The sequence below is a fragment of the Dryobates pubescens genome, chromosome 1, assembly GCF_014839835.1.
Source record: "Dryobates pubescens isolate bDryPub1 chromosome 1, bDryPub1.pri, whole genome shotgun sequence".
In the NCBI taxonomy this organism is placed as follows: domain Eukaryota; kingdom Metazoa; phylum Chordata; class Aves; order Piciformes; family Picidae; genus Dryobates; species Dryobates pubescens.
In genome coordinates, this window is record NC_071612.1 from 573,405 (window position 1) to 703,737 (window position 130,333).

The following is a 130,333-nucleotide window of genomic DNA, read 5'->3' on the forward strand; positions in this document are numbered from 1 at the left end:
GTCTGGCTCCCCGGGGGCTGCAGAGGCCATGCAGCAGGTCTGGCTCCCCCGGGGCTGCAGAGAGGCCATGCAGCAGGTCTGGCTCCCCTTTGGCTGCAGAGAGGCCATGCAGCAGGTCTGGCTCCCTGGGGGCTGCAGAGAGGCCATGCAGCAGGTCTGGCTCCCTGGGGGCTGCAGAGAGGCCATGCAGCAGGTCTGGCTCCCCGGGGGCTGCAGAGGCCATGCAGCAGGTCTGGCTCCCCCGGGGCTGCAGAGAGGCCATGCAGCAGGTCTGGCTCCCCCGGGGCTGCAGAGAGGCCATGCAGCAGGTCTGGCTCCCCGGGGGCTGCAGAGAGGCCATGCAGCAGGTCTGGCTCCCTGGGGGCTGCAGAGAGGCCATGCAGCAGGTCTGGCTCCCCTTTGGCTGCAGAGAGGCCATGCAGCAGGTCTGGCTCCCTGGGGGCTGCAGAGAGGCCATGCAGCAGGTCTGGCTCCCCTTTGGCTGCAGAAAGGCCATGCAGCAGGTCTGGCTCCCCGGGGGCTGCAGAGAGGCCATGCAGCAGGTCTGGCTCCCCGGGGGCTGTTGTAAGGGACTGAAGCATCTCTATGGCCAGCACCATCAGGAAAGTCATTGTGGATGATGGTTCGGAGCATGGGTTGAGAGCTCCTTTCTTCAAGGGGCTCCTCACCTGGGCACCACAGTTGCCAAATGTTTTGTTGTTCATCTTAGAATCATTTGGGTTGGAAGAGACCTTTCAGATCATGGAGTCCAACCCTGACCCCAGCCCTGCCAGGGCACCACCACCCCGTGGCCCTCAGCACCACACCTACAGGGGTCTGAACCCCCTCTGGGATGGGGACTCCACCACTGCCCTGCGCAGCCTGGGGGAGGGCTGGACAACCCTTTTGGGGAAGAAACTGCTCTCCGTGGCCAACCTAAAACTCCCCCGGGACAACTCGAGGCCGTTTTTCTCTTGTCCTATCACTTGTACCTTGGCCGAAGAGCCCAACCCCCCCGGCTGCAGCCTCCTCTCAGGGGGCTGCAGAGAGCAAGGAGGTCTCCCTCAGCCTCCTCCTGCTCCTGCACACCCCCAGCCCCCTCAGCTGCTCCTGCCCAGCCCCGCTCTGCAGACCCTTCCCCAGCGCTGTTGCCCTCCCCTGGCCCCACTGTCCGTGCCGGGGCGCGGCGCCACGTGCAGCGCCGGTCCGTGAGCCCCGGCAGCGGCGCTCGGGACAGGGCTGCGCTGGGCTGCAGCTGTGCCGCGGGCCGGGGACGCGGCGGCTGGGGTGCCGTTACCGCCCCGAGGGCGGCCCTGCGCGGCAGTCAGCAGAGCGGCTGCCAGGCCCAGAGCCGCGGGCACGCCGCGGGCACACCGCGGGCACGCCGCGGCCGGGGGGCACGGGCGGAGGGCTCCCTCCGCCCCTCGGCGGCACCGCCCCGGGGCCGCCGCCCCCCGCCCGCAGGGGCCCCGCACGGGCCAGGGGAGGAGCAGCAGGGGCGCGAGGAAGCCCGCCCCGCCCCTCCCCTCACGGCGGCCCGGCCCCGCCCCGCTCCGCCCCGCGCGCAACCTGAGCGCGGGAGCGGCGCCAGGGCCCCGCCTCGGCTGGCGGCGGGCAGCGGCTCGGCTGGGTTCGGCTGGGCTCGGCTCGATTCGGCTCCGCTCGGCTGGGCTCGGCTCGGTTCGGCCGCTCTCGCCGGGGCCCGGGCGCTGCGCGGTGTCCCCGGCGCCGCCAATGAAGGCAGCCGCGAGCGGCGGCGGGGCCGCGGCCGGGTGAGGCGGAGGCGGCGGCGGGGCTGGCAGTGCGGAGCGGAGCGGAGCGGAGCGGAGCGGAGCGGGTGTCCCGTCCCGGCGCTCTCCGCGCCCTCCCGCACGATGTCATCGCAGGGCAAGTTCAAGAAGGACAAAGAGATCATCGCCGACTACGAGGCGCAGGTCAAAGGTGCGCAGCGGGGCCGCTGCAGTGCGGGCGAGGAGCGGGGCACGGCGGCGGTGGCGGAGCCGCCTTTGTGTGCGGGCTGCGGCGGGGCGGGGGCCGCGGCGGGGCCGGCGCTGGCTGCGGGAGCCCGCGGGGAGGGGTCGGGACCGGCGGCCCCGACCCCTCCCCGCCGGCGCTGCGGCAGCACCGGGCGCGGGCACCTCCCGATCCCGGGTCTGGCGGAGGCACCGGCTGCGGCAGCCCCGGCTCTGCCCGCCCGGGCGTGGCGTGGGGACCGGCGGTAATCGCCAGTTGCCGGTAACCAGACCCAAAAAATCCTTGAGAAACGGGTCCGTGTTGACGGGAGAAGGTGGCCCGCGCCCTCCGGGGCTCCCGTGGCTCCGTGCCGGGCAGCCGTGGCTCCGGGAGCGCTCCCCGCCTGCAGCGGTGGGCTGGGGGAACCGAGGCGAAGCCCAGGTTTATTGCGGTGATTGGGTAAAGAGCTGCCCGAGGCCTCCCCGGCGAGGAGGGATGTGGATCTTGTAAGGCTTATGTAAGGAACTTCGGCATGCATCAGGCCCGGCGCTTTCGGGGGACATCATCATCATCATCATCATTATGCAAGTCCTGGTGTTGCAGCATGGAAACCTTGGGAGCGGGCTGCTCCCTTTGGAACTCGTGGGGAAGAATGTGATCAGAGGTGCTGTCTGCTGAAGCACCGAGCATCACAGCCCGGGCTCCACCGAGCATCACAGCCCGGGCTCCACCGAGCATCACAGCCCGGGCTCCACCGAGCATCACAGCCCAGGCTCCACCGAGCATCACGGCTCCACCTGCCTTTGCCCTGCAGTTAGACCTAGCCTGGCAAAGTTGGTACCGGTGAAAGGGCCCCGATGGCTGCAGGCTGCGGAGGGTGTGTGGTCAGGAGGAAGCGGAGCCTCTGCAGCCATCTCCCTCTGAGGAGCGCAGGGCTTTTGCTGCCAGGAGCAGGAGGCAGATTTCTTTGGGTAACCTGTTTGTGGATCTCACTGCAGCCATTCCTAGTTCTGTTAGCTGATGGCAGCTCCTCCTCCCATCTCCAGCCTGAGCACACTGAGCTCCTTCCCTAACGCCTTTGCGTGGAGCTGCCCCCTTCCAGCCCCCTCTTACCTCAGGCTGTGCTCAGCCTTTGGATGGGTGTTCCCGGGGGGGATGTGTTCCCCAGAGGGATGTGTTCACCATTTTGTCATCAGCCAGCCTCTGGCTGAGGCAGGGCTGATTAAAATGATAACCCAGCTTTGCTGCCAATTAACCCCTGGCCGTGCTAACCGGCTTCGCTGGGGTCCCCGGAGGTCAGCGTGCGGGGCGGGTCTCGGGCTCAGCCGGGCGCTGTCCTCTCTGCACATCGAGCGCCTGGAGCGGAGGCTGCTGAGGTGCTGCAGCGCGGTGCCAGCTGGAGGGGCTTTGGGGAAGGGGCTGTCTCTTGGTTTCCTGCCATTGTTTACTTTCTTGCTTCTCAATCTTTTGTAGTTGGCTCTGAAGAGTGATGTAACAGTCACAACACGCTCTGCTCGGTGCCAATTACCTTTCTGCTTGTGTGTAATTTGGGCAAATTGATGTTATTGCTCCCTGCAGTTAAGCAGATGAAATCCTCTCCTCGCCTGTGGTATTGTTCTGTTCCACGGGAGGGGATCTGCTCCCTCAGGGCTGCTGTGGTCCTCTCAAAGGGGGCCTGGCCCAGGTAGTTTCTTCTCGCCGGCTTGGGGCCGCAGAGGGGCTCCTGGCAGCTGGCCCCATCAGGACCGGGGCTGGGCTGCTCCCAGAGCTGTGCTGCAGGCACCTCCAGCATTTTCTCTTGTTGCTGTTTGTAACTGGAATATCCATTTGCCGTGAGGGCTCTTGGCCTGGCTTCTGCAGCCTCATGCTTTCCATATGTCAGCCAGCGAGCGCCGGGTGCTGCAGAAGGGCTTTGATTGCACCACAGCCATCGGGGCTGGGCTGCTGTGCTGGGCAGCTGTAACGCAGATGGAGCTGCCTGATGGGCTGGAATCATTTCCCTGGGTCTGCTCTGTGCCCGGTGACACCTCCAGAAATGACTGCTTGCAGATTGAGGGCACTGGGTCTGGGGTCTCATCACAGTGAAGGTGGATTTGGATGTGGTCAGGGTCAGCTGCGCCTGAAGCTGGGGCGTGCCAGGAGGAGTCTGTCCCCGGTGTCTGTGTGTGCTGCCTGCCTGCTGCCTTTGAGGTGTGGGCAGCTCCATCAGGCCCCTTACAGGACCAGTGTGTTCTCAGGGTGACCTCGGGGAAGGGGCTCTGGAGCTCATGGCTGTGTCGTGGCAGCTGTCCCCCTCGCTGTCTCCCTGCAGGGACCTGGGTGACTGTCCTTCCCACCGTGCTGAGCTGTCAAAGGAGGATGGACATCCAGCTCCAGAGGAGCGGTGGCAGGGGTCTCTTGTAGCCCATGTGCCGTCACTCAGCAGGGGCGGTGGGAGGAGATGGAGCTGAGCAGGAGGGTTTCGTGCAGAGTCAGTGCTTGGTGTCTCTGGGGCCCCAGGAGGTGAGGATGCTCTGCAGAGGGAGAGAGGCTTCCTCCTCAGTGAGTTGTGTACTGAGTGTGCAAGCACAGCAGATCTGTTGTTGATGCTAGCAGCCCTGGCAGCAGGGAGGGTTTGCTGTCACCTCAGCCTTCTCCTGAGGCTGTGGCAGTGACCCTAAGCAGCCCCCTCCAGCGCTGCTCCCCTTCTGCAGGGCCTCTTGGCTCTACCTAGGGCTTTCATGTAGGCCACCTCATTATCCCAGTCTCCCATTTGCTTCCCTCGGGGATTCAGTCATTATTCTGTTCCTATCTGAGCCCTGCCACCCTGCTGAAGATGGATGCCCAGCTCTCCAGAGAGACTGAAACGGGCAGGAGGCAGGGAGGAAGGGGGAGCGCCGGGAGGGAGGCGCAGACGAGGTGCTGGCACGGCAGAGCTGCCAGATGAGGGTGATCAAGGATGGATGTTTGCAGGAGTGAGGGCTTGCTGGGGAGGATGGGGCTGGCTCTGAGCACAGCACAGGGGGGGTCTCCGTGGTGGGGCAGTAGGACAGCAGGGAGAAGGGTGGAAAGCCCTGCGAGCGTGCCAGGGAGTGCCTTGGCGTGGCTGGGAGTGAAAGGGACTCGCAGCAGAGGGCTGGCAGGGCTGGAGGTGCTGCTGGGCAGTGTGACCTGCCAGGCAGCCTGGGGGTGCTGGGGTGCCACCTGGGCTCTCTGAGGCAGTGACCATCCAGCAGTGGTGGTTTGACTCAGTGGCTTTGGAGGTCTCTTCCAACCCAAGCCGTCCTGTGCTGCTGTAGGATGCTCGGCTGCCCGCGGGGCGTGAGGGGCAGCTGGGCATAGCAGTGGCAGGAGCAGGCTTGCTTGGGCTGCCTTTGGGGAAGGCTTGCTGGAAGCCCTCATGCTGGCTGCTGGGAAGCAGAGCAAAGGCCTCGGAGGGTTGGGGACAGCCTGTCAATAACAGCAGCCAGGGCCCCTGGCCTCCTGTGCTAGGGGGAGAGGAAGGATGGCACCGCGTGGGGAGCAGCAGCGGCTGAGCAGGGTCTGGCTGGGCAGTCAGCAGCCTGCACTGGGCTGATTCAGCAGCCACAAGGGCTCCCTATCGCCTGCCCCTCCCTGGAGACTTGTGTCTGCTCATCTGGGTGGGAGGGAAGTGCTCTGCCAAGATAGAAGGTGGGGGTGCAGGGCTGTGGGAGTCCATCTGGAGCTGTGGAGGGGCTGGGGGTGCCCGAGGCTGCTCCGGAGTGGGGCTGGCTGCCCTCGCAGCTCTGCAGCGTTTGCCATCTGCCCCTGCCTGGGAGCTCTCTCTGTGCCCCCCCCGCTGCCAGGCTCCCTGCCACGCCGTGGGCCCCGCTGCCGCCCTGCCCCGGCCGCCGTGCTGCCTCCTCGCTCGGCTGGCAGCAGCGCGCTGGCTGCAGGGCTGCCGGCAGCTCCCTGCCTGATCTCGCTGGAAGGAAGATCCTGAGGACACTTTCCAGGAGGCAGGTTCTCCTCTGTGCCTGCCTCAGCTCTGCAGGCAGGAGTGGCTGCATTAAAGGGGAATGAAGGCAGGGCTGCGTGTTCCCAGCTGCCTCGCTGCAGCTGCTGCCGGGGGCTGGGGCGCAGGAGCTCCTTGGGCGCACACCTGGGGGCTGCTGTGCTCAGACACACCTTGTGCATCAGTCCCTCTGGCCAGAGAGGCAAAGCAGTGTCCTGTCCTTGCTGCCGCCAAGGCCGTGGTGCGTGGCTGCGCAGCAGCAGGGACTGGTGTGGGGGATGTGGCTGCACCCCTCTGCGCTGCAGCACCGTGGGGCCTGCAGCAGGCTGGGCAGCGTCTCCAGGGGCTGCCGGAGCTCGCCAGGCTCCACAAAGCTTTCCTGCTACCCTGGCGAGATTCAGGTCTCTGTGTGAGCTGTTTGGGTATGGCTGGCAGCGAGGCTGCTGCGGGTGAAGGGCATCCCTGGGCACCCTCCAGAGCGTGGCCTCGGAGGGCTGCACCGGGCTGCAGGGTGGCAGAGGGAGGGTTCCTTGCTCTGCTGTGTCCGTGGGTAGCAGAGCTGGAGCTTGGATGGAGGTAGCACAGGGCAGCTTTACCAAGGCTTTGCAGGGCTGGGGCCAAAGCTGACCTCTGGTGCTTGTTCCTCTTGCACAGGAGATCTGCAGCTTAGCTTAGTCTACCTTTGCTTGGTAGCTTCCTTCCACTGCTGCAGGCATTGCCTCCCTTCTCTCGCTGTCCTCATTTCCTCCCTCTTGCTCCCTTTCCACTTGGCTCAGGATGCTTTGGGAAGTTCCTTTTCTGGGACTGTGGCTCAAGGGGGAGTCTTGGCCCCAGCTGGAGGAGGCATTGAGGCTTGAGCCTCAACAGCCCCTTGAGCAAAATGGTTCTGTGCAGAAGGGAAGCAAGTTCCAGCCCCTGGGTGTGCTGCTAGGACACTGCTGAGTGTCGATGCCAGAATCAGAGAGAGAATCTCCCCTGGTTTCATTGTGTGGCCTGGCAGAGTGTGGGCAGGGTGACCTGAGGGCCAGCTGAGAGCCTTGGCCTGGCTCTGGTGGCTTTGGTGGAGCCATCTGCAGCAGATGGCAGATGCTGATCAACCTGACCTGGGGTCTGCTGTGGGGCTGCAGGAGTGCTCAGCACTGCTCCTTTTGGGCTGAGTCCCAGAGGGATTTGCTGATGGGTACCTCCAGGGGCCCGGGGGTGGCTCTGATGGCATGGCCCTGGCACGTGGCTCGTACAGAGACCTCTGCCTGGGGGCCTGGGAGGCCAAGTGCAGAGGGCAGTGGAGATGTGGCTCCTGACAAGCATGAGCTGGCAGTGTCCCACAGCAGCAAATTGAGCTGCCAGAGAGGGCTCCTGCAGGGCTGAGGTCCTGAGTGCTGCAGCAGGCTGGGAGGGTCCTGCTGAGTCAGCAGCTCCTGCCTGCTCCCTGGGGGTGCTGCTGGGGTGCCTCGGGTTTGGGCCTCCTCTGCTGTCAGAGGGGAAGCTGCAGGCTGCAGCTCTGGGTCCAAGCTCCTTGGTGTGGCCTGCCCCCAGAACAGGGCAGAGGTCACAGTTAGCAGCTTCTGAAACCCTGGGGCTCCTGTGGGAGCAGCCCTGTGGAATGGAAGCCAAGGCTGCTCCTGCAGCCTGGGCACAGCCTGGGCACAGCCTGGGCACAGCCTGGGCTGCCCATGGGAAGGGGCTGGGGCATGGTGCTCACACTTGGGTGACTGTCTCCTGATTCATCACAGAAATGGAATCCAGCTGTGTTTGGCAGTGGGGTGGTGGAGAGGCCTCCTCTGGGCTTTGCTCTGCTTTGGAGGGCTGGTGGTGTCCCTGGGCTGGGCCCTTGTGTGTGGCTGAAGGGCACCGGGCTGGGCATCTCCAGTGGCTCCTCTGGCTTGTGTGGGTACCAGGGGGCTGTCCCACGGGTTGTGCCAGCCCCTCCAGCGTCTCCCTCGTGCCAAGGGCTGTGGTCAGCAGTGCTGGACGGTCAGCCCAGCCCAGAGGTCACAGCTTGTGCCCAGGAAGGGGTCTGGGGACATGCAGGACTCTGCTGAGAGCTGACTGCAGTAGCAGGGAAGGGGTTTGGCCTTTGTAAGGCCAGCAGGTGCCAGGGTGCAGCGGGGGGGGTGGTAACACTGCAGCCCTCTCAGGACACAGCTGGTGGCCTGGAGCTGGTCCTGGTTGCAGCTGAAGGCTTTGGAGGGCTGCAAGTGCAGCAGCACAGGCTGCAGGTGCTCAGCAGCTGCTCAGGAGGCTCTGCAAGGTGCAGCATTGCAAGGCCTGTGTGCAGAGCTGCAGCCCCTGTCAGGAGCAGGATTTGCTCCCCCCTCCCCTGCTGGCCTGGGGAAGGTGGGGGCAGCCCTCGCCCCGCAGCTCTCCAGCGCCCTGGTGCCTGAACCCGGTGGCTGCTGGGCAGGCTCCCCCTGAGCACAGCAGCAGTCACCTGAGGTGCAGTGGGGACTCAGGCACTGCAGCTGCTGACAGGCTCCTGGGCCTGGGGGGCTGTGAGCAGGTGGTGCTGAGCTGGGGCTGGGCAGGGGCACGGTGAGGGCAGCCATGCCCCTTGTGCCAGCCTCCAGCAGCTCAGGTGTGAGCTCACCTGCCCCTGCTTGCAGCCTGCTTCCTCCCCAGCGCTGCTTTCATCCCAGGAGGCTCTGGCTGAGCTGCCAGCGATTCCTCTTCCCCTTCCTCCTCCTCCTTTCCTGCTCCTGGCTGCTGTGCCTCACCTCGGTGCCCTGCTGGGCTGGAGGGAGGGCAGGGCAGCCAGGGAGCAGCTGAGCCCCCGCAGCCACACTGCTGCTCAGGGCCTGTACCTGCCCCCCCTGGCTGCCCTGCAGTGCCCTGGGCTGTGCCTGGAGCTGTGAGAGCTGCAGCAGCCTGGGCCGGGAGCCTTGCTCTGAGGAGCTGGCCCGAGGGGACTTGTTCTGGTGTCCCTTTTCTCACCTCTAGAGGCCAGCTGCATGGGCTGGGCCCTCGCCCTGCAGAGCTGCATGGGCTGGGCCCTCGCCCTGCAGAGCTGCATGGGCTGGGCCCTCGCCCTGCAGAGCTGCATGGGCTGGGCCCTCGCCCTGCAGAGCTGCATGGGCTGGCAGCTGGTGCTGGGCTTTGGTTTGTGGTGGGGTTGTTCCTGCCTGGAGCTGGCATATCTCAAGGGCTGAGCACTCCAGCAGGCAGTGGTGCCCAGCTGGGCATGCTGAGGTCAGCACTGTTGATGCTTCGGGGTGGGATGGGACTGCCAGGGAGCTCAGGCAGCTTCTGTCCCCGTGCAGAGCACTGCCCCACGGCTGGGTGCCTTGGGTGCACTGCCCTGTGCCCTGCAGCATCACAGCAGTGCTCAGAGAGAGGCCCTGGCACTGCTGAGGACAGCCCTGGCAGAGCTGCACCGTGGGCAGGGTGTTCCTGGGCTCAGGTGGCACTCCTGCTGCTCAGGCTGGGATGCAGAGGGATGGAGACGTGGGCAGGAGGGCAGCAGTGAGGAGCAGGTCCTGGAGCTGCAGCCTGGCAGGGGTGCCACAGGTTGGTGCTTTTGGCCTGACTGTTGGCTGGGGGGGCTGTGCCTGCAGCTGGGTGCTGTGGCCCTGCTCTTGCCCAGCTGTCTGAGGCTTGGCTGTGTGTGAGCTCTGAAGCCAGCTGAGCAGTGGTGACAGCTCAGGCCCAGGCCCCTGGCTGCCTCTTGCCTGTGGGTTGGACTCCAGTGCTGCTTCCTGTTTGCAGATGAAGCTGCTGGCTCTGTGGTGCAGGAGTGGCTGCATCCTCACCCTGCTGGTGCAGGCAGCGAGCAGCTCCACGTCCTGAAGGCGTGCTGCAGCTCCAGCTGCAGTCTGAGCTCCCATCCATCCCAGATGGGAAGCCAGGAGCTGTGCAGGTGCCCTGCAGACTCTGCTCGCTGGCTCAGCTGCCCTCACTCTGTGCTGCAGCCAGTTTCAGGCCTTGCAGGGGGCTGGGTGTGCACAGCAGCCAGAGGGAGCTGGGGAGGGGGAAGGTGGCCCTGCTGTGCAGCTGGCTGTGCTTGTTCTGCACCCTGCAGGGGTGCTGCAGCTGCTGCCTCCAGGGGCAGCTGTGAGGCTGTGCCCCCCAGGAGCCCTGTGCAGAGGCTCACCAAGGCCTCCCTGCCCGGTGCCAGCTTTCCCTTTGGCCTCTCTGTTTCGCTTCCCACTGAATGCAGTCAGTGTGCTGCAGCCACTGCCTGGTGCCCTGCTCTGCTTTCCCCTCCCCGGGCAGTGGGAGTTGTGCTGCTGTGGTAAGCCCAAGCTGGAAGCCAGGACCTCCATCAGCTCTCTCTCTTTGGAGAGCTCAGGAAGGCCATGGGCAGGGTGGCAAGATGTGAGCAGACAGCAGGAGCAGTGCAGAGCCACTTGTGCCTGGGGGTGTCCAAGGCAGCTGGGAGCAGGCTCTCAGCAGCAGCTCCTTCCAAGGCATTTCTGCCCCCCTGCTGCACGGCCTGCGAGTGCCTTGCCTCTGCCTGCAGCCTCTCCTGCACCGCCTGCAGCCTCTCCTGCACCGCCTGCAGCCTCTCCTGCACCGCCCCAGGCCTTGCCCTGCTCCTGCTCAGATCCCTGCAGCAGCAGCCAGCAGCCACTGAGTGGAAATGCCACAAAGCTCTGCAAGTTGAACCGTGGCAGAGTGCTGCTGGAGTCCTTGTCCTTGGGGCTGCCAGCTGAGGCAGGTTGTTGTCATTGCAGCAGTGGAAGAGGTCAGCTCGGAGCTGCAGGGGAGTGGGAGGAGGAGGAAAAGAAGCCCAAACAGGTTGCTTGCCTCCTGCTGATCATGCAGCATGTGCTGTGCTGCTCCCTGAGCAGAGACCTCCTCACTGCAGCTCCCTGGGAGGAGGCTGGAGCGGGGGCCTGGGCTCTGCTGCCTGGCATCAGGTGATGGAGAGAGGAGAAGGCTGAAATTGTGCCAGGGGAGGCTTGGGATGAGGAACACTCTCTGTGCTGCAGGAGTGGCCAGGGGCTGGCACAGGCTGCCCAGGGAGCTGCAGGTGTGCAAGAGCCCTGTGGCCACGGCACCTGGTTTGGTGGCCATGGTGGGGTTGGGTTGCTGGTTGGACTGGAGGATCTTGGAGGCGTCTCCAGCCCTGCTGGCTCTGGGGTCTGTGCTGCTGCCTGCTGCTTGAGGAGAGCTCTGGGGAGCAGGCAGGAGAGGCAGAGGGTTGGGGAGCATGCAGCAGGTGGTGCAGCTGTCCTGAGGCACTGGGCAGGAGGTCCTTCTGCAGGGCACACGACCAGGGAACTCCTTCAGAAGGAACTTCCACTGGGGTTAAACAAGACCTGGAGGAGCTTTCCTGGAAGGGGGTGGTGGGCAGGGACAGCTGTGTGCCCCTGGGCACCTGCAGAGCCAGCCCTGCCCCAGGCACCAGGCAGGCACAGCGCTCCTGGCCCTGGGCACTGCAGAGCTGGTGCCACAGCTCCAGCCTGGCTGTGTCCTGCTGCACCCAAAGACATCACCCCGGGGTGCTGGGGCAGCCTGGGGAGCAGGGACGTGCCTGGGGGCTGCCTGAGGCGGGAGGGTGTGCCAGGCACTCCCGTGCCAGGCTGGAGGGTGGGCTGGCACCGGGGCTGTGAGTGCTGGGGCAGCTTCTCACTGGGCAGCGAGGGTGGTGATGCTGCCTGCCTTGCAGTGGGTGGCACTGGGGGGTGCTGGGGGGCTGCAGGCAGTGTGCTGGAGATGAGGCACAGCAGGGCTGGAGGTGGTGGTGCCACGGCTGCTCCGCTGGGCACCGGGCAGCAGGACGGGCTGCGCCGGAGCGCCTCGGCCGTGGCAGCGCTCTCGGGGCTCCTTCACAGCTGCCTGGGTGCCAGGTGTGAGCCTCAGCTGCCCTGGGGCCTGCCAGTGCCTTGGCACCTCGGCACCACGCCGAGGGCTGCCGCGGAGGCCTGGCCACGCTGCCGCCCGGCGCCTGCTGCAGTGTCCTTGGCTGTGCTGTGCTCCTGGTGGCGGCAAGGACGAGGCTGAGCTGGGCACAGCCGGGGGGGCACTGTGCCTTGCAGGGGCAGAAGGAGTGGGGGATGGCCCTGCCCTAGCTTTGGGGGTCTGCACGTGTCCAGAGCTCCCTGTCCCAGCAGCACTCTCAAGTCTCCCAGCAGCTGAAGTGTCTCTGCCAGCAGCACTCCCCGAGGGTCCCCTGCCAGCAGCACTCCCCCAGTGTCCCCAGTGTCCCCCAGCAGCACTCCCCCAGTGTCCCCCAGCAGCACTCCCCCAGTGTCCCCAGTGTCCCCCAGCAGCACTCCCCCAGTGTCCCCCAGCAGCACTCCCCCAGTGTCCCCAGTGTCCCCCAGCAGCACTCCCCCAGTGTCCCCCAGCAGCACTCCCCCAGTGTCCCCAGTGTCCCCCAGCAGCACTCCCCCAGTGTCCCCAGTGTCCCCCAGCAGCACTCCCCCAGTGTCCCCCAGCAGCACTCCCCCAGTGTCCCCAGTGTCCCCCAGCAGCACTCCCCCAGTGTCCCCCAGCAGCACTCCCCCAGTGTCCCCCAGCAGCACTCCCAGGTCTCCCCTGCCAGCCTGCCCTGCAGATGAGTTGCCAGGCTGGCAGCACAGCTGCTCCCTGCAGGCTTTCTTCACTGAAGCACTGGCACAGGCTGCCCAGGGCAGTGCTGGAGTGGCCGTCCCTGGCTGTGGGCAGGCTGCTGAGGGCCACGGTGACCTTGCAGTGCTGAGCTGGGGGCTGGGCTGGAGGAGCTTGGAGGTCTCTGCCAACCAAAGCTGTTCTGTGGCTCCGCGCTGCCTCGCCAAGGTGTTTGCTGGGCCTCCATTGCGGCTCCAACGGGCACCAGGGATCCAGGAGGTGGAGGAGGCCCCGCTTGCTCCTGGGGGCACCCTGCTGGGCTCCCCATTCTCCTGGGTGGCAGCTCAGGATGAAGCCCTTTGTGTGCCCTGGGCAGCCCTGGCAGGGCCCTTCTCCGCGCCCCTGCCGGTGCCCGCCGGGAGCTGCCTGCTCCATGGTGGTGGTTTGGCAGGGTGGGGATTGCTTGCTCCAAGCCCAATTACAGCTGACAGCACTGAGCTGCTTATTTACAAACAGATCCATCTGCTGCTGGCCTGCCTGAGATCGCTGCCAGCGCAGCTCCGGGCCCCAGCTGCTGGGGGTGCCCACGCCGGCATCCAGCGCCGCTGCAGGCAGCCTCCTCCTGGGGCAGGGGGTGACAGATCCTGCTGCAGAGGGCTGTGTCTTGGCACCAGCTGGCATGGAGGCGTGTGGCACGCCCAGGGTGGGACCTCAGACCGTTGGGAAGGGGCTGGGGGTAGCCCTGGGGGAGCATTCTGTGCCTCTTGGGTCTGCAGAGCAGCAGGGCCCGGGGCTGCTGCCCCCGGGGGGAAGCTCTGGCTGCTTCCAGCAGCTCGTTGGCCGCCTGAGCTTTGACCTGCAGGGGCTGAGGTGATGGAGCAGCCTGGGGGCTGCAGCCTGGGGGTGCTGTGGTGCCTTCCATGGGCTGTGGCAGCAGGGTGTGTGGGCAGGGGGCATTCGGTAGCAGCGCAGAGAGCTGCACCCAGCTCAGATCCTCACCCAGGCTGGATGCCTGGGTCTGGCAGGGCAGATCATGCCCAGCTCTCTGGCCAGCTGAGGGGCTGCTTGGGAGCCACATTCCTGCCATCATTTGCTGGCAGGGATGCACTGCAGTGTGGCCCTGGCACACTCCATGCTCCATCTCCTTAAGCAGGGGATCCTTGGTGGCTCTCCAGAGTGGTGAGAGGAGCCCTGGGCTGTGAGCATCCTGCTGCTGGGCAGCAGCAGCCTGTGGCTCCAGATGACCAGGGCACAGTTCTGGTGACAAAGGTCCCCCAAATGGGTACCAGGAGGAGGGGCAATGGCTTTGAGCTGGAGGAGGGCAGAGCTAGGCTGGGCATGAGGAAGAAATTCTCAGCAGTGAGGCTGGGGAGAGCCTGGCACAGGCTGCCCAGGGAGGCTGTGGCTGTCCCCTGCCTGGAGGTGTTCAAGGCCAGGCTGGATGAGGCCTGGAGCAGCCTGGGCTGGGGGAGGTGTCCCTGCCCAGGGCAGAGGGTTGGAGCTGGGTGATACTGAAGGTCCCTTCCAAGCCAAAGCCCTCCAGGATTCCCTGGGGATGTGATCAGCCCTGCTTTATCCAGCACCTGCAGCTTGCTGGCTGGGGGCAGCTGGCTGGGCAGCAGTGATGTGCAAAGGGATCTTGTGATGCTGTGTGGAGGGAGAGGGCAGAGCACAGTGACCACGAGGGTAAAGCCTGAGTGTTTTGAGGCTCATTTGCTTCTTGTTAGTGAGATCTGGGGCTGGCTTTACTCCAGGGCTTGCACACCCCTCAGCCTGCACCGTCAGCCAGGGCTGGGCACCTTCCCTGCCTTGCTGTGTCCAGGCTCAGTGTTGGTTGGAGTCAAAGGCTCCCAAGCTAAAGGAGGTTCCTCCTGAGCTCTGGAGTTTGGGATTCCCCCTGATGAAGTGGGGTCCCAGAGCCCCCAGGCTGAGAGCACTGCAGGGCTCTGTGACCTTCCCTCCCTCAGGTGCACTCAGGGTGTGCACTTCAGAGCTTCCAGTGAGTGGCTAAGTCCTGATCCTCAGATGGTTCCCCGGCGCTGTGGGCAGCCAGGGCTGGCTGGGAGGGTCTCAGATGTGCCCTGCCAGGCTCTGTGCCAGGCTGGCCCTGCCTGCTGCCACCCTCAGCTCCAGCAGCTTGCCCTTAATGAGCTCCCTGAAGGCCACCCCGTGGGACCTCCCCCGGAGGGGAGCAGCACAAGGCCATCAAAGTGATAAAGGCCTTGAGAGCTCTGCCTGCTGCTTTGTGTGCAGGGATGAATGAGCCTCCTGCCCCTCTGCTGGAGGCAGCCTGCAGCTCTGGGCAGAGCTTTCATGTGGATTCCACTGCAATAAAGCTCTGCTCTGGCTCAGTGCAAGCCCTGCCTGGCTGCAGCCTCAGATCTGCCTGGCAGTGCAGACACCCCTGACAGAAGCTGATCTGATCTGCTCAGCCCCTGGTGGGAGATGTGCCTCACTCCCTGCTTGCTCTGGGAGCTGCCTGTGCCTGGTGTTCGGCTGGGCTGTGACCAGCAGCTGCCTGGTGCTGGGGTTCCCTGGGTGCTGATGGAGAGCAGCCACGCAGCAGCTCCTCCTGGGGGCAAGGCTGAGGCCATGTCCTCCTGCTGCCTCCCCTGGGCTGAGCAGAGCCTCCCTCTGCAGGGGGAGACACCCAGCAGTGCTTCCCCCAGGCTTTACCTCTCCAGTTCTCTGCACCACGGATCCAGGCTGCAGGTTCAGAGCCTGCTTGGAATGGGGACTGCAGGTCCTGCTGCTGGGGTCCAGGCTGTGCCTCCCACCCTCGTGGGGTCCATGGCAGGAGGTCTGCAGGGCAGGCTTAGGACATCCATGCAGTCAGAGAAAGGTTTGTGTCGGAGGGGACCTCCAGAGGTCATCTAATCCACCCCCCTGCAGTGAGCAGGGACATCCTCTGCTAGGTCAGGCTGCTCAGAGCCTTGGATCAGGGCAGCCCTGCAGTGGTGAGATCCTGCTGCAGCCCAGAGCAGGAGCTCTGCTCTGTCCCCCGTGGTGGGGATGGAGGCAGCTTCAGTGGGTGAGCAAGAGCTGTCAGTGCTGCTGCAGCCCAGCATTTGGGGCTGCTTTGCATTTGTCAGCATGCACTGATGATTCCCAGGAGCAGCTCTCCTCAACTGAGGCTGCCTGGGGAGGCAGGCAGGGCCAGCAGGGAGTGGTGGATACCCCTCAGAGAGGCACAGCAGGACGTGGTGGGGCCACTGCCAGCTCTGCCCTGCAGCTGTGTGCCTGCTGCTAAGTGCCAGCTGCTCAGGAAGCTGCTCCTGCTCTTGCTCCCAGCCTTCAGCCTCTGGGGTGGAGGTGGAGGTGTTCCAGGTCACCATGGGGAGCTGCTGGCCTGGCCCTGGACAGACAGCTTCAGATCCTCAAGTGCTTTGTTAGCAGGGAGGGCAGGGGGCCTGGGAGGACAGCAGGGTGTGTGTTGTGTTGGGGTGAAGGCTTTGGTGGTGCAGCTGCTGCTGGTCTGTGCTGCCTCCAGAGCAGTGGAGATGCAGAGCCTGGTGTCACATGAGATGGGTGGCCTCAGAATCCTTCCCCACTTGGTTTGCTCTGGGTTACAGCTGGGCAGAGGCTGCTCTGAAGGCCAGATGTGATGTGATGAGATGAGAGTGCCTGGGCAGGCAGGGATCCTGAGTGAGTGATGCGTGGAGAAGGGCAGGAGGAGGCACAATTAAGCTTAGGCCAGAGGACAGAGCAGGGCACTGCAGATGGAGGCTGCGTAGCCATGTGCCTGCTGGAGGAGAAGGAAGATGACCTTGTGCTGGTGTGGTGCTTGCTGTGCTGCACAGCTCCCCCAGAGGAGCCTGGAGCTGCTCCTGTGCACCACTGCTGCCCGGCTTGGCTCAGCTGGGCTCTGTGGGAGCAGCCCAGGACCCTGGGCAGAGCTGCTGCCCAGGAGGGGCTCTGGAGAGGCAGTGTGGGGTCAGATCTGGGTCCTCTCTGCAGGGATGATGACTCTGAGCTGCTCGCTCAGGCTGGACTTGACCTCTGCAGCTTCCCCCCCCGTGGCTCCAGGGGCAGTCCTGTGCTGCTGCAGTGTTCAGGTTGGCACTGCCAGCGCTCTGGAGGAGAGCTCACAGCAGCAGCTGAGCCCTCAGCGTAGCAGAGGCTTCAGGCAGATCTGTGATGAGTAGCTGTGGTGCAGAGCCTGGGGTCTGGCTGCCTTCAGGAGGCCCTCAGCTGCCCCCACGCTCGCCCAGAGGCAGCACAGCAGCAAGCAGCAGCGCTGCAGGTAGCTGTGGAGCCAAGGGGTGCCCGGGGGGCTGATCCCACTGGAGTCTTGCCCCAGTAAACAGAGAGGGATGTGGAAGCCTGTGATGATTCCTGACAGGCAGATGAGGGAAGATGGGAGAGGTGCTGGAGAAGGCTCTGCTGGGCTCCAGCGAGCGTTGTTTGCTCAGCAGGACTCGGGCCAGGCCGGCAGTGCTTGCAGCGCAAGAGCTGGACGTTGGGAAAGGGAGGAGAATGCAGGAGAGGATGAGGGCCAAGCAGGGGTGGGGAGGGAGGAGCAGGGAGGGCTGAGCTCCATCCTGGGCTCGGAGGGGAGGAGGGGTGGGCTAAGGGCTTGGCTCCACGGCACCGAGGCTGTCCGGGGGGCGAGGTGGCAGGAGGGGGTCGCTGCTGCCAGGTCCCTCTGCAGGGCTGTGTCCTGGTGCTTGCCCTTGGCCCCCAGCCTGCCTCTGCCTGCGTGCTGCGGCCGGGGCCGCCCCGGGGAGCAGGCAGGAGCCCCGGGGAGCAGGCAGGAGCCCCGGGAGCAGGCAGGAGCCCCGGGAGCAGGCAGGAGCCCGGGGGAGCAGGCAGGAGCCCCGGGGAGCAGGCAGGAGCCCCGGGAGCAGGCAGGAGCCCGGGGGAGCAGGCAGGAGCCCCGGGGAGCAGGCAGGAGCCCGGGGGAGCAGGCAGGAGCCCCGGGAGCAGGCAGGAGCCCCGGGAGCAGGCAGCAGCCCGGGGGAGCAGGCAGGAGCCCCGGGGAGCAGGCAGGAGCCCCGGGAGCAGGCAGGAGCCCCGGGAGCAGGCAGGAGCCCGGGGAGCAGGCAGGAGCCCCGGGAGCAGGCAGGAGCCCCGGGGAGCAGGCAGGAGCCCAGGGGAGCGGCAGGAGCCCCGGGGAGCAGGCAGGAGCCCCGGGGAGCAGGCAGGAGCCCCGGGGAGCGGCAGGAGCCCCGGGAGCAGGCAGGAGCCCCGGGGAGCAGGCAGGAGCCCCGGGAGCAGGCAGGAGCCCGGGGGAGCAGGCAGGAGCCCCGGGGAGCAGGCAGGAGCCCCGGGGAGCGGCAGGAGCCCCGGGAGCAGGCAGGAGCCCCGGGGAGCAGGCAGGAGCCCCGGGAGCAGGCAGGAGCCCGGGGAGCAGGCAGGAGCCCCGGGAGCAGGCAGGAGCCCCGGGAGCAGGCAGGAGCCCGGGGAGCAGGCAGGAGCCCCGGGAGCAGGCAGGAGCCCGGGGGAGCAGGCAGGAGCCCGGGGAGCAGGCAGGAGCCCGGGGGAGCAGGCAGGAGCCCCGGGAGCAGGCAGGAGCCCCGGGGAGCGGCAGGAGCCCGGGGGAGCAGGCAGGAGCCCCGGGGAGCAGGCAGGAGCCCGGGGGAGCAGGCAGGAGCCCCGGGAGCAGGCAGCAGCCCGGGGGAGCAGGCAGGAGCCCCGGGAGCAGACAGGAGCCCCGGGGAGCAGGCAGGAGCCCCGGGAGCAGGCAGGAGCCCGGGGAGCAGGCAGGAGCCCCGGGAGCAGGCAGGAGCCCGGGGGAGCAGGCAGGAGCCCGGGGAGCAGGCAGGAGCCCCGGGAGCAGGCAGGAGCCCCGGGGAGCAGGCAGGAGCCCCGGGAGCAGGCAGGAGCCCCGGGAGCAGGCAGGAGCCCGGGGGAGCAGGCAGGAGCCCGGGGAGCAGCAGGAGCCTCGGGAGCAGGCAGGAGCCCCGGGAGCAGGCAGGAGCCCCGGGAGCAGGCAGGAGCCCGGGGAGCAGGCAGGAGCCCCGGGAGCAGGCAGGAGCCCGGGGGAGCAGGCAGGAGCCCGGGGAGCAGGCAGGAGCCCCGGGAGCAGGCAGGAGCCCCGGGGAGCGGCAGGAGCCCCGGGAGCAGGCAGGAGCCCCGGGGAGCAGGCAGGAGCCCCGGGAGCAGGCAGGAGCCCCGGGAGCAGGCAGGAGCCCCGGGGAGCGGCAGGAGCCCCGGGGGAGCAGGCAGGAGCCCCGGGGAGCGGCAGGAGCCCCGGGGGAGCAGGCAGGAGCCCCGGGGAGCGGCAGGAGCCCCGGGAGCAGGCAGGAGCCCGGGGAGCAGGCAGGAGCCCCGGGAGCAGGCAGGAGCCCCGGGAGCAGGCAGGAGCCCCGGGGAGCGGCAGGAGCCCCGGGGGAGCAGGCAGGAGCCCCGGGGAGCGGCAGGAGCCCCGGGGGAGCAGGCAGGAGCCCCGGGGAGCGGCAGGAGCCCCGGGAGCAGGGGAGCTGAGGGCTGGGAGCTGTGTGGAGGCAGCGTCCCAGCCAGGCAGGGCAGGGGGAGGCAGCGTGAGGAACACGAGCTGGTTGGGAGTATTTTTGGCTGATCCTTCAGGCTGGGAATTGGTTTGCAGCAGAGTGGGGGAGAGAGGAAGGAGCTGTCTGGTCTCGTGGAACAGCCAGGCTGGGGAGGCTGAGGCATGGCCCTGCTGGGCTGTGTTCTGCAGCTGCTGGGGAGCTGCAGCCTGCCTGGGCAGGGGCCATGCCAAGCCCACCTGGATGTGAGCTGCCCCAGGTGCCCTGCCTTGGCGGGGGCCGGGGCTGGATGATCTCCAGAGGTCCCTTCCAGCCCCTGCCGTGCTGGCTGCAGGCTGCTGCTGCTGGGGTGGGCGACCTGCGCCGGGGCCCTGACACCTCTGAGTCTCCAGACCGGGATCGCAGCTGGAGCCTGAGGGTGTGCAGGGGGGTGGTGGGGGCAGGGGGAGGGGGGCTGCCGGCTGCCTTCTCCTGCGCGCTCTGGGGCTGGCCATCCATCAGTCTGCACCATCTCCGCAGACTGCAGCCTGAGCTTATTTTAGCAGAGCAGCAATCGGCAGCAATTAGCAATCTGCTGCGGGGGGAGGCTGCCAGGGAAGCAGGCGGCAGCCCTGCCGCATGCACCGCGCCTGGCACCCCCTGCCTGCGGCTCCCCGCGGCCTGCAGCCGGCGCGGCCCCGCCGCAGCTCCCGGGGCTGTGGGGACCCTCCTCAGCCTGGCACCGATCTGCTGCAGCTGAAACAGAGCAGCTGCAGCTCGGCAGCGCGGGGCTCTGTGCTGCCAGCTCAGGTGTCAGGGTGCGAGGGGTGGGAGCAGGGCGCTGCCGGCAGCGCCGCGCAGATGTCTGCAGCCTGAGCTTCAGAGGAGGCTGCAGACCCCTGTGAAGGGCACAGCCTGCTCCAGGGTGTCCCACCGTGCCCAGTGCCCCTGGCTCTGGGGGGAATGCCAGGGGTGGGGGGGGCCAGGCAGCGAGATCTGCTCTGGAGAGTAGCAGTTCATAGACTCCTAGAATGGGTTGGGCTGGAAGGGTCTCGAAGCTGATCCAGTGCCAGCCCCCTGCCAGGGGCACGGGCGCCAGCCCAGGTTGCCCAGGGCCTCACCCACGCCTTGGTCTGCTTTGCCCTGCTCGGTGCCCTGCAGTGGTTTAGATGCTCCCTGGCCCCATGGTTTGCCCCGTGTGAGGGGATGGGCATGCCAAGAGTCAGGGAGCTCTGCAGGCCTGCATGGGAGCAGGGGGAGGAAGGTGTTCGGCGTTTGCAGCGGTGCCGGGACGGGATGCGTTGAGGGGGGAGATGCCAGTCCTGCAGGCAGTGCCCCGCTCGTGGTGCCCGCCGGGGAGCACGGCACAGCCTGGCAGAGGAGCCGGGCGGGCACAGCTCTTCGGGCCGGGAGGCACCGCTGGCTGGCTGCTGTCACCCGTGGGTGCTGTGCGTCCTGCCGGTGCTGCCGAGGGCAGCTCCTGCGCACCCAGCGCCGGCCCCGCCGAGCTGCGAGCCCTCTCCATGGCTGGGCTAAGGAATGCGGGGCGCTGGGGAGAGCCTTTTCATCATCCTCTCCTTTATTCCGTGCGGGGGCTCAGGGGTGATTCACAGCCCCGCGCAGCCCTTTATTCCTGCCACTCTGAATGCCTTCTCCTTTGCATCTTAATGGCCCCAAGCACAGAGCTCTGCTGACGCCAGCCAGGGGCATTCAGAGTGTCAAAGACTTTCTCCGGCGGCCCCGGCAGACAAAGCCTCCTCTGAACCCTGGCCGCGGGCCGGAGGGAGCAGGGATGGAGCCTCTGGAGCTGCTGCAGCCTGTGCCAGCAGGGCAGCCAGGAGATGGCTTTTCTCTGGGGCAGAACCTACCATCTGCTTCGGGAGGCTTCCTTTTGTTCTCCAGCCTTCAACAAGCCCCACAGCAGCCCTGCCTGCCTCTTCTCTTTAATGCTTTAATTGGTTCTTGGGGGCTTCTCCCTACCGCCAGGGACAGAGGAGGAGCAAACCCACTGAGCCCAGCTGTTCCCTTGCCCCTTCCCATCCCCTCCCTGCTCGGGAAGCAGCTGGGGATGGAGCTCACCTGGGCAGGGCTCCCGGCTGTGGGGACCAGCTGCTGGTGCAGGCAGAGATCCCCCAAAGAGGGCCAGCAGAGCACTGCCAGCAGGGCAGTGCCAGCAGAGCACTGCCAGCAGTGGCTGGATGGGCTTGGAATGGACCTCTTCCAAGTGTGGCTTGATTAAAACCAGCCCCAACCAGGACAGACAGACCCCAAGCACTCCCAGGGCTGTGTTGCTGTGTCCTTGGACTCCTCCACCTCCAGTGCCATGCCTTACCCCTCCCAGAGCATCGGCACAGGCAGTGCTGGGCAGTGGGGGCTCACTGCCCTGTGCTGCCCGGGCAGGCAGGTGTGGGGACAGCTGTGTGCAGGCAGCCCGTGGGGAGCAGAGCCATGCCCCCCGCAGCGGCCCCGGGCTGGGTGAATGCAGGCCCTGCAGCTGCAGCTCTGAGTGCAGTGTCCCTGTCTCAGAGCATGCTGCTTCCCCCTGCTGACTCCTTGCCCCATGCTCCCTGGGGCTGCTGCAGTTGTGTTCTGTGCTTGGTGCAGCCCCCCAGGCTGGTTGCTGGCAGCCTCCAGCCCTGGCACCTCTGGGCCTGAGGCTGAAGTTAAGAATAGGAACTGTCTGGGTGGCTTTGCCTGCTGGGGCTTTGGTTTCCTTCCCTTTCCTGCCCGAGGAGCATGGGCTGTCCCGGCAGGGCACAGCTGCCTGCGCAGGGCAGGAGGGTGGCTGCTCTGCTTCCCCCCAGGCTCTCCTCCTCCCCTGCTGCTGGGCGCTGCCCCTGCGGGAGCCGCTTGGCCGCTTCCAGCTCTGCAGCCAGAGTCGGCCTGGGACGGAGATGTGCTGGCAGCAGCCTCTGTGGGTTTGGGTGACAGGAGCCAGTGGGGAGAGCCAGCAGCTGAAGTGGGCACTGTGACCGTGGGTGAGGAGCAGAGGGCCTGGCAGCGCCTGGAGAGCCAGCTGGGAGATCTGCTGCCCATGGCTCTTGGGAGGAGAGCTTTGCCTCCTGAAGTGCTTCCCAGCTGCTTTGTGGTGACCTCAGGACTTCATGGTCACCAGCACAGCTTTGATCTGCCCTTGTCCTCTTTGCTCCCTGCCTAAGACCAGGGGGGCTGGGTACAGGTGGGCTGAGCACCTCCAGCACTTCAGACAGGCTTACAGTGAAGCTCCAGGTCTGCTGCTGCTGGGTGCCACCCAAGGCTGCTGCTGAGTCCTGCTGGGGTTGGAGTGTGAAAGACCTGGGGCAGGTCACCTGCAGGGACCCACTGCCAGCACCTGCTGCAGGCTCAGCAGAGCAGTCCAGCCCAGGTCCTGCTGGGGCTCAGGCCCCAGGCATCCTTTGAGTCTCTGCTTCCTGTGGTCATGCTGGGGGTACCTCAGCTGGGCCACTTCTGCTCCCAGTCAGGGCTGTGTGTGCTGAGAGGGCTTGGGTGGGGGTGGGAGAGATGGTGGCTCGAAGCTGTTTCACTGCAGGACACATTGTGTGGGACCTCCCTGGCTCGGTCTGGGCTGAGCTGGGACCAGCAGCTGGGTTTTGGGAGGGCTGGGTGAGCCTGGGTGCAGGGCCCGGGGAGCAGCAGGTGCCTGGCTGGGACAAACCTCCTGCCCGTGGTCTCCTGTGGTGGGAGCCTGAGCTGGCTGAGCAGTTCTGTCTTGAGCTGCTGGTGGCAGCAGCCTTGTTTGCCATCTAGGAAGATGACCTAGAAAGATAAGAGACTGTGCTGTGCCTGCCGGGGTGGAATTCCCCTCCGGGCAGGGCTGCCCAGCGCTCCGATGGGAGTAGCTGTGGCGCTCTCAGCAGGCTGTCAGGAGAGCAGCTCCTGCTCGGGGCAGGCTCCTCCACACCTGCTCTCCTCCAGCCTGTGCTCAGAGCAGGCCCAGCCTCAGCTGCTGTGGTGCTCACAAGTGGTGACTTCCATCTGCAGTTTGAACACTGCTGTGACAAATGACAGTGAGGGCTGCTGCAGCTGCCCCCGGGGAGGATGGCCCTGCCCAGACAGCCCTCCAGGAAGGGAAGTTTTCTTCATGGCTCGGCTGCTTGTGCCCTGCAGGCATGGTGGGGAGCCCATGGTGAGCTCCAGGCTTGCAGGAGAGCCAGGACCTGGCTGTAGCCCCAAGGAGTGAGGGTGAAGGAGCAGGGACTGGGGCAGGCTCCAGTAGCCAGCTTGGTTAGCAGCAAACCCAGGGTGGTGCTTCCCTGCCAGCCCTGAGCCAAGGCTTCCAAACCAGCTGGCCCCACATCTGCTCCCTGGGCATGCTACCCCCAGGGCCCCCCCAGGCTTCCCAGGAGGGCAGGGGGTTCCCAGAAGGGCAGGAATCACCTAGGTCAGGATCTGGTTTCTTACTTTCAGTTCCCTGTTCCGTGGCTGTGAATTGAGAGGTTGTGTTGCAGCCTGGGCAGCAGCCGCCCGCGGGCTCAGGGGGCACAGCTGGGGCTGCTCCCTGGCAGTGCCTCTGGTCTGGCTGTGTTTGGGGTGGGCTGGCTCCTGAGGAGCTCCCCTAGGCTGGGGTTAAAGACGTGCAGGAAGCCCCCCTGCAAAGCAGCAGTGTCTCTGGGCTGCTCTCAGCCTTGCAGCAGCCTCAGCCTGTTCTGATGCCTCTCTGTGTGCTGGGATCCCAACCCTCTCCTGGCAGAGCAGAGCTGCCCCTGGCTCTGTCTCACCATGAGCCCAGCCTCTCTGCTCCCCTGGGCAGGGTCGTTGACAGTGGCCCCAGGGCAGGAGGAGCCTTCCCTGCTTGCCCTGGGCTGTCTGCTCTCCGGGACACACAGCAGCTTCCCCAGAGCAGCTGGGGGGGGCTGGGCTGCCCCCCAGCCCCTGGGCTTGAGGCTGCTGGCAGCAGGGCTTGGCCCTGCTCTCCTGGTTGTGCCCAGGGAGGAGGAGGACTCTGGAAGCTTTCATCCTGTTGCCAGAGAAACCTCTGCCTTTGTCTGTCCCTGTCTGAGCAGCTGGAGCCTGGGGAGCTGGGGAGGGGGTGGTGTGCAGGACCCCACAGCTCCAGGAGGAGGAGGGGGAGGAGGGTTCTCACTTGTGTGGGGTCCAGCTGTGGACTGTGGCTGGTGGGGCTGGGCCATGTGGGGCTCTGCTGCCTGGAGTGTTGCTGCATCCCCATCCAGGCTTTCCCACTTCTGGAGCAGGCTGGCTGCTGTGGTGCCTCCTCCTGCAGCTGAGGCTGCAGCCCTCCATCAGCCTCAGCCCTGCAGGCCTCTCTGCCCCCTGCTTTCCCTCACCTGCCCATGTGAAGCTCCTTGGCTTGATCTATCAGAGCCCATCCTGAGCTCCTGGTGCCTTGTCCTGGCTCTGCAGCCTGCCCAGGAGCTGCTGCTGCACACAGCCACACTTCTGGGGCCTGGCGGTGCCAGCTGTGCTCAGCTCTTCCTGCAGCACTTGGGTAGGGCTTGGGTGTTCCCAGAAGTTCCTCTGAATCCCGGGCTCAGCCCCAGGCCTGCTGAGCTGCTGCTCTGCTCCTGCAGACCTGCAGCATTTCTGCTCCCATCCTGCTGGTGCTGGGCAGAAGCTGGGCTGGGGGCTCTCCCGGTGAGGGTTGCTCTTCAGGCCAGCCAGGAGAGCTCTGCCGCTGGGGTCGTGGGCACTGCTTGACCCAAGCTCTGAGCCCGGCTTGGGCCATGCCTTTGAGGCACCTCCAGCTCCCTTAGTGCTGCAGTCCAGGGCAGCTTCCCAGGTCGTTGCCCCCTGCTGCGAGGAAGGACTCCAGCAGCTGAGTGCCAGGCGTTAGCCCTGCCCGCTGCCCTGGCTGCAGCTGAGTGCCAGGCATTAGCCCTGCCCGCTGCCCTGGCTGCAGCTGAGTGCCAGGCGTTAGCCCTGCCCGCTGCCCTGGCTGCAGCTGAGTGCCAGGCGTTAGCCCTGCACGCTGCCCTGGCTGCAGCTGAGTGCCAGGCGTTAGCCCTGCCCGCTGCCCTGGCTGCAGCTGAGTGCCAGGCGTTAGCCCTGCACGCTGCCCTGGCTGCAGCTGAGTGCCAGGCGTTAGCCCTGCCCGCTGCCCTGGCTGCAGCTGAGTGCCAGGCGTTAGCCCTGCCCGCTGCCCTGGCTGCAGCTGAGTGCCAGGCATTAGCCCTGCCTGCTGCCCTGGCTGCAGCTGAGTGCCAGGCATTAGCCCTGCCTGCTGCCCTGGCTGCAGCTGAGTGCCAGGCGTTAGCCCTGCCCGCTGCCCTGGCTGCAGCTGAGTGCCAGGCGTTAGCCCTGCCCGCTGCCCTGGCTGCAGCTGAGTGCCAGGCGTTAGCCCTGCCCGCTGCCCTGGCTGCAGCTGAGTGCCAGGCGTTAGCCCTGCACGCTGCCCTGGCTGCAGCTGAGTGCCAGGCGTTAGCCCTGCCCGCTGCCCTGGCTGCAGCTGAGTGCCAGGCGTTAGCCCTGCCCGCTGCCCTGGCTGCAGCTGAGTGCCAGGCGTTAGCCCTGCCCGCTGCCCTGGCTGCAGCTGAGTGCCAGGCGTTAGCCCTGCCCGCTGCCCTGGCTGCAGCTGCCTGGTGGTGGTTCTGTTGGTGTCCCTACTGCTGCTCTGCTTCCTCAGGGCCGCTGAGAGCTGCTCCGGAGCCCACCTTGGCTGGCAGCCCCGGGGGTGCCCCGTGCGCCCCGCCCCGGGGGTGCCCGTGCCGAGGCCGGGAGGGGCCAGCTCCCCCCCGGGCGGCGCTGCTGACCCTGTGCTTGTCCTCTCCTCCCTGTGGCTGCAGAGATCCGGAGCCAGCTGGTGGAGCAGTTCAAATGCCTGGAGCAGCAGTCGGAGTCGCGGCTGCAGCTGCTGCAGGACCTGCAGGAGTTCTTCCGCAGGAAGGCAGAGATCGAGCTGGAGTACTCCCGCAGCCTGGAGAAGCTGGCCGAGCGCTTCTCCTCCAAGATCCGCAGCTCCAGGGAGCACCAGTTCAAGTGAGCTGCTGCCGCGGGGCCGCAGGGGCCACAGCCGGCCCTCGGGGGGCGCTCCGAGCCGCACGGCCCCGCGGCGGAGCGAAGGAAGCGGTCGGAGGTGACCTCCTGCCCCAGCACTCAGCAGGGCTCACAGTACCCTGAGGCGTGGAGTGCTGGGGCCAGGGTGCTGCGGGGCCAGGGTGCTGCGGGGCCAGGGTGCTGCAGGATGCTGCGGGGCGAGGGCGCTGCGGGGCCAGGGCGCTGCAGGATGCTGCGGGGCGAGGGCGCTGCGGGGCCAGGGCGCTGCAGGATGCTGTGGGGCGAGGGCGCTGCGGGGCCAGGGCGCTGCAGGATGCTGCGGGGCGAGGGCGCTGCGGGGCCAGGGCGCTGCAGGATGCTGCGGGGTGAGGGCGCTGCGGGGCCAGGGCGCTGCAGGATGCTGCGGGGCGAGGGCGCTGCGGGGCCAGGGCGCGTGTGGCCGTGCCCTGCGGGCGCCGCCCTGAGCCGGTGCTGTGCCCCCAGGAAGGACCAGCAGCTGCTGTCGCCGGTGAGCTGCTGGTCGCTGGTGCTGACGCAGACGCGGCGCGAGAGCCGCGACCACGCCACCCTCAACGACATCTTCCTCAACAACGTCAGCGTGCGCCTGGCGCAGGTCGGCGACGACGTCATCAGGCTCTTCAAGAAGGTGGGCAGGGGCCCGGGGGCTGCCGGAGCACCGAGGGGGTCGGGGGGGCCGCCCCAGCCGCCGCTCCCGAGGCGCGGTGGAGGCAGCGTAGCGGAGCCGGACGCTCCCTGCGGCCCCCCGCGGCTCGGCGAGGGCACAGGGAGGCCTGGGAGCTCCTCCTGGGGAAATGGGAAGCCAGAGCGGGGCTGGGCCAGAGCGGGGCAGGCCCAGAGCGGGGCTGGCCCAGAGCGGGGCAGGCCCAGAGCGGGGCTGGCCCAGAGCGGGGCAGGCCCAGAGCGGGGCTGGGCCAGAGCGGGGCAGGCCCAGAGCGGGGCTGGCCCAGAGCGGGGCTGGCCCAGAGCGGGGCTGGCCCAGAGCGGGGCTGGGCCAGGACAGGGCAGGCCCAGAGCAGGGCAGGCCCAGAGCGGGGCAGACCCAGAGCGGGGCTGGCCCAGAGCGGGGCTGGCCCAGAGCAGGGCAGGCCCAGAGCGGGGCAGGCCCAGAGCGGGGCTGGCCCAGAGCGGGGCAGGCCCAGAGCGGGGCAGACCCAGAGCAGGGCAGACCCAGAGCAGGGCTGGCCCAGAGCAGGGCTGGCCCAGGACAGGGCTGGCCCAGAGCAGGGCAGGCCCAGAGCGGGGCAGGCCCAGAGCGGGGCTGGCCCAGAGCAGGGCAGGCCCAGGACAGGGCTGGCCCAGAGCGGGGCAGGCCCAGAGCAGGGCAGACCCAGAGCAGGGCTGGCCCAGAGCAGGGCAGGCCTAGGACAGGGCTGGCCCAGAGCGGGGCAGGCCCAGAGCAGGGCAGACCCAGAGCAGGGCTGGCCCAGAGCGGGGCTGGCCCAGGACAGGGCTGGCCCAGAGCGGGGCTGGCCCAGAGCGGGGCTGGGCCAGAGCGGGGCAGGCCCAGAGCGGGGCAGGCCCAGAGCGGGGCTGGGCCAGAGCGGGGCAGGCCCAGAGCGGGGCAGGCCCAGAGCAGGGCAGACCCAGAGCAGGGCTGGGCCAGAGCGGGGCAGACCCAGAGCGGGGCTGGCCCAGAGCGGGGCTGGGCCAGAGCGGGGCAGACCCAGAGCGGGGCTGGCCCAGAGCGGGGCTGGGCCAGAGCGGGGCAGGCCCAGAGCGGGGCAGGCCCAGAGCAGGGCAGACCCAGAGCAGGGCTGGCCCAGAGCAGGGCAGGCCCAGGACAGGGCTGGCCCAGAGCGGGGCAGGCCCAGAGCGGGGCAGGCCCAGAGCAGGGCAGACCCAGGACAGGGCTGGCCCAGAGCGGGGCAGGCCCAGAGCGGGGCAGGCCCAGAGCAGGGCAGACCCAGAGCAGGGCTGGCCCAGAGCAGGGCAGGCCCAGGACAGGGCTGGCCCAGAGCGGGGCAGGCCCAGAGCGGGGCTGGCCCAGAGCAGGGCAGGCCGAGAGCGGGGCTGGCCCAGGAGGTTCCAGAGCAGCTCCCCGAGGACACCAGGCCCACACCTCCAGGAACCTGCTGCGGGGTGGGGAGGGACAGGGTGCAAACGCTGCAAGGTGACAGCCAAAGGCTTCTGGAGCTTGGAACTGCTGTGGAAGAGCTTGGAGCAGGGGGGGTGGGGAGGAACCTTGCCCCACTGAGCTGCCAGGAGCAGAGCAGAGCTGTGCCAGGCAGTGACAGAACCAGAGTGCTCTGGGACGGAGGGGACCTCCAGAGCGCCTCCGGTCCAAGCCCCTGCAGTCAGCAGGGACATCCTCCGGCAGAGCAGGAATGTCGCTGGGGGCTCTCCAGGGGGTGTTGGCCCAGGGCCTGCAAAGAGCCTGAGGTGCCAGGGGAGGAGGAGGGAGGTGTCCCCCGGTGCCTGACCTGGCAGCAGAGCCAGGGAGATGGAAGGTGGAAGTGTGGTGACCTTGGGAAGGCTCCTGCGGGGCTGCAGAGGACACCCCCAGGCCGGTTGGGTGAAGCTCCAGGGAGGAGCAGGGGGACAGGCAGGGGGCAGGCCCAGGGGAGCAGGCAGTGGCTTGCTGAGGAGCCATCTGCAGAAGCCCCAGGGAGGTGTTTCCTGGGCTGGCACCCAGAGGTGTTGGGATGGTGCCTTGCTGGAGCTCCTGAAGCAGAGAAGCTGCTGAGATGTAGGGGGGGCTGCTTTGTGGGGTGATGCCTGCTTAGAATCAGGGATCAAGAGGAAGGGGAAGGCCTGGGGGAGGCTGAGCTGTGTCATGATTGCCCTCTGCATGGATCCCACCTCGGGGGTGTTCAGGGTGTTGCAGGGACACCTCCAGGCTGACCTTGAATGTCTCCAGGGGTGGAGCCTCCACTGCAGCCCTTGCAGCCTGTGTCTGAGGGGCCGTGGGGCCTGGCAGCCGTGTTTGGTGGGAGGCACTGGGCACATGTGTGGCAGCAGGAGCAGCCTGGGGACAGCCTTGCTGGGACGTCCATCCCAGCCCTGCAGCTGGCAGGGGGAGCTCAGGGGAGGAGGAGGAGGCCTTAGCTGCTCTGTGCACACCTCTGTGTGCCAGGAGCCAAGGGCCCGAGGCACCCCTGGAAGCCTGCAGGAGCGTGGGGAGCAGAGGGGTTAAAGCTCTGCAGCTGTGGCTCAGCTGCTGGCTGTGGGTGGCGCTGGGGGGGAGCTGGGGGCCATTTTCCTGCAGAGCTGTCACACTGAATCCCTCCCAGCAGGACTTGCTCATGGGCTGTGACACGCTGTGGCTGCAGGGAGGGGCTGGCAGGGTTTGCTTGGTGCTTTCATTATGTAGATGCAGAGGGTCTGGGGAGGCAGGGGGGGTGCCTGGAGAGGGGGGGTCTGGGGTGGGTGGCATCTGCAGGGTTGGCATTTGGGGTGTGGGGAAGCACAGAGCTAAGGAGCAAGCGCTCAGCACCATGGAAATCTGCTCCTGGTCCCCTCACTCCCCTGGCTGCTCCCAGGTGTTCCTCTCCACCAGGGAGCTTTGGCCTCCTGCTGAGCAGCAGCAGCCTTGGCCTGGGACTTGCAGGCTCTGGAGGCAGAGGGCTGCTCCTAGAGGTGAGCAGTGGTGTCCCCTCAGCAGGGGCTGCAGGGCTCTGCAGGTACTGAAGGGTGCCCCAGAGCCTGGCAGCTGGGGACCAGCCTCCTGTGCAGCACAGCCTGGCCTGCAGCACAGCCTGAGCAGCTGGAGTGAGCAGCTGGATGAGCAGCTGTGTGTCCCCTGCCTGCTGCAGCAGGAGCCCTGCTGGCCAGGGAGGCAGAGCAGGGAAGCTCAGCTGGGCAACTGCCCTGGAGCTGGCAGCCTGAGCCCTGCCCCTGGCACTGGAGATGGCCAGGGCAAGGTGTGGATGTTGCTGACAGGCAGGCAGTGAGGGCAGGTGCTGAGATGGCACTGCAGAGATCCAGCCACTGTGAGCCTGTGCCCCATGGGGCCCCAGAGCACCTCTACCATGGCCTCTCCTCCCCCCATTTCTGCTGCCTGTAGCGTGCTGCAGTTTCACTGTGCCTTTCAGAAGTGCACTCTGAGTGTGAGAGAGTCTCCACTCTGCTTCCTTCTGTCTTGCAGAGCAAGGAGATTGGCCTGCAGATGCATGAGGAGCTGCTGAAGGTCACCAACGAGCTCTACACGGTGAGTGGAGAGCTGCCCCTGCCCAGCCTGCCAGCCCGTGGCTGGAGCCTGATGTCTGTGCAGGGCTTGGGGAGGCTCTGCCCCTCTGCTGCTCCTGCTTGTGCAGAGAGACTCTGCTCTCCTGGGCCCTGCTCTTGTAACTCCTGGAGGCAGGAACTGCCCCAGCCTGTCCCAGTGCCACTGAAGTGGTGCCCAGAAGCTCTGCCTGAGACCTTCAGCTCCTCCTGAGGAGCTCTGCCTGAGCCTGATCTTCAGCATGAGGTCAGGCATCTCCTGCCTTGTCAGGGCAATGTGAGAGCAAGCATCAGATCCTGAGGGCAGGTGATGAGAGGGGACAGGCTGACTAAAGGCATCAGGAGAGAGGAGCAGATGTGCTCCTCTGGCCAGCTCCCTGAAAGCCATCAGCCTGCCCTGCAGGGAAAGGCTGTGGCAGGAGCTGTGCCTGCAGTTTCCCTGGCACTGGCTCAGCATCCATCCAGAGCCTGCCTTTAAAGCAGGAGGTGTGGCTGCAGCCCAGCCTGGCGCTGCCTGTGCCTGGCAGCAGCAGCAGGAGCAGCACTGAGTGGTGCTAGGAGACAAACTCCATTTCCACCTGGGAGCTGCAGCTCCTCCAGCTGCAGGCTGGGTTCCACTGTCAGGGAGGTAGAGCAGGGGATGTGCAAGTGTGAGGTTGGGTCCAGAGCGACTCCAGGTTGCCTTTGGCCTCCTCTCAGTCCCTGTCCTGCAGCCCCTTGCCCCGGCTGCGGAGCACTGGGAGATGTTCCTCACACGTGGAGCTCTTTGGCCGTGGGTGTGCTGGAGGAACATCCCAGCAGCGAGGAGGGGGTGAGCAGGACAGCTCCTGCACCACCCCTGTGCCAGTTCAGCACAGGGCCAGAGATGAGCTCAGCCCCTGTGGGCTTTTCCTTGCCCCCCTAATGCCACCATGGCCTCGGCCAGCCCGGGGCCTGCCGCAGGCTGCCCGCAGCTCCGCTCAGCGCTGCCCGGGGGGCTGCGGGGCAGGGCACTCACAGGCTGCTCCCCCTCAGGTGATGAAGACCTACCACATGTACCATGCAGAGAGCATCAGCGCCGAGAGCAAGCTGAAGGAGGCCGAGAAGCAGGAGGAGAAGCAGTTCAACAAGGCAGGGGACAGCAGCGTGAACCTGCTGCGGCACGAGGAGCGGCCCCAGCGCCGCAGCTCCGTCAAGAAGATTGAGAAGATGAAGGAGAAGGTGAGGGCAGGGCAGGAGGCAGGCTGGGGCCGGGCTCGGGGGGCTCTCTGCCCAGGCAGGGCCCTGCTGTGGGGGCTGTGCTTTGCCTTCTGGCCAAAAGGGCACTCTGAGCCCCGTGGCTGCCCCAGGGCCCCGGCTGGGTCTGCAGAGCAGCAGAGCTGCTGCCTGCACAGGCTGCTGGCTCCAGCAGCTGCAGCCCAGCTTCAGCACGTCCCACGGAGCTCAGCATCTCCAGGGCTGCCCTCCTCTTCCTTTTGGAGAGCAAGCAGCAGCTTCCCCAGCTGGGACCCGCTTGCTCCACGCTACCCCAGCTCTGGGACGTGGGCAAGCAGCAGCAGGCTGCAGCCTGTCCTGGTGGGAGCTGGCCCTGCCCGTGGCTGGGGGTTGGAACTGGGTGAGCTTGGCGGTGCCTTCCAACCCAGCCCACCCTGTGGCTCTACAGAGCTGAACCTTTGAGGGTCCCTTCCCCTCTGTGCAGCCTGTGGTCCCATGAGCCCTCCCCCGTGCCCTGAGGCTGTGTTTTGCCCCCCCAGAGGCAGGCCAAGTACTCTGAGAACAAGCTGAAGTGCACCAAGGCCAGGAACGACTACCTGCTGAACCTGGCAGCTGCCAACGCTGCTGTCAGCAAGTACTACATCCACGACGTGTCCGACCTCATCGACGTGAGTGCTGCCCCGCCCCTGCCCCGCCCCTGCCCCGCCCCTGCCCCCAGCCTGCTGGCTCCTGGGCCGCACTCCTGCCTGCTGGGGCCGAAGGGCTTAACCACCCTTAGCGGGGGCCTTGCTCTGCCCCTGGCTTTCCCCCACCCCCCCTGCTGCTTTTTCACCCCCAGCTGCTGGGGGTGTGAGCAGAGCCAGGGCTGCCACTGACCCCAGGCTGGGTTGGGTTGGAAGGAGCCCCTGCAGCCAGCAGGGACATCTGCAACTGGAGCAGGTTGCTCAGAGCCCCAAGCAGCCTGACCTGCAGCGGTGCCAGGCATGGGCACCCACAGCTTCTCTGGGCAGTGCTCAGAGCTGGCCTCCTCTGGGCTTTGTGGTGGCCTCATGGCCACACAGCAGAGGACCTGACTCTGCTCATGTGAGCTGCTCTCACCAGTCCCTGGGTAGAAGCTGGAGTTTGGTGACTGCAGGCTGTGAAGCAGCCTGAGCCAAGCATGCTCCTGAGCTCATGCTCCAGGCACATGTGGTGCACTGCTAGGGACTGCTGCTGGAGTGCTCTGCACCTTGCCTGCTGTGTCAGAGCTTGCTCAGCTCTGGCTGTTGGGGACCTTAGCTCTGTCTCCAGAGCCATGCAGATGTGGTGCTTCCCTCCCTGCTCAAGCAGTGCTGGCATCTGCCCTGCCTGCTGGCATCTGCTCAGGCTCCCAGCCAGCAGTGTCCTGCAGCTGGAGCTCCTCACAGCCTCTGGGACAAGCAGGTGAGCCTGAGCTGCTCCTGGCTGATGGATGCCCTGGAAGGAGAGAGACTCTGAGGAGGAGCAGCTGCATCCCTCTGGTAGCTGAAAGCCTTCCTCTCTGCTGCACTCACCTGCAGGTGCTCTCAGTGTGAGCAGGCCCTTGGTGGCAGCTCAGCACATGTGGAAGTGCTCTCTGGGCTCGGGAAGGTGTCTCCTGAGTTGTGCCCAAAGGGCTGCTGGAAGCAGGGCAGGAGCTGAGCTGCTTTGAAAGACCCAAGGGAAGGGATTTCCCCTGCTCCTGCAGCAGGGCTGTGGGTTGCACCATGGGGGGTTCCTTCTGCTGCAGTTGCTGCAGTGGTCTCTTCTTCTGGTATCAGGTAGTAGAAGGAGAGGAAATGACCTGGAATTGTGCCAGGGGAGGCTCAGGTTGGACAGGAGGAACAATTTCTATGCTGCAGGAGTGGTCAGGGCCTGGCAGAGGCTGCCCAGGGGGGTGGTGGAGTCCCCAAGCCTGGAGGTGCTCCTGAGCCCTGTGGCCATGGCAGCTGGGGCCAGGGTTTGGTGGCCATGCAGGGGTTGGGTTGCTGCTGGGCTGGAGGAGCTCAGAGGCCTTTCCCAGCCCAAACCATTCCATGATTCTACAAACAACTCATCTGTGAGGACTGAGCTGCCCTCTGGCCTCCTCATTGCCCACCTGTGCCCTGGCAAGGCCTGCTGGGCTGGGCAGCTTCTGCCCTGACCCTTCCAGCTCAGGTCTGTTCCTCTGAGCATCCATTCCAGCAGGGGCTGCAACCCCCTGGGGTGTTTGGGACCCCTGGGCTGTCCTCTTAGTTCTCTTTGGCATTTAAGATGCCTTGTGAAAAACTAACAACATGATGGAGCCAGCTGAGGGCTGAGAACCTTGGCTTGCTCATGGGCTCCCTGCTCCCCCCGGGGGCTCCCTGCTCCAGCCAGGGCTCTGCTCCCCCTGGGGGCTCTCTGCTCCCCCTGGGGGCTCCCTGCTCCAGCCAGGGCTCTGCTCCCCCTGGGGGCTCTCTGCTCCCCCTGGGGGCTCCCTGCTCCAGCCAGGGCTCTCTGCTCCCCCTGGGGGCTCCCTGCTCCAGCCAGGGCTCTGCTCCCCCTGGGGGCTCCCTGCTCCAGCCAGGGCTCTGCTCCCCCTGGGGGCTCTCTGCTCCCCCTGGGGGCTCCCTGCTCCAGCCAGGGCTCTGCTCCCTGCTTCATTTGATGTTGTTTTAAGCAGGAATGATTTGCTTCCATGGATCCCTGGGGCCTTGGATTTCCTGGAGAGTTACTGAGCTCTGCTTAACTTCTGACTGTTTATATTATCCCTCCCAACTTTATTTCCTTGCTGACACTTCCACTGCAGTCAGCAGATGGCTTTTCTCCTGCACTCCAGGAATCCCTTCAGGGGACTGGAACTGGAGCATCCTCAGCTCTGTGCAGCTGAGCTCCCTGGTGATTGATGCTGCCCACCAAAGGGAGCAGAGGACCAGGAAGAGGGTTTGGGGTTAGCTCAGGGCTTCACCAGGCTCCCAGCAGTGTCCTTGCATTGCAGCTCCTCTGCCCTGTGTCACCCAGGACAGGGCTGTCAGGACACGGCGGGGTGCTGGGGGGCTCCACCTCCCCTGCCCCTGCACGGCCAGGCCCCGGGAGCAGCTCACTGCCCCCAGGTCCCTGCTGGCTTTGGTGTCATCTGTCAGGCACAGCCTCCACCCTGGCTGTGCCCTCGGCGCCACCGCGGGCCCTGGCTCCTGGGACAAAGCCCTGGAGCTGCTCTCTGCAGAGGAGGGAGGTCCCAGCTGCTCTGGGAGAGGCTGGAGAGCCCTCCCCGGGCCCAGGGTGTAATGAGGAATGGCAAACTGGATCAGAGGAGCTGTGAAGTGGCACAGAGTGCCCCTCCCTCTGCCTCCATGGCCTCTTCTGTGCTCTGGCGAGGAGCAGAAGAGCCCAGGGACAGATCAAAGGAGGCTGCGGCTGCACCCTCGGGCTCCTCTCGTTCCTGTCCTTGACTGTGAGCAAGTTCACCTCCTTGGCCACGATGGGGAGTGGAGATGGAGCTGCTGCTCCATCCCTCTGGAGTCCTGCCTGCAAGGCACTGGCCACATGCACTGGGTCCACCAGAGCAAAATGGGACAGCTGTGGCAGCCCTTGCCGAGCCTCCCTCCCTGCCAGCCCAGGGCAGCCCCTGCCGAGCCTCCCTCCCTGCCAGCCCAGGGCAGCCCCTGCCGAGCCTCCCTCCCTCCCTGCCTGCCCCAGGGCAGCCCCTGCCGAGCCTCCCTCCCTCCCTGCCTGCCCCAGGGCAGCCCCTGCCGAGCCTCCCTCCCTGCCCCAGGGCAGCCCCTGCCGAGCCTCCCTCCCTGCCTCCCTGCCCCAGGGCAGCCCCTGCCGAGCCTCCCTCCCTCCCTGCCAGCCTGGGGCAGCCCCTGCCGAGCCTCCCTCCCTCCCTCCCTGCCCCAGGGCAGCCCCTGCCGAGCCTCCCTCCCTGCCTGCCCCAGGGCAGCCCCTGCCGAGCCTCCCTCCCTGCCCCAGGGCAGCCCCTGCCGAGCCTCCCTCCCTGCCTCCCTGCCCCAGGGCAGCCCCTGCCGAGCCTCCCTCCCTCCCTGCCAGCCTGGGGCAGCCCCTGCCGAGCCTCCCTCCCTGCCCCAGGGCAGCCCCTGCCGAGCCTCCCTCCCTGCCCCAGGGCAGCCCCTGCCGAGCCTCCCTCCCTCCCTCCCTGCCCCAGGGCAGCCCCTGCCGAGCCTCCCTCCCTGCCAGCCCAGGGCAGCCCCTGCGGAGCCTCCCTCCCTCCCTGCCAGCCCAAGGCAGCCCCTGCCGAGCCTCCCTCCCTCCCTGCCAGCCCAGGGCAGCCCCTGCCGAGCCTCCCTCCCTGCCTGCCCCAGGGCAGCCCCTGCCGAGCCTCCCTCCCTGCCCCAGGGCAGCCCCTGCCGAGCCTCCCTCCCTGCCTGCCAGCCTGGGGCAGCCCCTGCCGAGCCTCCCTCCCTCCCTGCCAGCCCAGGGCAGCCCCTGCCGAGCCTCCCTCCCTCCCTGCCTGCCCCAGGGCAGCCCCTGCCGAGCCTCCCTCCCTCCCTGCCCCAGGGCAGCCCCTGCCGAGCCTCCCTCCCTCCCTCCCTGCCCCAGGGCAGCCCCTGCCGAGCCTCCCTCCCTCCCTGCCAGCCCAGGGCAGCCCCTGCCGAGCCTCCCTCCCTCCCTGCCAGCCCAGGGCAGCCCCTGCCGAGCCTCCCTCCCTCCCTGCCCCAGGGCAGCCCCTGCCGAGCCTCCCTCCCTCCCTGCCTGCCCCAGGGCAGCCCCTGCCGAGCCTCCCTCCCTGCCAGCCCAGGGCAGCCCCTGCCGAGCCTCCCTCCCTCCCTGCCAGCCCGGGGCAGCCCCTGCCGAGCCTCCCTCCCTGCCTGCCCCAGGGCAGCCCCTGCCGAGCCTCCCTCCCTCCCTGCCCCAGGGCAGCCCCTGCCGAGCCTCCCTCCCTGCCAGCCCAGGGCAGCCCCTGCCGAGCCTCCCTCCCTCCCTGCCAGCCCGGGGCAGCCCCTGCCGAGCCTCCCTCCCTGCCCTGCCCTGCCCTGCCCTGCCCAGCCCTGCCCTGCCCTGCCCTGCCCGGCCCTGCCAGCCTGCTGTGGATCGTCTGGGAGCAGCAGCTGCTCCTGGCTGGTGTCTCTGTGTCTGAGGGAAGCAGCAGCAGTGCAGGGGGCTGAGGATTCCCCGCTGCAGGCTGCTGCCAGGGTGTTTGGTCCCTGGCACGCCTGGCTGCTGGCTGTGGTCAGGTGAAGCTCAGCCCAGGGAGCAGATGGAAAAGCAAAGCTGCTCTGCCAGGGATCTTCAGCTGGCTGCACTCAGCTCCCAGTAGAGCTCTAGGTTTGGGGGCAGTGGCAGGAGAGGAGGCCACAAGCTCCAGGCAGAAGTGTATAAGGTGTCTGCAAGGGAAGAGGAAGGAAGAAATGAGGAGAAAGGGAACAGAGGAAATCCAAAGCCCCAAAACACCAAAACCCTTCCAAAGAAAATGCTCTTGGGAGAGGGAACTGCTCTGGAGAGACTGAGGAGCAGAATGAGTTGGGGAGTGAGAACGCTGCAGGAGGAAAGCAGCTCTGGGGACTGCAGAGTTAATGCAGCTGGGGTCTGGGAGCAGCAGCTAATGCCTGGCTCTGCCGTGCAGCCAGGGACCTCTGCTTACAATCAATCAGAGCTCCTGCTCCGGGCCTTGGCTTGGTTGCTGCTGGGCTCAGGGGGGATACCTCCTGCCCCAGCTGGACCCAGCACCCTTCCCTGTGTGGCTACAGCCAGAGAGGGTCCTCGGGAGGTTTGCTCTCCTTGGTTGCTGCCTCAGGCGAACACTGAAGCTGCTGAGCCCAGGCTGCTCCTTGGGCAGGGGCTCCTGGTGCCTGCTGGGCAGTGCCAGCCAGGCCGTGCTGTGCAGGGGGACCCTGCCTCTGCCCAGGGAACCTTTCCAAGCCTGCACGGTCAGGGGCTGCAGGAGGAAGGCAGCCTGGAAGCACAGAGTGGAATTGTTTGGGTTGAAAGAGACCTCTAGGATCCTGCAGTCCAACCACCGGCGCAGCACCGCCGCGGCCATCAAACTGTGCCCCAGGTGCCGTGCCCTGGGCGGGGACAGGCGCACCCAGACCAGGCTGCCTTGGTCCCTCCTCTCCTTCAGCCCTCCTCCCTCTTGCCTTGCACGCCCTGCCGAGCGGTTGGCCGCCCCCGCTGCGGAGGTGCTGCTGCCCGGGTGGGGAGGTGCTGCTGCCCGCTGCGGAGGTGCTGCTGCCCGGGGCTGCTGCCCGCTGCGGAGGTGCTGCCCGCTGCGGAGGTGCTGCCCGCTGCGGAGGTGCTGCTGCCCGCTGCGGAGGTGCTGCTCCCGGGGCTGCTGCCCACTGCGGAGGTGCTGCTCCCCGCTGCGGAGGCGCTGCTCCCGGGGCTGCTGCCCGCTGCGGAGGTGCTGCTCCCGGGGCTGCTCCCCGCTGCGGAGGTGCTGCTGCCCGCTGCGGAGGCGCTGCTCCCGGGGCTGCTGCCCGCTGCGGAGGTGCTGCCCCCAGGGCTGCTGCCCGCTGCGGAGGTGCTGCTGCCCGGGGCTGCTGCCCGCTGCGGAGGTGCTGCTGCCCGGGGCTGCTGCCCGCTGCGGAGGTGCTGCCCCCAGGGCTGCTGCCCGCTGCGGAGGTGCTGCCCCCAGGGCTGCTGCCCGCTGCGGAGGTGCTGCTCCCGGGGCTGCTGCCCGCTGCGGAGGTGCTGCTCCCGGGGCTGCTGCCCGCTGCGGAGGTGCTGCTCCCCGCTGCGGAGGCGCTGCTCCCGGGGCTGCTGCCCGCTGCGGAGGTGCTGCTCCCGGGGCTGCTCCCCGCTGCGGAGGTGCTGCTCCCGGGGCTGCTCCCCGCTGCGGAGGTGCTGCTGCCCGCTGCGGAGGCGCTGCTCCCGGGGCTGCTGCCCGCTGCGGAGGTGCTGCCCCCAGGGCTGCTGCCCGCTGCGGAGGTGCTGCTGCCCGGGGCTGCTGCCCGCTGCGGAGGTGCTGCTGCCCGGGGCTGCTGCCCGCTGCGGAGGTGCTGCCCCCAGGGCTGCTGCCCGCTGCGGAGGTGCTGCTGCCCGGGGCTGCTGCCCGCTGCGGAGGTGCTGCTGCCCGGGGCTGCTGCCCGCTGCGGAGGTGCTGCCCCCAGGGCTGCTGCCCGCAGCGGAGGTGCTGCTGCCCGGGGCTGCTGCCCGCTGCGGAGGTGCTGCTGCCCGCTGCGGAGGCGCTGCTCCCCCAGCTGCTGCCAGCTGCAGAGGTGCTGCTGCCCGGGGCTGCTGCCCGCTGCGGAGGTGCTGCTGCCCGGGTGGGGAGGTGCTGCTGCCCGCTGCGGAGGTGCTGCTCCCGGGGCTGCTGCCCGCTGCGGAGGTGCTGCTCCCGGGGCTGCTGCCCGCTGCGGAGGCGCTGCTCCCGGGGCTGCTGCCCGGGTGGGGAGGTGCTGCTCCCGGGGCTGCTGCCCGCTGCGGAGGTGCTGCTCCCGGGGCTGCTGCCCGGGTGGGGAGGTGCTGCTCCCGGGGCTGCTGCCCGGGTGGGGAGGTGCTGCTCCCAGGGCTGCTGCCCGCTGCGGAGGTGCTGCTCCCGGGGCTGCTGCCCGGGTGGGGAGGTGCTGCTCCCGGGGCTGCTGCCCGCTGCGGAGGTGCTGCTCCCGGGGCTGCTGCCCGGGTGGGGAGGTGCTGCTCCCGGGGCTGCTGCCCGGGTGGGGAGGTGCTGCTCCCAGGGCTGCTGCCCGCTGCGGAGGTGCTGCTCCCGGGGCTGCTGCCCGGGTGGGGAGGTGCTGCTCCCGGGGCTGCTGCCTGCTGCGGAGGCGCTGCTCCCGGGGCTGCTCGGCAGCCTCCTCCGCCTGCGGCGCAGGGCCGGGGCGAGGCTGTGACCGTGCCCTGCCTCGCTGTCCCTCAGTGCTGTGACCTGGGCTTCCACGCCAGCCTGGCCCGCACCTTCAGGACCTACCTGTCGGCGGAGTACAACCTGGAGACGTCTCGGCACGAGGGGCTGGACATGATCGAGAGCGCGGTGGACAGCCTGGACGCGCGCGGCGACAAGCACGCGCTGATGGACCTGTGCCACCAGGCCTTCTGCCCCCCGCTCAAGTTCGAGTTCCAGCCGCACATGGGCGACGAGGTACTGCCCCCGGCCTGCCCCCGGGCACGGCGCTGCCACCTCGTGCCCCCGGGCGCCGCGGGGCTGCCCGGCCTGCCTGCCTCCTGCACCCACGGAGTGGTCCAGGGTGGGAGCGCCCTCCAAAGGTCACCCGGTCCAGCCCCCCTGCAGTCAGCAGGGTCACCCCAGCTGCCCCGGGCTGCCCGGAGCCTCTCCGCCAGCCCGGCTGAAGCGTTTCTGAGCCCTTCCCCCTGTGCTGCCCGCAGGCTGCTGCTGGCTTCCCTTCCTTCCTGGGGCGCTGGGCTCGCGAGGGCTCCCCCTGCCAGCCTGCCCTGCCTCCCCCCCAGCCAGGAGTGCCCAGCAGCTTGGTGCTGTGCGGCTCTGAGCTGCCTGCTGCAGCAGGAGGCCTGCAGAGGGCAGCTTGCAAATGCGGGGTGGGGAAGGCCCTGTGCCGGCCCCGGGTGCGGGGCTCTGCTGGTGGGGAGCTGGGCGGTGCAGCCTCCCTGCAGGCTGTGAGGGGCTCCTGGGTGCGATCACGGAGGTGTTCCAGCGTGTGTGTGGTCAGGGCATGACCTGCTGAGCCTCTCCTGTCTCTGCCCCGTGCCAGGTGTGCCAGGTCAGTGCCCAGCAGCCGGTGCAGACGGAGCTGCTGATGCGGTACCACCAGCTGCAGTCTCGCCTTGCCACCCTCAAGATCGAGAACGAGGAGGTAAGAGGTGCCCTGGGCTGTGTGTGGCCCCCTGGGCAGCTCTGCTGGGCCTGGCACCCATCACACCGGGGCTCTGCTGCCTGCTGCTCAGGCATGGAGTCAGAATGGTTCATGGAGAGGGTTGGGCTGGAAGGGAGCTCAAAGCTCATCCAGTGCCACCCCCTGCCAGGGGCAGGGACCCCTCCCACCGGCCCAGGCTGCTCCAGGCCCCATCCAGCCTGAAAGGGACAGGCACAGCCTCCCTGGCAAGCTGTGCCAGGCTCTCCCCAGCCTCACCCTCAAGAATTTGTTCCTCCAGCTTTTCTCTGCCCTCCTCCTGCTCCCCCTGCCCCTGCTCCCTCTGCCCCTGCTCCCCCTGCCCCTGCTCCCCCTGCCCCTGCTCCCTCTGCCCCTGCTCCCCCTGCCCCTGCTCCCTCTGCCTCCTCTACCTCTTCCTGCAGTGCTGAGGGCCCCCAGTGGCTGCAGCCGGCCAGAGCCGCCGGTGCCAGGGCTGTGCCAGGCTGGTGTCGGGTTGTGCCAGGGCTGTGCCAGGCCAGTGCCAGGCTGTGCCAGGCAGTGCCAAGCCAGTGCCAGGCTGTGCCAGGCCAGTGCCGGGTGGTGTCAGGGCGGTGCCAGGCTGTGCCAGGCCGGTGCCGGGTGGTGCCAGGGCGGTGCCAGGCTGTGCCAGGCCAGTGCCGGGTGGTGCCAGGGCGGTGCCAGGGCGGTGCCAGGCTGTGCCAGGCCGGTGCCAGGCTGTGCCAGGCCGGTGCCGGGTGGTGCCAGGGCGGTGCCAGGCCGGTGCCAGGCTGTGCCAGGCCGGTGCCGGGTGGTGCCAGGCCGGTGCCAGGCTGTGCCGGGCCGGTGCCGGGCTCTGCCAGGCCGCTGCAGCCGGGTGCGTGCTGCGGCAGGTGAGGAAGACGCTGGACGCCACGCTGCAGACGCTGCAGGACATGCTGACCGTGGAGGACTTCGACGTCTCGGACGCCTTCCAGCACAGCCGCTCCACCGAGTCGGTGCGCTCCGCCGCCTCCGACACCTACATGAGCAAGGTCAACGTGGCCAAGCGGAGAGCCAACCAGCAGGAGACTGAGGTCTTCTACTTCACTGTGAGTGCCCTGCCGCGCAGCGGGACCCCGCGGGCGGCGGCGCTCCGGGGGGCGCTGCGGGGTGCTGCTGGGTGGCGGGGCGCTGGCACTGCCTGCTTGGTCTCTGCCTCGGGCTCCCCTGGACGGAGCGGCTGGGGCAAACCAGCTGTGGCCAAGGCCTGGCACAGCTCCGCCGCGGCGGCTCGGAGCAGGGCGGCAGACCCCTGCCAGCCTTGCAGCTGGCACTGGCCCTGGAGACCTGGAGAGTGCCACAGCTGCAGCATCAGCCAAGCCTTAGCTGCCCCCCATGGCTCACACTGCCCCTGGCCTGTGGGGGAGCTAAAGGCTCCTCTGCACCTCGCGCAGGGTGGTGGAGGAGCCTGTGACAGCTGGGCCTTGCCATGCAGGGCCTTGCAGAGCCTGGCTCTGGCTGTGCAGTGCCTGGCTCTGGCTTTGCCATGCTGGGCTGTGCAGTGCCTGGCTCTGGCTGTGCAGTGCCTGGCTCTGGCTTTGCCATGCTGGGCTGTGCAGTGCCTGGCTCTGGCTTTGCCATGCTGGGCTGTGCAGTGCCTGGCTCTGGCTGTGCAGTGCCTGGCTCTGGCTTTGCCATGCAGGGCCTTGCAGAGCCTGGCTCTGGCTGTGCAGTGCCTGGCTCTGGCTTTGTCATGCTGGGCTGTGCAGTGCCTGGCTCTGGCTGTGCAGTGCCTGGCTCTGGCTTTGCCATGCTGGGCTGTGCAGTGCCTGGCTCTGGCTTTGCCATGCTGGGCTGTGCAGTGCCTGGCTCTGGCTGTGCAGTGCCTGGCTCTGGCTTTGCCATGCTGGGCTGTGCAGTGCCTGGCTCTGGCTTTGCCATGCTGGGCTGTGCAGTGCCTGGCTCTGGCTGTGCAGTGCCTGGCTGCTGTGTGCATGGGGTAGAGGCAGCTGTGCTGTGTCTCCTCTGCCACCTCGGTCCCAGCCTTCATGCCCAGGCAGGCCTGAGGTCTGCAGCAGCCCCCATGGAGCATGGCTGGCAGGCTGGGGTTGCACAGCTCCTGCTTTCCCTTGGTCCCAGGCTCAGCTTCTGTTCTGGGTTGTGCTTGGGGTTTTATTTACTGCTTCTTGCAAGACTTTGCTCTGTGCCATCCCTCCCCCTCCCTCCTCTGTGGAGCTGCTTCCTCTGTGCTGCCAGCGGTGCCAGACAGCCCCAGGGCAGGCAGGAGCTGTGCTGCACACTTGGTGTCCCCAGTGCCTGTGGCTGGGCCCTGCCCTGGGGAGCTCTGAGGCTCTGGGAGTGCTGGCTCTGCACCAGTGCCCTGCACAAAGGCACAGCTCCTGTTGGGCAGGGAGAGCCTCTTTGATCACCCAGGCTGTTCCCAGCAGCCTGACAAAGGCAGCCTTGCTGAGCCCTTCCTTTGGAGCTGCCTGTTCCCAGGCAGGAGGGGCAGCACCAGAGACTGCAGGGAGCTGGGGAGCTGAGCAGGGAGCTGGGGAGCTGAGCAGGGAGCTGGGGAGCTGAGCAGGGCTGTGCAGTGTTGTTGGGCAGTGCCCAGCCCCTGCCCAGCCCTGCAGCACAGCTGGGGGGGGCTCTGGGGGGGCCCCTCAGCCTCCCTGAGCCCCTCCAGCAGCCCCTTGGGCAGGACTCCATCAGTGGCCCTCTGGAGCTGCCAGCAGCCTTAACCCTCCCTGTCTGCTTTGCTCTCACTGCCAGAAATTCAAGGAGTACCTGAATGGCAGCAACCTGATCACCAAGCTGCAGGCCAAGCACGACCTGCTGAAGCAGACCCTTGGAGAAGGTGAGTGCTGGGGCTGGGGGCACCTCCTGGCCCCTGAGCTGCTTCTCTCAGTGCTGGGATCCAAAACCCCACCAGGGGAATGGGGATCCTGGCAGGCAGAGCAGAGGCTGCCTGAGGGTGAGGAGAGGGCCTCCCACCCTAACCCTAACCCTGCCCCTGTCCTGCTGCCTTTGCCCAGCCCTCAGGCAGAGGAGCACTCAGTGCAGGGCCCTCAGGGTGCCTGGGCATGGACCTCACCTCAGGCTAACCTTCAGTGGCAGCTGGAGCTGCCCTTCCTTGCCCCTGGCTAGCTTGGACCTCTAATGTCTTCTAGTGGTGGGGGCTTGTCTGGCAGCCAGCTCAGCCCCTGCCCAGCACCTGGGCTGTTCAGCTTCTTTTTGCCAGCAGCCCTGTGCCCCCCGAGGCAGCCCTGAGCCCCCCCGAGGCAGCCCTGTGCCCCCTGAGGCAGCCCTGAGCCCCCCCGAGGCAGCCCTGAGCCCCCCCCGAGGCAGCCCTGAGCCCCCCCGAGGCAGCCCTGAGCCCCCCGAGGCAGCCCTGAGCCCCCCTGAGGCAGCCCTGAGCCCCCCGAGGCAGCCCTGAGCCCCCCCGAGGCAGCCCTGAGCCCCCCTGAGGCAGCCCTGAGCCCCCCGAGGCAGCCCTGTGTGAGTGTGTTGTGCCCTTTGGTGGTGGCTGTGTGCAGAGCTGATGGAGCCTTGTGTTTCCCCACAGGTGAAAGAGCTGAGTGTGGAACAACCAGGTGAGCTGCTCCCTCCCCATGGCCCCTGGGGGGCTGCCTCTGGCAGCAGGGGCTGGCCCTGGGCAGCTGCTTGGCTTTGCTATGGGCACAGCTCACCGGGCTGCACGTCTCCCGTGGTGCCAGGCTGCAGGGGGGTGACCCCAGCTCCACATCACCGCCCTGCTCCTGAGCTGGTGACAAAGGGGCCCTGGGTTGCTGTGGTGCCACTGCAGCTGGCTGGCTCTGAGCTGCTGTGCCAGCGTGGGGTGTGCCAGGCCCCCAGCACGGCTGAGGGAGGGCTGGCTTCAGGCAGTGCAGCACAAGGGTGGCCACCTGCCCTGCCATCCCTGCTCACCTGAGGGCTTTGTCATGTCCCCACCAGCCCCCCAGCTCTGGCTGGGGGTGCAGAGCAAGCCTGGGCTCTGCTTTCTGCCAGCAGGAGATGGTGCTGGGTGAATGTCACAGGCAGGAGGCTGTGACCTGTGTCCAGTCCTTAGAGCATCTGCCCAGAGTGCTGGAGGCTTGCTCTGAGCCTGCTGCTCCTCCAGCAGGGCCAGCAAAGCCTCCAGGCATCTCCCAGAACCAGAGTCCTGCAGTGCTCTGGGTGGACAGGGACCCCCAGAGCTCTTCCAGTGCAGCCCCCTGCAGCCAGCAGGGACAGCCCCAGCCAGGGCAGGCTGCTCCCAGCGCCCCCCAGCCAGGGCAGGCTGCTCCCAGCCCCAAGCCCCCTGCCCTGCACTGCTGCCAGCCAAGGGGCAGCTCCCAGCTCTCTGGGCAGCCTGGGCCAGGCTCTTCCCACCCTCAGCCTCAAACCTTTCTCCCTTCTCTCCACTCTCAGTCTCCCTCTTGGAGCCCAAACCATCCCCCATCGTGCTGTCCCAGCAGGATCCCTGCTCTGGAGTCTGTCCCCAGCTTCCTGATTGTCCTCTTGAAGCCCTGCAAGGCCACCAGGAGCTCTCCCTGGAGCCTTCTCCTCTGCAGGCTGCCCAGGGCCAACTCTCCCAGCCTGGCTCCCAGCAGAGGGCTTCCAGCCCTGCCAGCACTGCTGTGCCCTGCTCCCCCAGCTCCCTGCCTGTGCTGTGCTGAGGACCCCGGGGCTGGGCCATGCAGAGCTCCTCTGTGCTGCCCTCCCCAGCCCTGCCTCAGTGCAGGGCTTCCATCCCAGCACACCCCCAGCCCCCTGCAGGAGGTGCAGGAGCAGATGGTGAGGCCTGGGCTGCCTTCCCAGGCAGGAAGGAGGCTCCTGAGCAGAGGGCACGGCAGGGCAGGGTCCCTGCTCCCTCTCCTTCTGGTCAGAGGGGCTGTGCTGCTGGCACCAGGCTGGCTGGCACCAGGGCTGGGCACCCTCAGGGCTGCAGCACGGGCAGGGAGATGCCCTCTGTGTGAGGACAGGCTGAGATCTTCAGCTGGGCTTGCAGTCAGGGCTGCGGGGCCCAGCTCCGCGCTGCCTGCACCTGGGGTCTGCTGCCTGATCCCAGCCCTGCCAGCTGCAGCCAGGCTCAGCCTGGCCTGGGGGCCCTGCGGGGCTGAGGCACAAGATGGGCTGGCAGCTGGCGCTGGGCCGGCCCAGCCGTGGCTGCTGGGCTGGCAGAGGGCAGGCCCCCCACAGCCACGGGCAGCGTGTGGTCACGGACCCGCGGAGCCCCGCACCCACCCAGCCCCCCTGCGGCCCCCAGGGCTGCTGGTGCAGGCTGCGGGGCCCGGCTGCGGGGCCAGTCTGCGGGGCCCGGCTGCGGCGCCCGGCTGCGGCGCCCGGCTGCGGCGCCCGGCTGCGGCGCCAGGCTGCGGGGCCAGGCTGCGGCGCCAGGCTGCGGGGCCCGGCTGCGGCGCCCGGCTGCGGGGCCAGGCTGCGGGGCCCGGCTGCGGGGCCAGTCTGCGGGGCCCGGCTGCGGCGCCCGGCTGCGGCGCCCGGCTGCGGCGCCAGGCTGCGGGGCCAGGCTGCGGCGCCCGGCTGCGGCGCCCGGCTGCGGCGCCAGGCTGCGGGGCCCGGCTGCGGGGCCCGGCTGCGGCACCAGGCTGCGGGGCCAGGCTGCGGCGCCAGGCTCTCGGCAGGTGCCTGGGTGCTGGTGGAGAGGTGCCCGCAGGGGCAGCCTCGGTGGCTGCAGCTCCCGGGGGGCTGTCCCGCCGCCGTCCCCCCGCTCTCAGCCGCCGCCCCCCGGCCCTGCCCTCTCAGTGCGTTCGTGGTGCTGCTGCTGATGTGTTTTGTTCCGTTCTCTCCCAGGCCCCCCTGCCTGCCCCCTAAGCCACAGAAACTGAGGAGACCTAGGCCCCTCTCAGTCTGTAGCCATAAGCTCTTTCACGGCAGTATGGAAGCCTTCATCCAGGTACTCGGCCCGGAGGAGCTGTGGAGCGCTCAGGCTGCAATGGCGGCCTCCTGCCCCCGGGGGCGCTGCCCTGCCCCCAGCTGCCTCCACCACGCCTCTGCCTCCCTGAGGATTTCTCCCCGCGGCTGCCCTGGCCCCTGGGGGAGTGCCCCTGGGGCTGTGCCGGGTTCAGGGCGGCTCAGTGCCTGGCTCAGGGCAGCTCAGCTCAGTGCCCGGCTCGGGGCGGCTCAGTGCCCGGCTCTGGGCGGCTCAGTGCCCGGCTCGGGGCGGCTCAGTGCCCGGCTCAGGGCAGCTCAGCTCAGTGCCCGGCTCGGGGCAGCTCAGCTCAGTGCCCGGCTCGGGGCGGCTCAGTGCCCGGCTCGGGGCAGCTTAGTGCCGGGCTCGGGGCAGCTTAGTGCCCGGCTCGGGGCTGCTCAGTGCCCGGCTCGGGGCAGCTCAGCTCAGTGCCGGGCTCAGGGCAGCTCAGCTCAGTGCCCGGCTCGGGGCGGCTCAGTGCCCGGCTCGGGGTAGCTCAGTGCCGGGCTTGGGGCAGCTCAGTGCCGGGCTCGGGGCAGCTCAGCTCAGTGCCCGGCTCGGGGCTGCTCAGCTCAGTGCCGGGCTCGGGGTAGCTCAGTGCCCGGCTCGGGGCTGCTCAGCTCAGTGCCCAGCTCAGGGTAGCTCAGTGCCGGGCTCGGGGCAGCTCAGCTCAGTGCCCGGCTCGGGGTAGCTCAGTGCCCGGCTCGGGGCTGCTCAGCTCAGTGCCCAGCTCAGGGTAGCTCAGTGCCCGGCTCGGGGCAGCTCAGCTCAGTGCCCGGCTCGGGGTAGCTCAGTGCCCGGCTCGGGGCGGCTCAGCTCAGTGCCCGGCTCGGGGCAGCTCAGTGCCCGGCTCGGGGCTGCTCAGCTCAGTGCCTGGCTCGGGGCTGCTCAGCTCAGTGCCCGGCTCGGGGTAGCTCAGTGCCCGGCTCGGGGCTGCTCAGCTCAGTGCCCGGCTCGGGGCAGCTCAGTGCCCGGCTCGGGGCTGCTCAGCTCAGTGCCTGGCTCGGGGCTGCTCAGCTCAGTGCCGGGCTCGGGGCTGCTCAGCTCAGTGCCTGGCTCGGGGCTGCTCAGCTCAGTGCCCAGCTCAGGGTAGCTCAGTGCCGGGCTCGGGGCAGCTCAGCTCAGTGCCCGGCTCGGGGTAGCTCAGTGCCCGGCTCGGGGCGGCTCAGCTCAGTGCCCGGCTCGGGGCAGCTCAGTGCCCGGCTCGGGGCTGCTCAGCTCAGTGCCTGGCTCGGGGCTGCTCAGCTCAGTGCCCGGCTCGGGGCAGCTCAGTGCCCGGCTCGGGGCAGCTCAGCTCAGTGCCCGGCTCGGGGTAGCTCAGTGCCCGGCTCGGGGCTGCTCAGCTCAGTGCCCGGCTCGGGGCAGCTCAGTGCCCGGCTCGGGGCTGCTCAGCTCAGTGCCGGGCTCGGGGCTGCTCAGCTCAGTGCCCGGCTCGGGGCTGCTCAGCTCAGTGCCTGGCTCGGGGCTGCTCAGCTCAGTGCCTGGCTCGGGGCTGCTCAGCTCAGTGCCCGGCTCGGGGCTGCTCAGCTCAGTGCCTGGCTCGGGGCTGCTCAGCTCAGTGCCTGGCTCGGGGCTGCTCAGCTCAGTGCCTGGCTCGGGGCTGCTCAGCTCAGTGCCCGGCTCGGGGCTGCTCAGCTCAGTGCCTGGCTCGGGGTAGCTCAGTGCCTGGCTCGGGGCTGCTCAGCTCAGTGCCCGGCTCGGGGCGGCTCAGTGCCTGGCTCGGGGCTGCTCAGCTCAGTGCCCAGCTCGGGGTAGCTCAGCTCAGTGCCCGGCTCAGGGCAGCTCAGCTCAGTGCCTGGCTCGGGGCAGCTCAGCTCAGTGCCGGGCTCGGGGCAGCTCAGCTCAGTGCCGGGCTCGGGGTAGCTCAGCTCAGTGCCCGGCTCGGGGCAGCTCAGCTCAGTGCCCGGCTCAGGGCAGCTCAGCTCAGTGCCCAGCTCAGGGCGGCTCAGCTCAGTGCCCGGCTCGGGGCGGCTCAGTGCCCGGCTCAGGGTAGCTCAGTGCCCAGCTCAGTGCCTGGCTCGGGGCAGCTCAGCTCAGTGCCCGGCTCGGGGTGGCTCAGTGCCCGGCTCGGGGTAGCTCAGTGCCGGGCTTGGGGCAGCTCAGTGCCGGGCTCGGGGCAGCTCAGCTCAGTGCCCGGCTCGGGGCGGCTCAGTGCCCGGCTCGGGGCAGCTCAGCTCAGTGCCCGGCTCGGGGCAGCTCAGCTCAGTGCCCGGCTCGGGGCTGCTCAGCTCAGTGCCCAGCTCAGGGCTGCTCAGCTCAGTGCCCGGCTCGGGGCGGCTCAGCTCAGTGCCGGGCTCGGGGTAGCTCAGTGCCCGGCTCGGGGCAGCTCAGCTCAGTGCCCGGCTCGGGGCTGCTCAGCTCAGTGCCGGGCTCGGGGTAGCTCAGTGCCCGGCTCGGGGCTGCTCAGCTCAGTGCCCAGCTCAGGGTAGCTCAGTGCCGGGCTCGGGGCAGCTCAGCTCAGTGCCCGGCTCGGGGTAGCTCAGTGCCCGGCTCGGGGCTGCTCAGCTCAGTGCCCGGCTCGGGGCAGCTCAGTGCCCGGCTCGGGGCTGCTCAGCTCAGTGCCTGGCTCGGGGCTGCTCAGCTCAGTGCCCGGCTCGGGGCAGCTCAGCTCAGTGCCCGGCTCGGGGCTGCTCAGCTCAGTGCCTGGCTCGGGGCGGCTCAGTGCCCGGCTCAGGGCAGCTCAGCTCAGTGCCCGGCTCGGGGCTGCTCAGCTCAGTGCCCGGCTCGGGGCTGCTCAGCTCAGTGCCCGGCTCGGGGCGGCTCAGTGCCTGGCTCAGGGCTGCTCAGCTCAGTGCCGGGCTCGGGGTAGCTCAGTGCCGGGCTCGGGGCAGCTCAGCTCAGTGCCCGGCTCGGGGCAGCTCAGCTCAGTGCCTGGCTCGGGGTAGCTCAGCTCAGTGCCCGGCTCGGGGCGGCTCAGTGCCCGGCTCGGGGCAGCTCAGTGCCCGGCTCGGGGCGGCTCAGTGCCCGGCTCGGGGCTGCTCAGCTCAGTGCCCGGCTCGGGGCGGCTCAGTGCCGGGCTCGGGGCTGCTCAGCTCAGTGCCGGGCTCGGGGTAGCTCAGCTCAGTGCCGGGCTCGGGGCAGCTCAGCTCAGTGCCTGGCTCGGGGTAGCTCAGCTCAGTGCCCGGCTCGGGGCTGCTCAGCTCAGTGCCTGGCTCGGGGCGGCTCAGTGCCCGGCTCGGGGCGGCTCAGTGCCCAGCTCGGGGCTGCTCAGTGCCCGGCTCGGGGTGGCTCAGTGCCGGGCTCGGGGCAGCTCAGTGCCCGGCTCGGGGTAGCTCAGTGCTGCGGCTGGGGGGCCCCAGGGCATCACCCAGCAGCAGCAGGGAGAGCTGGGCCCACAGGGGACCCCCAGCCCTGTGGCTGCTGGAGCGGGGGCCAGAGGAGGGGGTGCCAGAGGAGGGGGTGCCAGAGGAAGGGATGCCAGAGGAGGGGGTGCCAGGGAAGGTGCAGCTCTTGCAGCTGCTCAGGGCTTTAATCCTGCGTGGGGAAAGCTGCAGGGGAAGCCCTGTGCTGACAAACCCTTGGATTAGGTGCAGTGAGAGGCCCTGCCCAGCCCTAAGCCCCCTTGAGGGCAGCCCTGAGCCCCAGGGCAGGTGCCAAGCAGCTGCTGTCTCGGGCACAGGGTGGGCAAAGCTGCTCAGGGTTTAAATCTTGTGATTACTCCTCACTTAAGCAGGGTTTAAGGAGGCAAAGCTCATTAGAGGGCAGCCTGAGCAGCTCTGGCAGGGCAATGATCTGCTGTGGGAATGCATCCAGCAGAAGGCTGCCCTGTGCTGGGGCTGTCCTTCAGGCTGGCACCCTGCAGTGCCCTGGCACAGCTCTCTGGAGCTTCACCAGCATGGGATCATAGAGTGGCAGGGGCTGGAAGGGACCTCTGGAGATCCCCTGCTGCAGCTCCCCCTGCAAATGTAGCTGCACCCAGAGCAGGGTGCACAGGAATGTGTCCAGGCCTCCAGCACCCTCACAACCAAGAAGTTTGTCCTCCCCTTCAGGTGGAACCTCCTGGGTGCCAGTCTGTGCCCCTTGCCCCTTGTGCTGTCCCTGGGCACCACTGAGCAGAGCCTGGCCCCAGCCTCCTGCCCCCCACAGCTCCTTCAGCTCTTGCTGAGCATTGCTCAGCTGCCCTCTGGGGCTGCTCTGCTCCAGGCTCTCAGCCCCAGGGCTCTCAGCCTTTGCTGCTCCAGGCCCCTCAGCAGCTTTTGACCCTCCCTGGACTCTGCCCAGCAGTTCTGTGACCCTCTTGACCTGGGGAGCCCAGAGCTGGGCACAACACTCCAGCTGTGGTCTCACCAGGGAGGAGAAGAGGGGGAGGAGACCCTCCCTTGACCTGCTGCCCACACTCTGCTTCAGGCACCCCCAGACAGCAGTGGCCTTGTCCAGGAGGGCACGCTGCTGGCTGCTGGGGAGGTGGTTGTGCCCCCAGGCAGGCTCTGGCCCTGTCCCCATGCTCCTGCAGGGAGAAATCCCAGAGGCTCCTCCGAGGCCGGCGAGGCTGGGGTGCAGCGTGGCGGGGGGAGGGGGGACACCCTGCTGGCCTGGCTTGGCCCCTGCTGAGCTGCCATTGCATTTGAGCCTTCACAGCCTCCAGAAGGGATCTCACCTCTGACCTGGCCTGTCCCTGCTTAACCTTCTCCTTTCTTCCCCCTGCTGCTTTCTGTGCCTCAGAGGAAGGAGGAATGCGCGGACCAGGAATCAGGTACTGGGGCCCTGCCTGCCGGGGCAGGCAGCCAGGCAGCCCCTGGGGGCAGCCAGCCAGCAGTCCTCATGGTCACCCAGTCCAACCTGACCCCACCCTGGCCACCAGGCCACGTGCCCGAGGGCCGTGGGCACAGGTTTGTTGGCAGGCAGGGGGCCGCTGCCCCCCGGGGGCCCTGCAGAGCAGCAGCCCTGACGCGAGAGCCGAAGCTGCTGCCGGCTTCAGGCAGCTCGCTGCTGGCCCCGGGGCTGCAGCAGGGCTGGCTGCAGCTCTCCCTCCAGCTGCAGCCCTTGTGCTGAGCTCTGGCCCTGGGAGCTGGTTTGCCAGGCTGGCAGAGCACAGGCCGTGTCCTGGCTCATGGCACCTGTGGCAGCCCTCCCCTGGCTCCAGCAGACAGCGGTGGCCCTCACAGCCCGGGGAAGCTGTTGGTGCCCAGCTGCGTGCCCCAGGCGTGTGCCCTGATGCCCTGGTGCGTGCAGCACCTCCTCCTCCTGCCTCTGCTCTCACTAAGCCTGGTGGCACCGATGTCCTGGCTCTGGGCTCACAGCCTCTAACGTTCACAGCCTCTAACCTCTCCTGGTTCCCAGTCTGTGGTTCTGCTCCCTGCTGCAGGCCCTGCCTGTGCCAGCACCGGGCAGTGACTGCTCTGCTTTCCCTCTGCACCAGGACTCTGGCCAGGCCATCCCTCTGGTGGTGGAGAGCTGCATTCGTTACATCAACCTCTACGGTGAGCGGGCAGGGCCTGGCTGCGGCGGGCACGGAGCTGTGGCAGCCAGCAGCGGGGCCCACGGTGCTGGGTGGGCTCCCTGCACGGGTGGTGGATGTGGGGGTTCTGTTACTGCTCCTCCCAGGCCAGCAGGAGCCCTTGGCTGGGTCTTGCCCTGAGCTGGGGTCGTGGCTCTGCAGGGCCCCAGCCCTGCTGTCCCCAGCACACAGCCAGGGCAGGGGGCAGAGCCCTGCTCTAACTCGGTCCTTCTGCAGGCCTCCAGCAGCAGGGCATTTTCAGGGTCCCTGGCTCCCAGGTGGAAGTCAATGACATCAAGAACTCCTTCGAGAGAGGTGAGTGGCCAGGCTGTGCCCCTTGCTGGCGCTGCCAGGGGGTGCTGGGTGCGTGGGTGCTCCCTCTGGAGCTGTCCCAGCGTGGGGAAGGGAGCAGGGTGAGGAGCAGGGCTGGGGGCAGAGAGCTTCCCCACAGTCACCAAGAGCATGGAAGCAGCAAATAAGCCACAGAGGAGTTCTCTGGGGGATCCATTTTCCCCTCTCCTACAGCCCTGTGTCAGGGGAGGGGCAGCCTGGCCAGGGGGCCCGGTGGCAGCCTGGGAGGTGGAGCTGGCAGCGGCTGGGATGAGCAAATCACACCCGGGGGGCAGGGCAGGGCAGGGCAGTCTGCTGCCACCAAGTGAGGGTGAAGCCAGGCTCAGGGAGGCCTCCATGGCACGAAGCTCTGAGCAGCATCAGAGGGCTCAGGATGAAGGTGGCCAGGCAGGGAATGAGGCAGAAGCTGGAGGGTTTGCACAGCCAGCTGAAGAAGGATCAGCATCCAAAGCCCACAGGCACTGCCAGCCCCTCAGAGCTGCCAGCCAGAGCCTGTGCCCTCCAGCCCAGCCCTTCTCCTCTGGCTGGCACCCACTGCTGCCTGGCTCTACTCAGCTCTGGGCTGCTGCTGCCAGTGCAGGAGTGCACAGGGCTGGAGGCTGCGAGGAGCACCAGCCCCAGCCCATGTCCTCTCCAGGAGGTGTAAGACATGCCCAGGGTGCTGGGCTTGTGCAGGGCAGGCTGGGGCAGGTCTGGGCAGGCTGGGGCAGGTCTGGGCAGGTCGGGGCAGGCTGGGGCAGGTCTGGGCAGGCTGGGGCAGGTCTGGGCAGGTCTGGGCAGGCTGGGGCAGGTCTGGGCAGGCTGGGGCAGGTCTGGGCAGGTCTGGGCAGGTCTGGGCAGGCTGGGGCAGGTCTGGGCAGGCTGGAGCTGGTCTGGGCAGGTCTGGGCAGGTCTGGGCAGGCTGGAGCTGGTCTGGGCAGGCTGGAGCTGGTCTGGGCAGGCTGGGGCAGGTCTGGGCAGGTCGGGGCAGGTCTGGGCAGGCTGCTGTGTCACAGCTGCCTCTTGCAGGCTCAGCGGGGGGAGGCTCCGAGCTGTGGGGAGCTTTGGGCTCCTGCTGAGCTGGGGAGAGCCTCCTGCTGTGTTGGTCCAACCTGCCAGCAGCGCTGTCCCCGGGCAGGTGAGGACCCCCTGGCTGATGACCAGAACGAGCGAGACATCAACTCTGTGGCTGGAGTCCTGAAGCTCTACTTCCGGGGGCTGGAGAACCCTCTCTTCCCCAAGGAGCGCTTCCAGGACCTGATCTCCACCATCAGTGAGTGCCTGGGCAGGGCAGGGGGCACAGGGCAGGGCTGGGGGCGCACGGGGCAGGGCTGGGGGGGGGGCACGGGGCAGGGCTGGGGGCACGGGGCAGGGCTGGGGGGGCACGGGGCAGGGCTGGGGGCACGGGGCAGGGCTGGGGGGGGCACAGGGCAGGGCTGGGGGCACGGGGCAGGGCTGGGGGCACGGGGCAGGGCTGGGGGGGGCACAGGGCAGGGCTGGGGGCACGGGGCAGGGCTGGGGGGGGCACGGGGCAGGGCTGGGGGCACGGGGCAGGGCTGGGGGCATGGGGCAGGGCTGGGGGGGGCACAGGGCAGGGCTGGGGGCACGGGGCAGGGCTGGGGGGGCAGCTGCTCCTCTGAGCTCCGCTGCTGTGGGGGAAGCTGCGTGAGGAGCCTGGGTGGGCAGGGCTGGGGGTGAGGCAGGGGCCCAGCACCCTGCTATGGCTCGGGGGGGGGCCGTGAGGGTCAGCAGAGGTCCTCTCCGAGCTCAGGCTGGGGAGCAGCCCCAGCAGAGTGCACCCCCGGGGGGCACCCGCCCCGGCCGCCCCTGCGGTGCCAGGCCCGCGGGCCCCAGCTGTCGTCCTTGCCCAGCGGGCTGCTGGCCCTGGCACCAGCCCCCCCGGGCCGTGGTGCCTGCTGCTGAGAAGGTTTAAAGGGCTGCTGTGTCCCCCCTGTGCTGCAGAGATCGAGAGCGCCCCCGAGAGGGTGCAGCAGATCCAGCAGATCCTCATCACCCTGCCCCGGGCTGTGATCGTGGTCATGAGATACCTCTTTGCCTTCCTCAACCAGTGAGTCCCTGCCCTGGCCCTGCCCTGCTGCCCTGCTGCCCTGCCGCCCTGCCAGGGGCACCGGGGCTCTGCTCCTTCCTCAGCCCTGCCAGCCCTGGCAGTGTGCCCAGGGATGCCCAGCACGGAGCCTGCTCCCTGGGGGGGTCTGGGGTCTCTTTGCTGAGCCCTGGCAGTGTGCCCAGGGATGCCCAGCACGGAGCCTGCTCCCTGGGGGGGTCTGGGGTCTCTTTGCTGAGCCCTGGCAGTGTGCCCAGGGATGCCCAGCACGGAGCCTGCTCCCTGGGGGGGTCTGGGGTCTCTTTGCTGAGCCCTGGCAGTGTGCCCAGGGATGCCCAGCACGGAGCCTGCTCCCTGGGGGGGTCTGGGGTCTCTTTGCTGAGCCCTGGCAGTGTGCCCAGGGATGCCCAGCACAGAGCCTGCTCCCTGGGGGCTGGGAGCCCTCTGAGGGCAGCTCCTGTGCCCGCAGCCTGTCGCAGTACAGCGATGAGAACATGATGGACCCCTACAACCTGGCCATCTGCTTCGGGCCCACGCTGATGCACATCCCCGACGGGCAGGACCCGGTGTCCTGCCAAGCCCACGTCAATGAGGTCATCAAAACCATCATCATCCACCACGAGGGCATCTTCCCCAGCCCCAGGGAGCTGGAGGGGCCTGTCTACGAGAAGTGCATGACCGGGGGGGAGGAGTACTGGTGAGCCCTGGGGCGGGGCTGGGGGTGGTGCCAGGGCCCTGAGCTGTGGCAGCATGCAGAGCTGTGGCGCAGAGAGGAGGCCCCAGCTCGCACCAGTGCAGCAGAGGGGCTCGCAGAGGCAGCTCTCCGAAGGGGTGGGATGGAGGAGAGCTTTGGGGAGGCTCAGCCTTCGCAGTGAGGGCAGCTGAGGCCAGGCTGAAGGTGCTGGGTGAGTTTGCCCTCTGCAGAGCACCTTGTTGCAGGTGCTGAGCTGGGTGAGCTGCTGCTGTGCGTCTGCCCTGCCGGTGCCCTCACGCTGGCTCAGCGCCCTGCTCTGTGCCAGGCTGCAGGCTCCTGCCTCTGAGCACCTCAGGAAGGCAGAGGAGCCTGCAGGCTGCCCCAGCAGTCCCTCCTTGCCTTGGGCAGGTTTGCTTCCCACCTGGGCTTTGCTGGTGCAGACAAGCAGCTCCCCTGAGCTCTGCTCACTTCTCTCCTGCTGACTCAGCAGCACAGCCCTGGGTGGGAGCCTCAGGAGCCCCCTCCCATGCTGCTGAAGCTGCTTCCAGCTGCAGCCCGCAGAAGTGTTTGGAGCAGCCCAGCATTTGAGGTCAGCTCTAAGCAAAGTGCTCCTGGGCTGGAGCTTGTGAGCAGAGCCCTGCAGCTCCAGCAGCATCTGCTGGCTGCATGAATTCCCTGCCCCCGAGCTGGCCTGCACCACCCCCCAGATCCTTCCCTTCTGCCGGTGCTGGAGGCCAGAGGGGTCTGCCATGGGGGGGTCCGTGGTGCACAGCTGAGCCCCCCTGAGGTGCCCAGCATGGGGAACCTCCCAGCCCAGCTGCCAGCGGGAGGGTGAGGGCTGGCACCCCCTGGGCAGTGCCGGTAAGAGGCTGGCACCGGTTTATGTGTGGCTCCTGTGCACTTGGGAGACCTCTTCTGCCCTGGCACTGGGCACCTGCACCACCCCCGTGGGGCAGGCTGGAGGGCAGAATGCCGGAGGCAGCTGTGGAGGAGGGACTGGGAGGTTCCAGCTGGGTCCCACTTTGTGTGGCCAAGCACAGCTGAGACACCTGGGCCGCGGCACAGCACCCTCTGGGTGCGGGCGCAGCACCCTCTGGGTGCGGGCACAGCACCCTCTGGGCTGCAGTGCAACACCCTCTGGGTGCGGGCGCAGCACCCTCTGGGCTGCAGTGCAACACCCTCTGGGTGCGGGCGCAGCACCCTCTGGGCTGCAGTGCAACACCCTCTGGGTGCAGGCACAGCACCCTCTGGGTGCGGGCGCAGCACCCTCTGGGTGCGGGCACAGCACCCTCTGGGCTGCAGTGCAACACCCTCTGGGTGCGGGCGCAGCACCCTCTGGGCTGCAGTGCAACACCCTCTGGGTGCGGGCGCAGCACCCTCTGGGCTGCAGTGCAACACCCTCTGGGTGCGGGCACAGCACCCTCTGGGTCCAGGCGCAGCACCCTCTGGGCTGCAGTGCAACACCCTCTGGGTGCGGGCACAGCACCCTCTGGGTCCAGGCGCAGCACCCTCTGGGCTGCAGTGCAACACCCTCTGGGTGCGGGTGCAACACCCTCTGGGTGCGGGTGCAGCACCCTCTGGGCTGCAGTGCAACACCCTCTGGGTGCGGGTGCAGCACCCTCTGGGCTGCAGTGCAACACCCTCTGGGTGCGGGTGCAGCACCCTCTGGGCTGCAGTGCAACACCCTCTGGGTGCGGGTGCAGCACCCTCTGGGCTGCAGTGCAACACCCTCTGGGTGTGGGCGCAGCACCCTCTGGGCTGCAGTGCAACACCCTCTGGGTGCGGGTGCAGCACCCTCTGGGCTGCAGTGCAACACCCTCTGGGTGTGGGCGCAGCACCCTCTGGGCTGCAGTGCAACACCCTCTGGGTGTGGGCGCAGCACCCTCTGGGCCGCGGCGCAGCACCCTCCGGGTGTGGGCGCAGCACCCTCTGGGCTGCAGCGCAGCACCCTCTGGGTCGCGGCACAGCACCCTCTGGGTCCGGGCGCAGCACCCTCTGGGTCCGGGTGCAGCACCCTCTGGGCTGCGGCACAGCACCCTCTGGGCCGCGGCGCAGCACCCTCTGGGTCCGGGTGCAGCACCCTCTGGGCTGCGGCACAGCACCCTCTGGGTCGCGGCGCAGCACCCTCTGGGTCGCGGCGCAGCACCCTCTGGGTCGCGGCGCAGCACCCTCTGGGTCCGGGTGCAGCACCCTTTGGGCTGCAGCGCAGCACCCTCTGGGCCGCGGCGCAGCACCCTCCGGGTGCGGGCGCAGCGGTGGCGACGTCTGCCGCTCAGAGCAGGTCCAGAGACCTGCTGGGGCTTGTTGTGACCACCTCGGGCCCAGCAGAACGGAGCCCTGGGTCCCTGGGGTGGCAGCGTGCCCGGTGCGGGTGGCTGGGGAGCAGCCCTGCCCGTGCCCTGACTGCCTGCCGCGCTGTGTTGCAGCGACAGCCCCCACAGCGAGCCGGGCACCATCGAGGAGGGTGACCACGACAACGGCACCGAGCCACACACCAGCGACGACGGTGAGCGGCAGGGGCTGCACGGGGCAGCTGTGCTGCAGCGGGGGAGCAGTGGAGCTGTGCTGCAGCGGGGCAGTGGTGCTGCAGCGGGGGAGCTGTGGAGCTGTGCTGCAGCGGGGCAGTGGTGCTGCAGCGGGGGAGCTGTGGAGCTGTGCTGCAGCGGGGCAGTGGTGCTGCAGCGGGGGAGCAGTGGAGCTGTGCTGCAGTGGGGCAGTGGTGCTGCAGTGGGGCAGTGGTGCTGCAGCGGGGGAGCAGTGGAGCTGTGCTGCAGCGGGGCAGTGGTGCTGCAGCGGGGCAGTGGTGCTGCAGCGGGGGAGCAGTGGAGCTGTGCTGCAGCGGGGCAGTGGTGCTGCAGCGGGGGAGCAGTGGAGCTGTGCTGCAGTGGGGCAGTGGTGCTGCAGTGGGGCAGTGGTGCTGCAGCGGGGGAGCAGTGGAGCTGTGCTGCAGCGGGGCAGTGGTGCTGCAGCGGGGGAGCAGTGGAGCTGTGCTGCAGTGGGGCAGTGGTGCTGCAGTGGGGCAGTGGTGCTGCAGCGGGGCAGCAGTGGAGCTGTGCTGCAGCGGGGCAGTGGTGCTGCAGCGGGGCAGTGGTGCTGCAGCGGGGCAGTGGTGCTGCAGCGGGGGAGCTGTGGAGCTGTGCTGCAGCGGGGGAGCAGTGGAGCTGTGCTGCAGTGGGGCAGTGGTGCTGCAGCGGGGGAGCTGTGGAGCTGTGCTGCAGCGAGGGAGCAGTGGAGCTGTGCTGCAGTGGGGCAGTGGTGCTGCAGCGGGGCAGTGGTGCTGCAGCGGGGGAGCAGTGGAGCTGTGCTGCAGTGGGGCAGTGGTGCTGCAGCGGGGGAGCTGTGGAGCTGTGCTGCAGCGGGGCAGTGGTGCTGCAGCGGGGGAGCTGTGGAGCTGTGCTGCAGTGGGGCAGTGGTGCTGCAGCGGGGGAGCTGTGGAGCTGTGCTGCAGCGGGGCAGTGGTGCTGCAGCGGGGGAGCTGTGGAGCTGTGCTGCAGTGGGGCAGTGGTGCTGCAGCGGGGGAGCTGTGGAGCTGTGCTGCAGCGGGGCAGTGGTGCTGCAGCGGGGGAGCTGTGGAGCTGTGCTGCAGCGGGGCAGTGGTGCTGCAGCGGGGCAGTGGTGCTGCAGCGGGGGAGCTGTGGAGCTGTGCTGCAGTGGGGCAGTGGTGCTGCAGCGGGGCAGTGGTGCTGCAGCGGGGGAGCTGTGGAGCTGTGCTGCAGTGGGCCAGTGGTGCTGCAGCGGGGCAGTGGTGCTGCAGCGGGGGAGCAGTGGAGCTGTGCTGCAGTGGGGCAGTGGTGCTGCAGTGGGGCAGTGGTGCTGCAGCGGGGGAGCAGTGGAGCTGTGCTGCAGCGGGGCAGTGGTGCTGCAGCGGGGCAGTGGTGCTGCAGCGGGGCAGTGGTGCTGCAGCGGGGGAGCTGTGGAGCTGTGCTGCAGCGGGGGAGCAGTGGAGCTGTGCTGCAGCGGGGCAGTGGTGCTGCAGCGGGGGAGCTGTGGAGCTGTGCTGCAGCGGGGGAGCAGTGGAGCTGTGCTGCAGTGGGGCAGTGGTGCTGCAGCGGGGGAGCTGTGGAGCTGTGCTGCAGCGGGGCAGTGGTGCTGCAGCGGGGGAGCTGTGGAGCTGTGCTGCAGTGGGGCAGTGGTGCTGCAGCGGGGCAGTGGTGCTGCAGCGGGGGAGCTGTGGAGCTGTGCTGCAGCAGGGCAGCTGCAGGCCGCTGCTCAGCAGGCTGGGGGCTGCTCTCTGGGTGCTGCGTGCCGGCAGCCGCCGCAGGCTGTCCGTGAGGGTCTCGCTTGGTGGCAGGGCACAGGGTGGGTGTTGGGAGCTGTCCGGGGGGGCTCCACCAGTGCCATGCAGAGTTCTGCTTCCTTCCCCTTGTCCCTGCTGTGTGCAGGGCAGGGGGGGCTGCCGGGGGGGGGGCTGCCGTGTTGGCATTGCTGGGGAAGCAGTCGGTGCTGGGGGCCCTGTTGGGGTCCTTCTGGAGCCGGGGGGCTTTAGCTGACCTGAGCTCATCCACCTCTCAGGGAGATGTTCCTGCTGCTTCTGGCTGCTGTCAGGCCCTTGGAGCTGGCTGGCTCCAGAGGGCCAAGCAGGAGGCGTTGGGAGTCAGGCCCCGGGGGGGTGCCTGCAGCTGGGGGCGGTGCCTGCAGCTGGGGGCCGGTGCCTGCAGCTGGGGGCTGGTGCCTGCAGCTGGGGGCCGGTGCCTGCAGCTGGGGCCGGTGCCTGCAGCTGGGGGCTGGTGCCTGCAGCTGGGGCCGGTGCCTGCAGCTGGGGGCTGGTGCCTGCAGCTGGGGCCTGGTGCCTGCAGCTGGGGGCTGGTGCCTGCAGCTGGGGGCATCGTCAGCGTTCCCTGAGGCTCTGGGGGAGGCCCAGCCGCAGCTCTCTCTGAGCTGCTGGAGGTGCTGCAGGGAACGAGGGTGTGGGCGATGATGCCCACACAGGGCAATGCCAGCTGCCCCCAGCCGGGGGCGTTGTGTAGCTGCTGGCAGCTCTGGGGTCTGCCAGGAGCCGCAGGAGGGGCCGAGGGAGCGGCTCAGCCTGCAGGCCCGGCGGAGGAGGCTGCTGAGGTGCCTGCAGCTGCGCCTGAAGCAGGCTGCGCTCTGCCCCTGCAGAGGTGGAGCAGATCGAGGCCATAGCCAAGTTTGACTACGCCGGGAGGTCCCCTCGGGAGCTGTCCTTCAAGAAGGGAGCGTCCCTGCTGCTCTACCACCGCGCCTCCGAGGACTGGTGGGAAGGGAGGCACAACGGCGTGGATGGCCTCATCCCCCACCAGTACATCGTGGTGCAGGACATGTGAGTGCCGCCCCGGCCCCGGCTCCAGCCCTGGCCCCGGCTCCAGCCCTGGCCCCGGCTCCAGCTCCAGCCCCGGCCCCAGCCCCTGCCATCCCAGCCCCAGCCCCGGCTCCAGCCCCAGCCCTGGCCCCAACTCCAGCCCCAGCCCCAGCCACCCCAGCCCCAGCTCCAGCCCCAGCCCCGGCTCCAGCCCCAGCCCCGGCTCCAGCTCCAGCTCCAGCCCCAGCCCCTGCCATCCCAGCCCCAGCCCTGGCCCCAGCCCCAGCCCCGGCTCCAGCCCCAGCCCCAGCCCTGGCTCCAGCCCCGGCCCCAGCTCCAGCCCCGGCTGCCCCAGCCCCGGCTGCCCCAGCTCCAGCCCCAGCTCCAGCCCCAGCCCTGGCTCCAGCCCCAGCCCCGGCCCCAGCCCCAGCCCCAGCTCCAGCCCCGGCTGCCCCAGCCCCGGCTGCCCCAGCCCCGGCTGCCCCAGCCCCGGCCCCAGCTCCAGCCCCAGCTCCAGCCCCAGCTCCAGCCCCAGCTCCAGCCCCTGCTACCCCAGCCCCAGCCCCAGCTCCAGCCCCGGCTGCCCCAGCCCCGGCTGCCCCAGCCCCAGCCCCAGCCCCAGCCCAGCTCCAGCCCCAGCTCCAGCCCCAGCTCCAGCCCCAGCTCCAGCCCCTGCTACCCCAGCCCCAGCCCCAGCTCCAGCCCCAGCTCCAGCCCCGGCTGCCCCAGCCCCAGCTCCAGCTGCCTGCAGTGGGGGCTGTGGCCTGGGCACAAGGCCTGCCCCTGCTCACAGCTCCCTCCCCATGTGCTGGCTCAGGTTTTCTCCTTCAGGCTGACAAAGCCAGGCACCAAGTCCTGCCCCTCAGAGGGCCTGGCCCCAGCTGTCACTGCCCCCCCAGAGTGGCATGGCTCAGCTTTAATCCTGGCCTTGCCCCCTCTGTATGTTGGCCTGGCATCAGTCAGTGCCCACCTGGCCCCTAGGCAGACCCCAGGGTCCTTCTCAGGTGCCACTTCTGGTCCTGTACCTGAATAAGAGCAGGTCTGGAGGAGGGCACAAAGATGACCCAAGGGCTGGAGCACCTCTGCTGTGACAGAGACAGGCTGGGAGCTGGGGCTGCTCAGCCTGGAGAAGGCTCCAGGGACACCCCAGAGCAGCCTTCCAGTCCCTGAAGGGGGTACAGGAGAGCTGGGGAGGGACTTCTGATAAGGGCTGGGAGTGCCAGGACGAGGGCTGGTGGCCCCAGACTGCAAGAAGGTGGATTGAGATGAGCCACGAGGAGGAAGTTCGTCCCCATGAGGGTGGTGCTGGAACAGGCTGCCCAGAGGGAGGCTCCCCTGGAGGCTCCAAGCTGGAGCCAGGCAGGATGAGGCCTTGGGCAAGCTGGGCTGCTGGGAGGTGTCCCCCGGCAGAGGGGCTGGAACTGGGTGGTCCTGAAGGTCCTTCCAACCCCCCCCCAGTCTGTGATTCATTGCCACAGCAGCTGCAGCTCAGGGGAGGCAGGGAGGTGGTGTTTGCTCTTCCCAGGCCCCAGGTGCTGCTGGGCGGTGGCTGTGGTCCAGCCCCGTGCTGGCCAAGGCCGCAGCTGCCGGGGTGGTGATGCTCAGATGCCCCTTGTGGCTGGGCTGCCTGCAGGGGCAGGGCTCTGCCTGATGGGGGTCCCCTCTGCCTGATGGGGGTCCCCTCTGCCTGATGGGGGTCTCCTCTACCTGATGGGGGTCCCCTCTGCCTAGGGACGATGCCTTCTCCGACAGCCTGAGCCAGAAGGCAGACAGCGAGGCCAGCAGTGGGCCCCTGCTGGACGACAAAGGCTCCTCCAAGAACGACATCCAGTCCCCAACAGACCACCTGCTGGACTACAGCTTCGGGGGGGTGCTGGGCCGGTAAGCAGCCCCCACTGCCGCCAGGCACAGGCACAGGGCAGGCTGCAGGCAGCACTGCAGGGCAGGGAGCTGTGGAGGGGCTCTGTGTGCCGTGCTCAGTTGGGACTGGACCTTTCCTGGCACTGTCTCAGCTCTGCCTGCCCTCTTGTCTTGGCCTGCTGGAGGTGAAGGGCTGGAGCTGCTCTGCTCTGCACCCCTGAGCCAGGAGCTGCTCTGAGCCAGGAGCTGCCCTGCTCTGCCCCCTGCCGGGCACTGCCCTGCTCTGCACCCTGAGCCAGGCGCTGCTCTGAGCCAGGAGCTGCTCTGCTCTGCACCCCTGAGCTAGGAGCTGCTCTGAGCCAGGAGCTGCCCTGCTCTGCCCCCTGCCGGGCACTGCCCTGCTCTGCACCCTGAGCCAGGCGCTGCTCTGAGCCAGGAGCTGCTCTGCTCTGCACCCCTGAGCTAGGAGCTGCTCTGAGCCAGGAGCTGCCCTGCTCTGCCCCCTGCCGGGCACTGCCCTGCTCTGCACCCCTGAGCTAGGAGCTGCTCTGAGCCAGGAGCTGCTCTGCTCTGCACCCCTGAGCTAGGAGCTGCTCTGAGCCAGGAGCTGCCCTGCTCTGCCCCCTGCCGGGCACTGCCCTGCTCTGCACCCTGAGCCAGGCGCTGCTCTGAGCCAGGAGCTGCTCTGCTCTGCACCCCTGAGCTAGGAGCTGCTCTGAGCCAGGCGCTGCCCTGCTCTGCCCCCTGCCGGGCACTGCCCTGCTCTGCACCCTGAGCCAGGCGCTGCTCTGAGCCAGGAGCTGCTCTGCTCTGCACCCCTGAGCCAGGAGCTGCTCTGAGCCAGGAGCTGCCCTGCTCTGCCCCCTGCCGGGCACTGCCCTGCTCTGCACCCTGAGCCAGGCGCTGCTCTGAGCCAGGAGCTGCTCTGCTCTGCACCCCTGAGCCAGGAGCTGCTCTGAGCCAGGAGCTGCCCTGCTCTGCCCCCTGCCGGGCACTGCCCTGCTCTGCACCCTGAGCCAGGCGCTGCTCTGAGCCAGGAGCTGCTCTGCTCTGCACCCCTGAGCTAGGAGCTGCTCTGAGCCAGGAGCTGCTCTGAGCCAGGAGCTGCTCTGCTCTGCACCCCTGAGCCAGGAGCTGCCCTGCTCTGCACCCCTGAACTAGGAGCTGCTCTGAGCCAGGCGCTGCCCTGCTCTGCCCCCTGCCGGGCGCTGCCCTGCTCTGCACCCCTGAGCCAGGCGCTGCCCTGCTCTGCCCCCTGCCAGGCACTGCCCTGCTCTGCCCCCTGCCAGGTGCTGCGCTGCTCTGCACCCCTGAGCCAGGCGCTGCGCTGCTCTGCCCCCTGCCGGGCGCTGCGCTGCTCTGCCCCCTGCCAGGCGCTGCGCTGCTCTGCCCCCTGCCGGGCGCTGCGCTGCTCTGCCCCCTGCCGGGCGCTGCCCTGCTCTGCCCCCTGCCGGGCGCTGCGCTGCTCTGCCCCCTGCCAGGCACGGCCCTGCTCTGCCCCCTGCCAGGCGCTGCCCTGCTCTGCCCCCTGCCGGGCGCTGCGCTGCTCTGCCCCCTGCCAGGCACGGCCCTGCTCTGCCCCCTGCCAGGCGCTGCCCTGCTCTGCCCCCTGCCAGGCGCTGCCCTGCTCTGCCCCCTGCCGGGCGCTGCCCTGCTCTGCCCCCTGCCGGGCGCTGCCCTGCTCTGCCCCCTGCCAGGCGCTGCCCTGCTCTGCCCCCTGCCAGGCACGGCCCTGCTCTGCCCCCTGCCGGGCACGGCCCTGCTCTGCCCCCTGCCGGGCGCTGCGCTGCTCTGCCCCCTGCCGGGCGCTGCGCTGCTCTGCCCCCTGCCGGGCGCTGCCCTGCTCTGCCCCCTGCCAGGCGCTGCCCTGCTCTGCCCCCTGCCAGGCACGGCCCTGCTCTGCCCCCTGCCAGGCACGGCCCTGCTCTGCCCCCTGCCGGGCACGGCCCTGCTCTGCCCCCTGCCGGGCGCTGCGCTGCTCTGCCCCCTGCCGGGCACGGCCCTGCTCTGCCCCCTGCCAGGCGCTGCGCTGCTCTGCACCCCTGAGCCAGGCGCTGCGCTGCTCTGCCCCCTGCCAGGCGCTGCGCTGCTCTGCCCCCTGCCGGGCGCTGCCCTGCTCTGCCCCCTGCCGGGCGCTGCGCTGCTCTGCCCCCTGCCAGGCGCTGCCCTGCTCTGCCCCCTGCCGGGCGCTGCGCTGCTCTGCCCCCTGCCAGGCACGGCCCTGCTCTGCCCCCTGCCAGGCGCTGCCCTGCTCTGCCCCCTGCCGGGCGCTGCGCTGCTCTGCCCCCTGCCAGGCACGGCCCTGCTCTGCCCCCTGCCAGGCGCTGCCCTGCTCTGCCCCCTGCCAGGCGCTGCCCTGCTCTGCCCCCTGCCGGGCGCTGCCCTGCTCTGCCCCCTGCCAGGCGCTGCCCTGCTCTGCCCCCTGCCAGGCACGGCCCTGCTCTGCCCCCTGCCGGGCACGGCCCTGCTCTGCCCCCTGCCGGGCACGGCCCTGCTCTGCCCCCTGCCAGGCGCTGCGCTGCTCTGCCCCCTGCCGGGCACTGCCCTGCTCTGCCCCCTGCCGGGCGCGGCCCTGCAGCAGCCGCCCTGCCCCTCGCCGCTGAGGCTGACCTGGTGCTGTGCTGCTTCCCCGCAGGGTGAGGCTGCGCTCGGACGGCGCTGCCATCCCGCGGCGCCGCAGCGGGGGGGACACCCACAGCCCCCCCCGCGGGCTGGGCGCCGCCATCGACACCCCTCCGCGCGCCGCCGCCTGCCCCAGCAGCCCCCACAAGCTGCCCCTGGGCAGGGGCCGGCTGGAGAGCCCCGAGAAGCGCCGGCTGGGCACCTTCGGCAGCGCCGGCAGCATCAACTTCCCCGACAGGAAGGGCCTGGCCGAGGGGCACCCCCTGAGGCCTGCCTGCGGCTCCACCAGGCACAGCAGCCTCGGCGACCAGAAGTCCCTCGAGGCGGAGGCGCTGGCTGAGGTAAGAGGCCCCCGGGCGGCTCGGGGGGGCGGTGCCACAGGGCCCATCCCCCTCAGCACACCCCCGAGGTGCAGAGCTGCAGTGGCTGCCATGCTCTGGACACCACAGCCAGCAGCCTGCCTGATGTCCAGCTGTGCCAGCTGGTCCCGGGGAAGGTCACAGAGAGAAGCATTAAGCTTGGGAAAGCTCTCTAGGACCACCCAGCCCAGCAGCAACCCAGCCCCCCCATGGCCACCAAACCCTGGCCCCAGCTGCCATGGCCACAGGGTTCTGGAGCACCTCCAGGCATGGGGACTCCACCACCCCCCTGGGCAGCCTCTGCCAGGCCCTGACCACTCTGGCAGCACAGACATTTTTCCCTCCTCTCCAACCTAAGCCTCCCCTGGCACAATTCCAGGCCATTTCCTCTCCTTCTGCTCCAGCCATGCTCCTTCTCCTGCTCTGCAGCACGCTGCCAGCTTCTCTGTCCATCAGCAGCTTGCCTTGGTGTGGGGCTGCAGCACAGAGCCTGCCCTGAGCCGCTGCTCCCACTGGGGCACCATGACTGGGTGGGACAGCAGCAGGAACAGTGTCTCTGGGCCTGGCTGCTGGGCAGTGTGGCACCATGCAGGGACATCCTGGGGCTGGGTGTGCACAGCCCAGCACTCCTGGGGGTTGGTTTTGGTTCCCACCCAGCTGCTGTGGATCAGTAGCGGCCTCGAGGGCTGCAGGGCTGCGGCAGCGTGGAGGCTTCTGTCCCGTGGGAGGTGTGGGCAGGCTGCTGCTCACCACAGCCCTCGTGGTGCCTGGTGCTGGTGAGCAAACTCCTGCTGGCTCGGGAGGCAGCACCTTGGTGTGGCCAGGGCTTTGCCTGCTGTGCCTGGAGGCCCTCCTCCGCGGTCAGAGACCCACACACAGCCACGGGCCAGGGCCGGGGGCCCCTCGTGGGGTGGGCCCCTCGTGGGGTGGGCAGCAGGGCAGCGTGGCAGGGTCCTGAGATGCCTCTGTGGCGCCGGCAGGACATCGAGAAGACCATGAGCACGGCGCTGAACGAGCTGCGGGAGCTGGAGCGGCAGAACACGGCCAAGCAGGCGCCGGACGTGGTGCTGGACACGCTGGAGCCCATGAAGAACCCCCCGCCCGGCGCCGCCAGCTCGGAGCCCGCCAGCCCCCTGCACACCATCCTGATCCGGGACCCGGAGGCGGCGCTGCGCCGCAGCAGCAGCTCCACGGCCGAGCTGCTGACCACCTTCAAGCCGGCGCTGTCCGCTCGGCTGGCCGGGGCTCAGCTGCGGCCCCCGGCGCTGCGCCCGGCGCGCCCGGCCGTGCAGCACCGCTCCTCCAGCAGCAGCAGCTCGGGGGTGGGCAGCCCTGCCCTCACCCCCACCGAGAAGCTCTTCCCCGGCGGCCCGGCCGACAAGTCGGGCACCATGTAGGGCGGCGCCCGGCGGCGGGGCTCGGCCGGCCCAGGGGCGGAGCCCTGCCCCGCGGGACCCGCTCGGAAGGAGCCCTGGCCCCGGCCGGGGCTGGGTGGCTGCCGTCCGCCCGCGGGCACCTCCCCGGCCCCCAGGGACCCTGCCGGGCGCAGCCTGGGCCGCGGCAGCGGTGGGCACCCGCCCGGTGCAGGGCAGGGGGAGCCCAAGTGTACAGATCCCAGAGACTCCTCGAGCCGCAGCTTTACCTCAGACCCTGGCTCTGCAGGGCCCCCTCGGGAGAGGTTGGGCTGCTGGGGGGCTGCCTGCAGGCTCCCCCTCCCCTGCTGCCTATCGGGCACTGGGAGCCCACCCCCGCAGGTCACCTTCTGCACCTCTTGGCGCCTGAAATGGGGCGGGGGGGGCGGGGGGTCTGGTCACTGCTGGGCTGGGGAGGCTCAGTGGGTGCCGGCTGGCTGGGGCTGCCTGCTCGAGCTGAGTGCTGAGACGCTGTGGCACCACAGCCATGCCCCCCCAGCAGCACCTGGCAGCAGGACTGAGGTGTGCCCCAGCAGCAGCGGGCAGGGAGGAGGGCACCCCGGGAAGAGCTCAGAGGGCAGGAGGAGCAGGGACCGAGCCGGGGTGGAGCCTGAGGACGGTGACCTGCGCCCTGCCCCTTCCCCACGCCCTGCTGCTGGGTCTCAGACCCCAGCCTGCGGACAGAGGGGCTCGGGGGCACGGCACAGCAGCATCCCCTGGCTGAGGTCACCCAGGGTGTGGCAGGGGCCCTGCTGGGGCCCTGCTGCCTTGCAGGAGGAGCCTGAGCCATACGTGAGCGCAGCAGCTGGGGGCCGGCCTGGGGGGTGACACTTTGCACTTTGTCCTGCACCCTGCGGTGCAGCAGCTCCGAGCTTATGCAACAGAACCTGCGCTGGGTCTGCCCCGAGCGCGGAGCCCAGAGGTAACCAATATGCAGGAAGAGCTGGGGGCTGGCATGGGCCCGGGCTGGCATGGGCCCGGGCTGGCATGGGCCCGGGCTGGTAACCGTGTCCTCTGGGAGCTCTCTCTGCTGCTCCTGCAGCTCTTCCCTCCGTGTGCAGCTCTCCCCCCAGGGCCTGCTCCGGTAGTGGCAGCCCCGGGGTGAACCAGGCCGGCAGGAGGCTCAGCTGTGCAGAAGAGCTGCGCTGGTGGCTGCCCGATGCCCACCCTCCCGCCGGCTCTGCCCCCTGCTCTGCTCTCTGGCCCTGGCCGGAGAGGGTCCCGAGGCCTCCTGCCCCCCCAGCAGCCCCTGCCCCTGCCCCTGCCCCGGGCTTGGCTTTCTTCCCTGCTTCATCCTCCTCCTCCCCCCAGTGCCGCTGCAGGCCCCAGCCCGTGTGCGGCCGGAGGAGCAGCTGGACCCTGGGAGGCCCTGCCCTCAGGAGCTGCTGCCTGCCCCCTGGCCCTGCCCCCTCATCCAGGAGCTCGCCCAGGCTGTGCCGCGGCCGTGGGTACCCGCAGGGCACAGCCGGGTGCTGGCCCCGTGCCCACGCCTGTCCCTGCGCCCTGCCCCCGTGTGCTCCGGCGCTGGGCAGCGGCTGCCCACGGCCCCTGGGAGCTGCTCCCCTGCCCTGGGCAGGCAGCTCTGTGTGCAGATGAAGCCCCAACCCCTGGTGGCAGCCAGAGAGGCCAGGCCTGTCCTGGGGGTGCTGGCTGGGAGGGCAGTGGCTTTGTCCTGGCCTGCTGGCACCGCTGGCATCTGTCATGACCCCAGCTGCTTCCTCTTGCTGGGCATTTCCCCGACGTGGCTTTGTGTCACCCCCCCCAGGCACACCCCAAGGCCAGCACCTCTGCTGGTGACCAGGGCACCAGCCAGCACCCAAGGGGGCAGGGGGAGGGAGGAGGCCCATTGGGCACCAGGGCTGGGTGTTGGCTCCTCTGGTTCTGGAGGTTTCCTTTGCCAGCCCTTGGGGCTTCGCTTCCCTGCCCCAGCTGCCCTGCCAGCAGCCCCGGGTGGCCTGGGGCCGGGGTTGCCTGCTCCGGGGCGGCCCCAGCTCCAGTCTCTTCCTGTTAAGTTATTGCCTCCCCTGCTCCTGGGTCCCCTTCCCCCGTGGCTTTGTCCCAGTCCAGTTGTTTTCTCTTTAAGTGCCTTTTTGAGCACCAGAACAAAGGCTGGGGGCGGAGGTCCTGCGGCGGGAGGCATCAGGCTGCCCCTTGCACGGCTGCCTTGTGCTGGGGGCAGCCTTGGGAGCCCTTCGTTGTGTTCTCCCCCCCAAGAGAAGCAAGCCAAGAGGTTCTGCTGGAGAATAAGGCTCCCCTGTTTAACGCAGTGCTGCAGGTGCACAGCTGGGGGCAGAGGTGTTCCCTGTGGAGCTGACCTGGCGCCCCCCGGACCCCCCACACTGTAGAGAACCAGGACTGGAACCTGCTCCTGGCTCAGGACCGACCTCGCCCTGGGCCTCCATACCTCCAAAGGCGTCAAGACTGTTGGCTTCAGGGAGAGCCCACGGGGGGAGATGAGGGGAGGGGGGGGTGGGGGCACCCTCCCCGAGGGCCGCCACGCTCCTGCCTCCCCCCACCCCAGGGGCAAGCCCGGGGGTCTGGCACAGCCCCCGCACAGGGACCTGGTGTCTTCACGGTGTCGTTTCTCTGCTGTGCAGAGCGAGTGCCAGCCCTCGGCTCGGCTCCTGCGGGCCCTGCTGAGCGCCCTCGGGGCCGCCCAGCCCCATCCCGTGCCAAGGCCACCTCTGGAAGGGACAGCTGGGCGCCCGCCCGCCCCCCGCGGGGCCTGGCACCGCCTCGGCAGGTGCTGCCCCGGGGCAGTGGCCTCCCCCTGTACAGAGTCCTCCCAGCGTGCCAGGCATGCCGGTGCCCGGGGGGCGCTGCCAGCGCGCTTGGCTGCTGAGGCTGCAGTTCCCTGTAGGTCGTTTTGTAGCCCCTGGGCTGTGTTACCGACCCAGCAGTGTGGTGGTCTGCAGCTGCTGTCCCCAGGCTGCTCTGCTCCGCGGGGCTGGGCCGGGCAGCCTGCTGCTGGGGGTGGGTTTGGTCGTGCTGGGGAGCCCTGGCTGCCCTCCTCCCCCTCCTCCCCATCCTTCCCCTCCTCCTCCTCCGGTGTTGTCTCTGTGGCGTGTGGTGAGCTGCTGTTCAGCTGGGGTGTCTGAGTGGGTCCCCTGTGGTGTGTGCTGATGATGCCATGTAGATGAAGCCACTGGTTGGGTGTGGACTCCTCCCCTCCAATAAACTGCTTCACTTTTCTCTACAGCTCTGCCTGCAGCTTCCTCTGCTGCACCCAGCCCCGGGCCAGCCGCTGGGCATCACCCAGCCCGACCCCTGCTCCAGCAGGGCACCCTCAGCAGCTTGCCCAGGCTCACCATGGCCAGGGCGGGTTGGCTGCCTCCAGGAGCCACGTGGGCCTGCAGCCTGCCTGCAGCCTGCCTGCGGCTGCCGCAGCCTGGCCGGTGCAGCTCAGCACGGGGGGGAAATGAGCAAATTCACAGCTCCTGGAGGCAGGGGGTTGGGAACTCTGTTGGCCTCCAGCCCTCCCCCCTGCGGATGTCCACCGTATGCCCAGGGCAGAGAGGGCAGAGCCCATCTGTGCTCACTGTGGCTCTGCCAGCCCAGCTCAGCGTGCCAGCCGGGGTGGCCTGAGGCCACGGGGGAGCAGCAGCCAGGGGACGTGGCCTGGAGCCACCCAGCAAGGCTCCCGGTGCCAGAGCCGGGACGTGAGTGGCACTGGGAGCTGTGCCCCTCAACCCTGGCAGGAGCTGCCCTCCAAGGGCAGAGCAGCTGCTGCCATCTCAGCACCACACAACCATCGCCTGGGGACAGTGGCTGGCAGTGACCCACCAGGGGCAGGAGCCCTCAGGGCAGAGCCAGCATGACACAGCCCCGGGGTGCCCATCCCAAGTGCCCAGCTCTGCCCACACCCAGCACGGCCCCGGGGTGCCCATCCCAAGGGCCCAGCTCTGCCCACACGCAGCACGGCCCCGGGGTGCCCATCCCAAGTGCCCAGCTCTGCCCACACCCAGCACGGCCCGGGGTGCCCATCCCAAGTGCCCAGCTCTGCCCACACACAGCACGGCCCGGGGTGCCCATCCCAAGTGCCCAGCTCTGCCCACACACAGCACGGCCCCGGGGTGCCCATCCCAAGTGCCCAGCTCTGCCCACACCCAGCACGGCCCCGGGGTGCCCATCCCAAGTGCCCAGCTCTGCCCACACCCAGCACGGCCCCGGGGTGCCCATCCCAAGTGCCCAGCTCTGCCCACACCCAGCACGGCCCCGGGGTGCCCATCCCAAGTGCCCAGCTCTGCCCACACACAGCACGGCCCGGGGTGCCCATCCCAAGTGCCCAGCTCTGCCCACACCCAGCACGGCCCCGGGGTGCCCATCCCAAGTGCCCAGCTCTGCCCACACACAGCACGGCCCGGGGTGCCCATCCCAAGGGCCCAGCTCTGCCCACACGCAGCACGGCCCCGGGGTGCCCATCCCAAGTGCCCAGCTCTGCCCACACCCAGCACGGCCCCGGGGTGCCCATCCCAAGTGCCCAGCTCTGCCCACACACAGCACGGCCCGGGGTGCCCATCCCAAGTGCCCAGCTCTGCCCACACCCAGCACGGCCCCGGGGTGCCCATCCCAAGTGCCCAGCTCTCGCCACGCAGTGGAGGTCCCAGAGTGGGTGAGGGAGGCAGGCAGTGCCCTGTGCTGCCAGCAGGACGAGGGCTCTCCAGCCTCGCCTCACTGACCCCTGCGGAGCCCGGCAGGGGCCAGGCTGAGCGCCTGGGAGGTGATGGCTTTGCAGCGGCGTTCCTGGAATCCCCCGGGGGAAAGGTCCCCAGGGGGCTCGGGTGGGTGGCCCTGGGCAGCAGCTGCCTGCAGGCTGTAAAGGGGCAAGGCGGGCACAGAGGGCACACTGCTCACACGCCCTGCTGCACCCGGAGGCACACGAAGGCTGAAGCCACCCTGCCCCTGCTTCCTGGCTTCATGTGGCAGGGGTTTGCCCGGGGCAGAGGAGCCTTGGCCCGGGGCAGAGGAAGGTTTGCCCGGGACAGAGGAGCCTTGGCCCGGGACAGAGGAGCCTTGGCCCGAGCGCTGCCGCCGGCAGATGGCATCAGCCCCCGTGCCTTGCACTGCCGGCTGAGCCCAGCCCTGCCCTGTGGGGAGCTGGGAGGCTTTTAACCTAGTGACAAACACGTCCCCTCTGGATGCCCCTGGACCTCAGTGTGTCCAGCACAGTGCCAGGGACCCAGCACCCCCTGGAGATGCTCCACCCCTGTGGAACCCTCCTGATGTTTCCCTGGCACAGGAGTGCCCAGAGCAGCTGGGAAGGGAGCTGAGCTGTGCCCTGCTGCTGCCCAGGGTTGTCCCTTCCACCTAGTGGGGCTGGAGCAGAGCCTCAGCCCCTTGCCACTTTGCCCAGCACAGTCCTGCTGCCCTGCCCTCCACACCAGCCGCTGCCCAGTGCTTCCCATCGTCCCTGAGGGCACAGCCAGGCCCAGGCTCCGGGCACAAGGTAGGCTCTGCCTCACGGCAGCTTATTCCCTGGCTGCTGAGGCCCTTCCTTCTTGGCTGCCCTGCTCCATCAGAGCTGATGAAGAGCAGGCTGCAAACACCAGAGCCTCACTGTTGCTGCCTTTAACTCCCCTGAGCTGAGGGCTGCTGGCCTGAGGTCAGCAGGAGGCTGGAGCCTGAGGGTCTTCGGGGTAAGTTCAGCTCCAGCATGGACTGAGGCTGTGCTGTGGTGAGTGAGAAGGAGAGGAAGCTCAGAAGCTGAGCAGGAGGGAAAGCCCAGGCTGCGCCATGGGCTGCCAGCAGGCACAGCTGCTGCCCCTTGCATGGGCAGAGCTGTGGCAGGAGGGGCAGGGGGCTGTGCCTGCTGGCTCTGCTGGGGTGGGCAGAGCTGAAGGCAGTCGAGGGAGGTGAGGTGCTGCAGCTGGCAGCCCAGGCTGCTAACAGCTTTCATCCCCTCACCCCTCAGGGAACCCTTCTGGCTCTCCCCAGCTCCCTGAGAGGAGCCTGGAGCCAGCTGGGGGTTGGTCTCTTCTGCTCAGGAACACGGGGCAGGGGGAGAGGAAATGGCATCAAGCTGCCAAGGGGAGGCTGAGGTGGGGCATGAGGAGCACCTCCTGCGAGGAAGCAGCTGAGCAGCATTCCCAGGGCTTAGCTTCCCCTTCTGCCCCATTCCTGCCCACCTTGATGCCACAGCTGGAGGATGTCAGAGGCATGCAGGTGGCAGCACTTGGTTACCTTGTGCCACACCAAGGGACTGCTCTGGGCAAGGTGCCCTTTGCCAAGCAGGTGGGACAGGAAGGGCTGAAGCCTTTAACCAGTGCTTGGAGGCTGTCACCACGGTGCAAGGGCTTGGAACGTTGGATCCAGGCCTCTCACTGCAAGCACTTCAGCTTCAGGAAGCATTTCATGTCCTGCAGTGGCCTGGGCTGGGGGGGACCCCAAAGCTCACCCAGCTCCAGCCCCCTGCCATGGGCAGGGACACCTCCCACCAGCACAGGCTGCTCAAGGCCTCATCCAGCCTGGTCCTGAGCAGCTCCAGGCAGGAGGCAGCCACAGCCTCCCTGGGCAGCCTGTGCCAGAGTCTATCAACCTCCTACTGAAGAGCTTCTGCCTCAGCTCCACTCTAACCCTGCTCTGCCTCAGCTCCAAACCATCCTCCCTTGTCCTGTCTCCGAGCCCCTCTGCAGCCTCCCTGCAGGAAGCTGAGAAGCAGGAGGTGCTGCAGGTGTCCCTGGGACTGCAGGGGGGTGGAGAAGATGCCCTTTGGAGGTCCCTTCCCACCCAAACCATTCTGTGGCTGCTGTGCCAGCTACCACGTGAGTGGCCTCTGGCATCAGTGCTAAGCTCCTGCCATGGTGCCATGGCCCCCCCCGGGGTGCAGCACCCCAGCTCCCTGCTGGGTTTAGCCCAGGACAGAGTGAGCAAAGCTCTTTGGACAAGTGCTGGGCCTTGGCTGTCTCCAGGGCCAAGCTGGTGCCGGTCTGCTGGGCCCTCCAGGCTCCCTGCCCTGCCAGCGCCGGGTCTGAGCTCTTGCTCTGGTTGGCAGGGTGAGGGCTCAGCCCAGCTGGCCGTCCAGGGGCTTGCTCTGACAGGGGCTCTGAGCAGCCCTCTCTGGAGGTAGTGCTTCGTGGTGGGGTTTTGTTTTGCTCTAAATCTCTCCAGATCAGACTAAATTTAGGCATGAAGAAATCGGCAGATCGCTGCCAGCTCTCTCCAGGGCAGGGCTGGGGCGCTGAGAAATGTTTCTGAGCAGCCTCAGGGGTGGTGCTGAGCTCTTCCCTGCGGCTGGGAGTGCCACAAGAAACTTTCCACTGCTCTAAACGTTAAGGAATCTCTGAAAACATCCAGCAGCAGCCGATGCAGGAGGCGCCGCGGGCCGGGGCTGCTGCAGCGCACCGCGTTCCGCTGCAGCGCCTGCCCCGCAGCCTGCTCTCCGCGCTGCGCTCGGGCTGCTGGCAGGGCAGCTGCCAGGCAGGGCTCTTGCCCTGCTTGCTTCGGCGAGCACTCAGCCCAGGGCAGCTGAAGCTGAGCTCTGTCTGTCACAGTGTGGGGCCCCGCCCCGCTCCGCCCTGCCGGCACCACCCTGCCCTGCCGGCACCACCCTGCCCCGCCCCGCTCCGCCCTGCCGGCCCCGCCCCGCCCTGCCCTGCCGGCACCACGGCTGCAGCCCCTGGGGCCAGCCCTGGGCTCCCCGGTTAAGAGGGACAGGAACTAGTGGGGAGAGCCCAGGGGAGGCTGTGAGGATGCTGAAGGGTCTGAGGAGAAGAGGCTGAGAGCCCTGGGTGCAGAGGAGCAGCCCCAGAGGGCAGCTGATTGATGTCTATAAACATCTGAAGGGGGGGGGCAGGGAGGGGCCCCCAGGCTCTGCTCAGTGGTGCCCAGGGACAGCACAAGGGGCAGAGGGCACAGACTGGCACCCAGGAGGCTCCACCTCAACATGAGGAGAAACTTTTTCGGTGTGAGGGTGCTGGAGCCCTGGAGAGAGTTGGTGGAGTCTCCTCTGGAGACTTGCAGGGCTCAGCTGGCCGTGCTCCTGGGTGCCCCTGCCCTGGCAGGAGGCTTGCACTGCGCCTCCAGAGCTCCCTGCCGGCGCGCAGCACTCCGCCCTGCGAACAGCGCTAGAGCAGCGCTGGGCAAGGAGGATGTTTGACCCCGGGGAGCCGTGCACGGCCCGGGCAGAGCTGCACGGGAAGGTGTCTGCTGCTGAGGCACAGCAAAGGGAGCAGAGCAGCTTCTGGAGCTGCGCTTCGTGGCAGGACACCGCCTGCCCCTGGAGGCTTCTCTCTGCTCTCAGAGCAGCTCCCTACAGCTGCTTCAGGGGCAATGAGTATTGAGGGGGCTGGGGGGAGGGGAGATGTTCTCCCTCTGGGTGTTGTGTGCGTGTTAACAAGCTGTGACTCGGTGCTTCAGCCAAAACAAAGCAGTTTGGTGCGGCGCACCAGAGCCCAAAGTGCCCGTGGAGCGGCGGGAAGCGCTCCTGTGCAGGGGGAGAAGTGTCCTCGCCGGAGGAGTCCTTGGGTTTCATCTGCTCCCTGGGACCCATCAGGCTCACAGTGAGCAGCCCAGAGCGCTCTGCCTGGCAGCACAGCGTGGCTGGAGGGGGCCGAGAGGCTCCCCAGAGCCTCTGCCAGCCGGCAGAGCTGCTGTGGGCTGCAGGCTGTGGAGAGGAGCTGCCCATGCTGTCGAAGGAGGACACTGAGGAGAGTCCGGCCCCATCTGCCCAGCACCCAGCCCTCGGGGGTTTGCGAGCATTGCTGGGGTCCCCTCAGCCTCCTCTTCTGCAGGCTCAAGTCACTAAACCCTGGGCAGGGCACCAGCAGGCACTGGTGGTGAACAGAATATGCTCATTAACAGAGTAACAGAGTAGCTAAGAATTTTCCTCATTAGCTGAATGCTGGAATGCAGGGAGGGGAGGGGAGCTGGCAGACAGCCTCTGCATAGAGCGGGAATGGCAGGGTTCTAGTGACTGCCTTCTGTCAGGCCTAGACAAGATGGTTTGTGCATTAGACAAAGGGCACCTGGACTTGTCTGCACCATGTGGACACTCCTCTGTCATGACAGACAGACAGCTGTTCGTATGAAGGCTTGCCCCAAACTCTCTGAACTCACACAGGCCTTTTGAAATGATTCTACCTGTGGCCGGCGCTGGAATGGAAGCTTAACACAAGAAACTTGCTGAGGCTCTTGTGTACCCTGCTCCAAGTCGCTGGCACTGCCACCTGCCAGCCTGGGTGCTGCGGTGTCCCCTCGGCGGCCGTGGAGGAGCCAGGGCCGGCCGAGGCCGGGGCAGAGGCGGTGCTGCCGCTGCCCACTTCCATGGCAACCCAGCACAGCCCTCGGCCGAAGGTCGTTCCCATGGCAAAGGGCTGACGTCCACCTGGGCAGAGGCTGGAGTGGGGTGAGGCGGTGGAGCAGGGCAGCGCAGGGCGGGAGGGAGGCAGGGCAGCAATGTTCCAACCTCACTGGCATGGCGGCCTGGCTCAGGGAACGTCTCCTGGAAGCTGCAGGGAGGGCTCCCACAGCCCTGTGCTGGGCGTTCCTCAGCCACAGGCCCGGGGCCAGGTCTGGGCTCCCCAGCTCAAGGACAAGGAACTGCTGGAGGCAGCGCGGCGCAGGGCCAGGGCTGCCCAGGGGGTGCAGGAGCTCTGCCCGGCTGGAGGAGGCTGAGCGGGGTCTGGGCAGTGCTTGCCAGCACCTAAGGGCAGTCAGGACGATGGGGCCGGGCTGGGCTCGGTGGTGCCCGGGGACGGGACCGGAGCTGGTGGGCACCGAGCTGCGCCTGGGCAGCTGTGCCTGAGCGCCAGCAGGAGCTCCTTGGCTGCCCACGGCGCCGCCGCAGCCTCCCTCCCCGGGCGCCGCCGCAGCCTCCCTCCCCGGGCGCCGCCGCAGCCTCCCTCCCCGGGCGCCGCCGCAGCCTCCCTCCCCGGGCGCCGCCGCAGCCTCCTCCTGTGTGCCCTGCCCGGGGGGGTCCCTCTCGGGGCTGGGCTCAGCCGCCCGCCCCGCCCCGCCCCTCCCCTCCCCGCCCCTCCCCGCCCCGCCCCGCCCCGCCCCTCCCCGCCCCGCCCCGCCCCGCCCCGGCCTCGCGCCGCCTGCCGCTGCCGGACTACATCTCCCGGCAGCCCCCGCGGCGGTGGCGCGGCCGGGCCCGCGCGCAGGGCTCAGCGCGCGCGATTTGGAGTCGCCGCCGGCCGGGGCCAGGCCGAGCCAGGCCGAACCGAGCCAGGCCGAGCCGAGCCAGGCCGAACCGAGCCGAGCCAGGCCAGGCCGAGCCCGCCGCCATGGCGCTGCCGGTGCCCGAGCCGCCGTGGCCGCAGAGCCTGTCCCGGATGAAGGTGAGGAGCCGGCGGCCGCCTGGCAGCGTCCCGCGGCGCGGCCAGAGAGCAGCCCAGGCGGCGGCCGCTGCCCTGCCGGGCGGCCGGGAGCGAGGGCAGGAAGCAGGCCGGGGGGGGGGGGAGGGGAGGAAGCAGGCCGGGGGGGGTGGGGGAAGAAGCAGGCCGGGGGGGGTGGGGGAAGAAGCAGGCCGGGGGGGGGGAGGGAAGAAGCAGGCCGGGGGGGGAGGGGAGGAAGCAGGCCGGGGGGAGGGGAGGAAGCAGGCCGGGGGGTGGGGAGGAAGCAGGCCGGGGGGTGGGGAGGAAGCAGGCCGGGGGGGGAGGGGAGGAAGCAGGCCGGGGGGGGAGGGGAGGAAGCAGGCCGGGGGGTGGGGAGGAAGCAGGCCGGGAGGGGGAAGGAAGCAGGGCGGGGGGGGGGGAGGAAGCAGGGCGGGCGGGGGGGAGGAAGCAGGGCGGGGGGGGAAGGAAGCAGGCCGGGAGGGGGAAGGAAGCAGGCCGGGGGGGGGAGGAAGCAGACCGGGGGGGGGAAGGAAGCAGGGCGGGGGGTGGGGGTCCCTCTCCCCGGGCCTGTCCCGCCCCGGCCCTGCGCAGCTCGGCGGCCGGCCCCGGTCCCTGCCTGCCGGCAGCCGCCCGCCGCTTGCCCCGGCAGGAGGTGGACGACCTGCTGCGCTGTGGGATATGCTTCGACTACTTCAGCATCGCGGTGATCGTGCCGCAGTGCTCGCACAACTGTAAGTACAGCCCCGGCCGCTCGCCCGCCGCCCAGCCCCTGCCTCCGGGCGCCGCCGGGGGGGGCTGCTCCCTCCCTGCCCCACCGGCTCCATGGGTGCTGAGCCCCCAGGGGTCGCCCCCAGCCTCCCCTCCCGTCCCGGGGTGCTGCCCTGTGGAGGGTGCCTTGGCACGCCCGCTGCCCTTGCTTTGGGTTAAATTCGCCCCAGCTGGACCAGAAAGGGCCCAGGGGCACTGCAGCTGTGCCAAGAAGTGCTGGAGCAGGGGCCCAGGCAGGCAGGGTGCCGGTGGCAGGTCAGTGAGGGGATGCTGAGGTTGTGCCCTCTGCCCTGGGGCTGAGGTGTGCCCTGCATTGTGCCCTGCATTGTGCCCTGCCCCGTGCCCTGCCCCGGGGACTGCAGGGCTGGCTCTGGCTTGGCCCTTGGACTCCCTCTGGGGCTGGCTTGTCAGGCTGCTGACAGGTGAGGGCAGACAGGCAGGGCTGGAGGTGTGCTCAGCTCTGAGTGGGTGGTTTGGGCCTCAGCTGTCCCAGGAGACACAAGACTGGAGGAGGACTTCTGTGGCATCAGGATGGTTTGGGTTGGAAAAGCCCTCCAGGACCACTTTTCCTGGGAAACATCCAAGCCCTCTCTCCAGGGCTGTTCCCCATCCCCTGGCCTTCAGCACCCCCAGGCAGGAGGCAGCCACAGCTTCCCTGGGCAGCCTGGGCCAGAGCCTCAGCTCCCTCCTACTGGAGAGCTTCTTCCTCAGCTCCAAGCCATTCCCCTGGGCCTGGCTCAGACCCCCTCAGGAGAAGTCTCTCTGCAGCCTCCCTGCAGGATCCCTTCAGGGGCTGGCAGCAGCTCTGAGTCCCCCTGGAGCCTTCTCCTCTGCAGGCTGCACAGCCCCAGCTCCCTCAGCCTGTGCTCAGGGCAGAGCTGCTCCAGCCCTGAGCATCTCTGTGGCCTCCTCCTGCTGGGGACAGCAGAGCTGGAGGCAGGGCTGGAGGGGAGGTCTGAGCAGAGCCCAGGGGCAGGATCCCCTCTGCTGCCCTCTGCCCACCCTGCCCTGGCTGCAGCCTGGGGCTGTGCAGGAAGATGAGAGAGATGCAGCCCCGGCCAGGAGAGCAGGGAGCTGCTGGGGTGAGCAGTGCAAGCACTGCAGCCTGCAGGGGGGAGCAGGCTGAGCTGCTCTCTGCACTGAGACAGGCAGGAGTGAAGTGCTGCTCCTGCCAGGGCTGTGGGGCTGCCTCTGGGGGTGCTGAGAGGCTGCTGCCTGGCACCCACCTCTGCTCCTCCCTGCAGATTGCTCCCTCTGCATTCGCAAGTTCCTGTCCTACAAAGCCCAGTGCCCAACCTGCTCTGTGGTGAGTGCTTTGCTTGGCCCCCCCGGCTCCTGGGGGCCCCCAGGACCCTCTCCCCTCGGTCTGTGCTGGACAGTGGGCTCCAGGCCTGCCTGTCCCAGCTCTGCTGCTGCCCCAGCTGCTGCGCCCCTCCAGGGGGGGAGGTGAGGCACCCGTCCCAGGCAGCTGGCTGAGCGCTGGGGGCAGCTGGCTGAGCCCTGGGGGCGGCTGGCTGAGCGCTGGGGGCAGCTGGCTGAGCCCTGGGGGCGGCTGGCTGAGCCCTGGGGGCAGCTGGCTGAGCCCTGGGGGCAGCTGGCTGAGCGCTGGGGGCAGCTGGCTGAGCCCTGGGGGCAGCTGGCTGAGCGCTGGGGGCAGCTGGCTGAGCCCTGGGGGCAGCTGGCTGAGCGCTGGGGGCGGCTGGCTGAGCCCTGGGGGCGGCTGGCTGAGCCCTGGGGGCAGCTGGCTGAGCGCTGGGGGCGGCTGGCTGAGCGCTGGGGGCAGCTGGCTGAGCGCTGGGGGCAGCTGGCTGAGCGCTGGGGGCAGCTGGCTGAGCCCTGGGGGCGGCTGGCTGAGCGCTGGGGGCAGCTGGCTGAGCCCTGGGGGCAGCTGGGGCCTGGTTTCCCCTGCCTGGGCATCTTTGCCCTTTGCTTTCTTCTCTGAGCAGGCAGCCTCAGAGTCTGACCTGAGGAGCAACCGAGCCCTGGACGAGCTGGTGAAGAGCTTTCTCTCTGCCAGGTACTGCCCTGCCTTGCCCTGGCACAGTCTGCCTTGCCCTGGCACTGGCACAGCCTGCCTGCCCTGGCACTGGCAATGCCTTCCCTGCCCAGCCTGCCTGCCCTGGCACAGTGGCAGTGGGGCAGGGGGAGGCGCAGGGGCAGGGCTCCAGCTGGCTCCATTCTGGTTGGTGCTGCAGGCAGCATGCTGAGTGCTGCAGCTGAGTGCCCCTTGTCTCCCTGCCCCTGCAGGCAGCATGCTGAGTGCTGCAGCTGAGTGCCCCTTGTCTCCCTGCCCCTGCAGGCAGCATGCTGTGTGCTGCAGCTGAGTGCCCCTTGTCTCCCTGCCCCTGCAGGCAGCATGCTGTGTGCTGCAGCTGAGTGCCCCTTGTCTCCCTGCCCCTGCAGGCAGCATGCTGAGTGCTGCAGCTGAGTGCCCCTTGTCTCCCTGCCCCTGCAGGCAGCATGCTGAGTGCTGCAGCTGAGTGCCCCTTGTCTCCCTGCCCCTGCAGGCAGCATGCTGAGTGCTGCAGCTGAGTGCCCCTTGTCTCCCTGCCCCTGCAGGCAGCATGCTGAGTGCTGCAGCTGAGTGCCCCTTGTCTCCCTGCCCCTGCAGGCAGCATGCTGAGTGCTGCAGCTGAGTGCCCCTTGTCTCCCTGCCCCTGCAGGCAGCATGCTGAGTGCTGCAGCTGAGTGCCCCTTGTCTCCCTGCCCCTGCAGGCAGCATGCTGAGTGCTGCAGCTGAGTGCCCCTTGTCTCCCTGCCCCTGCAGGCAGCATGCTGAGTGCTGCAGCTGAGTGCCCCTTGTCTCCCTGCCCCTGCAGGCAGCATGCTGAGTGCTGCAGCTGAGTGCCCCTTGTCTCCCTGCCCCTGCAGGCAGCAGCTGCTCCTGGCCTTGCCTTCCCCCCTGGCTTGGTCTCCGCCGGCAGCTGGCAGCAGCCCCCTGGGGAGCGCTGGTGCCCAGGCAGCTGCGGAGCAGGAGGTGCCAGGGGCTGGCAGCCTGGTGAAGAAGGAAGAGGCAGGGGAGCCTGAGGCACAGCACAGCCTGGGGAGCAGCTCTGCAGAGCTCTGCAGCACAGCTGCTGGAGAGGCCTCCCCAGGGAGCCCTGAGTGCAGCACAGGCCAGGAGAAGCCTTCCACCTCCGTGCTGAAGGCAGGCAGGAAAGGTGAGGTGTGCTTGGTGCTGGCTCTGCTCTGAGGGCCTGGCTGTGCTGCCTGAGTGCAGGCCAGCCCCTGCCCCTGGGCCAGCCCCTGCCCCTGGGCCAGCCCCTGCCCCTGCCCCAGCCCCTGGGCCTGCCCCTGCCCCAGCCCCTGGGCCAGCCCCTGCCCCTGCCCCTGGGCCAGCCCCTGCCCCTGCCCCTGGGCCAGCCCCAGCCCCTGCCCCTGCCCCAGCCCCTGCCCCTGCCCCAGCCCCTGCCCCAGCCCCTGCCCCTGCTGCCCCTGCCCCTGCTGCCCCTGCCCCTGCTGCCCCTGCCCCTCCTGCCCCTGCCCCTCCTGCCCCTGCCCCTCCTGCCCCTGGGCCAGCCCCTGGGCCTGCCCCTGCCCCTGGGCCAGCCCCTGCCCCTGGGCCAGCCCCTGCCCCTGGGCCAGCCCCTGCCCCTGGGCCAGCCCCTGCCCCTGGGCCAGCCCCTGCCCCTGGGCCAGCCCCTGCCCCTGGGCCAGCCCCTGCCCCTGGGCCTGCCCCTGCTGCCCCTGCTGCCCCTGCTGCCCCTGCTGCCCCTGCTGCCCCTGCCCCTGCTGCCCCTGCTGCCCCTGCCCCTGCTGCCCCTGCCCCTGCTGCCCCTGCCCTGTGCCAGCTGTGCTGCAGCCATGCTCCTCAGGCTTGGGCTGCTGCCAGGCCCTTAGGTGGAGCTCAGAGCTGCCAGGCTGCTGTGCTGTGAGCCCTGGCAGACACTGCCTGCAGCACCCTGGCTGGGGACAGCAGGAGGCCTTTTGCCCTCCCTTGCTGCCTGGCCAGCCAGGCCCAGCACTGGCCCTGCTGCCTGGCCTGGGGGAGCCAGAGCAAGGTGTCCTGCACTGCCTTGGGGCCTGCAGGGCTGGGGCCAGCCTCAGTGCTGCCAACCTTCCCATGCAGAGGCTCTCCAGGAGGAAGCCATCTCCTCTGCTCAGCAGCCTGCCAGCACCCCTGGGGGCTGCAGAGAGCTGCAGGGGGCTCCTTGCAAAGGCTTGCAGTGACAGCAGCAGGGGGGATGGCTTCAGGCTGGCAGGAGCTGGGCTGAGATGAGGCATGGGGAAGAACTTGCTCCCCAGGAGGGTGGTGAGGCCTGGCACAGGCTGCCCAGAGAAGCTGTGGAGGCTCCAAGCCTGGAGGTGCTCAGGGCCAGGCTGGATGAGGCCTGGGGCAGCCTGGGCTGGTGGGAGGGGTCCCTGCCCCTGGCAGGGGCTCGGAGCCCTCCCAGGCAGTGTTTGTGGCTGCTGCCTGAGAGCAGGAGCCCAGAGTGCCTGAGCTGAGTGGGGCCATGCTGCAGGGGGCTGGCAGCCCCCTGGGAGCCCCAGCCTGGGCCACGGTGTGCTGTGAGCAGAGCTGCTGTGGTGCTGCACAGCCCTGCAGCTGCTCCTTGCTGGGAGTGGGGAGCTGCAGCAGGCAGCTGTGCAGCGCAGGCCCCACTGCAGCTGCCTGCAGGGGGCTGGGAGCCCTGCTGCCAGCACCCAGGGGGGGCAGTCCCTGCTCTGGAGTGAGAGGCAGGGCTGGCAGGGGAGGGCCTGGCCCCTGGCCTCTCCTCTCCCTGCTCACCTCTCAGCTGCCAGCACTGCCTCTGGGCTCTGGCAGCCACCAGCAGCTCCCTTCTGCCTTGCCTCCAGTGGAGTGTCCTGTCTGTGGGGTGCCTGTGCCTGAGCAGTACATCAACAAGCACCTGGACAGCTGCCTGAGCAGGGAGGAGAAGAAGGACAGCCTCAGGAGGTGAGGGGCAGCCCCTGGGCAGGGGCAGGGCTGGCACAGAGGGGCCAGGGGCTGGCACAGAGGGGCCAGGGGCTGGCACAGAGGGGCCAGGGGCTGGCACAGAGGGGCCTGGGTTTGCACCTTGCCCTCTGGAGGCAGCTGCAGCCCCTGGGCAGGGCCAGGGCCTGGCACAGAGGGGCCTGGGGCTGGCACAGAGGGGCCAGGGGCTGGCACAGAGGGGCCAGGGGCTGGCACAGAGGGGCCAGGGCCTGGCACAGAGGGGCCAGGGCCTGGCACAGAGGGGCCAGGGGCTGGCACAGAGGGGCCAGGGGCTGGCACAGAGGGGCCAGGGGCTGGCACAGAGGGGCCAGGGGCTGGCACAGAGGGGCCAGGGCCTGGCACAGAGGGGCCAGGGCCTGGCACAGAGGGGCCAGGGGCTGGCACAGAGGGGCCAGGGGCTGGCACAGAGGGGCCTGGGGCTGGCACAGAGGGGCCAGGGCCTGGCACAGAGGGGCCAGGGGCTGGCACAGAGGGGCCTGGGGCTGGCACAGAGGGGCCTGGGGCTGGCACAGAGGGGCCAGGGCCTGGCACAGAGGGGCCAGGGGCTGGCACAGAGGGGCCAGGGGCTGGCACAGAGGGGCCAGGGGCTGGCACAGAGGGGCCAGGGGCTGGCACAGAGGGGCCAGGGGCTGGCACAGAGGGGCCTGGGTTTGCACCTTGCCCTCTGGAGGCAGCTGCAGCCCCTGGGCAGGGGCAGGGCTGGCACAGAGGGGCCTGGGGCTGGCACAGAGGGGCCTGGGGCTGGCACAGAGGGGCCTGGGGCTGGCACAGAGGGGCCTGGGTTTGCACCTTGCCCTCTGGAGGCAGCTGCAGCCCCTGGGCAGGGCCAGGGCCTGGCACAGAGGGGCCAGGGCCTGGCACAGAGGGGCCTGGGGCTGGCACAGAGGGGCCTGGGTTTGCACCTTGCCCTCTGGAGGCAGCTGCAGGCCCTGGGCAGCACTGGGAGCTCAGCACAGGGAGTGCCAGGGCTGGGCCTCCTCCTGCTGCTGCTGCCTGCCATTGGCATGCTGCTGAGGGGGCACTGCTGCCAGTGCCCAGCTGCTGAGGAGCTGCTTCCCCCTTCAGAGGGGCCAGGGGGCAGCAGCTCCAGGCCCCAGGGGCAGCCTGCTCTGCTCACTGGGGGGCTCCCTGGGCTGCCCCAGGCAAGGCTTCTCTCTGAGCTGGTGTGGAGAGCCTCCTGCTCTGTCCTCTGGCCCAGTGTGTGCCAGGGCTGCCCCCTCCCAGCAGGAGCTCAGCCTGTGTGCCTCCCTCCCTGCCTGCCTGCTCACATCCCCAGCTCCCTGCAGCCTGGGCTGAGGAGGGGACCTCACTGCAGGCTTCTCTGGCCCAGCCCTGCCCAGAGTGCAGGCTGGGAGCTGAGGCAGCTGGGGGCTGCCCCTGCAGCCTGCTGGTGCAGTCCCCTCCCCTCTGGGCCAGGCTGGAGGTGTGCTCTGCCCTCGCTGCATGGCACCAGCAGCCAGCTGCTGCCCAGGGGCCCAGCCTGTGCCCTGCCAGGCCCCAGCCTGCTGCTGGCTCCCTCTGGGCTGCTGGCATCTCGGGAAGGTGTCACAGAGTGGAAGGGGTTGGAAGGACCTCTGGGGGGCCCCAGCTCCAACCCCCCCTGCCAGAGCAGCAGCACCCAGGGCAGGGCACACAGCAGCATGGCCAGGGGGGGCCTGGACAGGCTCCAGAGGAGGCTGCACAGCCCCAGCCCTGCACAGGGGTGCTGAGGGCTGTGGTGCTGAGGGCTGGGCTGGGGGGCTGGCAGCAGGGGTGGGTGGGGGGCTGGCAGCAGAGGTGCTGGGGGGCTGGCAGCAGGGGTGGGTGGGGGGCTGGCAGCAGAGGTGCTGGGGAGCTGGCAGCAGGGGTGGGTGGGGGGCTGGCAGCAGAGGTGCTGGGGGGCTGGCAGCAGGGGTGGGTGGGGGGCTGGCACAGTGCTGGGGGGCTGGCAGCAGAGGTGCTGGGGGGCTGGCACAGTGCTGGGGGTGGGGGGCTGGCAGCAGGGGTGGGTGGGGGGCTGGCACAGTGCTGGGGGGCTGGCAGCAGGGGTGGGTGGGGGGCTGGCACAGTGCTGGGGGCGGGGGGCTGGCAGCGGTGCCGGGGGCTGACCCAGGGGTGGGATCCTCGGCCCTGGGTGGGTGCTTGGCCCTGGTGCTCCCCAAAGGCTCCCCCAGCCCCGTGGCTCTGTGCTGCCTTCCTCACAGCCCCTCCCGGGGGGCTGCAGCCCCTTCCTCTCCTGGCAGCTCTGCGGCGGGGCCGGGGGCAGGCTGTGGGGGCGGCAGCCCTGCCGGGCCCTCGGCGAGCTCTGCCTGCCCTGCCCTGCAGCTCTGCTCGCGGCAGGAAGCCCTTGTGCAAGGTGGTCTACAGCCTGCTGTCTGAGAGGGAGCTGAGGAGGAAGCTGAGGGAGCTGGGGCTGTCCGCCCGCGGCAGCAGGCAGCAGCTGGTCCGGCGGCACCGGGAGTTCACTCACCTCTACAACGCCCAGGGTGACGCCCTGCACCCCAGGCCCGGTGAGCTGCGGCTGCAGGCTGCAGGCTCCTGCCCGCGGCCGGCACGAGGAGGTGGGGAGGAGAGCGGCGCTGGCCTGGGGAGCCGCGGGGCTCCTGCCCCTGCCTGCAGGGGGCGCTCCGGGCTGCGGGGGCAGGGGGGCTCCTGCCCCTGCCTGCCCTGCCCCTGCCTGCAGGGGGCGCTCCGGGCTGCGGGGGCAGGGGGGGCTCCTGCCCCTGCCTGCAGGGGGCGCTCCGGGCTGCAGGGCCGGGGGGGGCTCCTGCCCCTGCCTGCAGGGGGCGCTCCGGGCTGCGGGGGCAGGGGGGGGCTCCAGCTTAGTCCCCTCAGGTGTTAGGTGCAGAGGAGAGCAGGGCCCAGGCTGCAGCAGCAGGGGGGGCTCCAGGCTGCAGCAGCAGGAGGGGCTCCAGGCTGCAGCAGCAGGGGGGGCTCCAGGCTGCAGCAGCAGGGGGGGCTCCAGGCTGCAGCAGCAGGAGGGGCTCCAGGCTGCAGCAGCAGGGGGGGCTGCAGGCTGCAGCAGCAGGGGGGTCTCCAGGCTGCAGCAGCAGGAGGGGCTCCAGGCTGCAGCAGCAGGGGGGGCTGCAGGCTGCAGGGTGCAGCAGCAGGGGGGGCTCCGGGCTGCAGCAGCAGGGGGGGCTCCGGGCTGCAGCAGCAGGGGGGGCTCCAGGCTGCAGCAGCAGGGGGGGCTGCAGGCTGCAGCAGCAGGGGGGGGTCTCCAGGCTGCAGTAGCAGGGGGGGCTCCAGGCTGCAGCAGCAGGGGGGGCTCCAGGCTGCAGCAGCAGGGGGGGCTCCAGGCTGCAGCAGCAGGGGGGGCTCCAGCTTAGCCCCCTCAGGTGTTAGGTGCAGAGGAGAGCAGGGCCCAGGCTGGCAGGGGCTGGCTGCTTTGTCCTCCCCTCGGCTTGTTCCCCTCCTGTGCACTGAGTGAGGATGCTGGGGGGGGTTCAGCCTCCTGGGGAGGGGACAGCTGAGGGTGGGAGCTGCTTCCCTGGGGGCAGCCCCTGGGGGCAGCCAGGCTCAGCCTCTCTGGGCTTGCTTTGGCCACTCCTGGGCTTGTGGGGGGCAAGGTGAGCCAGGGGCAGGCCTGCCCCAGCTGCTCTCCTCCTGGCCTGCTTTCTGCAGCAGGGCCTCGGGGGGGCCCTGTGGCCCCTGCCAGCTCAGTGCCCCAGGGAGCAGCACAAGCAGCCAGCCCTGTGTGGCCCAGCCCCAGCAGCTTCAGGCTGGGTGGTGCCTGAGGGGGGCTCAGGGCAGAGAGCCCCTCTGGAGGAGCCTCAGAGGCTGTGCTGCTGCTGCTGCTCTGCTGGGGGCTGCACGGCCAGCAGTGTCCTGCAGGGCCTCAGCTGCTGGGGCTGGGGTCCTGCTGCTGGGGGAGCTGCTCTGGGTTACCTCAGAGCTGGAGGGGTGAGCTGCAGGTGGGTGCTTGGGCTGGGGGCCCCCAGGGGTCTCCTCCAGCCTCCCCTGTCTGTGGCTCTGTGCTGCTGAGGCTCTGTGCTGCTCACCCAGCCTGGCTCAAGGGGGAGGCTGCCCAGGTGGTGCAGGGAGCTTCAGCTGGGGGACACTGCAGCAGGGGGGCTGCGGCTGTCCCCCCCCTGGAGGTGTCAGAGCCAGGCTGTGGATGAGGCCTGGAGCAGCCTGGGCTGGGGGGAGGGGTCCCTGCCCCTGGAGGGGGGTGGAGCTGGGTGGTCTCTGAGGTCCCTTCCAGCCCAGCCTGCCCCAAAGGGTGCACAGCTCTCCCTGAGCTCTGCCCAGGGCCTGGGGAGGGTCAATCATTAACCCCACACTCAGATGCAGCAACACATCTGCAAGGGGCAGCAGGGAGCTGAGGTCACTGCAGCAGCAGCAGCTGAGGGCTGGGTGCCAAATGGAACCAGCTTGGCACAGGCTCTCCTGCTTCACTCTTCAGTAAGCTCTGCCCTCTGGCTGCTCCCCAGCCTGGCAAGTGTGTGATGGAGCAGCCTGAGCTGCCTGCCAGCTGTGCAGTGAGCCTGGGCAGGGAGAGCCTGGCCAGGGCCAGCAGCAGGGGGGAGCAGGCAGGGCTGGCAGGGCTGGCAGGGCTGGCAGGGCTGCAGGCTGCCGTCGCAGCTCTGGGGAGGCCTTGGAGCGGGCAGAGGCCTGCAGGCAGCTCTGTGCTGCCCTGGGGGGTGAGTCCCTGCATGTGACAAGGAGTGGGGCATGGGGTCACAGAATGGCTTGGCCTGGAAGGGCCCTCAGAGAGCAGCTCTGGCAGCCCCCTGCCCCGGGCAGGGACACCTCCCCCAGCCCAGGCTGCCCAGGGCCTCATCCAGCCTGGCCCTGAGCACCTCCAGGCAGGGGGCAGCCACAGCCTGGCTGTGCCATGGTTTGCTCCTCCATGGCAGAAGCACTGCTAAAGGGGAGCCCAGGGCAGCCTGAGTGCCACAGGGCCCTGCAGAGTGCCAGGAGCAGCTGCAGTGCCGGGGGAAGAGGACACTCCCCATGGGTGCAGTGGCAGGGAGGGCCCAGGGGCTGCCTGCAGGCTCCTTGGCTCACAGCTCCCCACCTCTGGAGACCTGGGCTCTGCTGCCCACGGTGGCAGCCTGGGCAGCAGCAGCAGCCTGGGCAGCAGCAGCAGCAGCCGGGGCAGCAGCGGCAGCCAGGGCAGCAGCGGCAGCCAGGGCAGCAGCGGCAGCCAGGGCAGCAGCAGCAGCCTGGGCAGCAGCAGCGGCAGCCTGGGCAGCAGCAGCGGCAGCCTGGGCAGCAGCGGCAGCCTGGGCAGCAGCGGCAGCCAGGGCAGCAGCGGCAGCCAGGGCAGCAGCGGCAGCCAGGGCAGCAGCAGCAGCCTGGGCAGCAGCAGCAGCCTGGGCAGCAGCAGCGGCAGCCAGGGCAGCAGCAGCAGCCTGGGCAGCAGCAGCAGCCTGGGCAGCAGCAGCGGCAGCCAGGGCAGCAGCAGCAGCCAGGGCAGCAGCGGCAGCCTGGGCAGCAGCAGCAGCAGCCTGGGCAGCAGCAGCGGCAGCCTGGGCAGCAGCAGCGGCAGCCAGGGCAGCAGCAGCAGCAGCCGGGGCAGCAGCGGCAGCCAGGGCAGCAGCAGCAGCAGCAGCCAGGGCAGCAGCGGCAGCCTGGGCAGCAGCAGCAGCAGCAGCCAGGGCAGCAGCGGCAGCCAGGGCAGCAGCAGCAGCAGCAGCCAGGGCAGCAGCGGCAGCCTGGGCAGCAGCAGCAGCAGCAGCCGGGGCAGCAGCGGCAGCCAGGGCAGCAGCAGCAGCAGCAGCCAGGGCAGCAGCGGCAGCCTGGGCAGCAGCGGCAGCCAGGGCAGCAGCAGCAGCGGCAGCCTGGGCAGCAGCGGCAGCCTGGGCAGCAGTGGCAGCCAGGGCAGCAGTGGCAGCCTGGGCAGCAGCGGCAGCCTGGGCAGCAGCGGCAGCCAGGGCAGCAGCAGCAGTGGCAGCCTGGGCAGCAGCGGCAGCCTGGGCAGCAGTGGCAGCCAGGGCAGCAGTGGCAGCCTGGGCAGCAGCAGCAGCCAGGGCAGCAGCGGCAGCCTGGGCAGCAGCAGCAGCAGCAGCAGCCGGGGCAGCAGCGGCAGCCAGGGCAGCAGCAGCAGCAGCAGCCAGGGCAGCAGCGGCAGCCTGGGCAGCAGCGGCAGCCAGGGCAGCAGCAGCAGCGGCAGCCTGGGCAGCAGCGGCAGCCTGGGCAGCAGCGGCAGCCAGGGCAGCAGCGGCAGCCGGGGCAGCAGCGGCAGCCAGGGCAGCAGCGGCAGCCTGGGCAGCAGCGGCAGCCGGGGCAGCAGCGGCAGCCTCCGCAGCAGCAGCAGCCTGGGCAGCAGCAGCAGCAGCCGGGGCAGCAGCGGCAGCCAGGGCAGCAGCAGCAGCCAGGGCAGCAGCGGCAGCCAGGGCAGCAGCAGCAGCCAGGGCAGCAGCGGCAGCCTGGGCAGCAGCAGCGGCAGCCGGGGCAGCAGCAGCAGCAGCCGGGGCAGCAGCGGCAGCCAGGGCAGCAGCAGCAGCCAGGGCAGCAGCAGCAGCCAGGGCAGCAGCGGCAGCCTGGGCAGCAGTGGCAGCCTGGGCAGCAGCAGCAGCGGCAGCCTGGGCAGCAGCGGCAGCCTGGGCAGCAGTGGCAGCCAGGGCAGCAGCAGCAGCAGCAGCCAGGGCAGCAGCGGCAGCCTGGGCAGCAGCGGCAGCCTGGGCAGCAGCGGCAGCCAGGGCAGCAGCGGCAGCCTGGGCAGCAGCAGCAGCGGCAGCCTGGGCAGCAGCGGCAGCCTGGGCAGCAGCGGCAGCCAGGGCAGCAGCGGCAGCCTGGGCAGCAGCGGCGGCAGCCTGGGCAGCAGCGGCGGCAGCCTGGGCAGCAGCGGCAGCCTGGGCAGCAGCGGCAGCCTGGGCAGCAGTGGCAGCCAGGGCAGCAGCGGCAGCCTGGGCAGCAGCGGCGGCAGCCTGGGCAGCAGCAGCAGCCTGGGCAGCAGCAGCCACTGCAGGCTGGGGTAGAACCAGGCTGGCTGCAGCCACCTGCGGGGGGCTGGGGTTGGGCTCTGCTCCCAAGGCACAGTGGCAGGGTGAGAGGAGGCAGCCTCAGGGTGCCCCAGGGCTGCTCAGGCTGGCCCTGGGGAGCAGTCCCTTGGCCCTGAGGGCTGCCCCAGGCTGCCCGGGGCTGCAGTCCAGGTCCCTGCAGGCTGCGGCAGCCCCGGAGCTGCGCTGCGGCCCCAGGGGCGGTGCCCTGGCGGGGCCGGGGCTGGCTGCAGGGGCTTGCAGCCCGGGGGCCATGCAGTGCCCGGGGGCCGTGCGGTGCCCGGGGGCCCTGCGGTGCCCGGGGGCCGTGCGGTGCCCGGGGGCCCTGCGGTGCCCGGGGGCCCTGCGGTGCCCGGGGGCCGTGCGGTGCCAGCAGCCCGGGGGCCGTGCGGTGCCCGGGGGCCCTGCGGTGCCGGCAGCCCGGGGGCCGTGCGGTGCCCGGGGGCCCTGCGGTGCAGCCCTGCCGACGCTCTCTGCCCTTCCCCCGCAGCCGCAGAGCTCATCCGGGAGCTGGAGCGCACCGAGGAGCTCCGAGCGCGGCTGGAGCCGGGCAGGCCTGGTGCCAAGGTGCGAGGGGGCCCTGGGCGGGGCTGCCAGGGAGGGCACCGCCCCTGCTGTGGCACCGGGGGGGGCGGTCCCTGGGCTGCGCCTCGGGCTCCTCACCTGAGCCCTGCCAGCCCCCCCCGTGCTGCCAGCGCTGCCTTGGCAGGGGCACTGTGCCCCCTGCCTGCCCCCCCGCCCCCCTGCCCCCCGCCCCCCTGCCCCCCGCCCCGCTGCCCCCCTGCCCCCCCGCCCCCCGCCCCACTGCCCCCCACCCGCTGCCCCCCGCCCCGCTGCCCGCTGCCCCCCGCCCCGCTGCCCCCGCCCCCCGCCCCGCTGCCCCCCTGCCCCCCACCTGGCCCCCCTGCCCGCTGCCCCCTGCCCTGCCCGCTGCCCCCCGCCCTGCCCGCTGCCCCCCGCCCTGCCCGCTGCCCCTCGCCCCGCTGCCCCCTGCCCTGCCCGCTGCCCCCCGCCCCCAGCCCCCCGCCTGGCCCCGCTGCCCCCTGCCCTGCCCGCTGCCCCCTGCCCTGCCCGCTGCCCCCCGCCCGCTGCCCCCCGCCCCGCCCGCTGCCCCCCGCCCTGCCCGCTGCCCCCTGCCCTGCCCGCTGCCCCCTGCCCTGCCCGCTGCCCCGGCAGCGTTGCTGGCACTGAGCTCCAGCCCTTGAGCACTGCTGCTGTGCAGGGCTTGGGCCCTGCAGGGCTCTGTGGGGGCAGTTTGCTTCCTGGGGCTCTGCAGCACTTAGCTGGCAGGTGCCACTTCCAGCTCAGCAGCAGTGCCTCCCCCCTGCCCCTGCCCCGGGGGCCTGGGTGCTGCTGGGAGCTCCCCTGTGGCCCACCCTGGGCTGCCTTGGCTGAGCCCTGCTGGGGGAGGGCAGAGCCAGCCTGGCTGTGTGCCTGGGGCTGGGGGCAGAGCCAGCTCTTCCTCCCCACCCTTTGGGGCTGGCTGGGAAGCCTGCAGCTCAGCAGCTGGTGTGAGTGCCCTCCCGTGTGCCCCCTGCAGAGCCTGACCTTCAGCAAGGGCCAGACAGAGCAGGAGATAGATGAGATCCACTCTGAGTACCGTGAGTGCCAGCCCCTGCCCTGCCCTCCCAGCCTCAAGCCAGGCTGGGCTGGGGGTCCCTCAGCCTGTGCAGTGCTGCTGTGTCACAGACCCCCAGCCAGGGCTGCCTCAGAGGCAGGGGGAGGCTGGTGGCCTCCCTGGCACCCCCCCACCTGGGCACTCCGCTGCCTCCCCAGGGGCCCTGCCTGGAGCTGCAGAGCAGAGCCTCTGCCCCCTCTGCTGGGGCTGCCAGCTGCAGCTGGGTGGCTTGGGGCAGGGATCGTCCCCTGCACTGCTGAGGCCACAGCCTGAGTGCTGGGGGCACTTTAGTACCTCTCCTAACCCCAGCTCTGGGGCAGAGAGGGCCTGGGGCTGGCTGCCCCTGCTCCCCCAGCCCTGGGGGGCAGTGCTCTGTGGCTGCTGTGCCAGCCCCCTGGGGCCCTGCCACTCACCCTGCCCCTTGCAGGCAGCAGGCACAGGAGGCAGTTCCAGCTGCTGGTGGAGCAGGTCAGCAAGAGGTGGAAGAAAGGTGGCAAGAGGAGAGCAGAGGGAGCCCCAGGCACAGCAGAGGGCACTGCCAGCGAGCTGCCAGCAGCCACAGGTTGGTGATGTGTGACACAGAGCCCCCTGGGGCCACCCTGCTGGGGGGGCAAAGCAGTGTGCTCCTGCAGCCCCTGGGGAGACAGGGGGCAGGAGGAGGAAGCAGAGCCTGCAGAGGGGCAGTGTGGGACAGCAGCACAGCCCCAGCACAGCACCAGTGCCTGCTGGTGTGCCTGGAGGGGGCAGGGGGTGGGCAGGGGGGTGGGCAGAGCTGGGCATCTCTCCATCAGCTGCTTGAAAGGGGATCTTGGGCTGCAGCCCAGAGCTGCTGAGCTGGGCAGGTGCCAGGGTGCAGGTCTGGGCTGCAGCTGCTCAGCTCCCTGGGTGCAGTGCAGAGTCCTCTGCCCGGGGAGCAGTCTGAGGGGGGCAGCTTCTCCTGGGTGCCACCAGTCCCAGGCACCAGGCTGACCAGGAGCCTCACCTCTCTGCTTGGCAGGACCCAGGGAAGAGCTTCAGGCAGCTGCTGGCCCTGGAGGAGCCCAGAGCCTGCAGGCAGGAGCTCCTGCTGGCAGCAGCAGTGCCCCAGGGCCCTTGGAGGAGAGCCAGGGGCCAGCCTCCCCTGCATCCTCCCTCTCCTCTGGCTCCACCAGCAGGTGAGTGCAGCTGCTGCACACTGCCCCTGCACTGTGCCAGGCTGGAGCAGAGATGGCAGAGCCTTGCCAGGGCCTTAGGCTCTTCCCACCCTGCTTGCTGGGCTGTGGCTGCCGAGCTGCTCCCTGCTGCTGGGGCAGGAGTGGCTGCAGGGCTCCCTGAGCAGTGGGGCAGTGCCCAGCCAGGCTGCTCCCTGCTGCTGGGGGCTGGGGCAGGAGTGGCTGCAGGGCTCCCTGAGCAGTGGGGCAGTGCCCAGCCAGGCTGGGAGCTGCTGCTGGGGGCTGGGGCAGGAGTGGCTGCAGGGCTCCCTGAGCAGTGGGGCAGTGCCCAGCCAGGCTGGGAGCTGCTGCTGGGGGCTGGGGCAGGGGAGCCTGGGGTCGGTGCCATCCATCATCTCCCTCCTCTGGAGGCCCTCATCTGGAGCCAGCAGTGGCTGTGGCCTCAGCTCCTGAGAGCTGCTGGGGCACTGCCTGTGGGCACTGCGCTGCCCCACTGCCTGTGGGCACTGCGCTGCCCCACTGCCTGTGGGCACTGCGCTGCCCCACTGCCTGTGGGCGCTGAGCTGCCCCACTGCCTGTGGGCACTGAGCTGAGCTGCCCCACTGCCTGTGGGCACTGAGCTGCCCCACTGCCTGTGGGCACTGAGCTGCCCCACTGCCTGTGGGCACTGAGCTGAGCTGCCCCACTGCCTGTGGGCACTGCGCTGCCCCACTGCCTGTGGGCACTGCGCTGCCCCACTGCCTGTGGGCACTGAGCTGAGCTGCCCCACTGCCTGTGGGCACTGCGCTGCCCCACTGCCTGTGGGCACTGCGCTGCCCCACTGCCTGTGGGCGCTGAGCTGCCCCACTGCCTGTGGGCACTGAGCTGCCCCACTGCCTGTGGGCACTGCGCTGCCCCACTGCCTGTGGGCACTGCGCTGCCCCACTGCCTGTGGGTGCTGAGCTGCCCCACTGCCTGTGGGCACTGTGCTGAGCTGCCCCACTGCCTGTGGGCACTGAGCTGCCCCACTGCCTGTGGGCACTGAGCTGCCCCACTGCCTGTGGGCACTGCGCTGCCCCACTGCCTGTGGGTGCTGAGCTGCCCCACTGCCTGTGGGCACTGAGCTGCCCCACTGCCTGTGGGCACTGTGCTGCCCCACTGCCTGTGGGCACTGCGCTGCCCCACTGCCTGTGGGCACTGCTGGCCTCCTGCCAGCCTCTCCCTGCCCTTGCCTCATGCCCTCAGCTCTGGGGCCTGCAGCCTGCTGCTGGCAGTGCAGGGCCCGGGCAGGCCCCAGCAGGGGTGGCAGCTGTGCTGTGGGCAGCTGGCTGTGCCCCTGTGTGCCAGCAGCAGGCTGCTGTGGGGCAGGAGGGCTCTGCTTGGCTGCCCAGCCTTGCTGCTCAGGGCACAGCTCCTCTGGAGCCCTCTGCTGAAGGCCAGGCAGTCCCAGCCCCCCAGCCTCTGCTCCCAGGAGCAGGAGGGGCTCTGTGGGGCAGCCCTGAGTGCTGAGTCACAGGGCCTGAGAATCCAGAGTCCTGGGGGTGGAAGAGCCCTCAGAGATCATGGAGTCAAACCACTGCATGCCTCTGCCAGGCTGGGGCCCAGCCGTGGCCCCCAGCACCACAGCTCTGCCCCTCTGGCACCCCTCCAGGCATGGGGATTCCCCCAGCTCCCTGTGCCAGGCTCTGAGAGCCCTTGCAGTGCAGGAGCTGCTTCTGGTGCCCACCCTGAAGCTGTCCTGGTGCAGCCTGAGGCCAGCTGCTCTTATCCCCCCTCTTGCTGCTGGGGGGAAGAGCCCAGGCCCCCCCTGGGCCCAGGGAGCTGTGGAGGGCAGCTGGCAGCACAGCTCAGTCTGGAGCTGCCCCCTGGGCAGTGTGCAGCAGCAGCAGAGCCCTGCAGCCCCAGCAGCTCCTGGGGGTCCTGCAGGCTGTGCCCTGGGCAGGAGGGGAGCCTGGGGCTGTGCCCCAGGGCTGGGGCACCGAGCCTGCAGCCTCAGCTGGCAGCCCTGGGCAAGCAGGTGGCAGCAGGTCCTGAGGCTTGGTTGGAGTGGTGCTGGGCCTGGGGGCTGGTGCTGGGCCAGCTGCAGCCTTGCAGGGGCTGCCAGGCTGGGCAGGTGCCCAGATGAAGGCTGGAGCTGCCTCCTCCCCCCCTGGCTGTGCCTGCCCTGCAGCTCTGGCTGCTGCTGCAGCCTTCAGCTGGGCTCCTCAGCCAGAGCTGCAGCCTCCCCCTCTCCCACCCTGCCCTGGCTCTGCTTCCCTTGGTGGCCAGGAGCCTCCTGGCATCACAGACCTTGGGGGGTGCAGGTTTGGTCCTGGAGGGAGAGCTCCTGGGAGGAGGGAGGGCCTGGGGCAGCTCCTGCAGGGGCCAGCAGAGCCCTGGCTGGAGGCTGCTGTGATCTCCTCCTGGCCCTGCAGCCCCTGGGGTCCCCCTGGCAGCAGCCCTCTGCTGAGCCCCTGCTCCTCAGGGGGTGTGCAGCTGAGGCAGAGCAGCCTCTGCAGCTGGGAGGAGTGCTGCAGTCCCAGGGTGCTGAGGCTGCCTGCTGCCTGGGGGTGCTGCAGGCCAGGCAGGATGAGGCCTTGGGGGCTGAGTGCAGCTGGGAGGTGTCCCTGGGCACGGCAGGAGGCTGGAGGGGAGCCCTGAGGCCCCTTCCAGCCTGAGCCACCCTGAGGGCAGGAGAGGTGCTGGAGCCAGGCCCAGGCTGTGCCCAGAGCCAGGCCCAGGCTGTGCCCAGGCTGTGCCCAGAGCGTGCCCAGAGCTGTGCCCAGAGCCAGGCCCAGGGTGTGCCCAGGGTGTGCCCAGAGCCAGGCCCAGGGTGTGCCCAGGGTGTGCCCAGAGCCAGGCCCAGGCTGTGCCCAGGGTGTGCCCAGAGCCAGGCCCAGGCTGTGCCCAGGCCACGCCCAGGCCCCTCCCAGGCCGTGCCCAGGCCCCTCCCAGGCCGGGAGCAGGGAGGAGGAGAGGCAGCAGGGGGGGGGAGGGGAAGGCAGCAGGGGGGGGGAGGGGAAGGCAGCAGGGGGGGGGAGGGGAAGGCAGCAGGGGGGGGGAGGGGAAGGCAGCAGGGGGGAGGGAGGGGAAGGCAGCAGGGGGGGGGAGGGGAAGGCAGCAGGGGGAGGGAGGGGAAGGCAGCAGGGGGGGGGGAGGGGAAGGCAGCAGGGGGGGGGAGGGGAAGGCAGCAGGGGGGGGGAGGGGGCAGGCCAGAGGGGCCCCGGCTCGGGAGGGGGAGGCTGCCCCCTGCTGGCTGCGCTGGGGGCTGGCAGCAGCCTCTGGGGGCTCTCGGTCTGCTCCGAGCCTCGGAAGCAGCAGGGCTGCAGAGGGCCTCCGAGGGCTCAGCTGCCCCAGCCGCTGAGGAGGGGGCTCAGGGAGAGCCAGCAGCTCCCCTGCCCCTCTGCAGGCCTCGGGCTTGCGGCCCCTGGCAGCCAGGGAGCTCTGGCAGGAGGGAAGCAGAGCAGGGAGGCAGCGGAGCCTGGGCAGAGCTTTAGCCCAGGTGAGGCTCAGAGGTGCAGGAGGGGCCCAGCAGCGGTGAGAGCTGCTCAGCCTGCAGCCCTCCGGGGCAGGAGGGGGGAGGCCATGCTCAGAGGGGCTGCAGAGGCCGTGCTGGGAGGCCAGGAGGGCCTGGGGGGAGCAGGATGGCTTCAAGGGAGCCCCAAGCCCCTGCCCTGGGCAGGGCCCCCTCCCACCAGCACAGGTTGTCTCCAGCCTGGCCTCGGCCACCCCCAGCCCCAGCCTGCCTGGGCACAGCACAGGGGATGGTCACAGCTCCCCAGGCTCTGGGGGGGCTGCCCTGGGGGCAGGCAGCTCAGGCTGTGCCTGGCAGGGCCTGCAAGCTCCCCCAGCCCCTGGGCAGCCTGCCCCAGGCCCTCAGAGCCCTCTGGGGCAGGAGGGCTTCCTGGCCCGGGCTGAGGCAGCTGCTGGCCCAGTGCAGTGCTGCTTCCATGCCAGAAGGCCCTGGGTGCAGAGGCTGAGGCTCAGCTCTCTGCTGGTGCCCAGAGTTTCCTCTCCTTAGTTGGAAGTGACTCCTGCTGAGTGCTCTCCAGCTCCCTGGCAGCCCTCAGGAGGCCTCTCCCCATGGGAGCAACTCCCCCTGCATGTGGGGGGAAGGTGCAGGGAGGAGGAGCTCAGCTCAGGCACCCTGGGAGAGACCCAGGGGGGAGAGACAAGGAGCAGGGGGCTGGGGGCTGGCTGGGGGCTGGCTGGGGGCTGGGGGCTGGCTGGGGACTGGGGGCTGGCTGTGGACTGGGGGCTGGCTGGGGAATGGGGCTGGGGGCTGGGGCTGGCTGGGGGCTGGGGGCTGGCTGGGGGCTGGGGCTGGCTGGGGAATGGGGCTGGGGGCTGGGGCTGGCTGGGGGCTGGGGCTGGCTGGGGACTGGGGGCTGGGGCTGGCTGGGGACTGGGGGCTGGCTGGGGGCTGGAGGAAGCTGAGCTGCCTGAGGAAGAGTGTGGCCAGCAGGGCCGGGGGGGGATGAGCTGGCCCTGGCAAGAGGAGTCCCCAGACTGTGCCGTGGGGCATGCCCCTGGGAGATGCCCTTGTTGCTGGGGCAGGCCCAGGGGAGGGAACCAAGCTAGGGAAGGGTCTGCAGGGCTGGGGAAGGGTCTGCAGGGCTGGGGAAGGGTCTGCAGGGCTGGGGAAGAGGAGGCTGCAGCCAGCTGGGGCTTGGGCTCTTCTCCCCAGTCTCAGCTGGCAGAAGGAGAGGCAAGGGCTGGAACTGTGGCAGGGGAGGCTGAGGCTGGAGAGGAGGAACAATTCCCTTGCTGCCAGAGGGGCCAGGGGCTGGCACAGGCTGCCCAGGGGGTGGTGGAGTCCCCAGCCCTGGAGGGGTGCAGGAAAGCTCAGCCCCAGGCAGACCTGGGCAGGGAGCTGTCTTGTGTGGTGCATGCTGCCCATGGAGCCTGTGCTGCCTGGGGCAGGACTCAGCTCCTGCCCTCTGCTGCTGCTTGAGAGCCTTCCTGGGAGGCTGAGACTGCTGCCTGCTGCCACTGCAGCCTGGAGGGGCCCTTCCCCCTTCCCCCCTTCCCCCCCTTCCCCCCTTCCCCCCTTCCCCCCTTCCCCCCTTCCCCCCTTCCCCCCTTCCCCCTTCCCCCTAGGCAGAGCCCTGCTGTGCTGCAGCTGCAGCTCAAGCAGCTCACCTCTGGCTGCTGTGTGCCTGCAGCTCCTGCTCAGACATTTTGAGAGAGCCTCCAGAGCCTGAGCCATGCTCAGCCCCCCCTGGCAGGTGAGTGGAGCCCCCCAGAGAGTGCTGCACCCACAGACTGCTGGGGTGGCTTGGCTGGGAAGGGACTGAGGCTGGGGCCCCTGTGCCCCTGGGGCCCCTGTGCCCCTGGCCCCTGTGCCTCTTTCATTGTGGACTCTGTTGGGTTTGGGTCTTTTGTCTCTCCCCAGCAGTTTCCTGGCCCTGGGAGGTCACAAGAGAAAGTCTCCTCAGCCCCCTGTGCCACAGAGCAAGAGGAAGAGGAGCTAGAGCTGTGCTGCTGTGAGGCCCTGCAGGAGCCTGTGCCACTGGATCTGGGCACCTCCTAACCTGCTGCACTTTCACATAGCTGCCCCTCAAGACTGCCTTGAGCTCCCCTGCTTGGTGTGCTGCCCTGGCACAGCCCACCCTGAGGTGGGCATGGAGTGCTGGAGTCCTGCTGTGCCCAGCTGCCCTGGCTCTGCTGTGCCCAGCTGCCCTGGCTCTGCTGTGCCCAGCTGCCCTGGCATGCTGTGAGCTTGCTGGTGAAGCAGCCTGGGCTGCACAGGGCCCTGCTCCTGCTGCCACCCTGGGAAGCAGGCAGTGGAGTGGGCAGATGCTGATGCTGCAGAGCCCTGGCTCAGCCTGGGGAGGGGCAGGGAGGGAGCTGGGGGTGGGGAGGGCTCCTGCTCTGCTCCCTTGGGCCCGGGTGAGGCTCTCCCCAGGGGTCCCTGCTGCAGGACACAGCTGTGAGGCCTGCAGGGGGCCGGGCAGGGACTGTCCTGGGGCCGGGCAGGAGCTGTCCTGGGGCCGGGCAGGAGCTGTCCTGGGGCTGGAAGGCCCTGGCTGCCTCGATCTGGGATGGAATAAAAGCAGTGGCACAAAAGCAGAGCTGAGCAGCAGGGAGCTTGGTGTGGGGGTGCAGGGGCTGCAGCAGTCTGCAGGGGCTGCGGCAGTCTGCAGGGGCTGCGGCAGTCTGCAGGGGCTGCGGCAGTCTGCAGGGGCTGCGGCAGTCTGCAGGGGCTGCGGCAGTCTGCAGGGGCTGCAGGGGGGTGCAGGGCTGCAGCAGTCTGCAGGGGCTGCAGGGGGGTGCAGGGCTGCAGCAGTCTGCAGGGGCTGCAGCAGTCTGCAGGGGCTGCAGCAGTCTGCAGGGGCTGCGGCAGTCTGCAGGGGCTGCGGCAGTCTGCAGGGGCTGCAGCAGTCTGCAGGGGCTGCAGCTCAGGCCATTGCACTGGAGGGCAGCTGCAGAGCTGTGCTAATTGGGGTGCTCAGAGGATGAGGCAGTTGCTTGGTGTGCTGCAGGAGAGAGCCAGCAGCTCTGCCCCCCTCAGTGCCAGCATCAGGGCTGCCAACCACCCCAGCTCCAGGGCTTTGATCTCCCTGAGTGCTGAAGCCTCCAAGGTGTGAAATGGTTCCCGGGGCCCCCTGAGCACAGAGGGACAGGAGCCTGCTGCTGGAGGCTGTGCTGAGCCTCCTCGGGGCCTGCCCCAGGCCTGGGCCGGGCAAGCTGCTGGGCTGGGGCTGGGCAGCGGCTGTAGGGCTGGGCAGTGGCTGTGGAGCTGGGGCTGGGCTGGGGCTGGGCAGCGGCTGTGGAGCTGGGGCTGGGCTGGGGCTGGGCTGGGGCTGGGCAGTGGCTCTGGGGCTGGGGCTGGGCTGGGGCTGGGCAGTGGCTGTGGAGCTGGGGCTGGGCTGGGGCTGGGCAGTGGCTCTGGGGCTGGGGCTGGGCTGGGGCTGGGCAGCGGCTGTGGAGCTGGGGCTGGGCTGGGGCTGGGCTGGGGCTGGGCAGTGGCTCTGGGGCTGGGGCTGGGCTGGGGCTGGGCAGTGGCTGTGGAGCTGGGGCTGGGCTGGGGCTCTGGGGCTGGGGCTGGGCTGGGGCTGGGCAGTGGCTCTGGGGCTGGGGCTGGGGCTGGGCAGTGGCTGTGGAGCTGGGGCTGGGCTGGGGCTGGGCAGTGGCTGTGGAGCTGGGGCTGGGCTGGGGCTGGGCAGTGGCTGTGGAGCTGGGGCTGGGCAGTGGCTGTGGAGCTGGGCTGGGCTGGGGCTGGGCTGGGGCTGTGGGGCTGGGGCTGGGCAGTGGCTCTGGGGCTGGGGCTGGGCAGTGGCTCTGGGGCTGGGGCTGGGCAGTGGCGCTGGGGCTGGGCAGTGGCTGTGGAGCTGGGCAGTGGCTGTGGAGCTGGGGCTGGGGCTGGGCAGTGGCGCTGGGGCTGGGCAGTGGCTGTGGAGCTGCCGCTGGGCTGGGGCTGGGGCTGGGCAGTGGCTGTGGGGCTGGGGCTGGGGCTGGGCAGTGGCGCTGGGGCTGGGGCTGGGCAGTGGCTCTGGGGCTGGGCAGTGGCTCTGGGGCTGGGCAGTGGCGCTGGGGCTGGGCAGTGGCTGTGGAGCTGGGGCTGGGGCTGGGCAGTGGCGCTGGGGCTGGGCAGTGGCTGTGGAGCTGCCGCTGGGCTGGGGCTGGGGCTGGGCAGTGGCTGTGGAGCTGGGGCTGGGGCTGGGCAGTGGCGCTGGGGCTGGGCAGTGGCTGTGGAGCTGCTGCTGGGCTGCCGCTGGGCAGTGGCTCTGGGGCTGGGGCTGGGGCTGGGCAGTGGCTCTGGGGCTGGGGCTGGGGCTGGGCCGTGGCTGTGGAGCTGCTGCTGGAGGCTGCCTGGAGCACGGTGTGGATGGAGGCTCAGGATGAAGCCCTGGGGGTGGTGTCCTGGTGGCTCTCGCTCCTGTCCCCACGGGCTGCTGGCCCTGCCCGGTGCCGCTGGGGCCGGGGCCAGCTCCGGCCGGGCCCTGCCTCTGCCGTGGGTGTTTGCTGCTCCCCTGGGTGCTGCACATCCGTCCCCAGCCCTGCTGAACAGCAGCAGGGAAAAAACAACAGCGGCGGGGACGAAGTGTCCTGCCCGGGGCTCTGCTCTGCCGTCAGCGAGGCGGGGGGCAGCCGGGGGGCAGCCGGGGGGCAGCCGGGGGGCAGCCGGGGGGCAGGCAGGGACCTGTGAACAGCTCCTGGCTGGGGCCAGGAGCCGGCGCCGGGCGGAGGGAGGGCAGCGCTGGGCGCTGGTGCTGTGCAGGACCTGGCGATGCTCTTCCTCTGCCCGCGCAGCCCTCGCCGGGCATCATCCTGCTCCGGGCTGTGCCCCAGCCCTTGGCCGGGGCCGAGCAGTCGCCCGTGGGCTCTGCCGCTGGGCTGACCCGGGTCGGCCTTAAGCGCTGTTTGTAACCCCCCCGCCCCTGCCGGGCTTGCTGCCGCAGGGGCAGGCGCGGCCCTGGGGACCCTCCACTCTGCCCTGCTGCAGATCCAGACCCCATCCCCAGGTGAGTGGATCCCAAGGATCCCGGATTCAGAGCCCATGCTCGGGCTGACGGCTCCGGGTGCAGAGCCCGGACCCTGCCGCGGGAGCTCCCGGGGAGCCTGCTGCCGGCGCCGGGCTGCGGGGCGCTGCGCTCCCTGCCCGGTGGAGGCCAGGAGCTTCGGCAGCGGCCGCCTGGGGCAGAAAACCCACCCAGGAGGAAACGGATTCAGTCACGGAGCTGTCCCCAGGGCAGGGGAGCAAACCCCGAACCCAAATGATCAGACGGGAGAAGGCCTCCGTGCAGGCTGCCCCCGGGGCTGCCGCAGCGGCGCTGGCACCGGCGAGCAGCAGGGCAGGGCAGGGGCTCCACGCCTGCTCCCACCGCGGGTCCCCCCAGACCCGAACCCTAACCCAGCAGCCGGGGGGCTAGGCAGGGCTGGGGAGGGTGGGGTGAGCTGCTCTGCAGGTGCCAGAGCTGCTCTCTGGAAGCAGAGGGCATTGCCACAGACCTGCCCCATCTCCGTGCCCCCGCGGGCAGGGGGAGAGAGGCTCCGGTGCCAGCCCAGCTGGGAGAGCCCGGGGGCAGGTTCTGGGGAGAAGGCCTTGGGGGTGTTGGTTGATCCCGAGCCAGCAGCATGCTGCAGCCCCCCCCCCCCCCCCCCCCCCCCCCCCCGGCTTGCTGCAGCCCTGGAGCTGGGCAGCGCCAGGCCGGGGCCGTGCTGGGGTCTTGCCACGCGTGAGGGTGTCTGTGGCCCGGCTCTGAGCGGCCAAGCGCCGGCTCCGGCCCTGCCGGCTCCCACGTTCGGTGGTGTCTTGGCTGCCGCTCATCCCCTGCGCGCTGGAAGCCCTCGGCAGGGAGCTGCCCCACGCTGGGCTCCTCTTTGCACTTAGTGACAATTAACTAACGAGCTGGCCGAGTGCCCTGAGCCTGGGGCACGCCAGGCTGCCTGCCTGACGTGCTCATTAATTGCTGCCTTTGTTTGGGGTTCGTTCCTGCCTGTCGAAGCCATCCTCAGCTGCTGCCTCCCTCTGCCAGCCGTGGATTCACCTGAGGGCAGCCCCGCGGTGGTTTCAAGGCCGGCTGGAGATGTCTCAGGTGGGCAAGGAGCAATCAGGATGAAAACCAGGACTGGGGCTGTTGGCCTGAGAGGGGTTTGCTGTGCAGGTGGCTGCAGGGGGCTTGAGGAAAGTCTCTGCTGCCTTATACCCCCTGGGGGGGCTTTGGAAGCCATGGGAAAGGTTCAGCTGGGGTGAGAAAGGGAAAGGCACCAACAAACACAGCAGAGAGAAGGAAGGAGTGAGCTGTGGGAAGGACCAGAGAGCACAGACCCCTTGCTTTCTGCAAGCTGTGCTGCAGCTTGCCCAGCAGCACAGTGCCCAGGGGGGGTTGGAAGCTCTCCACACCAGGAGACTCCACAACCTCTCTGGGCAGCCTGCTCCAGGCCCCCAGCACCCTCACAGCAAACAACTTTCTCCTCCTGCTCAGATGGAACCTCCTGGGTGCCAGGCTGTGCCCCCTGCCCCTTGTGCTGTCCCTGGGCACAAGGGATGCTCCAGGCCCCTCAGCAGCCTGCTCTGGACTCTCTCCAGCAGTTCCCTGTCCCTCTCGACCTGGGGAGCAGCTCTGTCCCCATGGGTCTGGCCATGCCCTCCGAGCTGGAGTGGCCTGGGGGGGTGTGCCAGGACACCAGGTCTCTGCTTGCCTGGCTTCTGATTGTCCTGGCTGGGCAGGCAGCAGGGGGGCAGTGGGGTGGGGGTCAGGCTAGACAGAAGCAGAGGAGCAGCAAAGCAAGCAGTGAAATTCTGCTCTCCCTCCCCCAGCCAGCAGCTTGGAGCTGAGGGCTCTGTTACAGCCCAGGTGTGTCTGGAGCTGCACCAGCCCAGGCCAGCCCAGCTCGTTCCCAGGCTCTCTGCAGGCTCCAGTGGCTTTTATGGGCTCAGAGGCCAGCAGGGGATGGCCAAGGAGCACTGCAGCATGACCCAGGTCGTTATGGAGCCACCTGCAGAGCCCACAGCCAGGCAGGCTCAGGAGCTGCATGGAGAGAGCCTCTGCAGGGCTAATGTGGCTTGGGTGGAACCTGTGTGCCCCCCACCACCTTCCTGCCTTCCCAGGTGAAATGCCTCGAGCCTGGCAGGGCCAAGCTAGCTGGGCAGTGCCCCTGGGGTGGCTCTGGCCAAGGCTGTGATGCACAGCTCCATCAGCACCCTGCCTGGATCGAGCCCCTCGGGGTGAAGCACAGATCCTGAGCAGCCTGGTGCAGAGGCTGCCTCCTGGTGCCACAGCTCCTGGCCCCAGGAGAGACCCTTGCAGGGTTGTGCTGGGGTGAGGCTGTTCCAGAGCAGGACTGGTTGGGGTAGAGCTGTCCTGGAGCAGGGTTGGAGCTGTCCTGGAGCAGGGAGGTTCTCTTTGCCCTCTGCTGTGCCCTAAAGAGGCTGCAGCTGGAGCCCTGGGTCCAGCTCTGGGCTCCCCAGTTCTGGAGAGACAGAGAGCTGCTGGGGAGCGGCCAGGGGGGGCTGGGAAGCTGCTGAGGGGCCTGGAGCAGCTCTGGGAGCAGCAGAGGCTGAGCCCTGGGGCTGAGAGCCTGCAGAAGAGCAGCCCCAGAGGGCAGCTGAGCAATGCTCAGCAAGAGCTGAAGGAGCTGTGGGGGGCAAGAGGCTGGGGCCAGGCTCTGCTCAGTGGTGCCCAGGGACAGCACAAGGGGCAGGGGGCACAGACTGGAACCCAGGAGGTGCCACCTGAAGGGGAGGATAAAATTCTTCGTTGTGAGGGTGCTGGAGGCCTGGAGCAGGCTGCCCAGAGAGGCTGTGGAGTCTCCTGGTGTGGAGAGCTTCCAAGCCCCCCCTGGATGTGTTCCTGTGTGACCTTCTCTGGCAGGGGGCTTGGCCTGGATGATCTGCAGAGGTCATTTCCAGCCCCTCCATTCCCTGACTCCCTGCCTGGGGGGCTGCAGGGCTTGGTGTGTCCAGGGACTGGCCCAAGGCTGGAGCTCTTCAGAGCCAGTGCAGGGGTGAGGGCTGGGAGCAAGGGCTGGGAGGAGGACAATTTCCCAGGCAGGAGCAGCAGCCCAAGCTCCCTGCCCTGCTCCCCAGCTGCACTGCCTGGGCCACAGCCACGCAGGAGGGTCCTGGAGCTGCTGCAGCTCCCTCCACAAACCACTGGCCTGGACTTGATGTTTTGCCAGGCTCCTGTGTCTTGGGGGCTGTAAAGCTGGGATTCAGGAGAGCTCTTGGAAAAAGGCAGCTATTTGGAGTGTCAGCCAGCCCCAGGGGGAGTACAGTTAGCTGTGTGCACCACTTGTGGTTTGGATTACTCCAAAGGGGGTATTTTTAAACCCAAAATGTTCCCAGCTTCACAGCAGCACCGAAGGGGCTGAGCCCAGTGACCCAGAAGCCTTTCTGTTCTCACAGGGCTCTGCTGGGCACCACCTGAGATGGGTTGCTGGTCCCATGGCAAAGCTGTGGCTGCCCCACAGCTAAGGGGCTGAGAGCATTCCCCACTGCTGTGGGGCCAGCACCTGGGGAACAGCACCAGGAGCTGGGTGCTGTCCCAGCTGACACCATGGACGTGTCCCTGTGCTGCCTCAAGCTCGGTGCTGGGCCCTGGGGTGGCCAAGCTGGGCAGAGCCTGCTGGGAGCCGGACTGGGAATGCCTGGGAGGAGGCTTTCTGGGACCACTTGATCCTCCCAGCCTGCCTGGCCTCACTGCTGGCCCCTGGGCTGGAGGGGAAGCCACTGAGGACCAGGATGACTTTGATGCCTGCAGGGTCCCTGTGAGCTGCTGCTGGCCCAGGGTGGTGCTGGAGCAGCTTGGTGTTGGCAGCCCCAGGGTGGGCATGAGGCAGCCCAGGGTGGGCATGAGGCAGCCCAGGGCTGGCAGCCTGCGCTGGGGCAGGGACCTGCTACTGAAACTGTTTTCCACCACAGAGGTTTCTTCATGGCTGCCCCTGGGGGAATCTTTGGGGCTTACCAAAACAAACAACCTGGCTGCCAAAGCTGAGGGCCAAAGCCAGGATGAGGACAGCCGGGGGAGGGCTGGGCCTTGCGTAAGGGGCAGGGCTGGTGCCAAGCCCCAGAGAGTGGCTTCTGCCTCCAGGCTGCCTGGGGGAGCTGAGCCCTGCAGGGGGGTGGGTTCCTGGGCATGTCCTCAGGGCTGGGCAGCAGGAAGGCTTTGGCTGTCCTGGCAGGTGGCACAGCAGCTGAAAGCTGCCCTGAAAGCTCTGAGTGAAGCTTGTGCAGGCACAAATGGGAAGGAGGTGGCTGCTGGGAAGGAGAGGAGGTGGTGGCCTTGGGGAGCTGCCTGGGTGCTGATTCATAGAGGCATGGAATGGTCTGGGTTGAAAAGGACCTCCAAGAGCATCTGCTCCTGGCTGCCTCCTCCCTGGAGGTGCTCCAGGCCAGGCTGGATGAGGCCTGGAGCAGCCTGGGCTGGTGGGAGGGGTCCCTGCCCGTGGCAGGGGGCTGGAGCTGGCTGAGCTTTGAGCTCCCTTCCAACCCAACCCCCTCTGTGATTCATGCTGGGGCCAAGAGGAGCAGGGGCTGCTCTGTGCCCCCTGAGGTGAGTGTGCCTCTAGCACTGTGTCCCAAAGCAGATTCACCTTCTCTTGGTGTCCTGCAGGGTGCTGCAGGAGCTGTGCAGGAGCCAAGGGCAAACTTCTTGCCTCCACTGGAGCAAAGTGGGCATCAGGAGGAAGCTGTTTACAAGGAGAGAGGTGAGGCAGTGGCACAGCTGCCCAGGGATGGGGGTGAGGCTCCAGCCCTGGAGATACTCGAGGTCAGACTGGCTGTGGCCCTGGGCAGCCTGCTCCAGCTGGAGGGGCCTGCAGGGGGTGGCCAGGGAGAGCTCGGAGGGTCCCTTCCAGCCTGATGCACTCTGTGGAAGGCTGCACCCCAGGCCACCTCCTGCAGAGCTGTCCCAGACGCAGCAGGGCAGTGAGGGAAGGAGCACAGCCTGGTGAGTGGCTGTCCCAGCAGTTCCCACAGCAGCTTTATGGCCGGGAGGAGCCGGAGCAGGGACCCTGGAGGGGAGGACTTGCCAAAGAATCCAACATTTCTGCGTCCTGCCTGCAGCTGAGGGCTCCCAAAGCCTTCAAAAATAACCCCGGAGCTGCTGGCTCCAGGCGGAGCTTGGGGTGTGGGCAGCGAGCAGCACCCTGGGCTTTGGTGGGAGCTGGGGAGGGGGGGTGCTGGCAGCTGGGGGCTGCAGCAGCCCGGGGGCGATGGCTCTGCTGCAGCCCCCGGGTTGGGCTGAAGGCCTGGGAGTGCCCCGGGGGCTGCCGCTGCTGCCAGGCGCAGGGAGGGGACCTGGGGGGCGCTAGAGGCTCTTCGGAGCTCTTGGGTCCCTGCTGCAGGGGGTCTGGGCCCGGGGACAAGCAGTGGCTGTCCTGCCGAGCCCCTGGCGCTGGCGGCAGCCGATGTCGCACACGGAGATGTTGTCCCCTGCGGAATGGCTTCGGAGTGCTCCGAGCCACAGCTCCTTGAGCTCTGCGTAGGGCACCCCGCGGGCGCCGGGGCTCGGTGCCCAGGGCTCCGCCGCTCTCCTCGGGTCTCTCGCAGCCCACCCCGGCTCGGAGCGGCCCCGCCAGCCCCTGCCCAGCGCCGTGGGACCCGCCGGAGCCGGCGCCGGTGCCTCCGGTCTCGCCGCTCCCTCTCGCGGCGGCCGCTCCGAGCGCAGGCACCGCCGGCGGCGGGACCCGGCCCCGAGACCCCGCACCCCCGGCGCGGCAGGATCCAGCCCCGGAACCCCGCAGCCCCGGCAGGGCAAGACCCGGCCTGGGGCCCCCGCACCCCGCAGGGGCAGGATCCAGCCCCCGCCCCGGGGCCGCTGCAGGGTGGGGCCGCAGGTAGGACGGGACCCCAGCGCTGCCTCGGGGACCCCCCCCCAGGACCCGTCGCGGGTGGGATGCCCATGGGGCGGGAAGAAGATGCTGAAGTAGGGTCTGGACGGAGGGGCCCGGGGGATCCGGGGGGCTGGAACAGGGACACGGCGGCGCTTTCCCGCAGCCGAGATTTGTCTGGGGGCAGGAGGCTGCGGAGGCGTCGGGAGCGCTGGGAGGGGCCGGGGAGGAGCCGGGCAGAGCCCCCCCGGCCCCGGGGACAGGGCTGTGGACATGGACAGGGCTGGCGGCTCCTCCTCGGAAGGCAGGGAGGGAGCAGCACAGCCCGCGGGGTGCGAGCACCGGGAGGGAGCCGCCTGCGGCGGGGACACGGCGGGCGCGGCCCCGGGACCCCTCTGAGAGGAGCCGCCGCCAGCCTCGGTGCCTCCAGGCTCTATGAGGGACGGAGCTGGCCATGGAGAAGTTGTACCTGGCGGGGAGCAGCCTGTGGACCGTCAACGGCTCTCTGGCGAACGGCAGCCTCCGCCTGGAGAACCGGAGCTCCTCGGGCAGGAACAGCACCACCGACCCCCTGAAGAGGAACGAGGACATGGCCAAGGTGGAGGTGACCGTCCTCTGCCTCATCCTCTTCCTCGCCCTGACCGGCAACCTGTGCGTGCTGCTGGCCATCCGCACCACCCGCCAGAAGCACTCCCGCATGTACTTCTTCATGAAGCACCTCAGCATCGCTGACCTGGTGGTGGCCATCTTCCAGGTGCTGCCCCAGCTCATCTGGGACATCACCTTCAGGTTCTACGGCCCGGACTTCCTCTGCCGGCTGATCAAGTACCTGCAGGTGGTGGGGATGTTCGCCTCCACCTACATGCTCCTGCTGATGTCCCTGGACCGCTGCCTGGCCATCTGCCAGCCGCTGAGGTCGCTGCACCGCAGGGCCGACCGCGTCTCGGTGCTGCTCACCTGGCTGCTGTGCCTGCTGGCCAGCATCCCCCAGATCCACATCTTCTCCCTGCGGGACGTGGGCAACGGGGTCTACGACTGCTGGGCGGACTTCATCCAGCCCTGGGGGCCCAAAGCCTACGTCACCTGGATCACCCTCATGGTCTACATCATCCCCGTGCTGATGCTGAGCGTCTGCTACGGCCTGATCAGCTTCAAGATCTGGCAGAACGTGAGGCTGAAGACGGCGCCGGGGCCCGGCCCCGGCGCGGCGCTGAGCCCCGGTGCCCGCGGCGGGCAGGCCTTTGCCAGGGTCAGCAGCACCAGGCTCATCTCCAAAGCCAAGATCCGCACCGTCAAGATGACCTTCATCATCGTGCTGGCCTTCATAGTCTGCTGGACTCCCTTCTTCTTCGTGCAGATGTGGTCTGTGTGGGACACCAATGCTCCGCACGAAGGTAGGTCCGGTCCTGTCCCCTCCTCCCCCGCCCTTCCCACGCTGCAGGGGCTGCCGCAGGGCCACCCACAGCAGCCAGAAGCTGCTCCAGGCTGGGTCCCGGAGGGTGGGAAGGAGGCAGGAGGAGTCCTGAGCGTGGAGAGCTGTGCTGGTTCTGGAGCAGGCTGCCCAGAGAGGTGGTGCAGCCTTCTCTGGAGCCTTGCGAGCTCCATCTGGAGCGCTCCCGGGCGAGCCTGCTCTGGCAGGGGGCTTGGACCGGCTGATCCCGAGCTCCCTTCGATCCCCACCAGCTGGCACCGCCGAGGGGCAGCAGTGCCTGCACCCGGCCGGGGCAGAGCTCAGCCCCGGGAGATCCGTGGCTGCCACAGAGCAGGGGTCAGGCTGTGTGGGTGGTGGCCTTGGGGCTTTCGCTGTCCCCATCAGCTCAGCCCTCCTGGGGGGCCGCCTGGGGGTCCCTGATGGTTCGATCAGGTGCTGGGAGCTGCCTGGGAGCTCAGCCCTGCCCCGGCTGGAGGGGAAAACTGCGCAGCACCAGCGCTGAGCTCTCTGCTGTGTCCTTCTCTCCCCCCTCACCTCCCTGCTTTTTCCTACTCTTGCTCTCTCTTTTCCCTCTCCTCTTCCCCATGTCCCCCACCCCAGGCCCCTGCTGCTGTTGTTTTGTCCCTGACTCCTCGGGCTCCTCAGCCCCTGATTTATGAGCCAGGGCTTTTCCTACAGGAGCCAGGGGCACCCAGCTGCCCTTTTTTATCGTTGGTGCTGGCTGCTCCTGGCTCTGAGGCTGCAGAGAGAGGGAAATAGCTTCTCCTTCTTGGTCCCACACGCCCGGAGCTCTGCAAGTCGCTGCTGTCCCCAGCGGAGGCTGCGCCTGCAGGGACATCCAGGCTGCTTTGGAGACCTCTGTGCAAGTGTGCAGGGTGCCAGGAGGGGCAGAAAAGGGCCTCCAGGGGCAGCTCTTTGGGCAGCCCGACCCAGCCCCACAGAAATGCTGAGCCTGGGGTGTCAAAGACCAGCCAGGAGCTTGCACTGTGCTCTCCTTTGCCTTCTCTAAGCCTCCTGCAGCCACACAGTGCTCTGCGCAGAGCCCAACGTCTCCTGCAGCCCCTGGGCGGCTCTGCTGCCAGGGACTGAAGCTGTGGCCTGGCTCCAGCGCTCCAAAGTGCCCTCTTCCGCTCCTTCGCTGTCAGGAGAGGCAGAGCCCAGCCTGGTGCCCTCCCGAGGCGCTGCTGGCAGCCAGCCCTTGCTCCCCACCCCCTTCAGGCAGGTGGAGACTTCCCGAGGCGCAGCCACGTCCCGGCCGTGGGCTGGAGCTCAGAGGGCTTCCACCCGGCCCAGCCTCCAGCACACCTCTGCTCCTCTAACCCTAACCCTCTCCTCTTCCTCCCTCCCTTCTCCTCTTCCTTCCTCCCTCCCTTCTCTCTCTCTCCTCTCTCCCTTCTCTCTCCCTGCTCTCTCTCTCCTCTCTCTCTCCTCTCTCCCTGCTCTCTCCCTCCTCTCCCTCTCCCTGGAGCCGGCTCTGTGCTGCACACACCCTGTGGATGTGGCACTCTGAGCCTTGAGCCAAAGTTGGCTTCAAGCAGCTGTGGAGGCAGCAGTGGGGCTGTGACTCCGATCGAGTGGTGCCTTCAGCCTGGGAGCTGCTGCCCTGGCCCGTGGGCATCTGTCTCTGCGTGGGCATCACAAACCCCTTCCACTCCTGCAGCAGCTCCTGCAGCAGAGTCCTGCCCAGGCACTGCCCAGCCCTCCTGACATCCCCTAGCGCCCCTGGGGTGGGGGACACCGGGAGCCTGGTGGGGAGGAAAGGTCCCTGAGGGGCAGAGCTGGCTCCTGGCAGCGCCTCTGAGGGTTCTGCAGGCAGAGCTCCAGGCTGAGGACCTGCCCTGCTCCGTGAAATCCAATTTGTCTCCCGCAGGGAGGGAAGAGCTGAGTCAGCCGTGGCTGGGAGGGCTGGAGAGCAGAGTGCTTGGGGAGAAATCGTTTGATCTGTTCCAGGGCTTGTGCCTGGGATGTGCGAGCTGCTCCCTGGGGACCTCCTGCCGCGGATGTGGGCAATTAAAGGCGGTCGGAGCAGGCACCTCCGGGGCAGGAATTATTCATGAGCTGGCTGGAGGGCAGCTGGGGAGCCAGAGCTGGGGCTTCTCACTCCTCCTGCACCTCAGAAACCCTGCGTGGAGTTTTGCAGAGGCAGAAAGGGACCAGAACCCCCGAGCCCCACGTCCTCATGGCTGCTGTGAGCCCTGAGAGCACAGGGAGGGGAGAGGATGGGCTGGGGACAGAGGGGCGGGGGGCAGAAGGGCTGAGGACAGAGGCAGCAGAATAAAAGCCCTGTCCCTGTCCACAGCCACTTCATGGAGCCCATGGGGGGCTGGGGCTGCCCCTCCTTGCCCCAGCTGCTGTGGTGGGTGTGGGTCCCACCACCCCCTCTCATAGAACCACAGAATCCTTTTGGTGGGAAGAGACCTTTCAGATCATGGAGTCCAACCCTGACCCCAGCACTGCCAGGGCACCACCACCCCGTGGCCCTCAGCACCACACCTGCAGGGCTCTGAAAGCCCTCCGGGGATGGGGACTCCACCACTGCCCTGGGCAGCCTGAAGTCACAGCCTGGGAGCAGGGGATGCCCAGGGGCCAGGGAGAGGATGGAAGCCACCAGTCTGCCTCAAACTGGCCACTGGTGGGGAGCTGCAGGGGGGGAGCTGCAGCTGTTTTGGGGGAAGAACACTGCAAATAAGTTACTTGAACCCTGACTTGCTTCCTCCCTTTTTGCTCCCTGCCTCTTCTGTGCTGCTGTCCTGCCCATGGTGTTCCTGCAGGCAGAGCAGCCTGTCCCTGGCATGGGAGGAGGCATCGTGGTGCCAGCAGAGCTCAGGGCTCCTTGCAGAGCCATCACAGTGCCTGCCCAGGCCCCACCTCGGAACCACAGGCTGGTTTGGGTGGGCAGGGACCCCCCAAAGCTCCTTCAGTGCAGCCCCCTGCAGCCAGTAGGGACAGCCCCAGCCAGGGCAGGCTGCTCCCAGCCCCCCCAGCCAGGGCAGGCTGCTCCCAGCCCCAAGCCCCCTGCCCTGCACTGCTGCCAGCCAGGGGGCAGCTCCCAGCTCTCTGGGCAGCCTGGGCCAGGCCCTCCCCACCCTCAGCCTCAAACCTTTCTCCCTTCTCTCCACTCTCAGTCTCCCTCTTGGAGCCCAAACCATCCCCCCTTGTGCTGTCCCAGCAGGATCCCTGCTCTGGAGTCTGTCCCCAGCTTCCTGATTGTCCTCTTGAAGCCCTGCAAGGCCACCAGGAGCTCTCCCTGGAGCCTTCTCCTCTGCAGGCTGCCCAGGGCCAACTCTCCCAGCCTGGCTCCCAGCAGAGGGCTGCCAGCCCTGCCAGCACTGCTGTGCCCTCCCCTGGCCCTGCTCCCCCAGCTCCCTGCCTGTGCTGTGCTGAGGACCCCGGGGCTGGGCTGTGCCGTGCCCAGGGCGCCGCCCCTGGCCGCCCTGCCCTGACTCTGTGCCTTCTGCCCTGCAGCCTCCCCGTTCATCATCGCCATGCTGCTGGCCAGCCTGAACAGCTGCTGCAACCCCTGGATCTACATGCTCTACACCGGGCACCTCTTCCGCGACCTGCTGCGGCGCCTGCTCTGCTGCTCCCGGCGCTGCCTCAAGTCGCGCCCCGCCTGCCGCCTGCCCGCGGCCGGCAGGAGCAGCTCCTCCTCCTTCGTGCTCAGCTGCAAGAGCCCCAGCCAGAGGAGCTTCGTGCAGCCCTCCGCCACCTGAGGACGTCTGCCCCCGGGGCCTGGCGCTGCCGTGCCGCCTCCGGCGCTCGCCGGTGGGCAGCCGGGCTCGGAGGCGCAGGGGCGGCGTGCAGAGGGCTGTGGATGTGTCTGCGGCGGCCGCGGGGCTCCTCAGCTAACCCAGCGGGGCCTGGGGGAGCGCTGCCGAGCTCCACCTGCCTGTGCTGCCCGGGGCCGGGCAGCAGGGACCCGCTCCGAGCCCTCTCACCGGTGACCTCGGTGGCATTTCGCCGCTGGGAGGCGCAGGCTCTGCCCCAGGGGGCCCTGAGCTGCTGGGGCATGTGCACAATGTCCCGTGGGGTGCACAGGGTGATGGGTGCCACTTGGGCACCAACCCCACCGCTGCCTGCAGCGGGAGTCCCATGGGATGCCAACGCTGGGCACCGTGCTTGCTTCACCTGAAGTGCTGTGGGGCAGAGGCATTCCCAGCCCTGCAGCCCTGCAGCCCATCCCTGCATCTCTCTTCCATCCCTGCTTCCTATCCCTGCATCTCTCTTCCATCCCTGCCTCCTATCCCTGCACCTCTCTTCCATCCCTGCCTCCTATCCCTGCATCTCTCTTCCATCCCTGCCTCCTATCCCTGCATCTCTCTTCCATCCCTGCCTCCTATCCCTGCATCTCTCTTCCATCCCTGCCTCCTATCCCTGCACCTCTCTTCCATCCCTGCCTCCTATCCCTGCATCTCTCTTCCACCCCTGCCTCCTATCCCTGCATCTCTCTTCCATCCCTGCCTCCTATCCCTGCATCTCTCTTCCACCCCTGCCTCCTATCCCTGCATCTCTCTTCCATCCCTGCCTCCTATCCCTGCATCTCTCTTCCATCCCTGCCTCCTATCCCTGCACCTCTCTTCCACCCCTGCCTCCTATCCCTGCATCTCTCTTCCATCCCTGCATCCCTGCTCAGTGCCAGCACCCCTTCCCCCAGCTTGAACCCCTAGGAGGCACAGCACAGGGCAGCCCCCTGGGCAGTGGGCACAGAGCTGGGGGCAGGGGCAGCTGTAGTGCCCAGGTGTCTCTGTGCCCCTGCTCCATGCCCCACGTTTGCTGGGTGTGCTGCAGGGCCTCCCCAGAGCTGGGTGGGGAGAGTGGTTCCGTGGGGCTGGGTGGAGGCCCCAGAGCTGAGCTTCTGCCCTGGTTTGCTGCAGGCTGGCACCCTGAGCAGCTGGCACCCTGAGCTGCTGGCTCCTGCATGGAGCTTCTCTGGGCAAGAAGTTCCTGGCAATAAAGGTTTTCTGACTGTGTGCTGGTGGAAGGTGGCAGGGGAGGGGCAGGAGCGGCACCGGAGTCAGAGGAGGAAGGGAAGCAACCCCTGGAGCTCAGGACCCTGCGGGGTGATGCTTCTGTCCGTGGAGTCCTGCGCCAAGCACTTGAGGGCTGCCCCTGGCCTGCTGCCATCCTGTGGCGCTCCCTGGGATGTCTGTGCTGGGTGGGAGAGCTGAGGCGAGGTGCAGGGGGCAGCAGCTGTCCCTCGGGGGCAGTGGACTCTGGTGACTGTGGTCAGATGCTTCTGGCTCTCCTCACCTCCTGCCTCCTCCCAGCGCAGCAGCTGGTGGGGATGTGCAGGAGCAAGGTCTGCCTGGGCCAGGGGAGGGTTAGGCTGGAGGTGAGGAACAGTTCCTGTGCTGCAGGAGTGGTCAGGGACTGGCAGAGGCTGCCCAGGGAGGTGGCGGAGTCCCCACGCCTGGAGGGGTCGCAGGAACCCTGTGGCCATGGCACTTGGGGCCATGGTCTGGGGGCCGTGGTGAGGCTGGGCTGATGCTGGCCTGGGAGGGCTTCTGCAGCCCAACCCATTCCATGGTTCTGTGGTCTGACCTCCCACGTTTGGGAGCATGACAAAGAGCCTTAGGGGTCTGCTTTGTTCTGTCTCTGCCCTGCCCAGGTGCAGCTCCAGGGCTCCTCTGATTTGCTGCTAGCAGCTCCAGGTGAGCTCTCAGCACACCTGCTGAGCACCACCCAGCACCCTCAGCACCTTTGACCAGCCTGCTTTAAACTCTCAGGGAAGCTCAGAGCCTTTTCCTCCCATCCTCTCCTCCTTCCTCCTCCAGCAAGCAGCTCCTGCATGCAATAAGGGGTAGGGGAGCCCAGGGTGGGCTGCATCCTCCCCGTGCCAAGGAGGACACAGCTCGGTGCTGGATCTTACCTGGCTTGGCACACAGAGCCAGGAGGCAGCTCTGGGACAGGTAGGACCTTGCCTTGCAAGCCCTGGCTGCGCTCACTGGTTGTGGTTATGGGGTGGGGAGGCAGCTGGAGCCCCCCCAGCCGTGCCTGGAGAGCCTGAGCTCCCCAGCTGAGTGATGCTGCAGCCCAGGGCTGAGCTCCTGAGGTGGGGAGGGGGAGAAGGGGAAATGGGGATGGGGAGGGTGGGCTCCAGGCTTGTCCCAGTGGAAGGAGGTCAAATGTGCTGCTGAAAAGCTTTTCCTGGGGGCCAAGAGCAAGAGAGCTGCTGGCACGAGTGAGGTGTCCCCCGTGTGCAGGGAGCCCCTGGGCCCCGTGGGGGGGAGAGCAGAATGCAGGAGGTTGTGGGGCTGAGGCCAGGAGCTGCTAGAACAGGGAAAGGAACTGCAAAGTAGTGCTGGGATTGCTTAAACAACTTTTATCCCCCCCCAGCAGCTCATGCTGGGTGGTGTCAGAGCCCTTCCCCCCTGCTAAACATCTTTTGGCCCTCCTGCACCTCCCTTCCCCTCCAGGTGGGCTGCTGGTCGCCCCCGGGGGCTGTGCTGCTGTGCAGCAATGCAGTCCAGAGTCCCCCCCAGCAGCCAGCCTGCCTCTTCCTCCTCCTTGGCACGGCTCTAGGAGAGGCTTTGGCTCCAAGGCTTTGCTGGGAGCCAAGGGGAAGAGCAGAGGAACACAGCTGAGCAGAGCCTCTGAGCAGACCTGAGTCAGCAGCGTGCTTGAGGCCAGGGCCAGAAACCTTTGAGTGCCTCAGAGCCGGAGCCTGGCTGCTGGGAGAGGCAGCACAGAGCAGCTGGCAGCACAGGGCAGGACGCAGCTCCCCTCACCCCTGTGCCCACAGCTGCTCCTTCCTCTGCTGCCACAGCTCACCTCGGGGGCACTGGCTGGGGGGAAGGGCTGGGGCAGAGTGCTGGGTGTGGGGCAGAGCCCCAGGGGCCAGCGTGGTCCTGCCCCATCCCTGTGCCAGGCCAGCAGCTCAGGCAGGGCCAGCCCTCGCTGTGGCACAGAGGTGCTGCTGCAGGCCAGAGCTGGTCCAGCACCAGGGAGCAGCCAGCCCGGGAGTGGTGCCCCCAAGGCTTCCCTTCAAGCCATGCCTGAAGAGCTGCCAAGCCTGGGTGCCCCTCGTGGTGCTGCCCCTCTCTGCACCCTCCGTGCCACGGTGATGCCCAGGGCAGCTGCCCCCTCTGCTGGGCTGCCCACCAGGCAGGAGGGTGCTGCCTGAGGTGGCCCAGCTCAGCAGATGCCCCCAGAGGGCAGCGACCTTGCCTTGCCCAGGGTGCTTCCTGCACCAATCCTCCTGGGTCCCAAAGCTTTGCAGCCCTGCCAGGCAGAACCAGGCTCCTGTGCAGCCTGTGCTGGGCAGCTCCGGGCAGCTCCCACAGCACAGCGCCCCCCTGCAGCCGGCAGCAGCTCCCAGCCAGGGCTGCTCTCGGTGCCTGGAGCAGAGGATGCAGCAGCAGGCAGGCTCTGGGCCCTCGCAGCCGCAGGCTGTGGTCCGGGAGATGCCGAGGTCATGATGCCGAGGGCAGGGGGCTCGTCCTGGGCTGCTCGCCAAGCCTCCAGGCGCTTCGCTTCTCCTGGGGCTGGCTCTGGGACGCGGCAGGGAGCGGCCCCGGCAGGGCGCCGGGCGCGGAGCAGGGCAGCCCGCGGCAGGGGCGGCAGCCCGAGCGCGGGGGGACGGCGGCCGCGGGCACCTAGGTCTCCCTCCGGAGAGCCACCCGGACGTTGGAGCAGACCTTGGAGAGCGCCTCGAAGAGGGGGTCGCAGAAGGTGTGGATGCAGAGCGAGTAGATGCGGCTGACGCACTGGATCTCGATCAGGTAGCTCTTGATGCAGGGCACCACGGCCCAGATGTGGCAGAAGGAGATGAGGGCGAAGAGGAAGCCCCAGAGGACCGCCAGGGGGATGCCCAGCACGGCGGAGAGCAGCCGGTAGCACCAGTACTTGCTGACCGTGAAGGTGGTGTAGCTGCCCTTCCACACCCCGTCGAAGCTGTAGGTCCCCACCGGCTCCGCGATCACATCCTCGAACTCCACCTGCGGCTCAAGGGGCTGCGGCTCAAGGGGGCTGCGGCTCAAGGGGGCTGCGGCTCAAGGGGGCTGCGGCTCAAGGGGGCTGCGGCTCAGGGGGGCTGCGGCTCAAGGGGGCTGCGGCTCAAGGGGGCTGCGGCTCAGGGGGGCTGCGGCTCAAGGGGCTGCGGCTCAGGGGGGCTGCGGCTCAGGGGGGCTGCGGCTCAAGGGGGCTGCGGCTCAAGGGGGCTGCGGCTCAGGGGGGCTGCGGCTCAGGGGGGCTGCGGCTCAAGGGGGGCTGCGGCTCAAGGGGCTGCGGCTCAAGGGGCTGCGGCTCAGGGGGGCTGCGGCTCAAGGGGGGCTGCGGCTCAGGGGGGCTGCGGCTCAAGGGGGGCTGCGGCTCAGGGGGGCTGCGGCTCAAGGGGCTGCGGCTCAAGGGGCTGCGGCTCAAGGGGGCTGCGGCTGGGGGAGGGGCTGCACAACAGGATGGGGATTCGCTGCGAGGTGAGAGGGGACCCCGAGCCGGGGGGCGCTGGGGACACCTGGGCCAGACCGGGGAGGCTGCTGGACCCTCCGAACCCTCCCCCCCCCGCCTGCTCGCTGGGCTGCTTCAGGGCAGAGGACCCTTGGGCGGCTTGGGGAAGCTCTGGGAGCTTCCACAGCTGAGGAGGCAGCAGCCTGGCCGCGGGGCAGTGTGAAAAGCCCCCAGGGGGCTTCTGAGGGTCTCCAAGTGGGAAAGGCAGGGCTGGGGGAGGCGGCTGGCAGCTGGGGCTAGGGGTGGGCTCAAGGCACTGCTGTGACCCCTCAGCAGCTGCTGCTGGCACCTCCAGGCTGGGGAGCAGGCAGATGTTCCCCCAGGGGCTGCCTGGCACAGGGGGAGAGGGCTGGAGGCTGTCCCGGTCCTTGGCAGCATGGCTGATGGCAGGGTGGTGATGCCCACAGGCTGGCACCTGGTGCTGGGGCTGTGTGGCACAGATGTGGGGCAGGCTGCTGGGAACCTGCTCGAGGCAGTGAGGGGCCTGGCAGCTGTCATGGGCACCTCTTGCTGTGCCACAGGGATGCCCATCCATGCTCAGCCTGGGGGGTTAGCTTGCCCGTGCCAAGGTTTTAGCTGTGGCAGAGCTTTGGTGCAGGCTGCATCGAGCACAGAGGTTCTGTGACCAGGCTCTGGCTGTGCTGTGCCCCCTGGCACCTCACCCACTCTGAGCTCCCAAATAGCTCTAACAAAGCCCTGCCACCTCCTGTGGCCAAAGCCCTCTCTGGTGTCGCTCTGCCAACGCCCACAGCAGGCAGAGGGCAGCCTGCAGGAGCAGCTTTGTTCAGCCAGAGCTCCTCGGGGGCAAAAATAGGACCCAGGAGGCTTGCTGCAGCCTTCTGCTGCCCTCTGGGAGAGGCAACCTGCTGCCACCTGGCACAGCAGCCAGCTGGGAGCCCAGGGGCTGCAGGTGAGGCTCTTCCCAAGGCTCCTCTTACAGCAGTGGGTCAGAGCCCAGAGGTGGTCTGTAGGCTATGGGCTGGCCCTGGCCTTGGCTCCCCAGCCCTGGCACCGAGCAGGGCATCTCCCGAGGCTGGAGAGTGCACCCAAGGCATGGGCAGCATGGAGCCGTGCAGAGCACCCAGCCGGGCCCTGGCCGTGCTGGCAGCAGGGGGGTGGCCCTGGCAGGGGGGTGGCCCTGGCAGGGGGTGGCCCTGGCAGGGGGTGGCCCTGGCAGGGGGGTGGCCCTGGCAGGGGGTGGCCCTGCAGCCCAGGGCACAGTCACCTCCTGAGGGATGCACCCCAGGGCCTTGGAGCCCTGGCTGAGGCCGAGCCACACACAGCATGGCCACGGCAGGGTGCAGGGGCACAGAGGGGGCAGGGTTGGAAGGGACCTCGAAGCTCCCCCGGTGCCAGCCCCCTGCCGCGGGCAGGGACCCCTCCCACCAGCCCAGGCTGCTCCAGACCCAGCCTGGAACACCTCCAGGGAGGGGGCATCCCCAGCCCCCCTGGGCAGCCTGTTCAGCCTCTGCCCCTGCTCCCTGCCGAGGCTGCCGGCCCCGGGCGGGGGGCGGGGGGAGCCCTACCTTCACCACGTCCTCGTTGATGTGCTTTGGGTCCCTGTTGACCAGGTCGATCTCCTTGGTGTGCTGGTCCTTGGTGATGATCCTCTCCTGCAGCTCGCTGTGCTCCTCCGCCATGGCTGCCCCGCTCGGCACTGGCAGGGGCCGGGGCTCTGCCGGGGAGGCACCGCGGGAGGCACTGCCCCCTGCCCCCCCTGCCCCCCGCAGCAGCTGCCCTGGGCCCCTGGCAGGGCTCCAGGCTAAAATTAAAGCCCAGCCTCTGCTGGCTGCCCTGAGGTGTCCCTTACAGGGCTGAGCTGGGACACCTCGGGGGTGGGGGCAGGCGTGGGGGTGGCTGCCGGGGCAGGGGGGGTTTAACCCCTGCAGGCCTGGGGGCTGCAGCACCACAGCTGCACCTGCAGCCTGTGCTGTGCCCATGAGGCACCCCCGGGATGTGCCCCGGCGCTGGCTGTGCCTAGCTGGGCAGGCAGGGCTGGCAGGGCTGGCAGTGCCACCGGCGGCGCTGGGGCCGGCAGGGCTGGCAGTGCCACCGGCGGCGCTGGGCAGGCAGGGCTGGCAGTGCCACCGGCGGCGCTGGGGCCGGCAGGGCTGGCAGTGCCACCGGCGGCGCTGGGCAGGCAGGGCCGGCAGGGCTGGCAGTGCCACCGGCGGCGCTGGGGCCGGCAGGGCTGGCAGTGCCACCGGCGGCACTGGGGCCGGCAGGGCTGGCAGAGCTGGCAGTGCCACCGGCGGCACTGGCAGGGCTGGCAGTGCCTTGCTGGTGGCCCACGGGTGGCACCCGAGCCTGGCGCCGGTCCTGCCGCAGGGCTCTGGGGCTGCCGCAGCCCGGCAGAGGGGGGAAGGGCCGGGAGGGAGCAGGGCCCTGAGGGGGCTGCAGAGCTGAGCAGGGCTCGGCTGCCCCACAGCTCAGCTGACACGGCCCAGGGCTGGAGGGCATTTGAGCTGCAGCAGGCTGCTGCCCTCTGGAGCTGCCGGCGCCTGGCCAGGGCTGGCTGCCACGGACACAGAATGGCTTTTGTGGGAAGAAGCCTGGCACAGGGGGCAGAGGGGGATGGCAGCGTGGCACAGGGGGGCAGGGGAGGATGGCAGCGTGGCACAGAGGGCAGAGGGGGATGGCAGAGGAGGATGGCAGCGTGGCTGTGGGGAGCAGGGGAGGATGGCAGTGTGGCACAGAGGGGCAGGGGAGGATGGCAGCGTGGCACAGAGGGCAGAGGGGGATGGCAGTGTGGCACAGAGGGGCAGGGGAGGATGGCAGCGTGGCACAGAGGGCAGAGGGGGATGGCAGTGTGGCACAGAGGGGCAGGGGAGGATGGCAGCGTGGCACAGAGGGCAGAGGGGGATGGCAGAGGAGGATGGCAGCGTGGCTGGGGGTCGCAGGCTGTGCCCCCCAGGGCCGCACTGTGCCCGGCCCTGCTCCGTGGCATCGCTGCTGGCACCGCTCCCTTGCTGCTCCTGGCCGGCCCCTCCCGGGCTTTGCTGTGCCGGGCGTGGGGGGAGGGGAACGTGGAGCCCCTGGGTGGGGGAGGAGCTGCAGCAGCAGTGGGGATTGGGTTGCGCTCTGAATAGCCTCAGCCCTGGGGCTGCCGGCCGTGAGCGGCACAGGGGCTGCTGGCAGGCAGGCTGGCAGTGCCCGGGACAGGTGGCAGAGGCAGCTGCGGCAGCTGTTGGTGCTCCCCAAGGGATGGATGCTGGGCAGAGAGGCACTGAAAGGTTCTGCTGGCCGGGGGGTGTCTCGTGGAGCCCCTCTGCCAGCCTGCCCGTGCAGCAGGCTCAGCCTTGTGGCAGTGCCCTCCTGGCACAGCCCACAGCTCAGCTGCGCTGCCACAGGGCATCAGCAGCGAGAGAGGCTGCAGAGTGAGGCTGGGCAGAGCCTGGCACAGGCTGCCCAGGGGGGCTGTGGCTGTGCCCTCCCTGGAGGTGTCCAAGGCCAGGCTGGGTGAGGGAACCTGGGCTGGGAGATGGCCTCTGAACCATCTCCTGGCTCTGGGCAAAGCTGCTCTGGCATGCTGGAGAAATGCCTGCCCTGGTGCAGCTCAGGGGGCAGCAGCTCAGGGGGCAGCAGCTCAGGGGGCAGCAGCAGCTGGGGCAGGGGCAGCAGCTCAGGGGGCAGCAGCAGCTGGGGCAGGGGCAGCAGCTCAGGGGGCAGCAGCTGGGGCAGGGGCAGCAGCTCAGGGGGCAGCAGCAGCTGGGGCAGGGGCAGCAGCTCAGGGGGCAGCAGCTGGGGCAGGGGCAGCAGCTCAAGGGGCAGCAGCTGGGGCAGGGGCAGCAGCTGGGGCAGGGGCAGCAGCTCAGGGGGCAGCAGCTGGGGCAGGGGCAGCAGCTCAGGGGGCAGCAGCAGCTGGGGCAGGGGCAGCAGCTCAGGGGGCAGCAGCAGCTGGGGCAGGGGCAGCAGCTGGGGCAGGGGCAGCAGCTCAAGGGGCAGCAGCTGGGGCAGGGGCAGCAGCTCAGGGGGCAGCAGCAGCTGGGGCAGGGGCAGCAGCAGCTGGGTGCTGCTGGAGCAGCTCTGCCACCCTCTGCAGTGGCTTCACAACCAAAGGATCATCCTGGCTGGCAAACCCTCTCAGCTCCCAGCCCAGCCAGCCTCTGGCTCTGCCAAGCCTGGGGCTCAGCCCTGGCCCTCCCAGCTCTGCCTCTCCACAGCACCTCCAGGGGTGGGCATTCCACCACCTCCCTGGGCAGCCTGTGCCAGGCTTTGGGAACCCCTTCAGGGAAGAAGTTTCTTCTGATGTCCAACCTGACCCTGCCCTGTGCAGCCTGAGGCCCTGTGCTCTGGTGTGGCATGGGGCTGGGGGCATGGGGCTGGGGCAGTGCCCAGGGCTCTGCCCATCCTGGGGACAGTGTCCTGGCCGAGGGGCTGCAGGTGCCCCAGCTGGGCTCTCACAGCAATGCTGCTGGCTGCTGCCAAGCCTGCTCTGGGGGAGAGCAGCCCCAGGGAGCTCAGGAGCTGCTGCTGCTCCTCAGCTGGAGGCAGGGGGCACAGCTCTGGGGCAGCTCTCTCCCTGCTGGTGTTTGTGCCTCCTCTTGGTCCCAGCCCTTCTCTCTCACCCCAGCTCTCTGCATTCCTTTGGGTTTTCATTTCAAAATAGCTTCTCTTGGCTTCTCCTTATCAAGAGAGAGCCTCTGCTGCTGCCTCGCTCGTGGCAGGGCCAGCTGGGCAGGCTGCTGGGCACATGTAACCCCTTGGGGTGCAGCTGAGCAGAGCTGGGGGCCAGCCTTGCCTCTGGCACTGCTTTGGCCCTGCTCACTGCTCTGCTCCATGGCTGCTGTCCCTTCCAGCAAAGAGGAGCAGAGCCCCAGGCTGCAGGGCCGGGAGCCAGGTGGGGAGGGAGGCTCTGCCAATGTGTGGAACACCACTGCCAGGCTCAGAAGAGGCTTCTGCACCAAGCCACAGCAAGAGATGGGGACTCAAGCAGCTGGAAGGGGAATGTCCCCAGGGCAGGAGCTCAGTGAGCCCCAGGGGTGGCAGCTTGGGTTCTACCCCAACCACCCTGCTCTGCTCCCCTCAGCCCAGCCTGTCCTGAGGACAGCACTCTGGAGGAGAGCAAAAGCCAAGGCCAGGCCTGCAGCTCCTGCAGTGTGCTGGGGCTGGCACCCAGAGCTGGGGCTGGCACCCAGCTTAGGCTTGGTGGGACAGTGGAGGCTGCCTGGGGGCCCTGGGGGGGCCCTGGGGTCCTTCCCCGGTCTTGGGCACCTGCTGTGTTGCAAGGAGAGACCACAAAGAGCCTTTGGCTGTGCTCCTCCCCGAGTGTGGAGGGACCAGCTCTGCCTGTCCTGGGCTGGCAGGGGAAGCTGGGGAGGACAGAGCTGGAGAGCCTCTGGAGCCTGGGCTGCAGCCAGCCTGCTGCTCTTCGAGGGGAGCTCTGGTTGGTGCTGTCAGGACTGCACTGCAGCCCCCAGGCTGGCAGCTTTTGACAAGAGAGATGTGAGAGGAAGGAGGGCAAAGAGCTGAGCCCCTTGGGGGGCCAGGGCAAAGTCCCCCTGGTACCCTGGCATGAGCAAGGGGAGCTGGAGGAGACTGCTGCTGGGCCTGGCCACCCGGGGGGGGTTGCTGTAGCCCTTTGGGATGCTTCAGTTCCCCTTTGCTGCCCAGGGGCCTTGGCAGTGCTCCCTTGCTAGCTGCTCCAGTGGGGCTGGTGGGCTGGGGGCCAGGGTTGGAAGCTCAGCAGCTCAGCCCTCCTTGGAAGGGCTCTGAGCTGGGCTCTGAGCTGGGCTCTGAGCTGGGCTCTGAGCAGAGCCCTCCGGGGAGCTGCAGGGCAGGGAGCAGTGGCTGCTGCCACTCAGAAGCTGCTCTCTGGCTGATCTCATGGCAAAGGTGTGCAGAGGGCCCCTGCCTGGCTGGGGCAGGGCCAGGAGCCCCCAGTGCCTGCAGATCACCCCTCTCAAGCCCTGCAAGGGAGGGGCAGGCTCCTCCTAAGCCAGAGCAGAATGCAGAGAGCTATTTCCAGCCCGGGGAGCTCTGCTGCTGTCAGCTGCTGCTCCCTGCCCTGCTCTTCTCCTGACCTATTGTGGTGCTGCTGGCAGCCGGAGGCTCGGTGCTGGGAGGACTCAGGCTCCTGAGCAGCGACCCAGAGCAGCAGTGCTGGGGCTGGTGGCCAGGCAGTGGCCCTGAGGGGCAGGCTGGCAGGGCCTGGGGGTCCCTGGCAGGTGCCTGAAGTCTTGGGGTGACTTTAAGCCAGAAGAGCAGAGGCCAAGCTTGTGAGCAGCCAGTGCCCCTGGGGCCTTGGGTAACCTGGGAGCTGCCCCCTCCCTGGGGGCTCTGGGGGAGGAGGCACTGCAGGGACCCTGCACTGGACCCTCCCAGCTCCCTTCTCAGCCCCAGCAGCCTGGGCTCTGGGGTGCCCAGGTGCAGTGCTGCAGGCACTCAGGGGGGGCAGGGGAGCTCTCCCCACAGCACTTTGCCCTCTCTCCAGCACCCTTCGGGGCAGCCAGCACCAGGGAATCCCAGAATGGGTTGGCCTGGAAGGGACCCCAGAGCTCACCCAGCCCCAACCCCCTGCCACGGGCAGGGACCCCTCCCACCAGCACAGGCTGCTCAGGGCCTCATCCAGCCTGGTCCTGAACACCTCCAGGGAGGGGGCAGCCACAGCCTCCCTGTGCCACCTGAGGCTTTGTTTGACTTCCTCTTCACAGCATCCCCTGGAGAGCTGCACCAAGCCCTGCCCTGTGGGGCAGATGTGGCCTCGTGTGGCTCTGCCCAGGGAGGTGCCAGGGGCCTCCTCTGCAGCCCCATCCAAGCAGAGCTGCTTGCCCCAGCTGGTGCCCAGCACCACTGGCAGGAAGCTTTGCCCCCAGGTTTGTCTTTCCTGCTGGGCTTTGCTGGCTGCAGGCAGAGGCAGCCACGAGCCCTGGGCAGGTGCTGTGGCAGCTCCTGGCTCTCTCAGCCATGAGGAGTGAGCAGCCCTGGGGCCTGGGCCCTGGCATTTATTTAGCCTGGCTGTGGATCCAGGCTGGGGGGAAGCAGTGGAGCCCTGCAGGAATCTGGATGCTCTCACGTCCCCTGGAGCACAGCCAGCAGCCAGGACCTCATCCCTGCTGCTCTCATGGAGACAGGGTGCCCCCAGCCCCCCCTGAGCCTGTGCCCAGGGCAGGGCAGCAGGGCTGGGCAGGAGCAGCTGAGGGGGCTGGGGGTGCTCAGCCTGGAGCAGGGGAGGCTGAGGGACACTAGCCCTGGGGCAGCTCCTGCATGGTCCAGAGAGCAGCCCTGGGCTGCTGCCCCCTCGCTAAGCTCTCCTGACTGTGGTGGATGATGCCAGTGCCAGGGTGGTTGGTGCAGGAGCTGCAGAAGGTCTCTCTGAGCAAGTGCAGAGCCAGGGCTGGGGCTTTGAACTCTCCTGTGAGGGCTCTTAGGAAACTGCCTTTGGCTCTGCAGAGCTCTCTAAGGCCAGGCTGGAGGTGGCTGTGAGCAGCCTGCTGTGGTGTGAGGGGTCCCTGCCCAGGGCAGGGGGCTGGAGCTGGCTGAGCCTTGAGCTCCCTTCCAGCCCTGGCAGCTCTGGGCTCCTAAGGAAGCTCTCCTGAAGGTGCCTGGAGCAGAGCTGTGCTCCTGGGAGTGGGGAAGCTGCTGGCAGGAGAGGAGCCAAGCCTCAGGATCCTCTGCAGCAGGGATGGTTGCCCAGGGCTCTGCTCTGGGAGGCTGAGCTGGGCAGGGGCTGCTTGGATGCTGGGCAAACATTTCAGGGCTCAGAGATGACTTTTCTGCTTCAAGGGACAATGTTCTGCACTGCACACAGCAAACAGCACCCAGGGGAGAGCTCAGGTGTGTGATGGATGCCTGCCCTGGGAGCTGGAGTGCTGCTGGCTCAGCAAGAAGCCAGGGGCTGAAACTTAGCTGGGGTGGGGAGAGCCTGGCCCAGGCTGCCTAGGGGGCTGGGGGCTGCCCCATGGCTGGCAGCAGGGCAGGGGGCTGGGGCTGGGAGCAGCCTGCCCTGCTTGGGGCTGTCCCTGCTGAGGGCAGGGGCTGGGCTGGAGGGGCTTTGGGGGTCCCTGCAGCCCAAACCACTCCAGGATTTATGTCCTTCCGTTGTGCCTTCCCTGGGTGACCCCAAAGGGCAGGAGGGCCTCACATCCTCTGTCCCTTTGCTGTCCCTGCAGCCACATGGCCTGAAGCTGAGCCAGGGGAGGGTCAGGCTGGAGAGCAGGAACAGTTTCTGTGCTGCAGGGGTGGTCAGGGCCTGGCAGAGGCTGCCCAGGGAGGTGGTGGAGTCCCCATGCTGGAGGGGTTGCAGAAGCCTGTGGCCAGGGTTTGGTGGCCATGGTGGGGCTGGGTTGGGCTGGAGGAGCTCAGAGACCTTTTGCAAGCCAGGCAGCTGGGAGAGGCAGTCCCTGAACACCACCCAGGCATCAGCTGCAGCTCTGCAGCAGAGGGCTCCTGCAGGGGCAGCCCTGCTGCCTGAGCACTGCACCACCTCCAAGCCAAGGAGCTCTTGGACGTGCTGCTGGGGAGGACAGGGCAGACCCCTGCCCTCGGTGACTGTTTCCATGGGCTGGGGGGCGCCGGGGGGAAGCATCCCCCTGGGGAGCTGTGAGACAGCGAGAGGGAGGGGAGGAGAGAATGGGGGTGCGGGAGGGGGGCAGGCAGGTCCTGCCCCCCGCACCAAGCCTGGGCAGAGAGCTCCATCTGGTGAGGCTCTGCCTGCCGGCTGCCTGCCCCCTGCTCGCCAGACCCTGCCGGGGCTGCCTGCCCCCTGCTCGCCAGACCCTGCCGGGGCTGCCTGCCCCCTGCTCGCCAGACCCTGCCGGGGCTGCCTGCCCCCTGCTCGCCAGACCCTGCCGGGGCTGCCCCCTGCTCGCCAGACCCTGCCGGGGCTGCCCCCTGCTCGCCAGACCCTGCCGGGGCTGCCTGCCCCCTGCTCGCCAGACCCTGCCGGGGCTGCCCGCCCCCTGCTCGCCAGACCCTGCCGGGGCTGCCCCCTGCTCGCCAGACCCTGCCGGGGCTGCCTGCCCCCTGCTCGCCAGACCCTGCCGGGGCTGCCTGCCCCCTGGTCGCCAGACCCTGCCGGGGCTGCCCCCTGCTCGCCGCGGGCAGCTGGCCCTGGGCACTTCCACCCCTGGGCACAGGAACCTGCCTGCCCGGGGCCCTGCCTGCCCGGGGCTCTGCCTGCCCAGGGCTCTGCCTTTGCGTTCCTCCTCCTCCCACCAGCAGGATGTGAGTGAAAATGTCCCAGAGATGCAAAACCACAGCAGCAGAACCTGGAGAGCCTCAGGCAGGCAACTTCCTGCCCTGCTGTGGGGCTCCCAGCGCCGGCCTCCGAGGGTCACTTCTGCAGCCGCCCCCAGCAGAGCCCTTCCGCGGGGATGGAGAGAGCAGAGCTGCTCAGGTGAGGCTTGGGGCTGGCAGCCTTCCCCTGCCGGGCAGAGGTGAGGCTGAGGATGCCAGGGATGGGGCTGCAGCGGTGCCAGGGGGAGAGCAGACCAGGAGTGAGATGCTGCCCAAGCCCTGGGGCTGTTTGCTCAGGGCTCCCTTCGGTGCTGCCTTCCTTTCCAGCTCATGCCCTGGGCCGGCAGCGAGGGGCAGCTGCAGCCCTGGGGGCTTGGGGAGCTCTGCTCTCCTCCCTCCCCCCTCGGGCACAGCTCTCCTGCTGACCCCCCCTGAGCCTCGCTGGCTGCTGCAGCAGAGAAGAGGCTGAGCTGGCCCTGCCCTGCCCTGCCCTGCCCTGCCCTGCCCTGCCCTGCCCTGCCCTGCCCTGCCCTCTGATGCTTTGTGTCTCTCTCCTGGCAGGAGCAAGGCCCTGGTGAGCTATGGGGGCTCAGACCCTCCTCCTCCTCCCCCCCGCGGGCCAGGTCTGGGCAGCGCTGGGAGATCTCCGGGGGGCAGCTGGGGCCGAAGCCTTCAGCTGCTGAGAGGCTGCCCCTGGGCAGCTCTGCTCTGCCTCTTGTCAGCTGCAGCCAGTGCAGGGCTGCAGGGTGCTGAGCTGGCAGTGCAGGGCTGCAGGGTGCTGAGCTGGCAGTGCAGGGCTGCAGGGTGCTGAGCTGCCGGTGCAGGGCTGCAGGGTGCTGAGCTGGCAGTGCAGGGCTGCAGGGTGCTGAGCTGCCAGGGGAAGGGCTGCAGGGTGCTGAGCTGGCAGTGCAGGGCTGCAGGGTGCTGAGCTGGCAGTGCAGGGCCGCAGGGTGCTGAGCTGGCAGTGCAGGGCTGCAGGGTGCTGAGCTGCCGGTGCAGGGCTGCAGGGTGCTGAGCTGGCAGTGCAGGGCTGCAGGGTGCTGAGCTGCTGGTGCAGGGCTGCAGGGTGCCAGGGGCAGTGCAGGGCTGCAGGGTGCTGAGCTGGCAGTGCAGGGCTGCAGGGTGCTGAGCTGGCAGTGCAGGGCTGCAGGGTGCCAGGGGCACTGCAGGGCTGCAGGGTGCTGAGCTGGCAGGGGAAGGGCTGCAGGGTGCTGAGCTGGCAGTGCAGGGCTGCAGGGTGCTGAGCTGCCGGTGCAGGGCTGCAGGGTGCTGAGCTGGCAGTGCAGGGCTGCAGGGTGCTGAGCTGCCAGGGGAAGGGCTACAGGGTGCTGAGCTGGCAGTGCAGGGCTGCAGGGTGCCAGGGGCACTGCAGGGCTGCAGGGTGCTGAGCTGGCGGTGCAGGGCTGCAGGGTGCTGAGCTGCTGGTGCAGGGCTGCAGGGTGCTGAGCTGCCGGTGCAGGGCTGCAGTGTGCCAGGGGCACTGCAGGGCTGCAGGGTGCTGAGCTGGCAGTGCAGGGCTGCAGGGTGCTGAGCTGGCAGTGCAGGGCTGCAGGGTGCCAGGGGCACTGCAGGGCTGCAGGGTGCCAGGGGCACTGCAGGGCACCCTTGTGCAATCCTGCTCCCCGCAAGAGGAGCAAAGGGCACAAGAGGCTCTGAGCCTGCTCTGCTTGCCCAAGGGCTGGGGGTTGGGCACTGCCAGGGAGGAAGGACCCTGCCCAGCCGCCCCATGCCACCGTGGTGCCAGCAGCAGCGGTGCCTGGCGGGGGACTGGCAGTGCTGGCAGAGCTGCAGCGGCTCAGCACAGCTCGGGGGGGTGAGGGCAGGGCCGGTGCCCAGCCGGGAGGGGGCAGAGGCTGCGGGTGGGGAAGGCTGCAGGGCAGGGAGCAGCAGCAGGAGCTGCATGGGGGTGCAACACGCAGCCTGGAGGCAGCAGGGCTTGGAGCTGGTGCCCTGCACACACTGGCACCTGCAGCTGGCACTGGGCTCTGCCCTGTGGAGCGAGCTGGGCGGCAGGGGTGGGCAGCAGGGGTGGCAGTGGCTCTGTTCCCTGTGGTTGGGGCTGGGCTGGCTCACAGCAGCCTGGGAAGGGTCTCCTCAGCCAGGGCACCAAAGGCCCTGCTGGATGCCACCCCTGCTGCCCTCCTGCCCCTGGGGGCCTCCTCCTTGCTCCCCACTGTGCTTTGGGGCTGTCCCCAGATGGCACTGCCCAGCCTGTGCCCCACAGGTGTCCCTCCAGCCCCCAGCCCCCGTGGTGCCCCCTGCAGAGCTGCTGGACGTGGGGCCTGGCACCGCTGCCAGTGGTGCAGGTACCTGCTGGGGGGTCCATGGGGAGGGCACAGCCTGGCCAAGGGCAGTGGGAGCGAGCTGGGGGGGCGGGGGGGGTGTGGAGAGGAGAGGCTCAGCTCCTCCCTGCAGGAGGGAGCCTGGCCCTTGGCACTGCCACTGGGCAGCACTGCCCGTGCCACTCACCACCACCTTACCTCCTCCTTCCCTCGCAGGGGCTGAAGGCTTCCCCCAGGCTGCAGCCTACCAAGCAGAGGAGAGGTAAAGCTCCACTGCCATCTGCTGCTGGGCTGTGGGCACAGAGCAGGCAGAGTTGGTTTGCCTGGAAGAGACCTCTCAGAGCAAGGCCACACAATGACCCCTGGCACCACCACCCCCTGGCACTCAGCACCGCAGCTCCAGGGCTCTGGAACCCCTCCAGGGATGGAGACTCCCCCCCTGCCCTGGGCAGCCTGGGGCAGAACTTCACAACCCTTAAGGGGAAGAAATTGTTCCTCATGGGCAACCCAACCCTCCCCTGGGGCAGCCTGAGGCCATTTCCTCTTCTTGATCTTGTTCCTTGGGAGCAGAGCCCAACCCCCCCCGGCTGCAGCCTCCTCCCAGGGAGCTGCAGAGGGCAAGGAGGTCTCCCTCAGCCTCCTCTGCTGCAGCCTGAGCCTCCCCAGCTCCCCCAGCTGCTCCTCCAGCCCTGCTCTGCAGACCCTTGCTTGCCCTTCTCTGGACCTACCCCAGCCCTCAATGCCCTTCTTGGGCTGAGGGGCCCAGGCCTGAGCCCAGCACCCAAGGTGCAGCCTCAGCAGTGCCCAGGCCAGGGGCCAAGCCCTGCTCTGCTGGGCACAGCGCTGCTGCCACAACAGCAGCAGGCATCTGCTGTCTGCTGGGGCTGCAGAGCTGTGCTGCTCCCACAGTGGGCCTGGGGCAGTGCCCCTGCCTGGGGTCAGCTGAGGGAGGTCCTCTGCTGGTGGAGGCAAGAAGGTGGTGGGGAGAGCCCAGGGTGAGCTCTGCGCTGCCCTGAGCCCTGCCCTGAGCCCTGCCCTGAGCCCTGCCCTGAGCTCTGCCCTGAGCTCTGCCCTGCCCTGAGCCCTGCTCTGAGCCCTGCCCTGAGCCCTGCCCTGAGCCCTGCCCTGAGCCCTGCCCTGAGCTCTGCCCTGAGCTCTGCCCTGCCCTGAGCCCTGCCCTGAGCCCTGCCCTGAGCTCTGCCCTGAGCTCTGCCCTGCCCTGAGCCCTGCCCTGAGCCCTGAGCTCTGCCCTGAGCTCTGCCCTGAGCTCTGCCCTGCCCTGAGCTCTGCCCTGAGCTCTGCCCTGCCCTGAGCCCTGCCCTGAGCCCTGCCCTGAGCTCTGCCCTGCCCTGAGCTCTGCCCTGAGCCCTGCCCTGAGCTCTGCCCTGCCCTGAGCCCTGCCCTGAGCTCTGCCCTGCCCTGAGCTCTGCCCTGAGCTCTGCCCTGCCCTGAGCTCTGCCCTGAGCTCTGCCCTGAGCTCTGCCCTGCCCTGAGCCCTGCCCTGAGCCCTGCCCTGAGCCCTGCCCTGAGCTCTGCCCTGCCCTGAGCTCTGCCCTGCCCTGAGCTCTGCCCTGAGCTCTGCCCTGAGCTCTGCCCTGCCCTGAGCCCTGCCCTGAGCCCTGCCCTGAGCTCTGCCCTGCCCTGAGCTCTGCCCTGAGCTCTGCCCTGCCCTGAGCTCTGCCCTGCCCTGAGCCCTGCCCTGAGCCCTGCCCTGAGCTCTGCCCTGCCCTGAGCTCTGCCCTGCCCTGAGCTCTGCCCTGAGCTCTGCCCTGCCCTGAGCTCTGCCCTGAGCTCTGCCCTGAGCTCTGCCCTGCCCTGAGCCCTGCCCTGAGCTCTGCCCTGCCCTGAGCTCTGCCTGCTGGGAGCTCCAAAGCTGCCCTGCTGAGCCTGGGGGCTCTGCTCTGGGGGCAAATGAAGGCAATCCAGCCCAGGGCAAAGACCCAACCCAGGCTCCCCTGAGCCATGGAAGCTGCTGGGGACTCCTGGCTGCTCCTCCCTCAGGTCTCCTGTTCTCCCTCTCAGGAGCTCACCCCAGCAGGCTGCAGGGCCTCAGCTCTCCCTCTCTTTGCAGCACCCTGCAGCTCTCTGAGGAGGAAGCCAGAGAGGCCTTGGTGCAGTTTGCAGGCAGCAGATGCTGCTCCAGCACTGCCCCTGCAGAGCAGCTGGTGGTGCAGGGCCTGGCTGCACTCAGCACCTACAGGGTAAGGAGGGGGTGGGCTGGGGGGCACAGCTCAGCCCCCTGCCCTGAGAGGGCTTCAGGGTGTCCTGCAGCAGCAGCAGGAGCTGCTGTGGTGTGGGGGTGCTGGAGCCCTGCAGCAGGCTGCCCAGAGAGGCTGTCTGGGGAGCTTCCAACCCCCCCTGGGCACCGTGCCCCTGGGCAAGCTGCTGGGGGAGCAGGGGGCTGGGGGGGCAGGGGGCCGGGGGAGCAGGGGGCTGGGCTGGGGGAGCAGGGGGAGCAGGGGGCTGGGGGAGCAGGGGGCCGGGCTGGGGGAGCAGGGGGAGCAGGGGGCTGGGGGAGCAGGGGGCCGGGCTGGGGGAGCAGGGGGCTGGGGGGGCAGGGGGGTGTGGGGGCAGGGAGAGCAGGGGACTGGCGGAGCAGCCCCCCAGGCTGGGGGAGCAGGGGGAGCAGGGGGGCAGGGGGCCGGGCTGGGGGGGCAGGGGGGTGTAGGGGGGGCTGCAGGGAGGGCTGCAGGGGGGGCTGCAGGGAGGGCTGCAGGGAGGGCTGCAGGGAGGGCTGCAGGGGGGGGCTGCAGGGGGTGGGCTGCAGGGGGGGCTGCAGGGGGGGCTGCAGGGGGGGCTGCAGGGGGTGGGCTGCAGGGGGGGCTGCAGGGGGGGCTGCAGGGAGGGCTGCAGGGGGGCTGCAGGGGGGCTGCAGGGAGGGCTGCAGGGAGGGCTGCAGGGGGGGGCTGCAGGGAGGGCTGCAGGGGGGGCTGCAGGGGGGCTGCAGGGGGGGCTGCAGGGAGGGCTGCGGGGGGGCTGCGGGGGGGCTGCAGGGAGGGCTGCAGGGGGGCTGCAGGGGGGGCTGCAGGGGGGCTGTGGGGAGGGCTGCAGGGAGGGCTGCAGGGGGGCTGCGGGGGGGCTGCAGGGGGGGCTGTGGGGAGGGCTGCAGGGGGGCTGTGGGGAGGGCTGCAGGGGGGCTGCAGGGGGGCTGTGGGGAGGGCTGCAGGGAGGGCTGCAGGGGGGGCTGCAGGGGGGCTGCGGGGGGCTGCAGGGGGGGCTGCAGGGGGGCTGCGGGGGGGCTGCAGGGAGGGCTGCAGGGGGGGCTGCAGGGGGGGCTGCAGGGAGGGCTGCAGGGGGGCTGCAGGGAGGGCTGCAGCAAGCAGAGTCTGGGCAGCATGC

General features: G+C 69.0%; 4 protein-coding genes across 5 annotated transcripts; 3 read left to right on the forward strand and 1 right to left on the reverse strand.

Moving 5' to 3' along the window:
* The first annotated feature begins 1,808 nt into the window (after positions 1–1,808).
* Positions 1,809–65,783, forward strand: SRGAP3 (SLIT-ROBO Rho GTPase activating protein 3). 2 transcript variants are annotated; one of them, XM_054179892.1, is made up of 22 exons: positions 1,809–1,920; positions 25,548–25,740; positions 26,242–26,404; positions 29,864–29,926; positions 30,955–31,140; positions 31,674–31,802; positions 38,909–39,130; positions 39,717–39,818; positions 40,706–40,903; positions 42,570–42,654; positions 43,363–43,390; positions 45,591–45,693; positions 51,068–51,128; positions 51,383–51,460; positions 52,614–52,748; positions 53,438–53,543; positions 54,010–54,237; positions 56,661–56,740; positions 59,335–59,515; positions 61,226–61,375; positions 63,990–64,317; positions 65,316–65,783. In XM_054179892.1, exons 1-22 carry the CDS (start codon positions 1,854–1,856, stop codon positions 65,730–65,732), a joined length of 3,303 nt encoding a protein of 1,100 aa, XP_054035867.1. In that variant the 5' UTR covers positions 1,809–1,853; the 3' UTR covers positions 65,733–65,783. The 2 variants fall into 2 exon arrangements, with proteins under 2 accessions (XP_054035867.1, XP_054035877.1); XM_054179902.1 differs by lacking the exon at positions 45,591–45,693 and adding an exon at positions 50,371–50,401.
* Positions 65,784–75,951: 10,168 nt separating this feature from the next.
* Positions 75,952–90,542, forward strand: RAD18 (RAD18 E3 ubiquitin protein ligase). The gene is made up of 9 exons (XM_054167786.1): positions 75,952–76,024; positions 76,671–76,752; positions 78,034–78,095; positions 78,736–78,806; positions 81,555–81,686; positions 84,030–84,214; positions 88,911–89,218; positions 90,192–90,252; positions 90,538–90,542. The coding sequence occupies exons 1-9, from the start codon at positions 75,971–75,973 to the stop codon at positions 90,540–90,542; spliced, it is 960 nt and encodes a 319-aa protein (XP_054023761.1). The 5' UTR covers positions 75,952–75,970.
* A 15,487-nt stretch (positions 90,543–106,029) lies between these two features.
* Positions 106,030–110,803, forward strand: OXTR (oxytocin receptor). The gene is made up of 2 exons (XM_054179911.1): positions 106,030–107,052; positions 110,556–110,803. Exons 1-2 carry the CDS (start codon positions 106,113–106,115, stop codon positions 110,801–110,803), a joined length of 1,188 nt encoding a protein of 395 aa, XP_054035886.1. The 5' UTR covers positions 106,030–106,112.
* Positions 110,804–114,685: 3,882 nt separating this feature from the next.
* CAV3 (caveolin 3) lies at positions 114,686–117,175 on the reverse strand. The gene is made up of 2 exons (XM_054179920.1): positions 117,062–117,175; positions 114,686–115,027 (listed from the first exon to the last, which is right to left on the reverse strand). The coding sequence occupies exons 1-2, from the start codon at positions 117,173–117,175 to the stop codon at positions 114,686–114,688; spliced, it is 456 nt and encodes a 151-aa protein (XP_054035895.1).
* Between the last annotated feature and the right edge of the window lie 13,158 nt (positions 117,176–130,333).

Excerpts from the sequence above, each read along its gene's own strand:
- SRGAP3 (XM_054179892.1), top strand. The coding sequence starts at position 1,854 with ATGTCATCGCAGGGCAAGTTCAAGAAGGACAAAGAGATCATCGCCGAC. Across the intron at positions 29,927-30,954 it reads TCACCAACGAGCTCTACACG|GTGATGAAGACCTACCACAT; the intron begins GTGAGTGGAGAG and ends GCTCCCCCTCAG. Across the intron at positions 52,749-53,437 it reads GGACCTGATCTCCACCATCA|AGATCGAGAGCGCCCCCGAG; the intron begins GTGAGTGCCTGG and ends CCTGTGCTGCAG.
- RAD18 (XM_054167786.1), top strand. The coding sequence starts at position 75,971 with ATGGCGCTGCCGGTGCCCGAGCCGCCGTGGCCGCAGAGCCTGTCCCGG. Across the intron at positions 76,753-78,033 it reads GCCGCAGTGCTCGCACAACT|ATTGCTCCCTCTGCATTCGC; the intron begins GTAAGTACAGCC and ends TCCTCCCTGCAG. Across the intron at positions 78,096-78,735 it reads AGTGCCCAACCTGCTCTGTG|GCAGCCTCAGAGTCTGACCT; the intron begins GTGAGTGCTTTG and ends TTCTCTGAGCAG.
- OXTR (XM_054179911.1), top strand. The coding sequence starts at position 106,113 with ATGGAGAAGTTGTACCTGGCGGGGAGCAGCCTGTGGACCGTCAACGGC. Across the intron at positions 107,053-110,555 it reads CACCAATGCTCCGCACGAAG|CCTCCCCGTTCATCATCGCC; the intron begins GTAGGTCCGGTC and ends TCTGCCCTGCAG.
- CAV3 (XM_054179920.1), bottom strand. The coding sequence starts at position 117,175 with ATGGCGGAGGAGCACAGCGAGCTGCAGGAGAGGATCATCACCAAGGAC. Across the intron at positions 115,028-117,061 it reads TCAACGAGGACGTGGTGAAG|GTGGAGTTCGAGGATGTGAT; the intron begins GTAGGGCTCCCC and ends CTTGAGCCGCAG.